Source organism: Gobius niger, assembly GCF_951799975.1.
Source record: "Gobius niger genome assembly, chromosome: 13".
NCBI lineage: Eukaryota > Metazoa > Chordata > Actinopteri > Gobiiformes > Gobiidae > Gobius > Gobius niger.
The window spans coordinates 30,948,466-31,074,572 of NC_136864.1; the positions used below are offsets into that span (position 1 = coordinate 30,948,466).

Sequence of the window (126,107 nt, forward strand, 5' to 3'; positions counted from 1 at the left end):
ATTTTGAAAAACTGCGTTTTGAACGCCGGCCGAGAGAGGCGATTTATGATAGCTTTGGCTTGCCATAGTTTGCTGGCGCGTGAAGTTTTGCAAGCGTCATACATAGGAGGCGTGTCTGGCCACCAATTGTTGACTCAGGCGCACTCACACATGACATCCGAACCTGCCACTCTGCTCGTTTGAGGAAAGGCCTGGATGCCCCGAACGGCCCGCGCTCACACTTACACAAACGAACCGAGCCGTGGCCGAACACGAGGAGTTGTTTACAAGTGCACGTGAGCAGCAGCAGCGCAACATAATACGGAAGAAAAAAAAATCCTTAAACAGCTGCATGAAATAATGTCTATGAGCCCTGTCAAATCTCTTCACTCCACTTTTCTTTGCATTTTACTACAGTTTAACAAAAAGGGCTATGGTGAATATAATAGTCGATTTTAATAAAGCAGAGAAATAGAGAAGTGCGCGTCCTTCTGTCCCGCTCAGCTGAGGCGGGGGGGGGAGCAGCACCTGCCGCTCTGAGCCTTTCTTTGGAGTCATATACAGCCTTCAAAAAAGGCTACGAGAACAGAAGATCTGACGCTCAGTTTATGTCATTCATTGCTGCTTCGGCCACTGGTTAAACAGCTTTATGTTGGTGAACTCCTGGAAGTCTACGCTTTACGTTACGACAAAGCACTTAACACGAACGCGCACCGAAATCACAAGCGATAAATGCACCCGCAGGTTTTATCTGTCCCACTAAAGCCTGCGGACAAACCAGGTACAGCAGCAGAGAAGCTCGGACACAGGGCGGGAGAAGCGCAGCCGCTCCCGTAAAGTCAGCCCGAGACGTGCGTGAAGCGTCCAGGGCGTCGGGAGTGAGCGGTCGTGGAGACGAGCGGTTTGTGGCCGGGGGTCCGGGGGAGCCGCCCGGGAGCGAAGCGGTCGGGGGCCGGGGAGACGAGAGCGAGGCAGCCGCTGCTCTGTTTGATAAGTACAGCCTTTTCTCACTGTTTTACGTGACAAATGCACCCGCCCATACAACCGCCGCTTGTATCCGTGCGTGTGCGCAAACACGAGAAACCGAGCCGCGCTCTGGCCCCCCTCCTCCAAGCGGGCCAAAGTCCGGAACCGAGTCCGACTCGGGCATGGTTTGATTGTACTCACACTGCACAAACGAACCGTGCAGAAGGGGCTTCCAGCGCTTGGGCGCGGTTCGGATGGACAAGTGTGAGTGCGCCCTTAAAGTCCCGGGCCCTGTTCCATGACCTGCTGTCACGCATTGGGACACAGGCGCTCCTGGCTCATGTTGGCCCCTTCTTGAAAGAAGGAGGAGGTGTCCCTCAAACTCTTCCACTTATTTTTGCACACCTCCGCTGAAAAAATCTATATATTTTTTACAATGTGTTCACTAATATTACAGTTACTGTATGTTTCCAACATGCAATGCAAATGAAGTGGTATTTGATGGTTACACATGGTTACACAGGGCAGGTTCATTAAAATTGACACACAAAAAAATGCTTTGGTAGTACAAGATATTACCTCACTCCAAGTTTCTGTCTATTCCTTTACCGCGACGATCAACTTGTCCTCCATGTTGCAGGTAACAGGTGACGCCTGAGCCCAGTCAGCATCCCTGATTGGTTAACAAGGCATAAATGAACGCACGTGTGGATTGGATTACTTGAGTGCATGAAGCAGTGGGCGTGGCCTCCCTGTTCACTCACCGCGCTGTTCTCCCTGGCTTTGACGCGCGTCTTTCCTCATCCGCTGGCGTTTGCTACGCTTAATACGCGCGGACAGCTTTGCTTGCATTTCGGAGCGCGTTGAAGCACCTCTACATAGGGTTAACATGGGAGTTGAAGGCGTGGACACTTTTGGTGTGTACGCACCTTAAAGGTGCGTACACAACAAACGCTTTTCGGGCGTCAAAAACGCGGCTAAAGCCCGTAGTTAGACGCTTGTGCTTACCTAAAGTCAGACGCTTGTCACACTCTGGCCGCACGTCAGCGTGTGTTCGTAGCGCTACAACAGTCATCGTCAGCCTCGAGGCCCAAACACATTCCTAGCGCAGATTCAGCCACTGAAATACGTTTTCTTGTCGCCGCTTTTAATCCTGGGTGTGTTGGTAAAGAAAGACTGAAGTGTGTCTTTGTAAAAGTCCCAGAGCTGCTGTAGCTCCGGTTCACAATGAAGCTAAACCTCCGTGACTTGTTTTCATTTTTTTTTTTTTTCTCGGCCGGCATATAATCTGCCACTCAGCTACAACGTACGTCACTTGGGGAAAGCTCCTGATTGGTCGACGCTCGCAAATTTCTCCAAAAAGTTCAACATTTCCCAACTCTAGCGTGGGCTGCGTCAAAAGCTCACCACGCGCGGAAAGCTTCAAAACGCGCCGCACAGGAGGCGAGTGGCTCGCTGCCTGAGGCGCGTCCTCCATGTATTTTCAATGTAAACCCGACGCTTTGCCGCGTTTGGTGTGAACGCACCTTAACAGTTTTGGTCGTACAGTGTGAAATGTAGATCGATCGGTAAATCAAGAGCTTTGCCCTGACTCAGCTCCCTCTTCACCAAGAGAGAGATTTCCAGACATCCCTCTCCACTTCCTCCAGCTCTTCTGAAGGGATCCTGAGGCTTCCCAGGCCACATAGAGACATAGTCGCTCTAGTGCAGGGGTCACCAACATGGTGCCCGCGGGCACCCAGGGGTCCTTTGGCGCATGTCCAGTAGCCCTTGGGACTTTTTCTTAAGTGTAAAACACTTAATTTTCTTGATTCTAATTCTTAAAATTACAGTTATTTCAGTTCTTGTGACTCAGTATGAGTTTAAAATAAAGCTATTTTAATATAATATGGGGTCAATATCCTATAAGTGAACAATGTACGTTTTTAACTGGTAGCCCTTGAACAACTTAATGCTCTTAAAGTAGCCCTCAGCTGAAATAAGGTTGGTGACCCCTGCTCTAGTGCACCCCCGAGCCACCTCAGATGGGAAGGAGCAGCGGCTCTACTCCAAGCTCCTCTTAAGTGACTGAGGAAACTCATTTCGGCCGCTTGTATTCGCGATTTTGTCCTTTCGGTCATTACCCAGACCTCATGACCATAGTGAGGGTGGGAACATAGATCGATCAGTAAATCAAGAGCTTTGCCCTGACTCAGCTCCCTCTTCACCACGACAGACCGATACAGCGACCGCATCACTGCTGACGCCGCACCGATCCGTCTGTCCATCTCACGCTCCATCCGCCCCTCACTCGTGAACAAAACAAACCCAAACCCCGAGATACTTGAACTCCTCCACTTGAGGTAAGGACTCCCCACCGACCTGTAGAGAGGAAGCACCTTTTTCCACGACCTCGGATTTGGAGGTGCTGATCCTCATCCCGGCCGCTTCACACTCGGCTGCAAACCGCCCCAGGGCAGCTGAAGGTCCTGATTTGTTGAAGCCAACAGAACAACATTGAGATGAAATCCTGAGGTTCCCAAACAGGGCACCCGAAAATGCAATCTGAAATTAAAATACATTTAACACTTTTTAAATTATTATTATGTCAATTAATGTGTCTTGTAATTGTGTAAACATTTACAGTATTTTAATCAATGGGAGAAGGAAAATATTTACAAAATATAAACAAAATATTTGAAGTATATATAATGAGCAGTGGACAAACCACCACAGTATGTCTAATACTCACTCACTTCAGCACGGGGACATCAGAGACTCATTTTCACTTATAAAAACAAAACAACTAAAACAACGAGTTATATTAATGTGGCGAAGTGACGATGCTTGACAAGTCTGGAGGCATTATCTTTGTATTTTAAAAAAATAAGTCCACAATTGGTAAGTTGTGGACTTTGCATGTTGATGTTTGCTCTGTTTTGCTCTTGTTTTCTTTGATTTGCATTTTCCCTTTATTTTTGCATTGTTTGCTGTGCTGTACTTTATTTTATAGTGAGTGCAAATTACCATTCACCCTAAACCGGAATTATATTTTAGTGTTGCCAAATGCCTGTGAAGGTCCCGTCATGGGAGGACAAGCCCCTACATGGCATGTACCACCAAAACATAACTGAGATGGCGGATATCAAGAAATCCTACCAATGGCTAGACAGAGCCGGACTAAAGGACAGCACAGAGGCTCATCATGGCTGCAAAGGAGCAGGCCTTGAGCACCAGAGCAATAGAGGCCCAGATCTACCACACCAGACAAGACTCCAGGTGTGCAAAGAGGCCAATGAGACAATCCAGCACATAACTGCAGGGTGTAAGATGCTCAATCAATCAATCAATCAAATTTTATTTGTATAGCGCCCAACAACAACCAGAAGGTGCCCAGAGCGCTTTCCAGGATAAAAACAAGAATCATAGTAGACAACAATAAATACAAAAACACATAAAAACAGCAGTCGAGTTGGTGGCTATGTATCGAAGGCTTTCCTGAAAACTGTGATTTAACACTCAGCTCTGTGATGTTTCGAAGCTGGACCGGAAGTGCGTTCCACAGCTTTGGGCCTTGTGCGGCAAATGACCGGCCTCCAAACTTTTTGTATTTGAACTTGGGAGTGACCAGGGAGGTGTGTTCAGAGGAGCGCAGAGTTCTGGCTGGTTCGTAGACCGTTACTAATTCGGCAAGGTAGGCCGGGGCCAGACCATTGATGGCCTTGAAAACAAACATCAGGACCTTAAAGTCCACCCTAAACGCCACCGGGAGCCAGTGGAGAGAGCGGAGGACTGGGGTGATGTGTGAGCGTCTGGAGGTGTTGGAGAGGAGACGAGCTGCTGCGTTTTGTACCAGTTGAAGCCGATTGAGGAGTGATTGGTTCAGTCCAGTGTAGAGGGCGTTACAGTAGTCTATCCTCGAGCTGATGAAGGCATGGATGGCCTTTTCCAGGTCAGCTCGGGACAAGAAAGACTTGATCTTACTCAGTAGCCTTAGCTGGTAAAAGCTCGCTTTCACAACTGCACCTATCTGTTTATCAAAGATCATGCCACTGTCAAAAATAACACCCAGGTTGCGGATGGCGGGGCAAACTGAGGTGTAGGAGGACCAAAACTGGGGGAACTGTGAGGTGAGTCCGGGGTGAACAGGATGTACTCAGTCCAATGCAGCACTGTTGCTCAGAGTCACAGGGAGGTAGATCTGGAGGTCGTCTGCATAGAAATTAAAGTGGACGTTGTGTTTAGAGATAAATTGACCAATTGGCAGCATGTACAGTGAAAACAGAATAGGGCCAAGAATGGATCCTTGGGGCACACCAGATGACAGAGGAGCAGCTGCGGAGGAACAGTCATTAGAGATTAGATCGGGCCCAAAAAATCAAGCCCGACCCGAGCCCGCGGTTATAAAGCCCGACCCGACCCGACCCGAGCAATTAGCGTGAATTGTCAGCCCGAACCCGAAACAAACCCGATGTAAATAATGATTTATTTAAGGCTCAGATCGGTGCATCTGCACAGCAGCACCATGTTTGCAAGGTACGCGGCTACGCGCACGGCATACGTGCACGCAGAAGTAGCGCACATACCTGAGTGGGCAGAGACGTACGCGACGCGGAGCAGCTCCATGTGTCTCGTCTCCTCTTTTCCGTCTCTCTCTCTCCTCTTCCTTCATGTTTCATAAACATGGCGCTCTACAAAAGCTACTTTTTACGCAGTAACAGGAACCAAACTGCTTATTTATCCACTGTTAATGAAACGCTGTCCTGAGAGAAAGAGTGAAGAGTGATGTTCTCTGTGTGGCGCCGGTGTCACAGCCTGACCTGCTGCTTAAACGTGACATCACAGCAGCACGTGCGCTCACCCCCCGCACCTGCACCACCTCCCTCCCGGACTCCTCTATTTTATATTGCGTATTGTCACATTTTGTATCCAATAGACTCCGCCTATTGCATAGATTTTTATTAGAGATTATAATGCCATTAATTAAAAAATAAAATAAAAATAAAAACTTGAGCCCGACCCGTCGGGTCGGGCTCGGGCCAGGCTCGGGCTCAGGCCAAAAATCTAACCTCTAACAGTCATTGAGCATTACGGAAAAAGTTCTGTTTGTGAGATATGATGAAAACCATCTGAGAGCCATGCCCTGCAGACCGACAGTGTGTTGAAGTCGGGAGATGAGGATGTTATGATCCACGGTGTCAAATGCAGCGGTCAGGTCCAGTAGCACCAAAACCACAGAGCTTTTACTGTCCAGGGCTCCCAGGATGTCATTGTGGACCCTCAGTAACGCTGATTCGGTGCTATGCCTAGACTTGAAGCCGGACTGGAACTTATCAGCTATTGCGTGCAGTTGGAGGTGAGACTGAAGCTGGGAGACAACAAGCTTCTCCATCAGCTTAGACAGGAACGGCAGATGAGATATTGGGCGGAAGTTGGACAGTGTGGAGGGATCAAGGTTGGGCTTCTTGAGCAGCGGTCTGACAATGGCATGTTTGAGAGCAGTGGGAACAGTGCCCAAACTGAGACAACTGTTTATAAAGGAGACAAGGCAGGGACCCACGATGTCAATAGCCTCCTTCATAATTTTGGTAGGAACAGTGTCTAGAGGGCATGTGGTGGCCTTCAACTCATGGACCGCTTTTTTGAGGTCCACAAGGGTAACTGCCTCAAAGTTCACCAGCATACATTGCACCGCTTGGGAGGGCATGATAACAGAGGGGGCTTGTGTGATGGATTGCCTAACAGACGAAACCTTGTCCAAAAAGTACTGTTTGAATGCGTTACATTTTTGTTCAGATACATCAGTCAAACCAACAGACACCGGATTTATCACAGAGTTAATAGTGCTGAACAGGATTCCAGGGCGATGGCTATTGCTATTGATGAGATTGGAAAGGTATTGTCCTTTAGCTTCCTTCACTGTTGTCTGATAGGTGGCAAGACTGTCTCTAAACATCTCCAGTGACACCTGCAGCCTATCCTTCTTCCATTTGCGCTCTGCCTGTCTACACCGACACCTAAGAGCCCGAGTTGTATCATTGAGCCAGGGGTCTGATGGGCCTTTGGTACCCATTGCCTTGTAGGGCGCAACAGAGTCCATAATCTGGGAGCAAATGGTGTGAAAGGAGAAGAGGAAAAGGTCAGGACATGGAGGCGATGCCAAATCAGCAGTAGAGCAAAGATCAGAGACAGTAAAGGCAGCAGTAAAGTCATTAACTGTTGATGAGGTAATGATGCGCCGACGTTGGGGGGCAGTGGATGTGGGTGCAGGTGGAACAGCACGGATGTCAAACCGTATGAGAGAGTGATCAGATACAGGGAAAATCCAGGACCTCACAAGTTGACACTGTCACCCCACGTGAGATGATGAGATCAAGAGTGTGACCTAACCTATGAGTTGGGCAGGATATGGACTGGGTCAGATCTAGTGAGTCTAAAAGTGCCTTGAAATCATTAGCAGATTTATCAGAGGGGCAACAAACATGGATGTTAAAGTCACCACAGATTAGGATGTTGTCAAACTTTGGCAGAAACTCTGACAGAAACTCTGAAAAATCATTTAAGAAGTCCTTATTTAATTTAGGCGGTCGGTAAATTATTGCACATAAAATAGGACATGGGAGTGAGAGTGCTTGTAACTCAAAGCTGGAATACACTTTGGTGGACAGCTGGCGGCACTTCAATGACTGTCTGTATGTGGTGGCTATCCCCCCGCCCCTACCCGTTTGCCGTGGGGCGTTGAGGTAACTATAGCCAGAGGGTAGGAGTTCCGAAAAGGCACTGACGTCACCTGGGGGGAGCCAGGTTTCCGTGAGGAAAAACAAATCCAGATTGTGAGAGGAGATGACATTATTGAGGAAAAAAGTTTTGTTATTGAGTGTTACAAAGAGCCATGCGGAACGTGTCACGCGAGGAATTGGACGGAGGTTTCCGTGGACGCAGCTCCGAGTGGATGTTTTTGCGCGGCGGGGGCACGGACACGGAGGGCCGGTGTCGGGGCTAACCAGCCTAAGCCACCCGTAACAATCCCGCGTTCTTCTAGCGCTGCCAAGGTCCGATCGATCTCCACTTCTCGACGACGGAGAATCCAGGTGAGTCCTCAGCCTGACATGCAACCCGCCCCTCCGACCGCGTCTTCTGCGGCGCTTACTGCCTGGTAGCAGAAACGGAGGAATTGATGTGAACAGTGGCGGTGGTGGTTTGAAAGACTGGACATTGAGGAGGCTTTTTGATGCAAAACGCAATTCCAGCAGCGTAGTCCGATCATAAACTATTGCCGGCGAAACGACAGCTAAAACAAACAACAGAAGACAGAGTAGCAAGTGACAGGCCAAACACAGCGGCGCCATCTTGCAACCCATACAGCTGCAAACCTTACTGCAGAAAGTAAGGTTTTTCAGGACTGTACTAAAGTCAAAGCACCTGCACAGGTTTTCCCAGGTGTCATTCACTTTGGTTCAACTGTCTCAGTTATGCTCAATATGATAAATGTGTTCCCCGAGAAGCACCAAAACCTGGTATGATGCCCATGCCATCACAACTCGCGGGACCTAAACCCCATTGAGAATCTATGGGGTTTTATCAAGAGGAAAATGAGGGACATCAGACTCAAAAACAAAGAAGAGCTGACGGCAAGCATCAAGAAAACTGAGCTTTCATACCATAACTTCCTGGCGATGCCACAGGCTGATGCCTCAATTGCCACGGCACATCGAGGCAGTGATTAAGACAAGGGGATTCCCTACAAATTATTGAAGACTGACGTATCATTTTGAAAGTTGTAATTTCTTTATTTTCTTCAAAAACTGAGAAGTAAATGGTGATTTCTTCACAGTATTCTGTTTTTCATGGGTTTTGTGAGCTGGAAGCCCATATTATGTAGAAATAAACAACTAAATACTTGAAATGGTTAAAGTTATGGGCCCTAAATCTATAATCTATAATCTATGGAAGTTTAACGTTTTGAATGGAATTATGGAAATAAATCAACTTTTCCATGATATTCTAATTTAAGGGATCTGTAGATGTTCATTAATTAAAGGATAACAATAAATCTCTATTCATCATAGTGAGTCAAGGCTATGACAGAGATAGTACGACTGTACAGCTTGACCCAGTTTGATACTGTACAGCTTGACCCAGTTTGATACTGTAAAGCTTGACCCAGTTTGATAAATAGCGATTTAATGTTTTCCTCTAACATGTTCATGTAATTAATCAACCCCATAAGTAATGAAGAATTTACCTTTAAGTCTATATCCCTTTGCAAGGGACAGACATAGATCAAGGCCTGGCCAATGTTGGCCGACTGGTCCAGGAACAGTGGTGTGTATCCATCACTTGGTATGTCGACCAAGTCCAATATTCTGGACCGTGTAGATCCTCTGCTGCGTAGTAGCTGGAAGCCTCCACAGTCTCGCAGGGCATTTGAATAATTTCTGTGAATTTTTCCGCAGTACAGAATTTATTTACATTTGGGGCAAAAAACATATGTACGTTATGATGGCAGACACTGGAGCAACATTAATTGTGGCAAGTTTAGCACCATGAAGGAAAAGTAAGTAATTTCTGGAAATGTTATTAATTTTTTTGGGGAAATATATGTGTTGATTGCACTGAAATGATTAACTATTGAAATAAAGCTATAAAAAACATTATAGTTAATAGTACAATTTAACAAGAATGATTATATATTATATAAATAATTAAGTATTAACTATCAAACTATATAACACAGGCCCGACACTTTAACTCAAAATATTTTTTGGTTGGGCTTTCTTGGTCACATGGCAAAAATGGGGTGCTCGAAGTGCCTCAAACAGTTCCTAAGGACAAGGGACAACAAAGTGGACTACTCTGGATTTGAACATGATCAATGGCTGCCACGCTCAAAAGAAAACCATCTATTCTACGCTCACAAAGCACAACGGGCCAAATCCAAGGCAGAAAAAGCCAGACTTGAAGGGATTTAAGGAGCCAGGTACAGCATGTTATTTGAACTCCCTTATTTTGATCCTGTCAGAATGCATGTCATAGACCCGATGCATAATATCTTGGAAGGAACAGCCAAACGAGTGATGCAAGTCTGGAAAGAAACTGGTATTTTACAAAGCCAGTCATTCAAAAATTGAGTCCGCATTTGAGGGTTTCACTGCATCACAATGGAAGCTTTGGGTGTGCACATATTCCTTATTTGCTCTTAAGGGTCTGTTAAGTGATCATGATTATAACATTTGGAAGTGCTTTGTCTCTGCTGCTAAAATCCTTTGTTCGAGAGTTATAACTCAAAGTGAATTGGATGATGCGGACAGATGCCTGAAAGTTTTCTGCATTGCATTTGAAAAGAAATATGGAAAACAGTGGTGCACAATGAATTTGCACTTGCATTTGCACCTCAAGTCATGCATCAAAGATTATGGTCCAGTTCACAGTTTTTGGTGCTTTTCCTTTGAGAGGGCCAATGGGACTTTAGGGGACTATCACACAAATGGCTTTTAGATTGGCAAATTTCACAAAAACACAAATGTGTGCCTCCCCATCTGGAAGAACATTTGCCTGTTTTCCATCTTTCAAAAAAGAAGCCTGCTTCATCCAGCTGCACATGAAATCCTGGCCAGTTAAATAAACTAAAGAGACTCTCAGAATGTGAAAGTGTTCAAGAAGATTTTACATTTGATGGCCAGCTAGAGACTTTCATCCCACCTCTGAAATGTGGCAGTCTGTCTTATGAAGACAACCAAGCATTACTTATGATTTATGATGATTAAAACATTATTTGGCAGTTGCATCCGAGTGTCCTTTTATTGTACACAGTTTAAACGGTATGTCTTAGGAGGTGAGTTAGTGTCATCAGAAGACTATGGATCAGATGGGAGCTCATGTGTTTACGCCAAGTGGATTGGACATGACAGTATAACAGGGGAACCTATTATTGATCTGCATGCTGAAGCTAACCCTGGACTCATTTTGAGAATGTTGAAGGTGTTTGTGTATTTGAAGAATGGTGGGAAAGTGATCAAAGCTGCATCTCCTTTTTCCATCACATCTCTGACGCTGAAACACGAGTTCATGCCTTTGTGTCCTCCAGGCTGGACTACTGCAATGCCCTCCTCGTCAGGATCCCGGCAAAAAGTCTTCAAAAACTTCCGTATATTCAGAACGCCGCGGCCAGGATCCTGACGACGACACCTAAGCACCAGCACATCACCCCAGCCCTCCGTGACCTCCACTGGCTCCCGATCGGTCAACGCATCAAATACAAAATCTGCCTGCTCACCTGTCGATGCATCCATGGACACGCCCCGGACGATCTCACTGAACTCCTCACCCCTCCGCCCATAACCAGAACACTCAGGTCCACAGACACCAACCTTCTCTCCGTCCCCAGAACAAAGCTCCGGACAATTGGTGACAGAGCATTCCAGGCGGCTGCTCCTAAACTGTGGAACGCCCTACCACTAGACCTGAGGGCCCCACAGTCTCTGGAGACTTTTAGAAGAGGACTCAAGACTTTTCTGTTCCCTTATTAACATTTTTAACTTCAACTTTTGTGTGCTTTTATTATTATCCACATTGTTTAATTGTGTGTAATTATACATTATTGTGTAGCACTTCACGTAACCATATTTAAATAGGGAAACGTGGAAGAGCTTGGTAGCTTCTATCTTCACCTGGTTTATAGCTATAGAGGAGAAAGGGAGAGGCTAAATGCTAACGCAGTCTGTGCTGTGTTTATGTGACTGAGGGCACGCGTAAAGACCAGACAGGAACAAATGAACTCGTCTAAGCTAAGAATATATCTCAGTATGTAAAAACGGTGGCCTGTTCCTTTAATAAGAGCATTGCCTCTCTGTGTTGTTATTGATGACTTTGAAAGAATGAACTTTTTGTCCCAGGGTTATCCTCCTTTACTTTGCTTTATTTGTTCATTTGAAGAGGACAGTGCACATTAATGAACACTCAGTACAGTAACTTTGTGTAAATGTGCCAGATTTAGCCATGGGTGACTTTCCATCCATAGTCCTCGTACATTTAAGACAACAAATGTTTAAAACAAACAAACATGGACATATAGTATTTACACTATTTACAACACATTATAAAAAGTTTCCCAGTCTGTAGTAGTAAATCACTGTTTAAGCTCTTTTTTAAACACTGTAAAGGTGGAGGACTCTTGAATAGTCATTGGAGACTATTCCAGCTCGTGCCTTTCACAGATATGGTGTTTAGTCGAGTAGCGGTTCGTCTGAATGGAACCTCACAGTCACCTCTAGTGCCTGATCTGGCTCTAAGATTCCTGTCTTTTCTTTTAATGAATTCCTCCAAAGGGGGAGGGGCCAAGCCTTGGAGGGATTTGTAGACAAGACAAGTGTGTTTAAAAGTTCTGAAACTCTAAGTGCGAGAAAATCATACAATGAAGATATGATTTTGCAGCAGTCGTGGAGATAAAAGGCCTGATTCGTTTAAAGGTATGGAGATTGAATTTTACAGCGTCTACAACCTCTTTAATATGTTTCTTGAAGGTGAAATTTGTGTCCAGTTTGACTCCAAGGTACTTAAACTGAGAGACCAGTTCAAGCACCTTTCCATCTACAGAGACTGAGAGATTGTTCTGCTTTGTTGGTCTTTTGGTGAATGTCATACACATTGTTTTTTTAGTATTGAGGACTAGACAGTTATCTTTGAGCCAGATCTGGGCCTTTGTTAAGGCATTTGTAAGCTTGGATGAAATATTATCAGTTGTTGGACCATGAGTAAAAACGACTGCGTCATCCGCACACATTTGAACATTAAGGTCAGGACATTGGCCCTCATTTATCAAACTTGCGTACGGTGAAATCAGAGCGTATGTGGGGTGTAGGAAAAATGACCGCCTGTTTTGGCATTTATCAATCTATCAAATCCTACACCGAGTCAGGAGGTGGTGTACATGATACACCAATCCTAACTAAACACTAAACAGCGCTGGAAAACAGTTTTTAACAGCATGAATTGCATTGCCACATATATAATCCACATTGATGATTTAAACATGAAACAAGGCTACAGCGTTAATGTTTATGGACAGACTTGATTCAATGTTGCGCTGCACTGACATGCTCCCCCACGCCACGGGCCGAGCGCAGAGGCTCAGCCCGACCAGAGACACTAGAACCTGGACTGCGGGCCATAGAGACACTCATGGTGATTTTTTTTTAACATATTTTCTTTTTTAACAAAAAACGCTGCTGCTGCGCAAACTTTGTGTGGATGGCTGTCCCGCCTCACACACGCTGCCGTCGGGACACCGGGACTCTGGGTCTTCATCGAGGCCCTGCTCCGTGTTCGGGCTGGTTTGAGCGTCAAGTCTGTGGACCGTATTCCGTGGCGCGTGTAGCCCTGGTGTCAAACAAATCCTTCAGCACCACAGCTTTCTTCGGTCCGGACGGTTCGTAAGGTCCGGGAGTGGCGCGCGCAGGGTCTGCTGACCGCGCGCTCTCCTCTCCTCAGGGGAATGATCGAAGCTCGTCCCGTCGTAGGGCTGTCTTCGGTCCGGACGGGTTCATTAGGTTACTTCCGGTTGGCTGTCAGCTCTCCGTGCACCTGTTCCCACCGGGAGGAAAGCTCTGAGAGACGCGGAGCTCGGCTCCAGCGCTGAGTCCGCGGAGCTGACACCTGCTTTTCGCTGGTTCAGTTCAGTTCACGCTTTCTTCTTTTTACTGCACACTATGTTTTTTATGTGGTTTAATTTTATACCCTTTTTTATATAGGCTATTTAGGCCTACAGCTTATTTAATAAACATTTTTTATCATTAACCTATTTCTTTTTAGTAAATGTGATCTTGGATTGGCTATAAGGTTACTGTGGGTTTCTAATCGATTCTTTAATTTTTCTCATGCGCAAAAATATCAGATTTGTTGTGTTAAAAACAACTCTGTATCATTTCCTGGTTGGAGAAATTTTCTTTTTGCCGTGTTTCGTGCATGCTGTAAAACCCGTGGGTGACGCCTCCTGATTATGAATATTTTGGGGCGTTTCATTCAAATGACGCTAGGATTTCTCCGTGGCATTTACCATCAGATCCTTTTGCGTACGGAAAGATCTGAGCGTGAAACACAGGTTCATAACTGTCACGCGCACTCTTGCGTATATCGCAAATACACCTACACCATTATTGTACACAATGTTGATAAATGAGGGCCAATATGTCTGGAAGGTTACTTATGTACAATGAAAATACTAAGGGCCCAAGGACTGATCCCTGAGGGACACCTACTGGATAGCTGAGGTAAGGCGACTTAACACCATCAATCATTACACATTGTGTTCTGTTTGATAGATATGACTTGAACCATTGGATAGTATCATCAGAGAAATTAAAATGTGACATTTTTTGAAGAAGGACTTGATGGCTGATGGTGTCAAATGCCTTACTAAAGTCCAGGAACACCGCTCCGACATATGAGTTCTTATCCAAAAGACACTTCACCCCCTTGCTGACTCCATTGAATGGTGTGCACGGAAACCTGCATTGGATGCAGTGGAGTGAAGCCTTTATCCAGGTGCTCCATCAACTGACTTCCAACCCACTTTTCAGCGATCTTTGATATGATTGGGAGGATGCTGATTGGCCTATAATCGGTTTCCAAAGTTCTAGAACCAGATTTAAAAACGGGAGTCACAGTAGCAAGTTTCCAGGCTAATGGAACAGATTTTTGTTGAATTGACAAGTTAACCATGTGAGTCATCGGTTGTATTAAAGCATTAGAGTGGGTTTTGACCAGACTTGAATCAATACCATAAGCATCTTCGGCTTTGGAACATTTGATGACTGTATGATCTTTGAAACTTCTTCTGCTGTTATTCTTTCCAACTGAAAATGTTTTTTTCATGGTTAATCATCACATTTTTATTATCTCAAGCACACTGTTTAAAAAATAATTGTTTAAGGCAACGGCTACCGTTAGAGGATCATTTTCCAATACATTGTTTATATTTAGCTCAAGCTTTTTATTCTCATTGTTTCTTTACCTAGTAGTTTATTTAGTGTTTGCCACGCTTTCTTTCCGTTACCCTTTGTTAACCTTTCTGCCGTTCATTTGTCCTTCACTGGATTGAGCGGCGAGTGACGGTAGTTGTTCTGCTGCTGTGGAAGAAAGACTTGGCATCGAGTCCTTTGAGCTTCTTTTTGTGGGTCTGGTTTCACTGCACAGACTGAGCTCACTCGGCGCCGTGAGAGCGTTCAGTCTTCTGTATTTAACACACATGCTGCGTGTTGTGCAGTTAACCAGTCTAAAAATGTGATCGTCCTTCATTTGACTTATGAAGCGATACGTTAATATAGTAATTATCATGACAGGCCATCCTATTGGCCATCCAACGGCGTAAAAAAGCAGAGACTTGACTGGCCACTTCTAGACAGGCTAATGGACTCTGAAAGATTTCCTGGATTAGCTGACTTGCTAACTGTCCGTATACGTGAGGATACGTTGGGCCGCTTCTTCTTTTTATAACGGGCTGCACAATGAATCGCAAACAAAATGACATGCAACTGGCCAAAATGAGCAAATGATGCAATTACTCATCAGATAAGCATCGGTCTACAGAGGGTATAGAGTTGATCAGGTCATATTTCAGTCTTCCCTCACACATGAATGCTCCTGGACTTGGTGTAACTCTGGTGGGTGCTTTCATAGCTGCGTGCTCTCGGACTGCCTCATGGCCTGGGAGCGTGTGTCTTGTTGCAGATGGACCATGTGAACAGAGTGGGTCCTGGACACAAAGGTGTTGGAGAGCTGCAGGTCTGAGCTCACAGCACAGTTCAGACTGAAGCTGCTCCATGTCCTCTTCAGCTCACTCTGGACCTGCCACAGAGACACAAACCATTCACTGCACAAGGTCAGTGTTCACACAAGCATTAAAGGGGACATTTCAGCTGTTAACCATGTTAGCATGCTGCCTGGAACGGACATGTGCTTCATTCACTCAGGATGGAGGATGTTTAGTTTTATACTGAAGGAGAACGTTGATTTTGATGTGAATTAGAGCCAGAAGTAAGGACAAATAATAAGAACGTCACGTTAATTGTGAGAGAAAATACTGCGATTTTACGATTATTCACAGTTATCCAGTTAGACATACTTATGAAGCTGTTAGACATACTTAAGAAGCTGTTAGGCATACAGTACATACAGCCCCGATTGCTAGCACCTGGCCAGAGGGCCACTTCATAAGCCTGGCGAGGCTTATTTGGCCAAGTCTGGCTTACTTTGTTGTCTTTTGAATTTCATAAACCAGGCTCACTCTGAGTCTGGCTCAGTTTCTATGGAAATATAGTCAGAGAACTTAGCCTGGTCCGGACCAGGAGACTGAGCACAAGGTGTCTTCTTCGTGGAATCCAACACTAATGGGCAATGTAAATGACACAAGCAGGGTATTAGCGCCATTATCTACCCAAAATGTATGTTGGCCTCAAAAATGTGAAATAGAAAACATGACATCACAATAAATTATAAATATACACCAAAATTGTCTTTGTCTCTCATCTGTGAAATACAGAGATATGTGACATATTAAAGGAACAGGACACCTTTTTTTCATACTGAGACATGTTCTTACCTGAGCTTAGAAGAGTTGATGCGTACCTGTCTGGTCTTTATGCGTGTCCTCAGTCACGCAAAACAACCAAAGATGTTGTTAGCATTTGGCCTCTCCCAACATATTCCTATAGCTCCAAACGTGGTGAAGTTAGAAGCGACCAAGCTCTTCCACGGGCACAAAGACCAGACAGGTACGTATCAACTCGTCTAAGCTCAGGTAAGAACATATCTCAGTATGGAAAAATGGTGGCCTGTTCCTTTAATGACTTTATGTGTCATCAAAAAGCTTGTCCAATAAAAGGAACCTTAGCCCACAGGACCCACCCTCATGACCTGTGCCTTGTGTCAACAGTGTTTTCTTTTTATCTATCATGTGTTTCAATTCCTGGGGAAAAAAGAAAAGTGTTTAAATTCATGGGCGCTGATTTAAGTTCTTCCCAGTTGATGCCCAGTCCCCCCCAAAAAAAGTCGAGGCTGGGATCGGGATAGAGAGATAGACAGAGAGAGAGAGATTTCTTTGAGCAGCCTTCATTGTTTGGCATGCAAATATGATCAAGAAGCTGCCATTTAATCTCTTAACATGCCGTTTGCTATAAATGATGGCTTGTGTTTTGTCATCAGGGTTAAGTTTTACTTCTGCCAGCGGAGGGTGCTTCAAACATCTTTCATCAATTCCCAAAGATTAAGATATGAAAGCTGAGGGGCCCAAGGGCGGGTTTAAAATCCACAGTTATGCATAATATATCCACTGTAAAGGTTTGGCTGGACTGACCTCGGAGTTGAGGAAGCAGTACAAGATGGCCACCACGAAACCCTGCAGAAAGAACCCAGTGAGAACAAATCCAGCCCTGACTGTCCCTCAGACTAAATAAATGAGTGGGTACCTGGAAAGAGCCCAGGGCCAGGTCAAAGAAGATCTTGGACTGCTCTGCCACGGACTCACTCAGAGACACAAAGACCATGTAATGGACGCCGAACAGAGGGATGAGCAGCAGGGTGGATTTGGTCAGTCTCCTGAACACAAAGTGTTGGATATTTAGTCTTTCATGTCCATGGCTGTTTGTTTAAGGTTAAGGATAGATTACATTTAGCAGAGATCTCAAACTCACGGTCCATGGTCCAAATGCGGGGTCATTTTTGGTCACCCCGAGGTGATCTTACTTGTACCATAACCGGGTCGACGATTAATTGCATTTGGAGCACATATTGTTAAATGGACATAAACTTCTCCATTGTGAGATCAATAAAGTTCTATCTTATCTTATCTGATGTGAAAGATCATTCATATGGCCACTGTAACATAAAGTGGGCCTCTATAGAAAAGGCCCCTTACCCCTTATTTGTATTTTTGGCCCCTGCTTGAGACCTGTGATTTAGCAGATTTATCCAGGCTGGAATCGTAATGCCGACTGTCTCACACTAAAATGTTACTGAGGTTTTAGTTGTGTATGAAGATGATATTGTTGTCTGTATGTAAATAGATTTGTGTGTGCGTTACCAGATTTGTGCGTGTGTAACTTTTTAGCATGCGTAAAATTATATTTGCATGTGTAATAGAACAATGCGTGTGTAAATAAAAAAAAATAAAAAAAATGGTCAATGGAATACGTCCAAGCTCTACACACAAGTCTCTCTTTCGTGCAGGGGTGTAGCATAACATTCTGGGCCCTGGGTACAAACTATCATACGAACCATGGGACGGGGAAGAGGACCGTAAAGATCCACGTGAACATGTTCAAAACGCCTCTCAGGGACTGGAAAAGGCCCTAATGGAGCTTTAAAGGAATAGGCCACCGTTTTTACATACTAAGATATGTTCTTACCTAGCCTTAGTCGAGTTAATATATCCCCGTCTGGTCTTTGTCCGTGCGCTCTGTCACGTAAACGGAGCACATACGCAGCCTCTCCCACATGTCATATAGCTCCAAAAAAGCTCACGATAGAAGCTACCAAGCTCTTCCACGTGTTCCCTATTTAAATAAAGTTACGTGAAGTGTTTTCATGCAAAGTATATTTACACAGAAATGTAGCATGTCGGTTTTATAAGCAGATAAAAAGGGGCACTATATTGTGAGGCGTAATGATACGAGGAGCACAGCGTCCGCGCAGTAACTCCTAAAGACTCCCCCGCTCACTTCCGTCAATAGAAGCTGCGTGACTTGTACAGAGCAGCAGAGAACAGTTGAAGAAGCGTGGATAACTTGTGAACAATGCCTTTTACGTGCATCATGCCGGTCTGTGATAACAAGCAGAAAGTATATAGTGTAGTAATGTTTCACAGATTTCCAACTCACCCCGGACGACGACACAGGACTCAGGACCTCGACCATGAGGTAGGAATGCGAGAGCACTTTCCCAAAATACATTTTCTGCTTGTTGTAAAAGGCTCTGTACAAGTCACGCAGCTTCTATTGACGGAAGTGAGCGGGGGAAGTCTTTAGGAGTTACGTTGTGCTCCTCATATGATTACGCCTCACAATATAGTATCCCTTTTTATCTGCTTCTAAAATCGACATGTTACATTTCTGTGTAAATATACTTTGCATGAAAACACTTCACGTAACTTATATATATATATATTAACTCGACTAAGGTTAGGTAAGAACTTATGTTAGTATGTAAAAACGGTGGCCTATTCCTTTAATATGACGCTGCACCTTAGCGCGCTGGCACGCCACAAAGGTAGTGGCCCAAGTCTGAACGTCCTTCCTAAGACTGGGCCACACGAACTTGGCACCCACCAACTTACGGAAGTTCAGAGGTCTTAGCCACGGCAAACGTTAGAGGTTTGAGGTTTGTATCGCGAAAGCGGTGAGGTCCTGGCCGTCTAAGAGGAACCTGAAATGGTGTGCGGCCACGAATTCTCTGTCAAACGTCTTAGAGGGTCACGCAACTTTCTACTGAAAAATGCCAGTGTCTGCCAATGTCCATCCAACCACTGTTAGTAAGGGCGCTGGGTGCAGCAGGTTTGGGATATTTGGGATGTGCCAAGAGTTCAACAAGAGTTGTTTTAGCGTTGGGTCCACCCAATGTCCTGGTTCCCCTTTTTCCCCTTTAATGCGTCGTATAAAGAGTGCATAATGTGGGCAACTCGAGGGATAAAACGATTGCACGGGGTGGGAAAAAAACGTCTCAACCTTAGCAGGGAGTGGCACAGCACCCTGCCGCGGTGTCCCAGGAGCTTGATCTGTGTGAGTCCAAACTGACACTTTGCAGGGGTCACGATAAGTCCGTGCTGACAGAGGTGCTTGAAAAGCTTGCGAAGATGTTACATAGGCTCCTCCACAGAAGTGCTCGCCACCAGTACATCGTCCAGATACACGAAGAGGAAAGGCATATCCTGCAACACAGAGACCATAAGGTGCTGAAACGTCTCTGCCGTGCCCTTCAGGCCAAGCACCATCCTCAAAAATTTGAACAGTTCAAAGGGAGTGATGACAGCAGTTTTGGGGACGGCCTGAGGATCGCAACAAGATGCACCAAAAAGTCCTGAATGTGAGGGGTCGGACAGCATTGTTGGTCGGACTTAGGGACCATGTGCAGGGGTGAAGCCCATGGGCTGCCGGAGCGGCGCACAATGTCCAATCACTCCATGTTGACCAACTCTTCCTTTGTGATGGCTGTTTTTGCAGATTCTAAACGGCGTGCCCGAGCAAAAACAGGAGGACTGACTGTAGTGATGTACTGCACAACCCCGTGCTTTACTACTGCGGAAGAAAAGCTGAGAACCGTAAGGGAAGGAAACTCAACAAGAAGACGTTGGTATGAGTCTCTGAGCCCTTCACTGTCTGCTCCTCACAGTTAGCTCTTTGCGGTCTGCTCTTCACGGTCTGCTCTTCACGGTCTGCTCCTCACGATCTGCTCTTCATGGTCTGCTCCTCAAGATCTGCTCTTCACGGTCTGCTCCTCACGGTCTGCTCTTCATGGTCTGCTCCTCACGGTCTGCTCCTCATGGTCTGCTCTTCATGGTCTGCTCCTCACGGCCTGCTCTTTACGGTCTGCTCTTCACGGCCTGCTCCTCACGGTCTGCTCCTCACGGTCTGCTCTTCATGGTCTGCTCCTCACGGTCTGCTCTTCACGGTCTGCTCCTCACGGCCTGCTCTTTACGGTCTGCTCTTCACGGCCTGCCGCTGACTCCCTGCCCTCCAACAACAGACTGCGAGTCCCTCCTGACATATCGCCGCGCACGCTTTAGCTTCGAAGGTAAATGTTTTTAGCCCAGAGCGCCCAAGGCCCCCCCTCTCACAGCAGCCCCAACCAGACTTGGTTGCCATCAGCCTGATTGGCTGATGGCACTGGCCTCACTGCTTCTTCCGAGAGGTGTCGGCTTGACGGAGAACTTTAACCCCTGGCGTAACAGTACCGATAAACTAGCCTCAGCCCAGGTTACGCTTGCGACTGTGACATGGCAGGACTGTGTAAAAGAGAGACTTGGACATTTTCAGTTGATCCTTTTTTACAACATTGTAATTTACACACACATTGGGACAGATCTTGTGGTGGTGCACGGGGCGGCGCAGGCTCGTGGCGAATTCTTTTCCGAGTGGCGAAGTTATATGCGGCATTCGCCTCCGCCACTCGTGAGGGGGCGTCACAAGAGGAGGTGACTGCACTGATGGAAACACCACTGACATTCACTTCCTCGTTTACATTGCGCTGGCTTGCGTTCTTTCTTAAGCCTTAGGCTCTCACAGGTCAAACTAAAAACGTTGTTTAGCTCACGATGGGGTAAATAGTGTTCACGTCTCGAGAGGAAGAGCTACAGCGTCCACTGTGGGGCGGATCGGCCCACGCTTGGCGTGAACGCAAAACAAAACAAATGCACATGTTCACCTCCGACTCCCCCCGCTCTCCAGCCTGCGGAGTCGATCTGGTTGGAGGAAAATGTGTGTCTCCACCCACTTAAATGTGCTAAGTCTGGAGTGGAAAGATCACAAAGTGTCACGCTATCGTCTGCGTTTTGAGACACCATTGTTCTATTACACATGTACATATCATTTTACGCATGGAAAAAATCTGGTTACGCACACACAATCTAGCTACAACATCAGGAGTAAACTATGTCTAAAAGGCTCTAAAAAAGACCGACATTGAAATGAAATGATCACCAAATACTTCCACATCATGATGTGGAATATCAGATATCTGTCGTCCTGTTGAGCCGAAGAGGTGTATGATGTTTTCTACCTGTACTGAGACTGCTCCTGTCCTCCCACGTCAGCACACCGCAGCTTCTGCACCAGGACACGGATGATACTGAGGAAGAAGAGGAAGTTCACCTGCATAGCAAGACAAGAATTATTATTCATCTCAATGTAAATGTACTCATTTACGGGCTCCAGAACATTATTTAGCCGCATCCTGTTGTAAATGGTGCGGTAGGATAAAGTTCGACAGTATAAAACACAAAATAGATGAAAAAACATAACATAACAAACTAGTTCACACATTGAGTTAAAGAGGGGGTATTATGCTTTTTTCAGCCACATAGCACCAGTCTATAGCACACTACAATGATGACGAAACCTTCTGTTGGTCTGTCAATGCAGTAAATTAGAAGAACTGCCTTGTATAAAATTGCTCTTTCAAAATGGCGTTAGCAAATGACTTGAAATAGGCCCCTGTCTCTTTAAGAACCTCTGACCCTTTCCGACACGCCCCCTACACGCTGTCTGTGGCATCACAACAACACTGCGCTCGTTGTCTCAACAGAAACTACGATCGGTGCATTTAATTTTTATTGTTGGAAAGGAGCTACTGTTTATCACTTTGTGAACAATGGCCACACAGGATATTATTTGGAGACGAACCTTCCACACCGGACGCTTGGAAGGGGCTCTGAAAAATAACTGCTGTTTGGAGGCTCTCTCTTTGCATCTGCCATGCCCTATGGATCTCTAACTATACCCCCATGGACGACACCAGGATCTGCAGGAGCCCATACGATTCAAAAGACGGACATTATCTGTGCAGGTGGACAATGTTTTTTCGAGGTTACCCGTTAGCTTGTTATAATCGACTACAGCTCATTGTTGATGAAAAGTCTGCAATAAACCACACATGTGTAAAGCCAGGCTCATTGTGTGATCATCGTAAAGGCTGCTTCGAGTAGTTGCTGCTTTATTGACGTTATGTGTGCATAATATGCTGCCTGTTTTCAATGAATGTTGTGAAGGTGAAGGTTGTTAGCTTGTCGCGGCTAATAGTGCCTTAGCTCCGGGAGAAAACCACTCGGCTACGACTCACTGTAGATGAAATGTGAGCAATAAACTACACAATCAACAAGCCAGGCTCCGTGTGTGATCATCATAAAGGCTGCTTCAAGCAGTTGCCTGTTTTAGTGACGTTTTCAATGCATAATATGCTGCTTGTATTCAGTGAATTTTCCCGTTAGCTTGTCGCGGCTAGCTTGTTAGCTCCGGGAGAAAACCACTCGGCTACGACCCATTGTAGATGAAATGTGAGCAATAAACTTCCAAATCAACAAGCCAGGCTCCGTGTGTGATCATTGTTAAACAGTTCTTTATGTGTGTGGTGATTTTATTGACTTTATGTGTGCATATTTCTCGTTTTCATGTGATGACTCGAGGTTTAGCTTAGCATTAGCTTCCTCCGGAGGCTCTGTGCATCATCAAGGCCCAGCGCAGAACCAGACACTGAAATAAGTGTTCTTGTCACCGGTTTTAATCCTGGGTGTTTCGGGAACAGAAACACTGATGTGTGTCTTTGTAAAAGTCTGCTGTAGCTCTGGTTCACAACACATGAAGCTAATCCTCCATGATGACTCTGTTTACATCTTAGGGCTAGACACTGCGGGGAGGGGGTTCTGCTGAGGAGCAGTGGTTGGTTACTCGGCTGGTGACGAAAGGTCGGAGGCGTATCCTGGAGGTCGAGGGCGTTTCCTGAAGGAATCAGGCGTTTTATCCCTAAAATGGCCGCCATCAGAGTTTCTACAGATTACTCGAAAATACGTGAATGTGCCAAGGCAACACTTCAGGCATGTTTTTAATGAGGGAATGACATCATAACATGATGTAAAGCTTGAAAAAGTCGATTTTGCATAATACCCCCCCTTTAAGTTTGGTTTTGAGTGAGATCTCTGTTGCTTTGAAGCATGGTTGTTCTCAGGCTGCAGAGAAATAGCTTCTTTCAATCAATGATCTTTGACGTCTTTTTTCAGTGCTGTCTTTGCTTTCATTTTGACCTTTTGACCTTCATCTTCTTCCCTACATGCACATTGTCAAAGCATTATGAGCCTGTGAAATGATAGATCTAGGTTGTAAGTCAGTGCATAAATTTAGCCGTTTGAGTTCAAATTCCTCTTTCAGTCTCTGTCTGACACAGGAGAAACCTTTCATCTTGATGTTTTACGGTCACTAATGTGTCCAACCAGAGCTTAGAGCGTCTGAATAATGGATAATATAGACCTTTACTGAAAGGGCTCACGCTGAGCTCTCTGCGGGGGCCACTCCTCTGACATTCTACACATACCTCAATGATAACCCTAATCCACGGAGAGAAAAAAAAAAGTACAGTTCTAAGAACCCTCAAGCATCCAGGCCGAGCTCGGAGGCACGTGAGAGAGACCATTCACCGACGGAAAAACGTTTGAATATACCTTTAACTATATATCAGTGGGACCCGGCTACCACCTCAAAGGATTTTGAGGTCTGGAAGTACTGCCAGTGCTCCATGATGACATGATATTTGATTTTTGTATTTTGACTCATATTCTTTTTAATAATTCTTTATAACACATAAGGATACAACTGGTGATGAGCTAAAACAGACAGGCAAAATTGCAGTACTATTGATGCTGCATGTGGCAAGAGAACATTAGTCCAAAGGTGCAAAGGATATCAAAAAATGCTCATTTCCATCCGCAGTCGCTAAAGGGAAGAGGTCATGCAGCAGCTGGCTGTAGCCGTTAGCTTTATGTTAGCTCTAACTGTGAGGACATTGGAGCAAACGAATGAAGGAACAAATATTGCTAAACTGTTTTCAGACGGCGTCCTTCCTGCCTCCTCCTCTCTTATGTGTGGAGCATGTGTGGGCTATACTCGTGCAGTAGCTACCGCCGCAAAATGCAGATATCAAAGGTTATTATGGTGGTCAAAACTGTGACTCCTGCGAACCACAAAGAGGACTAAACGGACCACAGTTGGAGAAGGATATCTAAAGGATATCTGCACTGTATGCAATTTCTGTTCCTGAGGGTCAGAATGGTGTTTCAGTCCTGTGCAGGGGTTTACTTTTTCACCAGGCCTGAAAGGCTTGACTTGAAAGGTTCTTCATTGTCAGACCAATACCTAAGGCACTCTATAAAGAATATTTTTTAGCCAAATTGTTATTATGTCTACTTCTGATGAATGGATAACAAAGGAAATATGAAACCTTGTTGGTCCCAATTCACAAATATCTCAGACATATAGTCTATTCTTTCATGTTACGCACCAGTATGGAAAGGCCAATGGGTCCGTTGATGACCCAGTGGGGGATGGGGTGGTCGTTGGTCTCCCAGCACCTGCACAGGAGCATTAGAAGCAAACGATCAATATTTCAGCAGGAGCCTCACAGGAGCAGCCGAGGAGACACACTGCTCCAGGATCAAACACTGGCATCTTCAGTAATGCCCTCATGAAGACTGTGCACTTCAGTCACTCTGAAGTAGCTTTGTAGTCGTGTCTGCCATACTCCGTGTTATCAGCGCGATGAGTGATCAGTAGCAAAACCACAGATGGACACAGACTTTATACTCACTCAGCACAGATCAAATAGCACATCAAAGTGTCAGCATATCCCTCTCAGTCACCCAGACATGTTCCAGACGAACAAAGGGTTTCTAAAGCTGTTTTTCACCGTGCTCTTTCACCAGCCTTTAAAGGGCAATGTGTTTATTTTCCCTAAAGATAAAGAACAGACAATGTGCTGATAAAACAATATTGATTTGCACAACAGTTTTCCCATTCATTCTTCCTAATTACCTAAATGACAGGAGAGAGGCCTCACATCTCGCTTTATGAATAATAAACCTACTCCGTCCTGTGTTTTCTTTTTTCTCAATGACTGTTATCCTGGCGCTTGAAAACCGCTCAAACTGCTCAAATGAAGACTTACCAGTACGGGTTTGGAAGAATCAGCTACATCCAAATAAAGTCAGCATGGCTTAATTGCCTATGGCCCAAAGATGATCAGGACGCACATCCGAAAGGTCTCTCCAGCGTGTCCTGGATCTTCCTCCCAATAGGCCATGCTCTCCAGGGAGAGAAGCCCGAGCCACCTCAGCTGGCTCCTCTTGAAGGAGCAGCGACTCTACTCCAAGCTCCTCCCGGGTGACTGAGCTCTTCACTCTTTCTCTGAGGGTGTGTGTTTGAAATCACTACCAATAACCTTTAAAAGTCTTAATACTTTTGCTTCAATCGGTTTCTCGGGGCAAACCTGACCCCCATGTCTTCAGGAGGTCGGACAAAACAGAACACTGAGATAGAAACTGAGACAGAGACCATGCAAACTCCTCACTCACCCCGTGTCCTCTAGATACAGCCTGGCCAGGGCCCACACAAACACCAGCACACAGGGGACCCCTATAGAACACAAGGACACCAGAATTATTCACCACAGCAGTATGTGTTGCAGATATTTGTATTCCACTTGTGATTTACAGTAGTTTCGTGATTGTCTCCAGTTGACAGTACACCGTTCAAGCACATCCATGAGCATTAAAGCATTGTCACACATTAGACACAATTTTTGCCAAAACATACATACATACTTACATTTATTTGCTAAACTGCAACTTTCATGAAAGTCTCTCTTTTATGGCATTTAGAACATACAGTGGGGGGAAAAGTATTTGGCTGAAATCCAATAGAAAGTCTATGGGGAACTGACCAAATACTTTCCCCCCCCACTGTAATAGTTCCATTTAGAACTAAGATTACAGTGAAGAAGTTTTTGTTTCCCACAACCCTTGAACGCCTGCGCTGCCTTGCATTTGAGGAGGAAAAAGAGCTAACAGCTCCTGTAGATATTGGGTGAATAAACATGAGGATTTCAGCTGCATCAGATCAGGTCACTCAGATGTTTATCAGCTCACACTCTTGTGAACTTCTGTCATAATGCTAAACTGTTAGCCGCTAACTGTTGCCGCGTCTGCTGCTTCAAACATTTGCGATGTCTTTACACGTGTTTGTGTTTACATGGTGCGGGGGGCATGTGGGGGTGAGGCGTGTGTTCGGGGGGGTGCTGCGAGCTGAGGGAGGTGCGGCACTGGGCTCCTGAGGCACAAAGTCCACTGCTGTAGGCGAGTGTGGCGCATCTGCGGATGTTTGATGGGAATGCAACGTTACCGGAGCCGGAGCTTTATATTTAGCTAAAAAATGTGCCCCGTTTTTGTTAGATTGACAGTTTTTGTGATATTTTTTGTTTCACTTCCTTTTTGGACACTGACAGGAAGTGACATACGTAGCGGTAAACATTTTTAAAGCGACCATGTAATATCACGTGACATAATAGAGCCTACAGTTTAAATGAAGCGGTGGGAAACTGAATATTCCATGGTGGTAACTGTATAACTGCAAATTGTTTTGGATTCGTTTTTGACCAATAACATCGATGTCATTGCTGGAAGAATCCACGTGAAAACTGTCTCAATGTTCACTGTCTAAGGTCACACAAACTTGTACCTTTGGCTCAGGACTCTACACACCCAAGAAATGTAGAAACGGTAAAAATCAGCCCCGTCCGTTGCTCATACAAAAAGGCACACATCAAAAGTTCATCTTTGAATAGATTTGTTCATCAGCCTAATTGATGCCGGGACAAAAGAGTTTTTAAATCTGTTGAGATTGCAGCGGGGGACCAAACCTAGAGTGGCCTGTTCATAGAGGCTCTGCAATGAGGGGTGCTCCTGTTCACCAATGATTGTCAAAGCAGTGTGGACTAGGCCCAGCAGCTTGTTCTTTCGCTGACTAGAAAGGCAGCCATACCAAGCTTTAATGCTGTACCTTGCTACACTCTCCAACAGTGAACGGTAGGAAATTATCATAACTTTTCTGTCTCCGCCATGAATTCTTAGGCTGTGCAGAAAATACAGCCATTGCTGCAGTCTACTCTACACGTGTGCTCCAGGTTAGCGTGTTATCAATAAAAACACCTAAGTACTTGTAAGAGGTCTCCTGAGCGATATCTTGATCATGTATGACCACTGGCCTGTGTTAAAATATTCAGATGTGCTGCCTTCCTTACAGAGCAAAGATAGGATCGCTGAATCATCAGAACATTTTAAAATATGATTACCTGGATGAAAACTCCTGCATCCATCTGTATTGTCTCCTGTACTTAAAAGTCTGCTGTTTGACAGTGTGCCATTCACACTAACCCATTGACCTCGATTTGTTAATAAAGACCTGTACCATCTTATAATACACTGAGTTCAGACAACTTCTTCATTAACAGATGTAGTTGTAGCGTATGATGAACTAAAGTCAATCCATAACAGACAGACATATGAGCTAGAGTCCTCCAAATGTTTATTAATGAGATGCGTCACAGACAGGAGAGCGCCCTCTGTGCTCCTGTTCCTTTTGTAGGCAAATTGCATGGGGCCTAAGACGCCCTCAATGACAATTCTTTCCAGCCACTTCATAACAATCGAGCTGAGTGCAATAGTTGTTATTCACCTGAGAGCTAGCCTTTTTGGGAAGTGGAATTATAGTGAAGCTCTTTGACATGGCAGGGACAGTGTGAGTGTCCAATTATTTCTGAAAGATGGGGCCCCAAGCCTCTACCATTTTACCGCTGCAAGCTTATAACAGACGCCCAGAAATCCCATCCGGTCCGCAGGCCTTTCGGGGACAAACCCGTGAGAAAAGCTTGTCCACAATTATACAATTCCCCAATCCTAGTGCAAGTAAGCAATCCAAAACTTCTCACTCTGTTAAAAAGTCTCTGGTCTCTTATTGACAGAAGAATTCATTTAACTCTGCAGCCTTTTCCCCTTGATTGAGCATGTTAATCCCCTTTTCAGTTGGAGCCATGTTTGTCATTGTTTTGATAGTCCCATGGTCCCCTCCAGTTTTTCTTTTGTTTTTTGTCTAGCTGCACTAACTTCCCTATTGAGGGATTTCTGAAAATTCTTGGCCCCCAATAGGTCCCCATTTTTTAACACCAGCCTTTTCTGTACTATGCACCTCTTTATGTCCTTGGAAACGTGTGGCTTGTTATTTGGATACATATTGATAGTTTTTTGAGTTAACACAGAATTGAATGTATTCTGTTATTATGTCTGTTGCCTCCTCTGGGGTCATGGAAGAGACTCCAATTGGTACAGAAGAAACATCAGATAAGGTAAGAGATAAGATGATACTTTATTGATCTCACAGATGGAGAAATTGCATTCGATGAGAGAGCATCCGGCAGCAGCACCCATTCAGTGCGCACCACTCTTTTTTTTTTTTTTTCTTTGGTGAAAGGTCGTTGTGTCGCGGCCGCCATCTTCACTGTTTTGGTCACAGGAGGAGCACTGGTTGATGGGAAATCCGTAGACGATGACCACGGCGGTGGAGCTCTTGCGCTCGGCCACGATGTTCTTGGCCACACAGGTGTAGTTGGCCGTGTGGGACAGACGCGCCTGCTTGATGATCAGGTTGTGTCCACGGTGATGTAGAAGTTCCTGTCCTCGGCCGGGTCGATGATCTCGTTGTCCTTCAGCCACTCCACCCGCATGACCTTGGAGGATGGAGAAACTGTAGCTGCCCTCTGTCTCCTCTGATCATCTGAAACGGTGCACCGCCTCCTGGGCTTGTCCCCGTCTCAGAGCGTGGTGTTCTGCACTGGTCAGCTCCACCTCGTCCTTCCTCTTCCTCCTGCACAGCTCCCTCCACAGTCTATCACCATCTCCTCGTTGGTCCTCTCAAGGTTTCAATACCCTCATTGTTCCAGATAGAAACTCTGCCGCGTATTCCTCTCTTCCACGGTCTCTTGCACCTACACCCAAGGTTCAAAGCAGAGAAGTAGGAGGTTGCAACTTTCCCTTACGGCCCTGGGACACACTGACAAAAGCGTTTTCCTGGTGGAACTCGCCATTGGGACCACAAAATACCCAAATGTTCTCAAACTGAACGACATACCTATTTTGAATGTTCACAGGTAATAAATAGTGATATGCTTTGAACAAGAACTGTGCATTATATAATTTTACAAGATCCTCCCTTTTTAACGACATTGATTTGAGAAAGAGAGGGTTTGTGTCTTTACGATAGGCAGCCCCTATAATTCGTACAGCCCTTTTCTGTAGCATAAAGAGTGACTGTATTACATTTTTGTAATTATTACCCCATTCCTCTACACAGTAGGTTAGATGTGGCTTAATTAAAGAGCAATACAAGGAATGGAGTGTATTATGATCAAGTATATTTTTAACTCTACTAATTAAAGCAAGGCTTTTGGAGACTTTTTGTTCCACCCCGTGGGGCACTACCTCATTTTTTTATATTTAACATCAGAAATATGTAGAGATTCCTTAGGAAAAAGTTCTCCACACACAACCTTGCAGTTTTTTGAGAAAAATTATGCTAAAGGTGCCCATTTTGAGGGGGGAAAGGGAAAACGTAGGAAACTTTGTTTAAAGTACAAAATAAACCAGTTTGAAATGTGTGATCTACCTTAAGTTGTTATCTAGGCACAGTAAACGTGATCAGATTATTAAGAAAACCTTTAAAACTTTAGCATTAGCATCCCAATTACTTCTAACATGGTAATATTACCAACATACAAAGGTAATATTGAGGCAAAATCTGAATAACCAATAGAATTAAGCCATAATGTAATGTATAAAAAGAACACTTTTCAAAATAACACATTTAATGGTGAATTGTCAATTTGCATACACAAGCAGTAACTGCACTGTACATATTCACAGGAATGATTCGATTTAATTTTGATTTATTTATATCAAATATATATGTCCTATATTAAATGTATTATCATATACACATCACTAAATATCAAGATCACGGTCCTCACTGTCAGATTCAAATGAAACACTGTCCTCAGTTGATCTCACATTGTCACATTGAACACATGCAGGCCAGGTCAGCCTTGTGACATGAGCACCTTCCACCTCAACTGTAGACCTCATGTGTTGTGTAAGGTGCAGTGTCACGAGAGGGTTCACCGATATCTTCTGCACTGTCACTATCTCTTTCAGTTTCAGCACTTGTGGTCGACATCTCGCTGAGATTCCGTCGCACAGGTTTATGGAAGCGCTGTTAATAATAATCTCGCTGTAGGAAACGCTTCAGCAGATCGGACCTGTAAAATAGAGATACCTAGTTAGTGACTTAATTGTGGGTGTATAAAATATTTAGCAATTTCAGATTTAATCAGGAGCATGAGACATTTGTCATAGAAGAAAACAATACAATTCATAATTTCACAGAAACAAATCAGTGCAGACAGAAAGTCTTAATGAGACAACTATTCTCTGATAGGCAAATGAAAACAATATGTCAGATGAATGAGTGTGTGTTTTAGGGCGTTTTCACACAGGCACTAGTTAGGTCGACCTAAAGGGACTTTCAGCCCGAGAGCGGCACTTTTGGGTCAGTGTTAATCCAACCGCAGCACTTTAAACTGGTGTAAACAGCCGCTCTGAGTGCGGCTGAAACAGGTGGCCTCGGAGTGGCGCACCTCGCTGAGAATAAATTATAAACCGAGTTGGCAATATACAGGTGCTCTACCTATAATTAGAATATCATGAAAAAGTGTATTTATTTCTGTAATTACTTGCAAAGTGACATATGTCAAGTCTTTATTTGTTATCATTTTGATGATTATGGTTTACAGTCCGTTTTCAAAGTATTCAAATTGTATTTAATGTGGGTTTTTTACAAGCTGAGTCATAATAATTCAAATTAAAACAAATAAAGGCTATACATATCTCACTTTGCATGTAATCAGTCTATCATGTATTAGTTTCACAGTTTAAGTTGAATAGCAGAAGTGAATGCACTCAATCATGATATTCTAATTATAGGACGAGCTCCTGTATTAGCTTGAATTATACAATTCACGTGAGTAAACATACCTGCATTTTCTGTCTTGATGGCTTTGAAGTTGTTGTTGTTGTTGTTGTTGTTGTTGTTGTTGTTGTTGTTGTTGTTGTTGTTGTTGTAGGGGTAAGTTTCATCAAGCTGTACTTGGAATGCAGCCTCTTTGGCGAAACAGTTAGAGCTTTCAACCGGGGCTACAAGTCTTTTCAACCGTTCTTTCTTATCCTGACGCTTTAGTGCACAAGTCAAGTGTTTTATGTCTATAAAACACCGATAGCAAGCCGGGTGAAAGCCGTAGTTTGTTGGGACATCTGAGACTGGTTTGTTCAGGAGGGCAACGTGTTGTTTATTAGCAATAGCTAGCTCCGTGTCCGACGTTTTCAGTGATTCCTTTGCAAATTGCTTTAATTTTTTTTTTTTATTATCCCATCGGACTTCGGTAAATGACTGCAGACCTTTCCCACCAACTTTCCGACACAAAGAATACATTTTACGGGTGTTAATCGAGCTTGATCTTCAGATGAAGGTGCGCTGAGTACGTCCTCCTCCATGTTTACATGTGCAGAGTGATATGAGCGTAATTTTGGCTCTGACCTACTGAAATTCTCGATGCTGATTGGTTGAAAATCGAGCTCAACCGTTTTACATGTCTCAATATGCAGTCAATATAGTGTGCCAATAAATGACACTTTTCTCATTAACTGCAGGATAATGCGTGGAGAACTTTTTGCTCGGATTCCTTTTATTAACATTGAACATATTGAGCAAAAGAAAAAGTAGTGCCCTGTTTGTCGGAACGAAACTGAACGATACAGTTCACGTACAGCGGCCTAAGAGGGCAGCCACTGGAGCAGCTCATGGTGAGGATGGTGAACGTCTGCCATGATCCGCTGTGCCCTCTTCACACAGTTCTTCCGATACAGCTCTTCAGGATGGAGCAAAGAAGTCCTTGTGATGTGCTCGGCACAGCGCACCACTCTCGTCACGTCCAAATACAATTTTATGAACCAAACACTCAACGCCTTGTGAACACGCAGCCTGACAGGAAGCAGGAGAATATTCCACAACAAAAATATTCGCCAACTGGAAAGCTTTAAATTTGATGTCAAACTTCAGGACAATGTCAAATATATAAAACTGTCCAGTTGACTGACAGGTCATTGTTGTAGAATATTTCTAAACCTGGAAATAGAGATGAACCTACAAACATTTTGGGACTTTTCCAAACACAGAAATTAACAGTAATTTTCCCTCTATCTATGTAATTATCTTAATAAAAATAACTTTTCTTCCAAACTTTTCCACATTAAATGGCTGATTCACTGAAATAAAGCTATGATTATAACTAAAATGCTAGATATAATTTTAAATTCTTTCTATGTCTATGGGGAAAATAAATGATCAATTTACTCCCATGTGTCACTGTACACGTTCCAATGGACAGGAAGGACTGACCCCAGCCCACGAACAGGTAGACCCTGAAGTGTCGGCTCTCAGAGAACATCAGGACGAGCAGCAGCGTGTGCAGGTACAGCCCCTCCACCAGCAGCCACGAGAAATTAGCCAGGATGAAATACTGGAGGAGCACCAGGCTGGCCTTACAGCTGACCTGCAGACACACAGGCAAGACATAACCAAGATTTACAACCCACCTGCAAACACACAGGCAAGACACAACCAAGATTTACAGCCCACCTGCAAACACACGAGTAAGACATAACAGAGACTTACAACCCACCTGCAAACACACAGACAAGACACAACCAAGACTTACAACCCACCTGCAAACACACGAGTAAGACACAACAGAGACTTACAACCCACCTGCAAACACACAGGCAAGACACAACAGAGACTTACAACCCACCTGCAAACACACAGGCAAGACACAACAGAGACTTACAACCCACCTGCAAACACACGAGTAAGACACAACAGAGACTTACAGCCCACCTGCAAACACACAGGCAAGACACAACAGAGACTTACAGCCCACCTGCAAACACACAGGCAAGACACAACAGAGACTTACAACCCACCTGCAAACACACAGGCAAGACACAACAGAGACTTACAACCCACCTGCAAACACACAGACAAGACACAACAGAGACTTACAACCCACCTGCAAACACACAGGCAAGACACAACAGAGACTTACAACCCACCTGCAGACACACGGGCAAGACACAACAGAGACTTACAACCCACCTGCAAACACACAGGCAAGACACAACAGAGACTTACAACCCACCTGCAGACACACGGACAAGACACAACAGAGACTTACAACCCACCTGCAAACACACAGGCAAGACACAACAGAGACTTACAACCCACCTGCAGACACACGGACAAGACACAACAGAGACTTACAACCCACCTGCAGACACACAGGCAAGACACAACAGAGACTTACAACCCACCTGCAGACACACAGACAAGACACAACAGAGACTTACAACCCACCAATCAAGGGAACCTACAGATGGTGACCACATTTACTTTTATATATTACATATCACAGAGGGAACATTTGGAGAAATTTACAGTATTTTTGGTATTTTGGTGTTACTATATTTCTCAGAATCATCTTGGGGATCAGAAGACTTATGCTTGTGGGGAAAAATTTGGCCAAAGACGTTGCCTGTCCATGCCCTAGAAAGACCTCTGTGTTGGACAAATCATTATATAGTAGTTGCGATTGTGAACTAGTTAAGTTGTGCATAAATGAATACATGACTGGACTGTGGCATTTCCTCTGTGTCTCACCAGAGAGCTGTGAGGAGAACACTGGGAGCCCCAGCTGAAGAGGACCTGGTCTTTGAGAAGAACAGCCACCGCTCTGAAGATGAAGCTCAGGAACAGGTTCAGGTGGATGTAGTTCCTGGTGCAGTGCAGTCTCCTGAATCAGCAAAGAATCAGAATCAGAATCAGTTTTATTGCCATTGTCAGTGAACAGGTTCACAACTAGGAATTTTCTTTGGTGCATTCGTGCAGCATGAGCGCACGAAAGCACCAAGGCCACTGCATGGCATGACAGTTGCTTCTTCTACAGTAAGTCACAAACTGGACTGATCCACCTTTGGTTTCTCAAATATGCATATGCATATCCATTCAGAGTTCCAGATCACAAACAGGCAGGTAAATGGGGATTAAGACAAACGGGTCGTAAGAGTGTATTCAATTTTATACGCAAGTAAAATAATATCTTACACAGCAGCAAACCGAGTGGGAATACTGCACATTCAGCTTGCTGCCGTTGGCGTGGTGGAGCTGCCACTGAATTGTCTGGGCTAGAACAAGGTAGTCTTAAAATACAGGTATGAGATCTCTATAATAATGTTGTAATTAAAGACATTCCAAGAATTTTGACCATTCGAATTGCACTTTCACATTTCCATTTCTCTTAGCTAACATTAAGATAAGATAAGATAAGATAAGATAAACCTTTATTAATCTCACAAAGGAGAAATTCACTTGTTACAGTCGGCGTTACTTCACATTATTTCGTAAGATATTGTTTTTGTAAATGAACCTAGCCATTCTTTAATGTTTGGCATCTCAGTGTTTCTCCAGTTTATTAAGATGAATCGATACAATACAATACAATACCTTTTGAATTTTACCTTGTTTAGCCCATTGACCAATTGTTCATCACACAATAAAGCTAGCCTTGGGGATCTTGGCAGAATAGTTTTGAGACCCTTCTCCAGGCAACGTAGAGCACCATCCCACAGGAGGTAGAGAACCAGGCAGTCCCACAGTGCATGGAGAAGAGTACCCCAAAAAGTCCCACATCTCCAACACTTGTCATCTTTACTTAACCCCATGCGATGTAGTTTCGATGGAGTGTAATATATCCTGTTCAATACCTTACAATCACTTATAACACCAGACTAACCATATAAATGGCTGTGTCGATAATATTTGGATTATAACTGACCTTGCATCACATAAATGATTGCATTTTGAGGGACTATTTTCTAGCAGATCACTCCGCCGCTGCGTAGCTTATACAAACACGAAGCCGATGCTGCTCAAATATAAGGTATTTTAAATGCAAAATGGTTAAAATTACTCTATGGACACAGACATTTATATGGTTAGTCTGGTGTTATAAGTGATTTGCCTCAGGTGCTCTGTGGAGGAGGTCAGGCTAACTGACATTGTAGAAATGCGCTAGCCTTGCATTAGCCTAGCGCTACGAAACTCTTCAAATATAAGAACTGCATGAATTACAAAAAAAATATCTCCAGGTACCAGCAACACTCTGGATAACTAGGAAATGAGGCCCTATGTCAAAAATCCTGAAATATCCCTTTAAGCCACAAACATTTTTTGTTAAAGAGTAAAAATGTAATCAAAACAGACAAACTGATCTTTTCAGTTTTATATGTATCAATCTGGAGTTTAATAACATTAGCCAAAGAGCTTGACAAGGCATATGCTGCTATGGAAAGGGAGCTGAAGAAAACAATGGAAGCCCAGGAGAATGTATCAACATCAGCTGAGGCAGACCTGTAGAGGCAGAGGATGGCACTGCCCAGGGTCAGAGCGATGAGCGACAGGCTGTGACCCACAGTGTACAGGGCCTGCACCAGCACATAGAACAGCATCTGTGGAAGAAAACAATGTTTAGATGTTGTGATACATGGGCATAGTAATAATAAAACTAATCACTACACACATTCAAGCAGTCATGTATTGTTAAATACTTCCTTCATTATTTATAAGACATTTACAGTTTACTAACCACCATCAACATGAATAAGCATATTTAGGAAAGGTTTGGGCATATTGTATATTAAAGTCTAAACTTATACACTGACTGAACAATCATCTAATCACTATTTAGCTGCCTATTCACCTTATTCCGCCCCGCCCACTTTTGCCACTTTTTGCGTTGTCTCGGCACTTCCGGTCTAGCGCGAAGCCCGTTCATTTAAACGGAGAAGGAGGGAAAATAAATCTGATGTTTGGTCGATTGATTTGTGTAAAATGGCCAATGTTCATTTGCACCAACATGTCAACACTGCAGAGTTTCTCAACGCGGACGAAAAACGGCTTTGTTTTTGTGTAGTGACTGATTTTGTCTGGACTTCTCCAGTCCCATGTTAACAGATAGGAGAAAAGGGGCGGCGCCCACGTGAGCCTCATTTATTCAGCCATAAGGTGAATAAATGAGTAACAAATGATGAGAAAACCTTTGAAGATGTTTAACACGTTGAGTGCCAAAAACAGAAAATCGCTTTTGCGTTTTTTTTTTTTATTATTGCAAAACTAGTCACTCGAATACACCTTATGTGTGATTTTGGCAGTTCTGTGATGAACAGAACTGAAATAAAGTCAGGATCTGGACATTTTATATATATTACTAGCTGAGACCCGGCCTTCGGCCGGGCCTCGCTAGTCTCCACATTTGATATTCTGAGATTATGAGTGATTACAAAGAAATGTCCAACCCGTCACACAGTTCAGCTGTAGACCAGTGGTTCCCAACCCATTCCAAAAACTATGGCCACTACAAATGTGTAAAATAAGGAATGCTAAAAATAATTTCAAACAAACTGCAATTGGAGTGTTTGATGCACCCGTGCTCCTTTCTTTTATACCATGGTCTGGGTGAATACTCGATTCTGATTGGCTGGTGGGTGCTAACAAGCGTGCATTATTTTCGTATAACCGCACACGTAGTCCGGTAGTTAAATCACTGGGATATCACTCCGCTGTGGGCATCGCCATAGCAACGCATGACACAGCTGAATCAGATAAACACGTAATTAGTGACTGACAGGAATGTATGAGATGGATTTTGTTTAATTTCAACGTTTTTGGCCAAAACAAAATGTTTGATAAATGTTTGTAGAGGAGAGTGAGCAGCTAGGTTAGCTACTGTTAATAAAATATGAGCTTTCCATTTCTATTGAAAACGGTTAAGGCTATTCATCATTTTCAGGCGTACATAAAATGATCCTGCATTTAAACATATTTGTCTGGATTAGTAAAGTCAAACATAAAAGTTTCAGTTCGTGGGGCCCAGGTGTGAGCGACTCCACCGCAAACAGCGTAAAAGTGAACTAACTCCTGCCCACGAGTGCCGCATATCGGTGTTTACTTCCACGGAAAAGTGTTTCCGGGTTAGTCCTGTTGTGTTGTGATTCTGGCGATGCAGCGTGTGCTTATGTTGTTTCGTTGTGTCTGACTGAGATCCTCGTAATAGCTGCGGAGAATGACTTGCTCTGAGACGAGCCTTCAGACAGTGATCGTCTAATAACCCACAGAAAATAGTCCCGGTGGTCTGGCATATTTAGTGAGTTTAGTAAATGAAACAAATACTTATTATAAATGTTACGTTTGTGGGACCATGGTATAAGCGGATTAAACAACTCGGAGCCATGCATCAGACGGTTATAATGCACTTCGTGGAGTAACACCACTCCGCTGGCTCCTCGTTGTTTAATCCTTACATATTCTACAACCACAATATGTTCGCTAAACTCAGGGAATAGAATTCAAGAGACAGTGGAATATAGTATGGATAAATATTAGGGGTTCAGCTCTAACGGTTCGGTTCACGGTGCGGGACCCGTGGTTTGGTGCATCATGGTAGTGTGCAATCAAAAAAATAATAAGTTGGTTTTGAAATGAAATAGCCTAATGATCGTTGTTCGACAGTATTTATAACCTTACAATAAAATTGGCAATGCTTTCAAAGCTGCTTTAGAATAAAATGTACCTCTGTGCAGGCCATGCGCTCGTTAAGTGGTAGTTTCATTTTCGCTTTTACTCACACGGAGGATAAATCAGTCGGAGCAGCGCGTTTGATTACACTGCGTTCCAAATTATTATGCAAATTGGATTTTTGTGTCAAAAAGGTAAAAAAAAAGCAATAATAATGAAACTCATGGATGGTATCGTGTCTCGGGGCTCTGTGAATCACTGACATTAATCTCAGAGACCTGGGATGATTAGTTATCGGGTTAAGCCCAGTAAAGGGAAAAACTACCGAAAAAGGGTGTTCCACTTTATTATGCAGATCATGATTTTCAAGCAATATGGTAAAGAAAAAGGGACTTTCTGCTGATGAAAAGCGTGAAATAGTTGAATGCCTTGGTCTAGGTGTGAAAACCTTCGATATTTCATGAAAGATTAAGTGTAATCATCATACTGATAAGAGAATTTGTGGATGATTCAGAGCACACTCCGTTTTGTGCCGATAAAGGCACGATATGGACGGTTTCTGCCAGACAAACACATCAGATTAGGAGAACAGATGCTACAAAGCAGCAGACAGGTATTTGAAGCTGCTGGTGCCTCTGGAGTCCCCCAAACATCAAGGTGTAGGACCCTCCAGAGGCTGCAGTTGTGCATAAACCTTCTATCCGGGCCTCCCCTAAACGGTTAATTGAAGCTGATGAACAGAAACGGCTGCAGTGGCTCAGAAATACATGAGGACCTCATTTTCAAACAGTCTTGTTCACTGATGAGCGCCGTGTAACCCTGGATGGTCAACTCAATGGAGTAGTGAACGGTTGGTGAATGACCACAATGTCCCAACAAGGCTGCGACGTCAGTAAAGAGGTGGCGGAGTAATTTTTTGGGCCAGAATCATGGTGAAAGAGCTGGTCGGCCCCATTAGGCCCTTTTAGGCTCCCTGAAGGTGTGAAAATGACCTTTGAAAAATATGTGGAGTTTCTGACTGACAACTGTCTTCTATGCTACAAAAAGAAGAGCCGTGCTTTCCTGAACAAAATCCTCTTCATGCATGACAACGCACCATGTCATACTGTAAAGAATACCTCTGCATCACTGGCTGCTATGGGCAGAAAAGGAGAGAAACTCATGATGTGGACCCCCTCCTCCCCTGACCTCAACCCTGTTGAGAACATTTGGAGCCTCAACAAAAAAAAACTTCTATGAGGGTGGGAGGCAGTTTTCATCCAAACGGCAGCTCTGGGAGGCTATTCTAACATCCTGCAAAGAAATCCAAGCAGAAATTGTCCAAAAACTTACAATTTTAATGGATTTAAGAACGTTGAAGCTGCTTCACACAAGGGCTCCTATGTTAAAATATAACTTGACCTGTTAATATTTTTTTGATTGAAATAGCTTTTGATTTCAGTAAATAATGCTAATGCTACAAATACAACAAATGACCATTTTCAGTTAATTACAAGCTTTAAAATGTATTGAAACGATGAGTTGCATAATAATTTGGAACAGTGGATTTTGAGGGTTTTACTATATTTATTTTTGAAAAAAATACTGTTATCACTAGGAAATTTTTTCCACCACATTTAAATGATCCTCTACCAGTTAAAGACTTAAAAATTATGCTGACTCTCATTTGAGTTGACAATTTAGAAAATCTTAGAAAAATGTCATTTGCATAATAATTTGGAACGCAGTGTAGAGGCTCGTGTTTGAGCAGGTTTTGGGCAAAGTTTTGCGTGTCCTTTTTTTCGGAGACAAAGCTTTGGAGACAGAATAAGGCCAGGATTGGATCTTACGCATTTGTCTGCGCCTCTGACATTACGCAGCACTGGATCTATAATGAACCACATTCTTGGTCACTGCAGGAGAGACTTAAACACAGACACGCAGATGTCTTTTGGAGGATGTAACTGTACCGGTGCGGAGCGTCTGCAGGTTAGCAGTGAGTGACGATGACACATCGCCCTGTGTGGATGCGCGCGCGCACACACACACATACACGCGCACACACGCGCGCACGCACACACACGCGTGCACGCGGCCAGCCCCCACGTGACGGTCCCACCGCCCGCGGATGTAATAATAATAATAAGAGTAATAATGCATTAGTCTTATTTAGCGCTTTTCCAGACACGCAAAGTCAGTGTACAATTTGATGCATTATTCATTCACCCCATATTCGGTGATGATAAGCGAGGCAACCAGTCTGCGCACATCAGCCCCCACCACCAACCACGCACACAGTCAGTACTGTCTCCAGGCTTCCTGGTGTTCCCAAACGGTCTCCCATCCCCGTCCTAACCAGGCCCTTCCCTGCTTAGCTTCCGAGGAACAGTCTCCCATCCCAGTCCTAACCAGGCCCGTCCCTGCTTAACTTCAAAGTCGGTATGGGAAATAAACATGGCGGCGCCCAGGCGGCGGCCATTGAGATTACGGTTTCTATTATAGATTGCGTTTCTTTTTTTTGTTAGTCCGACACTTCTCTCTCATTCTCTGGAGCGCGTTTGACAACACAGAGCAGCTTCCCATGGAAGGATCGAAACAGTTGAGATTTCAACATTTCTCTGAGTCTTTAAATGGTTAAAATCGGCCCATGGACGACTGAGAAACATCCTGTTAAAATCTTCAATCTGAGAATCAGGCAGTTTAAATGCACACGCCATAAAAAGGGATCGATAACACACAGTGTTTCAAAACATGTCAATGTTGTCGTTGAAAATTGACTTGAAAATATTGAGGTATTTTCCTCTTTCCATAACGTTAGTGTCCGTCCAGAGAGGAGGAGAGAGGAAGAGGGGGGAGGGTTAATCAGAAAAGAGAGTGTTTCATTAAACACTAATTATCTCAGAATCTAGAAAACAATCTGTGATATTGATCAAAATGAGTTTAACTTAGATTTCTCAGGAACATAGAAACAGTTTTCACCAACAGAGAGCTTAGAGTCTCAGCTTTCAAACGAGCCACAGCATGTGTCCATAGCTATAACATAGAATACACTGTGGTGCTACAAATATCTTGAAAAATTGTCTAGATTGTTGGCACTCCACCGCTTAATCCCCAAAACAGCGCAGCCTCAATGTGTTAAGAAATGATCAGATAATAAATGTACAAATGCTGTAATAGTGCACAGTCATCATAGTGTTACCACACATTTTATTGCATTAATTGGTCAAACTGAAAACTGTTTCAGTTTGTGCATAACAGTTCATGAGGGACTATGTGACCTTGTAACAACTAAAACCTTAAGTAAACTTCGAGATTTGCATTTAAAAAAATCTCATGATCTTATAATGAGCTGTGACAGTAATACTGACATAATAATATGCATAGGAAGTGAAAAACTATATATACACTTGTGTGTTGGTTTAATGTTTGTTGCATTTCATGTACATGTAATTCAATACTACAATAATACACCAAGGACTAAAGTAAGCAACCACATATAAAAGGATGAATAGGAGTGGGAGTAAATATGAGTGTCTTCTTTCGACTCCTTTTTTCGACTCTTATATATATACATTTTTTTTTTTTTTATGACGCTATGTAAAATATTAAATTCAATTTAAAAAAAGTGGGCTTGGTTTGGGCCTCTCTTTCTGCTCTAGGACCTCGGGCCTCATGTATGAAGCTTGCTAGCAGAAAATAAAGCCTCCTCACCCTGACAGACTCTCCCACCCCCATCTCCATCGTGGACTCCTTCCATTTCCAGGGCACCACCATCACCCAGGACCTCACATGGGAGTCAACCATCAGTTCCCTCATACAGAAGGTCCAGCAGAGGATGCTCTTCCTGCGGCAGCTGAGGAAACTGCTGGTGCAGTTCTACACAGCCATCATCGAGTCCATCCTCACCTCCTCCATCACATATTTTTATGCATGCGGCGGGCGCATTGAGTTGCCTTGTGTACGAAATGCGCGGTATAAATAAAGTTGCCTTGCCTTTAGTTTTAAAGTTTTTATAGTTTACTATTATCTACAAAGTTTCATGTTGCACGTTTGCACCAAAAAAGAATAAATAAATAATTTCCTTGTTTGTGAACCTGGTGGGAATCGAACCCGGGACCATCTTACTGATAATAGTATCAGAATAAAACCTATTCTATATAAATAAACCTTGACCTTGACCTATTGCTCTCCCAGTCCCCAGACCAGAATCCTGCTGAAAACATGAGGTGACCAGAGATGATCCAGAGCCGTAATCGTGGCCAAAGAAGGTGACACTGTGTGCTGGTCAAAGGTCCAGTCATTGTTGTTTTGTTGTTGTTTTGTTGGGATGGAGTGCTGTGTTTTTATTTCAGCCATTTGCTCATTGTGACAGTTGAAGTCGCTGGTCACACTGAAGGCTCCGCTCTGGACACAAACACTTGCTGTCACAGGAGTCTGAGTGATTGCATTTGATGGAGCTACTCGGTGAGTTGGACATGGACAAAGGCCTGACCTCAGCTCACCCTCTGCTCTGACAGACAATTACTGGGAAACAACGTCCAACAGAGGACACCGTCACCACAGTGTTCCTATTACACTGCGCCCAACGCTGTCCTAAAGGCCAAAGGCTCATTTATGCTCTAAATACTTCTCCTGATCATCTTCACCAAGCACTTTGAATCATCACCGCGGACCGAGCAATCAATCAATCAATCAATCAATCAATCAATCAGTCAGTCAGTCAGTCAGTCAGTCAGTCAGTCAGTCAGTCAGTCAGTCAGTCAGTCAGTCAGTCAGTCAGTCAGTCAGTCAGTCAGTCAGTCAGTCAGTCAGTCAGTCAGTCAGTCAGTCAGTCAGTCAGTCAGTCAGTCAGTCAGTTGTTTTACCTAGCCCAACATCACAACAGGAGATAGTAGCTATAAGCTAATATAGGCATATTTGTAGCCTGGACAGTCAGCCACGGCTACTGTCTCTTCTCTCACTTAGAATGAACAGAGTTCAGTTGTTCGTCTGCTGATTGGGCAGAAGATGGCGCTGTTTCTCAGTCTTCTGTGTGACTTGTTATTTTTCATATTTTCCTACTCCGTTAAACTAACGTGTTGAAACACCAGGTCCGAGGCACACGTCTGTAAAGGAGAGGAGAGGCGTGTAGTTTGGCTGGCTACATGCAGACTGTAAAATGACAGTATTTATCCTTCTGACTGGCTTTATTCATTTCATTGATTTGATTTGCTCTTCACCACATTTGTGAAAGTTTTCCAAATTTTGTCAGACCACATATTGCCTTTTGACATTCTGAACATCTGAACAAATTGAGCCAATAAGAGGGTGGCACACTTTTTTTTTAACAATTTGCAAAGTACTAGGTCTATACCTAACACTGCGTAACTTTGGCAGGAAACCGACATTTCAACGATACAAAGATACAGTAAGTAGGTCATTAATAATCATGTGTGAGTATATTAGAACAGTTACAACATATGTAGGATGACTTTGTTCTCTCTGATGCTTGACCTCTGTGTCCAAGCACAACAATGCCAATTTTCAGGGCAATGCCTCTCTCTCTGCTGTTGTTGATGACCTTCAAGGTTTTTCTTGTCTCAGATTCACATCTGTGAGACGAACCTCACATCCTCAAGGTTATCCTTCTGCCGTTCATTTGTCCTTCAGTAAAACCATCAAAGAAGTGGATTGAGCGGCGAGTGACGAGGCAAGAGATGGTAGTTGCTCTTCTCTTGTGGAAGAAAGACTAAAGTCTTTTGTGCTTTTTCCCTGGGCATCTTACAAGATTTTTCAGCCTTGTCTCTTGTTGTGTGGCGATGTTTTTGTGAGTCTGGTTTCACACACAGGGAGACGACACAGACTGGCAGATGGATGATCAGCTCGCTCGTTCATTCTTCTGTATTTAAGCATGCAAGCAGTGTCATGCATTTATCGAGTGTTAAGTCAGTAATTATCACGACAGGCCTGTCGTTAACAATGTCAGCATTGTGAGAAAGTGTGAAGCGTTAAAGAGGGGGTATTATGTTTTTTTCAATCACATACCAGTCAGCACACTACAACGATGATGCAACCTTCTGTTGGTCTGTAAATGCAGTAAATTAAAATAACTGCCATGAATAAATTTGCTCTCGCAAAATGGCTGTAGCGAGCGTCTTGAAATAGGCCCCTGTCTTTTTAAGAAAGCCTAACCGTTTCCGACACGCCCCCTCCACACGCTGTCTGTGGCATCATCACAACACTACTATCTGCATTCTCTCGACAGTCAATTTTCGATGCATTTTAATTTTACTGTTGGAAAGGAGCTACGCTTTATCACACAGGATATGATTTGATCCTGTGTCTGACGGAAAGTGACTTTAGAGATGAACCTCTGAGAGTTCAGGAGTTCTGTGTCTACACCGAAGAGAGTGAGATCTAGCCTGAAAAAAAAAACCTGCTGTTTGGAGGCTATCTATAACTATGCCCCATGGTCTACACCAGGATCTCCCCAGGGACATTATCTGTGCAGGTGGACAATGGATATTCGAGGTTACCCCCGTTAGCATGTTACAGTCGGCTACAGCTCATTGTTAAAGTCTGCAATAAAACACAAATGTGCAAAGCCAGGCTCAGTGTGTGATCATTGTTAAACGGTTCTTTATGTAAACAGTGTTCCAAATTATTATGCAAATTGCAAATTGTTTTATGAAACTCATGGATGGTATCGTGTCTCGGGGCTCTATGAATCACTGACATGAATCTCAGAGACCTGGGATGATTAGTTGTCAGGTTAAGCCCAGTTAAGGGAAAAACTACTGAAAAAGGACCTTCCACATTATTAAGCAGATCATCATTTTCAAGCAATATGGGAAAGAAAAAGGGTCTGTCTGCTGATGAAAAGCGTGAAATAGTTGAATGCCTTGGTCTAGGTATGAAAACCTTCGATATTTCATGAAAGATTAAGCGTAATCATCGTACTGATAAGAGATTTGTGGAGGATTCAGACACACTCGTGTTTGTGCAGATAAAGGCACAATGAGGACGGTTTCTGCCAGACAAAGACATCAGATTAAGAGAACAGATGCTACAAAGCAGCAGACAGGTATTTGAAGCTGCTGGTGCCTCTGGAGTCTCCCGAACATGAAGGTGTAGGACCCTCCAGAGGCTGCAGTTGTGCATAAACCTTCTATCCGGGCCTCCCCTAAACTGTTCATTGAAGCTGAAACAGAAACGGCTGCAGTGGCTCAGAAATACATGAAGACTCATTTTCAAAAGTCTTGTTCACTGATGAGGCCGTGTAACCCTGGATGGTCAGCTGGATGGAGTAGTGGATGGTTGGTGAATGGCCACAATGTCCCAACAAGGCTGTGACGTCAGTAAGGAGGGGGCGGAGTCATGTTTTGGGCCAGAATCATGGGGAGAGAGCTGGTCGGCCCCTTTAGGCCCTTTAGGCTCCCTGAAGGTGTGAAAATGACCTTTGAAAAATATGTGGAGTTTCTGACTGACCACTGTCTTCTATCCTACAAAAAGAAGAGCCGTGTTTTCCCGAACAAAATCATCTTCATCATGACAACACACCATGTCATACTGTAAAGAGTACCTCTGCATCACTGGCTGCCATGAGCATAAAAGGAGAGACGCTTATGATGTGGACCCCCTCCTCCCCTGACCTCAACCCTATTCAAAATGTCAAAATGTGAGGTTTATTACGCATGGGGAGAAATACAGCACCGAGAAGTCCCTGGGTAATTCTTGTTGAAGATGAAAGAGCATGGCATTTTGGTGTATTTATGCAGATGAGTAGCAGACAACAACAATCAGGAGATGGTTTTAGAGGAAGGGCCTATATCAAGAGAAGCGCGTTTGGCTACGAGGACTTTATTCAACCTTCCTAAAGAAGAGGCCACTCGTCAGAGGTTGTTTTTTCTCTCCAGGATTCCACGACTATCACCAAAATAGAATTTTCTGTGACTGTCTCTGATGGATGTTTGGTGAACCTTCACCAGAACCAAAGTGGATTCACTTTATAACCAACGCGAATCCCATAATGTGAGTCAAGCAGAACGCGCGTTAGCGTGTGTTAGTGTGTTTGTTAGCGTGTATGTCAGCTTGTGTGTTAGCCATTTATGAAGCTGTGTTGCAGATGTCAACTGTTTTTAGGGAATGACATAAAAAAGTCGATTTTACATAATACCCTTACCCTTTAAGTTAATTCATGTGCACCGCCCCAATGTGTATGTAATGTGTAAACACAAGCCCCACTGACAAACATGGTTTCCAGGTTCTTAGGTCCGATGGGTAATCCTTATAGTCTGTCTCCTTCTTAAAAGCTCAGAACACTCTGTTCCACCTGCTGATGTCATGAGGTGCTTGTTTTGTCAGACTAATGCAACCGTGTATGGTCTGACTCTGCAGTAATTGGCTCTGTGGTCAGTCCGCTGTGGGACTCTGACATTTACAGACTCACACTGCTCTGCTAATGAGACTACCAGCAGGGGGCAGTCACACTCCCATCGCGCTGTGGCCCCAATGCACTGTCCCAACAGTGCTGCCCCCTGCTGGTACGAGCTCAGTTAGGAATGGGCACTGGAGCTGTCATCGTGAGGCTCATTCTTATTGGGGTGGAGTTTGTATTTACCTTGTCCTCACTAGTGTCCGCCCCACAGACGCTGGAGATGTTTGGGAAGACTTCAGACCATCCGTATGAGGTGCACGTCCGGCTAATGTTTCCTGAAAATGAACGTAGTCTGAGAACTTCAAGGTTCCACTCTCCTGCGCCGCGCTATCACACCAGAGTCAATGCATTTTTAAAAACATTGAGAGATGACTGAAATATGAACTGCTGATGAATGTTTGTAGAGTTCTAAACTACAGAGTTAGCAGGTTTTAAACAGTGGTTAAAATGATTAGACCGAACACCATAGAAGATTATGTTCAAATATCAGTAATTGGGTTTGTCCCATGACAATCTCTACTTCGATGGAACCTAAACACATTTTTGGACAAACTTTTTTCTTTGGAAATTTAAGGTGGGAAACACATTTAATACAGTATAATTACCAGATATTCGTAACAACCTAAGAATTGACTGGTTGCCTAGTGATTTCTTGCCCTGTGATGATGGCTGTGAGTCAATCCACGCAAAGAGAAACCAGAGCAGGAAGACAGCGCACCCCACTGCACTAGGACAATGAAGAATGGTAAATGGTCTCAACTTATATAGCACTTTTCTACCTTCATTACGCCCTAAGTGCTTTACAGCAAGGAACCACTCACCCTCTCACAGACAATGGAGGCAGAGTGGCTGAAGTGTTCCAAGAAGCCCACTGGGGTGGCATGATAAAGGTGCGTTGACCTATATCGTGCCAGACTTGCCCTCTTGCTCTTACTGGACATGTGCCTCACGCTTGGGTTCAATTACAGTGAGAGTCATGCTAATGACTTTTATTTTCCTTTCCAAAACTTTGATTTCCTTAAACTGAGACATTTAAAGATAATGAATAATTAAAGATGTTATACATTTATATGTGAGATGCCATAGAATAGCAATAGCAAAATGCCGTTTTGCAGATACCACCATTTTGATGTGGACGCATAACATTATGCATTATTTTTGCAGTATTCAACACAGTTATCAAACGTTTTAATATTTCCTGAAAGAGAAGTGTCCCGTACCTTCTCGTCCGAAGATGGTCCTGAGCGCCCTGGGACAGGGTTGAACAACAGTCTGTCCCACTGCTGCTCTGTCCCAGCAGGTCACGCTGTCCCACACACCTCTACACACAGCTCCTAACACATACACAGCAAACATTCAGCGTTGTTATTACAGCTGCCTTCTCTGTTTCAGGCCTGTATCTGACTTTTGTCATGTGAAATGAACTCAGCGGTAGTTGAACTTCTGTATATACTGAAAAAAGACCTGCGTGTGTGTCTAATTCGATAAACCTTTATCGAATTGAAATTGAGGTTTTAGCTACTGTGATAACCTAACTTTAAAGGCCTGAGCTTTTTCTGTGTTTGTTTGTTTGTTTGTTTGTTTGTTTGTTTTTTAGTTTCCCTGCCTTGCACCTCTGCCATTTGAGTGATTTTCTCCAATCAGAATTATCAGGCCTCATTGCCTTTGGCTGCTGCCAACAGGAGAATCATGTTTGTCTGCTTTGTAGTCGCTGTACTCAAACTCCACATGTCTGGTGCAGCGCAAACTACTACTAACAAACAGCGACTGTTTATCGACTCGCAGCTCAGGTTGTGTCCCAGAGTTCTCATTTCATCATGGAGCGAGTTGAGGAGGTCAACAAAAGCTGACCGCCTCCACTCATTGCCATACTCTTGTATCATGTGAAGGAATTGTATCATGTAATGAGGAACTGTATCATGTAATGAGGAACTGTATCATGTAATGAGGAACTGTATCATGTAATGAGGAACTGTGTCATGTAATGAGGAACTGTGTCATGTAATGAGGAACTGTATCATGTAATGAGGAACTGTATCATGTAATGAGGAACTGTGTCATGTAATGAGGAACTGTGTCATGTAATGAGGAACTGTGTCATGTAATGAGGAACTGTGTCATGTAATGAGGAACTGTATCATGTAATGAGGAACTGTGTCATGTAATGAGGAACTGTGTCATGTAATGAGGAACTGTATCATGTAATGAGGAACTGTATCATGTAATGAGGAACTGTATCATGTAATGAGGAACTGTGTCATGTAATGAGGAACTGCGTCATGTAATGAGGAACTGTATCATGTAATGAGGAACTGTATCATGTAATGAGGAACTGTGTCATGTAATGAGGAACTGTGTCATGTAATGAGGAACTGTGTCATGTAATGAGGAACTGTGTCATGTAATGAGGAACTGTGTCATGTAATGAGGAACTGTATCATGTAATGAGGAACTGTATCATGTAATGAGGAACTGTATCATGTAATGAGGAACTGTATCATGTAATGAGGAACTGCGTCATGTAATGAGGAACTGTATCATGTAATGAGGAACTGTATCATGTAATGAGGAACTGTGTCATGTAATGAGGAACTGTGTCATGTAATGAGGAACTGTGTCATGTAATGAGGAACTGTGTCATGTAATGAGGAACTGTATCATGTAATGAGGAACTGTGTCATGTAATGAGGAACTGTATCATGTAATGAGGAACTGTATCATGTAATGAGGAACTGTATCATGTAATGAGGAACTGTATCATGTAATGAGGAACTGCGTCATGTAATGAGGAACTGTATCATGTAATGAGGAACTGTGTCATGTAATGAGGAACTGTGTCATGGAATGAGGAACTGTATCATGTAATGAGGAACTGTATCATGTAATGACGAACTGTATCATGTAATGAGGAACTGTATCATGTAATGAGGAACTGCGTCATGTAATGAGGAACTGTATCATGTAATGAGGAACTGCGTCATGTAATGAGGAACTGTATCATGTAATGAGGAACTGTGTCATGTAATGAGGAACTGTGTCATGTAATGAGGAACTGTATCATGTAATGAGGAACTGTGTCATGTAATGAGGAACTGTATTATGTAATGAGGAACTGTGTCATGTAATGAAGAACTGTGTCATGTAATGAGGAACTGTATAATGTAATGAGGAACTGGATCATGTAATGAGGAACTGTATCATGTAATGAGGAACTGTGTCATGTAATGAGGAACTGTGTCATGTAATGAGGAACTGTATCATGTAATGAGGAACTGTATCATGTAATGAGGAACTGTGTCATGTAATGAGGAACTGTGTCATGTAATGAGGAACTGTGTCATGTAATGAGGAACTGTGTCATGTAATGAGGAACTGTATCATGTAATGAGGAACTGTATCATGTAATGACGAACTGTATCATGTAATGAGGAACTGTATCATGTAATGAGGAACTGTATCATGTAATGAGGAACTGTATCATGTAATGAGGAACTGTGTCATGTAATGAGGAACTGTGTCATGTAATGAGGAACTGTGTCATGTAATGAGGAACTGTATCATGTAATGAGGAACTGTATCATGTAATGAGGAACTGTGTCATGTAATGAGGAACTGTATCATGTAATGAGGAACTGTGTCATGTAATGAGGAACTGTGTCATGTAATGAGGAACTGTATCATGTAATGAGGAACTGTGTCATGTAATGAGGAACTGTGTCATGTAATGAGGAACTGCGTCATGTAATGAGGAACTGTGTCATGTAATGAGGAACTGCGTCATGTAATGAGGAACTGTATCATGTAATGAGGAACTGTATCATGTAATGAGGAACTGTGTCATGTAATGAGGAACTGTATCATGTAATGAGGAACTGTGTCATGTAATGAGGAACTGTGTCATGTAATGAGGAACTGTATAATGTAATGAGGAACTGGATCATGTAATGAGGAACTGTATAATGTAATGAGGAACTGTGTCATGTAATGAGGAACTGTATCATGTAATAAGGAACTGTGTCATGTAATGAGGAACTGTATTATGTAATGAGGAATTGCAACATTTTGACAGACAGATTTTGATAATAAAACAAGCAGCAGGAATAGTGTGAGAGCACTACATTTTTTAGCAATGACTCAAACTAAGCATGTTTTTCTGACATCTCCATAAAACGCCTCCTTCCCTCTTGTAGATTTCTATCTTGTTGCTGAATGATGCTGAAATGTAGTGAGGGGCGAGTGAAGCCTTATGACACTCGGGGCTTTCCTGGCAAATAAAAGACTTGTAAGGTTCGAAGTCTTAGAGCTGTTTCGTTGTGACCTCTTGTGGACAAACTTTATTATTGTGACTTCTCATAAACACGACTGAAGCACCACCATGGTAATGTCTGCAGGAGAAGTTTCAACAGACGTGTGGCACTTATATTATTACAGCTGATATTGATTTTTGAATGATCAAATCAATCATAGGCCGATAAATAAGAGTCTTTTTCTTTGTAACGTGGATCTGTGGACATCAATGCACAATGTTTTTTTTTCATTCAGTCAGAGCTCATTTTGCCATTATGCTGTAGATGGCGCTCCTTACATTTCCCTCGTCTGGTCAGCTATCCACTTTGTAAAGAATAGGAACATTTTTATAAATAATTATTTGCTGCTCTGTTTTTGAGGGGCTGATTGCTAAATAAAAACTGATCTGAAGCACGAGGAGCTGAGTTCATTGATGCGTGCTTAGGAAGGCCCTCTCTGCTGCCTGCTGTTGGGGCAGTGATACAATGAACTAACCAGGGGCATGTTCATTTCGCATTGGATTTATTATAGGGTAAAATAAAAGGTTACTGGTAAGTAAAAGCAATGGAGAGGGCCAAGTTAAGGCTCTGCCTAAACAAAATCAAATCAAAAGTTCAGATTGAAGAGGAGGTCTGGTGCCTGCTCACCCGAGCCAGTTGTCCCGCCCTGCTCCTTCAGTCGGCTCATACAGTCGCTCTGGTCTCGCTCCAGCTGTTGGAGGAAATGACATGTGGGATGCCAGCCCTCCACCTGCACAAAAACAGACCTCTGCTACTCCACAGGTAGATAGACATAGCCTGACCATCGCCAGACAAAATATCACAAGTTATATTTAGTGTGGGGACCACCAATTCATTTTCTCGTAGGAGAGGTGTATGGTATGGGGTTCCATTTGTGCCAAAAATAAGTTGCTGAAATATGTGTCAATATAGTTGGTCTATGTCATTGCTATGTGTCTTTGGTCTATGTTTACGGTGTACATGTTGTTTGACATGTGTATGTAGCTTATGTGTATGTTTCATTTGTGTTTGTCGCATATGTGTTTGTTGTATATGTGTTTGTTGTATATGTAGTTGTTGCATATGTGTGTGTTATATATAATGTAGTCTGCACATGACTTCACTGGCTGGGAGTGTTCAATGCAGTTGCTCCTTGTGGGTTCATGTTGTTGTTAGATGTTGCTGCCCCCTGTGGTTAATTCGAGTACTTGTCACTGTCACTGCCGTGTTTCTCTGCTGTTGGTTCATGTTGTTGGTATATGTCATTGCTTGGTAGCTGTTGCTATTGCCTGCACCCATTGCCATTAACCAGTCACAATTAAAGTATATCTGTATGGGGGACCAAAACTGCCAAAATAATAAAGAAATTGGCGAATAATTATTAAATTATCACTGCAACTAAAAATCTATATACACTGCTCACAAAAACTTAGGGCACACTCAAAAAACACAATGTAACTCCAAGTCAGTCACATTTCTGGGATATCAGACTGTCCAGTTAGGAAGCCACGCTTATTGTGAATCAATTTCACTTGGTGTTGTGGAAATTAAACAGACACAGGTGGAAATGAGAGGCAATTAGCAAGATCACTCCAAAAGAGGAATGGTTTTGCAGGTATGACCACAGACCATTTCCCTGTCTTCATCCTTTGTACCGTATTTTTGGAACACTTTTGCATTTGTCCAGTGTTCTCACCACTAGAGGTATCATGAGGAGCATCTACAACCCACAGAAGCTGCTCAGGGAGTGATGCTCATCCAAAATGGCAGGTCCATTCATGCTGTGGCAAGAAGGTTTGCTGTGTCTCCCAGCGCAGTGTCCAGAGCCTGGAGGAGATACCAGGAGACAGGCCAGTACACCAGGAGACCTGGGGGGGCCCGACCGAGGTCAACAACCCAGCAGCAGGACCACTATCTGCTCATTTGTGCACGGAGAAACAGGAGAAGCACTGCCCGAGCCCTACAAAATGACCTCCAGAGGGCCACAAATGTGCATGTTGGTCCTCAAACGGTCAGAAACCGACTCCATGAGGGGGGTTTGAGGGCCTGACGTCCACAAGTTGGGCCGGTGCTTACTGCCCAACACCGTGCAGCCCGATTGGCATTTGCCCGAGAACACAGCGATTGGCAGATTGGCCAATGGTGCCCTGTGCTCTTCACGGATGAGAGCAGGTTCACCCTGAGCACATGTGACAGACGTGACAGAGTCTGGAGACGCCCTGGAGAACGTTCTGCTACTGCAACATCATCCAGCATGACCGGTATGGTGGTGGGTCAATGATGGTCTGGGGAGGCATTTCATTGGAGGGCCGCACAGCCCTCCATGTGCGAGCCAGAGGTTCCCTGACTGGCATTGGGGACCGGGATGAGATCCTCAGACCTATTGTAAGACCATATGCTGGTGCTGTGGGCCCTGGGTTCCTTCTGATGCCTGATAATACCAGGCCACATGTGGCAAGAGTGTGTCAGCAGGTCCTGCATGATGAAGGTATTGATGTTATGGACTGGCCTGCCCGTTCCCCAGACTTAAATCCAATAGAGCACATCTGGGACATCATGTCTTGGTCCATCCATCAACGCCACGTGGCACCACAGACTGTCCAGGAGCTACTGATGCTCTAATCCAGGTCTGGGAGGAGATCCCTCAGGAGGACATCCGTGGTCTCATCAGGAGCATGCCCAGGCGTTGTAGGGAGTGCATTCAGGCACGTGGAGGCCACACACACTACTGAGGATGATACAGACTCGTTTGGAGGCATTTCTACAGAATTTGGATTTGTCACTTTGATTTTGACTATAATTTTGGATCCAGACCTCCAGGGGCTGAGAATTTGATTTCCATTTATCATTCTTATGTTATTTTGTTCTCAACACATTGCCCTACACTATGAATAAAGATTTTCATCCGAAAAATCGAATTGATTGACATTTAGGATGTGTTTTTTGAGTGTGCCCTAAGTTTTTGTGAGCAGTGTATATTTAAAAAAAAAAAAAAAAAATCAACACTCTTTTTTATGGAAGCCCGTTTCCGCCATGTTAAAAAATAAAAGCCCAACGGGAAGTCGAAATTACGTGATTTAAAGTCATAATTTTGTGTTTTTAAATCTCGAAATTGCGACTTTTAAACTCGTACTACGAGTTTAAATCTCGTAATTTGGAATGAATGCAGTGAATGCAGTTGAAATTAGGACGGCCTCGGGTCGACCGATAAGGCGCTCCAGCATGTGTGAAAACACCCTTAGGACTAAGTTTTGCATTGCTTCACCTTTGAGTCTTCTCACACATGATGATCCTGAGGCCATATTGTAAAGCATACGCCCAGTTTGGTGTCATATAAGCTCTGTGAGTATAAGAGTGTGCAGTGTGTGGGCGGTGAGCAGAACACACATGGGAAGTGATCATGACTGACAAAGCACTGATCTGTGCCCCCATGGCCCACGCTTTTGAATACATTATGCACTGAACAATACACTGTATTAGCACCCATGTTTTCATGTGAAAGGCATAATGCAACACGTGCTCACAAGATGATCTACATCTCCACAGCAGGAGCACACCACCCTCTGATCATCAGAGGAACATCAGAGTCATTTTGACTGAAGCCATTCAAGTGGCTGCCATTGTAACTGCAGAAACAGAACTAATGCCATTGTTATTTTGAGATACGCATCCTGTCAATCACCACTCATTACATCGCTGAAGATGTCACAGCTGGGATTTGAACTATCTTTGGATTTGAAGTATCTTACTATGTTAAAATGTCTTATTGATCTAAAACTAAAACTGCAGTAGTTTTATTTTCAAGCTACTCCAAATAAGACCCCCCCCATCTCCCTCCTCTTGCTCCCCTTACTGTGCAGCTGTTTCAATAAAGAGAATAAAAGAAGAAGAAAGAATCTGTGTGGCTCTGTGGCTGTAGTCAAGCAATAGTCCGTGTTTTCACTTTGTGGTGAGAGGATCAAGCCTCGCTAGAGATGGAGAGGTGAGGAAGGCATTTCTTATATGTATAGGGCTTCAGGGGGCGCTTATGGGCGCTGTCGCCGCAATGCTAAGAGTATACTGAAGAAGATCCGAAGATTACTGAAAGATGCTGTAGTGGCTCGAATCACAACTGCATACAATACATACACATGCACATACACTTGTGTCCTCCACAGCTCATCAACACAACATCCATTTTGGTGGTTTTAAAAATGAAAATAAAAGGAAAAATAGGTTTAAATAATAAACACTAAATGCCTGATGTGTTTCACTATTTGGTTGTTTTTGTATAAATTCTGCAAAATCCTCTGTAATGAGCTTAAAAATGCAGGAAATCACCCAATGCAGTAAAGTATCAACAAATGCTGATGATAAAATGAACATGATCATAAAAACACATTTCCTCCACGATTTTAACTCTAGTGACAACCAGACATGCAGACCTGAGCCTGAAATCTCAATTATCTTCAGTTCAAACTCAAAGCTTTGATCTAAAGCTTTTGACCAGCTTTAAAATAAACACATTATTTGGAAAATTGGCCAAACCCTAAAAAAGACAAATTTCCCAATTTCAGTTTTTTTGAGTGAATCGAGGCTTATTACAGCTGGACAATCAGGAGGTTAAACTTGACGTTCAATAACAATATCAAGGCACAGCGCCCCCTAGTGCGGCTATAAAAGAAAAGTGACAACCAACCCATACTAATAGCCTACTCATTGTACATGTATGCACATATATGTGCAGGGGACATGCACGAGTGGAGGTCTACACAGTACACACCCTACACCTTTCCCACAGTTTATGTTACAGCCTCATTCCAACATGTTTCTTTTTTTCTCATCAGTCTACCCACGAGAATCGTTTTCCCACTAATTGTCCTTGAGATGCTTCAACAACTCTCCTGGAGGTAAATGAAATGGTTTTGGCCTTGACCTCCATAAGGTCCCACAGCTGACAGAGGAGGTCAGAGCAGAAACTAAGCCCTGAACTTAAAGGAAGTGTCTGTAAACTCAGACAGGTTTGTATGGAGGCACAGATCTGGGGCAGGTACAGGAGAATTGTTGCAGCATTGAAGGTCCCAAAGAGCACAGTGACCTCCATTATATGCAAATGGAGACGTTCAGAACCACCAGGACTCTTCCCAAACGGATCAATCAGGGAGAAGGGCCTTGGTCAGGGAGGAGACCGAGAACCCATTGGTCACTCTGACAGAGCTCCAGTTATTCTGAGGAAATAGGAGAACCTACAGACGGACAAACATCTCTATCATAATGTCTGATTAGTGGAGTGCTGCAGTTTTATTTGTAATAACGTTCATCACTACAAATCTAATGCATTTTGGAATGAGGCTGTAACATGACAACACACATTACTTACACACTGTATATGTCAGAGCAACCTCCTTCAGCCTTGGTGGGACAAATAATATCTTTACTTCAAGGATCCTTTTCATACACCAAAGGTCACAAAATAAACACTTTAATATTTGTCCATTTAAATATCGTATTGGCATATTCTTTTTTGCTGCAAAGTTTTTAAATAGCATTATTTTAAATCCAATAAAAAGTACAACAGCATCCTTCATTCTTGGCCATTAGAGTAAGCAGTAAAAGTAAACTAACAAGTTTGAAACATCTTACCGTGACTGGAGAGAAACTCACAAACAGAAGCACCAAACTCCTCATCTTCACATCTCCGTGTGGACCGGACTGGAGCAGTGGACCTGCCCGCCCCTCTGTGTTCTCCTCTTTGCTCTCCTCTGCTGTGCCATGGGGATGTGGGATAAAGTCAGAGGAGCTGAAGGCTGTGCGCTCTGCTGAGCCACACAGGGACCACAGACTGGGACCGAGCACAGGCTGATGAGTAAAGCAACCACTGACAGACCTGAGCACGCTTCTGCACGGACAGGCTTTCAAAATAAAACTAGGGAAGAGCTTTACACAAGATAAAGATGAACTCGGATATGAGGCAAGGGTTTGAATCTATTTTTATTTCTTAGCTACTTATTTATATATGAAATACGAACGCAGCTTCACGCAGAGTCAGACGCCTCATGTCGACATGTGAGAGGAGTTGTTTGCATATAATTGTATCTATTCACCTTATTCCGCCCCCCCCACTTTTGCCACTTATTGCTTTGTCTCGGCACTTCCGTTGTCCAGACACTTCCGGTCGAGCGCGAAGCCCGTTCATTTTAACGGAGAACGAGGGAAAATATTCTCCGCTCAAATCTGATGTTTAGTCGATTGATTTGTGTAAAATGTTCATTTGCACCGACATGTCGACACTGCAGCGTTTCTCTGCGTGGCCTGAAAACGGCGTTGTTTTCGTGTAGTGACTGATTTTGTGTGGACTTCTCCAGTCCCATGTTAACAGATAGGAGAAAAGGGGCGGGCACAATTCATGGCGGCGCCCACGCGAGCCCCCGGAATAAGGTGAATATTCCACCAGAAAAAGGTGGCGTCCCCTCTACAGGTCGGTGGGGAGTCCTTACCTCAAGTGGAGGAGGCGCACCCTTCGAGATCGCGTGAGGAGCTCAGTTACCCGGGAGGAGCTCGGATTAGAGTCGCTGCTCCTTCACGTCGAAAGGAGCAGCTGAGGTGGCTCGGGCATCTGTTTCGGATGCCTCTTGGTTGCCTCCCGTGGGAGGTGTTCCAGGCATGTCCTAGTGGGACAAGGCCTCGTGGAAGACCCAGGACACGGTGGTGGGACTATGTCTCCGAGCTGGCCTGGTGTCGCCTCGGGGTCCCCCCAGAACAGCTGGAGGAGGTGTGTGTGGATCGGGAAGTTTGGGCATCTCTGCTGAGACTGCTGCCCCCGCGACCCGGCCCCGGATAAAGCAGAAGAAAATGGATGGATGGATGAATGTATCTATATTGTTAATATTGTTGGTCTGTGTTTCATGTCGCACTCTTTCACCAAACCAAGCAGTCTGTGAACCCTTTCACTGAAAATGGCCATTCTGCTCCTGATTGACTGTCCTGACTCTGAGGTTAGCTCTGTTGTTTTACATGACTGTGTGGGCCGTCCCTTCCTGGAACCGCCACCTTAACGTAGAGGAGGGGTTTGAGCGCTCGACTGATCCTGGAGCTCTGTTGTCGGGGGCTTCGTGCCCCTGGTAGGGTCTCCCAGGGCAAACAGGTCCTGGGTGACGGGTCAGACAAAGAGCGGTTCAGAAGCCTCTTATGAGAGACCAAAAGGCCTGGGTTGGAACCATGTGGCCGTCCCTCCGTGGACCCACCACCTGCAGGGGAGCCATAAGGGCCTGGTGCAGTGTAATTTGGGCAGCTCCAACAGCTGCCCCCATGACCCGGCAACGTAAAAGTGGGAGAAAATGGATGGATGGGTGGATGGTGTGGGCCGTCAGGTAAAAACATCATTTGATTTCTCCCTGCTGTCATTTCTCAGCTGTCAGCGTGATATCAATTATTTCTGCCCTCACTGTCCTCCTGCTGTTACCACGGTTACACAAGGCCAGGCCAACCCATTCAGGAGGTTCCTGAAACATAATGTAAACCACATCTGCAGAAGTCAAATAGAAGAGACTTTATTCTATATGCAGGGAGTGTTTTTTCACATCTCTCTCAGACCAGAGCCTGAGCTAGCGGGGATTGTGTGCTCCCAAAGTCCTTGAAGGGGCTACACTGTGGAAATCTCTCCACTGGACTAAAACTGCAGACTGACTTGAACATCTTTAGCAGTGAGCTCAAACAGTGGCTAAAATCGTAGCGTTCCTCATGTGTAAAATGTGTCTGGTCTTGTATAATAATGTCTTTTATCTATTGCACCCTTCTCTAACACTTTGTTATTGCTGTGTCCATATAGAGCTGGAACAAAATATGGGATCGGATCATAATACCAAGTACCACTTTGTAAAACAACACTTTCAATACTTTTATATGTATATGCACTTTTCCAGTATCAGTTACACAGCACTTTGGTACATTTGGTGTTAATGCACTTTTCAATCTTAACATTGCAATAAATGTCAGATGGCGTTTGGTTTGTAAAGTTTGGACACATTTTAAGGTAGACATATGTATTCCTATCATACAGTATCGCAATACATATCGGATCGGCCCCTGAGTATCGTGATAGGTTTCGGATCGTGACAAAAGTGTATCATCCCAGCCCTATTGTCCTTATTAAATAAATGTGCTAAGAATAAAATGACACTCTTTCCCTGACTCGGTTGCTATGCTGTTGCCGTTATGTGATTCAATCTAAATCATTCATAGCGTGAGCATCACACCACTGCTGCGGTGGCCATGTGACCTGTGCCAGACACAGAACGAAGCAAACATGAATCAATGAAGATCCAACTGTGTGAGACAAGCCCTTTATTGCGACAGACAAACAAATCATTTGATGAAGTATATGGAGTTTTGTGGACGCGTGGCACGCTCTTGTGGCTCGCGCTGGTACTGCTCTGCGGTGATTATTTTGTCTTGTACAGTTCGTTACACGTTCGATACTTCATGAAGTGAGCGTTGGCACTAGTTGAGCTTGGAGTGCAGTTTTCAAAATACAAAGGGGGGGTGGGGGGGTGGATAAATAAGCTGCCAGGAGAGGTCCCTGTGCCGTTCAAAAGCACATTCCATTAAGCCCTTGATTGTGGAGGACATATTAACCAACCACTGACAATAATGTGCTTGTTAGCCATGCAGATGAATATTATTGTACCAGTCTGAGCTCGAAAAAAAAAACAGTGTGCACCCCCTATAATACTTTTAAGCTGCATCATTTTAGCACAAAATCAATATATCAATGTATCAAAAATAAAAAAACATAAAATACAAAAGTGAGATAAGGAGGTAAAAAAGACACAGTGAGACCCTCCGAGCGTGTCCTCTGCGCAAGCGTCAGTGCCATGGCTTGGGTTTTCCCAGAATCCTGTGCAGCTCTGGAGACATGAAGTATGGCCTCTCCGGGCTGCCGTCATTCCTCTCCAGATCATCACCTGATCAGATCAAAAGACGTGAAAGAGCAAACTCCCTTTCCTGTTCACCTGCCTCTGAAACTCTGCTGTGAATCCACCGGCCGCCCTTTCCCAAACTGCTTCCTCCCTCCTTCTCTGACCCACTTCCTCTGATTCCTCTGTGAAGGCTCCTTCAGAGGTTCCTAAAGTAGACACTTGGGCTGCTTCTGAATTCCTCAAATAATATCCTGATCCGAGCTCCTATCCCCTTGCCCCACGATAAGGTCAAGAAGTCAGATCCCTCTGCAGTTTGGAACTAGAGCTTCAGCTGCGTTTGCACAGGCAGACCGGGAACAACAGGGGAAGTGACATCACCAGCTGCTGCTTCATAAAAACTACATCACCCATATAGTATTGGACTCCAAAAAAACACTCCTACTGCTGCCACTGACTTTACTGTCTGTGTAGGCTCTCAGTCGTACAGGTGTTGTCCATCTTCAATGAAGGTTCTGGAGTCATCTTCTGTACTCGGTAGGTGAAGTGTGGAACGTTTCACCTCTCATCCAAAAGGCTTCGTCAGCGCACTGAGGTTTAGCTCAGCTGGCAGCCGGATATCCACCACAGCGAGGAGTTTGATCTTGGCTTACTGAGAGCTGCAGGTAAACATCTCTGTAGTGATGAGTCTTTGTAATGCTGTAATGCCTAACGACCTAACTCACTCCTAAATCTCAGCGTGAACGACCCTAATCTCAGCTGATCCTGCTCATTACCTGCCTGTTGTTCTGTCCTGGGCTCAGTTTCAGCCTCTGTAACATGACAAAGCCCCCGAGATACGGCCTTATGTGCACTGGAGAAAGATGAAATCAAAGTCCTCCATTCCTGTTCACGGACGGGTTCTCCTTCTTTGACTCCTCGTTCAAACCAAGTTGACCTCTCCATCCTCAAAGGAGTGGCTTTGAGGTGGAGGTGAACAGCAGACTGAGGGCCGTTCAAGAAAAACGTTGGTTGAACGAGGAGTCAAAGAAGCAGTTTTTGTAAAGAAGGAGAGCTCCTCCCTGTGGTTTATATCTGGATGTGAGCTGGTCTAAACCTTAGTGCGCTGACGAAGCCTTTTGGATGAGAGGTGAAACGTTCCACACTTCACACTAATATATTTTAATTATGCAGAAAAGACGGGTTCTCCTGAAATCACTCTTCCCTTTGTTCATTTTGTTCATTTAATGATACATTGAGTATATTCTTTGTTATATTTACAAGTTCTGTACAAATGTAATATCCCTGGGTGATATCTTTTGATTACTCATCATAAGCCTGTCTTTATTTAACGTGCATTTGATTTGATGTGGAAAGTGCAGAAATCTTTGTTAAAATGATACTTTTGAATGTGAGCCCTAACATGTTGATCAAACTGAAGTAATTGCTTTTCCACAGCCAATAACGGCAGGTTCAGATCTCATTTTACTGACGTGAAAGATTTGACATGATGTGAAAGTTGTTTCTATGCACATTTTTTGTTATATTAAGTTCTTGAGTTGATTATCCAATCAGAAAGCAGTGACTTGTAGGGTTGCCAGATCCAGTTTGGAAATGAGCATAAAGGGATTGAATATGCAGTATTACTCAGATGAGACCAAACACAACTACAGGCCAGCTCAAACTAACGATATGGTCAGAAGTTCAAAACGCTCCAATAAGAATGTGTGTAAAAAGGCCCAGCACACATGAGACTGGACATTGATTGGTGTTGGCGGTCACTCACAGAAGCAGAGGAACAGCGTGTCCACACACATGGTGTAGACGCTGAAGAAGCCATGAGCGATCAGGTATGAGCCCAGCGCCACCGTCTGGTCACACATGAGAAAAAAGTTAGGAAGCTTCAGTCACGTACGGCCAGTGAGAAGGACAAACGTGGTGCACAGACTGACCAGCAGGGGGACCCAGACGTAGTTGAGCTGCGGCGCCTCTTCTTGGAGCAAGGGCAGCTTTTTGGTGAAGAAGAGGAACGCTACTGCACCTGGAATCACAGCAAAAAACAACTGATAACAAAATAATTGCACCACTTTCAGAAAAAAAACAAAAACATTAGTTCACCAATTTCTCACAAACCATCTTACAGAGCTTGTTTCGTTTGAGTCTGCACAACAGCTGGTTAGAGTGAGTTTACAAAGGACTTGGACTAGAAACACTGGAACTCCTCAGGGCTGTGTACTTTCCCCCTGGCTCTTCTCCCTGTTGACGGCACAGACTTTTGGCTGCATTTTGAAACTCTGGTCTCTGTCATCTAGTGACCACCACATCTGTACTGTTACCCTGTTACCCTGTTACCCTGTTACCCGGTTACCCTGTTACCCTGTTACCCTGTTACCCTGTTACCCTGTTACCCGGTTACCCTGTTACCCTGTTACCCTGTTACCCTGTTACCCGGTTATCCTGTTACCCGGTTACCCTGTTACCCTGTTACCCGGTTACCCTGTTACCCTGTTACCCGGTTACCCTGTTACCCGGTTACCCGGTTACCCTGTTACCCGGTTATCCTGTTACCCGGTTACCCTGTTACCCGGTTATCCTGTTACCCGGTTACCCTGTTACCCGGTTATCCTGTTACCCGGTTACCCTGTTACCCGGTTACCCTGTTACCCTGTTACCCTGTTACCCGGTTACCCTGTTACCCTGTTACCCTGTTACCCTGTTACCCGGTTACCCTGTTACCCTGTTACCCTGTTACCCGGTTACCCTGTTACCCTGTTACCCTGTTACCCGGTTATCCTGTTACCCGGTTACCCTGTTACCCGGTTACCCTGTTACCCTGTTACCCTGTTACCCTGTTACCCGGTTATCCTCTTACCTACTGCTGCAGCGATCAGCACTTTGCCCAGGAACAGCAGGACATCTGTGAGGCGGTCCACCACTGCCACCCTGCAGTACACACACATACACACGCATGCACACACACACACACACACACACACACACACACACACACACACACACACACACACACACACACACACACACACACACACACACGCACACGCACACGCACACACACACACACACACGCACGCACATGGTCACTCACGACATCTGAACAAAAATGATCATCAATGATCTCCAGTTCAGCTTTACCCAAATCCATAAGATCACTGCCTTTAGGCCAGTATAACGCCTCATTTGAAAGCTAAGACCTACAAAACTGATCTAAATGAAGCTTTTCCTCACGTTGTTGTCACTTTTTTGTTGCTCTTTTGTTGCATTTTTGTGACATTTTTGTCACATTTTCGTCACATTTTTGTCACGTTTCCGTTGCTCCTTTTTGACTTTTTTGTTGCGTTTTCATCACTTTTTCGCCTCGTTTGTGTCGCTTCTTTTTCAAGCAGCTTTTAGATTTGGGTAAAGCCAAACTGGAGAAAATGTGCTCCGTTCAGGTGGGGGTTAAGAGGTTAAATCACTGTTACCTGACCACGTTCCTCATCAGGAGGAAGAAGGCCTCTCTCGCTGAAGTACAGAAGTTCCTCCCATACAGCGCCACCTGGGGGAGTTGAGTACAACTGCATTAAACATACATCTTCATTTACAGGCCTTATCCCCTCATAAATGCAGGTATATTTAGGTGGGACATGTCAGGCTCTGAGTGGTAATACTTGTGAGTGGCCAGTGCATCAGTTCACAGAAAGACATTTTTCAAAAATCACCAACTTGAAGCAAACCCCAACTTTGAGTCTACAACACTACAGAAACCGAAAACACGACCAAAACCACGCAGAGTCAGATTATTTCTGGAATAGGGCTGGGTTCCTTTAAACCAGTGGTTCTCAACTGGTGGGTCGGGACCCCGCCTCAGACTCTGCTGAGGCGTTTAACCTCTCCCTGGAGGTTAAACTTTGGTGCTGGTCTTTAACAGCACATACGGAGTAACTAATGATTATAGGAATTGTATAGCTGTTATAGAGGCTCCACATCACAAGCTTTAGGCAAGTTTTTCATTTTGGAAAATCCGTCTCATATACACAGACTTATACCAGCTGATAAACAGATGTGTTTGTGCTGTACTTCAGGTGAATGAGTCACTATAAGCATCACATCCACTGTAAAACATGAGGAGTCCTGACAGAGGTTTCAGACTCTAGCTGAGTGCAGCCTGTGTCACAGCCCTGTGTCAGTGAGGGGTCAAAGGGCCAGAGCACAGGCTGCAGAGGACCAGGGGCGGGGCCTCCACTGAGAACCACCAACACTGATATGTGTCTAACACAGACTGAAGAGCATATGACAGGTTCTTATTCCTGTTATTCCTGATTATTGATTTGATCATATGATATTTGTAGAGAGAAGCTCATACAGCTCTAACTCACTCATGACACTTCTGCACAAAAGGAAAGTAAAAATGAATAGTTATAACTGTCATATGCTCTTGAAATACAATTATGCCACAATCTGATTAGCATCTTATAAATTGTTTTAACAAATAATGTCTCATTTTGATTATATTTATTTTTACAATTATGTTGCATTTTAGTTCATATAAAATTCAATCAATTCATATCAAATTCCAGGGAACTACATATGTTTGGTTATACATTTTCTGAGCGAGAACCCCCTCCCCGAACCCTCAGGTGCTAAACACCCCTAAAGTTGAAACTCTTAAATCGCCCAGTCATGATTTCAGATTTATAAGAGTTAAATGCTTATTCAACAATCGTTTGCAGGAAATAATATTATATTTTACATCATATATAGTTTAATAATAATAATTTGTATTTGGGTCACAGGTTGATGTCTTAGGTTGGAGGTGGAGTCGAGAACCACTGCATTCAATCATACAAACAGAAATAGGTTTAAGTACTACTGGTATCTTAAAAGTAAAAGCATCACAAGCAGGTACCGAAACAAATACTACACAGTATCTTTAGAGACAAAGTTTGGATGCTGTTGGTCCAGAGACAGCACTAAAGGAGGTGACTTGGTTCTTTCAGCTCAAATAAATAAAACACCATAAACAAAAAAGATCTTTTATGGAATAAATGAACATTATTGTTCTGTTTTATGGTTTTAAATGTTTTTGTATACACTAACATTTAAAAGTTTGTGGTCACTTAAAATGTCCTTATTTTTTGAAAGAAAAGCGCTGCTTTTTCAATGAGGATAACATTACATTAATCAGAAATAGTCTAGACTTTGTTAATGCTGAATGCCTGTTGTTGTTGAAACGGGTGATTTTGAATGGAATACCTACACAGGTGTGAGCGGTTCTAATGGTACATTGTGTTAGCTAATGGTGTCAGAGGTCATTGATGACTAGATAACTCTCACTGCTGAAAACTGTTGAGCTGATTAGAGCAACTATAGACCTGTGTGAGCCCAAACTTTGGAGCGGTAATGTAGGTATGCCCAGCACTAGTCTGGAAAGTGTGACTTCATATTCTCATGATATAAACGCTCCACAGTGAGAGCAACTGAACGGAGCCTGAGTTCATGGCTCACATGGAGATGACCTCGTGCCTCACCATGATGTACGCATTGTTGCTCATGTAGCGGAGGAACCTGTCCAGACACCAGAAGCAGCACCTCAGACAGCACAGGATGAAGCGGGACACCGGGTTGTCCAGCCCTGAGGACAGTAAGCACACAGTCACTACTGCCGACTTTAGGATGACTTTCAGCTCTGGAGTGAGAAGGTCACCTGTGAGCTTGGCCTGAAGATACTCCAGGATGATCCGCAGCAGCTGGACGACTGAGAGGAGCAGTGAGCCGAACGCCAGGGAGCCAGTGTGGTACCTGCAAACAGCAGCATGGTCCTCAGTGTTTTGTCCTGTCGTAAATGCTTAGTATGTGAGCGTCCACACCTGAGCGTCCTGGTGAAGGAGGAGTAGAGCGGGCACGGCGGGATGTCCTGGGGCTTCCTCCGGGCCCAGTAGTAGCTGCTGAAGGCCCCGGCTAAGGTGCACCGCTGCAGGGCCAGGCTGAAGTTGAGCAGCCAGAGCAGCACCAGCAGGTTGAACAGCTGCAGCCGGGGCAGGTGTTTGTGGAGCAGTGTCTCTCCTCCGTAAAAGGCAAACAGGCACTGGGAGCCCGCACAGGAGGGGGCGCTGTGGACCACTGAACGGCCGAACGTCTGGGGAAAACATGAGCAAGTCAGAGAGGGTAAGGGTGTTTCATAATGTATCGTCATCCAATCGGATATTTTGCCCTTAGCTGCTGGGGGTGGAGAGCTCAAGCGTAGGCCTCCAGACTCACTTTTTTATCCTGGAATGGCTGTGTGGTGTAATCAATAGATCTTTGCCCCTAACTTTAAACTGGACTTTGTTTGGAATGACCTGAGCCCAGACTTCAGCCCAACCAAGTGCCTCATCCACACGAACACCGGCCCGTCTCTGAGACATGCGGCTTTGAAAAGTGAAGGGCTTCATTTTGAAGACACAGCGTTGGAATATGGACTGAGGAGATTCTAAAGATGAAGGAAGCTTGCAGGAGTCGCATTACAGTAAGTAAGCCACAGTGTATCAGTGTATGAGTGCAGGGCACGGCCCGTCACGGGACAAATGCAGGTTAGAGGTGGGACCATTCTTATGAAGAGAGAAAGGGGGATTGGCTGACCTGGGGAGTGGTGTCAGGGGCGGGGGGTGGGTGCTGACCTGTGGGGTGCAGGTGCTGTTGGCGTGAGGACAGCTCTGGTCTGGTGACATGACTCTGTACACGGCCTCTCCTGATGAGGTCAGGTGTCTGTTAGTGAGCTCAGGAAAAAATCACATGTGACCGATGCACACAGTGTAAAATGAGTACTTGGGTTTGTTGTACCATACATCTGACTTTGTAAAATCTTTTGTAGGGAAACATTATTTTTGCCCGATAAAAGTATGTTGTAAGAAAAGTAATTTGTGGGAAAAAAGCCTGATGTGTGAAGTTTGCTTTATATTATGATTTGTTGATGTGTATGCCCAACCCAAGTACTATAAGTACTATAAACCCAAGTACTATAAGTACTATAAACCCAAGTACTATAAGTACTATAAACCCAAGTACTATAAGGACTATAAACCCAAGTACTATAAGTACTATAAACCCTATGTACTATAAGTACTATAAACCCTATGTACTATAAGGACTATAAACCCAAGTACTATAAGTACTATAAACCCTATGTACTATAAGTACTATAAACCCTATGTACTATAAGGACTATAAACCCAAGTACTATAAGGACTATAAACCCAAGTACTATAAGTACTATAAATCCTATGTACTATAAGTACTATAAACCCAAGTACTATAAGTACTATAAACCCTATGTACTATAAGTACTATAAACCCAAGTACTATAAGTACTATAAACCCAAGTACTATAAGGACTATAAACCCAAGTACTATAAGGACTATAAACCCAAGTACTATAAGGACTATAAGGTGCCACGTTTTCCCACTCTTTGAACCTTTCAGCCGTAAATAAATGCATTTAACTCTCTCACCGCTGAAATATATAGGATAATAATAATAATAATATAATAATATTATTATATAATATATATCCAGCTAAGTGCGAGTATCAAGAGCCAGCCTGGAGCGGTCACCATGGACCCTCCTCAGAGCTGCTTCAAACACCGGGAAACTCCCGAGGCTGTGTGTGCTAACATCCCGAGGAGGGCGACTCTAAACACGGCCACACTCCCGAGGAGGAGTCGCTGTGCGGGCAACGCTTTGACTTGACAGAACTCACGGACGTTTAAAGAATAATACAATAAAGTCCTTAAAGGAACAGGCCACCATTTTCCATTCTGAGATATGTTCTTACCTGAGCTTAGACGAGTTGATACGAACCTGTCTGGTCTTTGTGTCCGTGGAGGAGCGTGGTAGCTCGCAACTTCACCCCCGTTTGGGGTTATAGGAATATATTGGGAGAGGCCAAATGCTAACAACATCTTTGGTCGTTTTGCGTGACTGAGGGCACACACAAAGACCAGACAGGTACACATCAACTCATCTAAGCTCAGGTAAAAACACATCTCAGTATGGAAAAATGGTGGCCTGTTCCTTTAACACACTTTAATAGAAGTAAATGTACCTGTACCATTGCCGCACACGAAGGGCCCGATCTTGTGCATCAAAACGCAGACGATAGTGTGACATTTTGTAGGAGCACTTTGTGATCTTGCCACTCCAGACTTAGCGCATTTAAGTGGGTGGAGACACACACATTTTCCTCCAACCAGATCGACTCCGCGTCCAGGAGAGTGGTTGTGTGGGAGTGTGGGGTGAACATGTGCTTTTGTTTTGCTTCACGTTCACGCCGAGCGCGGTACAGGCCAGATCTGGCCCGAAGAGTTAAAAAAATAGTCCAATATTTCAAGTGCTGATGGCGCTTCAAATGCCCTTAGAACAGCATGGACAGCTGCAGCTTATAGACCAGTGCGGCCTATAGAAGTCAAAAACTAAATAAAAATGTTTATACATTTTGTTGGCGTGGTTTAAACTGAGGTGCACAACAACACACAACAACCACAACCACAACCACAACAACCACAACCACAACAACCACCACCACAACAACCACCACCACGACTACTACTACTACTACTACTACTACAACTACTCCTACTACAACTGAGGTTTCTCTTCCCCCCTGAGGCAGACTGAAGGATACAGAGAGGTGATGGCCCAGTAGGAGATACAGACGGTCAGCAGGATGAAGGTGACCACAGGGTAGAAGAGAGAGGACGTGATCTGGCCAACGGCTCTGAAACAGAAGGAACACAGTACTTTATTTACCTGTATTGAAAAATGTCTCCACAATCACAACTCAGCCAGTGTTGCCCTAAACTGCAAAATGAGGACACGATTTGAACACACATGTAAACCTAGCCTATATGTGAACATTCTAGTCCTCGTTTGAGCTCATAATTCAGGATTGTGGAGGTGAGAGATGGTCCTTAATGTTTACTCCAAACTGGTTTGAGCCCCAGAGTCTGCCAACAGGGTGAGGCGGTTAAATATACAGCAGGTTTGCAAAAGTATCCGCCCAGCTCAGGTGGGGGAAACTGTACTGTCAAAAAAATAATAATAATTAAATATATTTATGTTTATGGTCCATAGCAGGAGAATACTATTGAGAAACATTTTTCAATAAAATAATATTAATAATGAGCTGTGATTGAGACCATTTACTACGTGCTGTGCTTAATTTGTAAGTTAGTAGCTTCAGGAACACTTCTGGTCTGATGTGATGGATTCGGGGAACAGGCTGATCAAATCCTCCTAAATTATTCACAGATCCTTTACCTGAAAAACTGAAAGGCGGGGATCAGATTAAGCACTGACTACATGGCTATAATGTGTCGTTTATATCCAGATCTCTTACTATGTCTGTGCCCTCTGCTGGACACATGCGGAATTCTTTCCTTTATTTTATATCGACTGCCCCCTAGTGGCTGGACTGAGCACAGAGATTAGGAACTTGACTGAATCATCAAACACAGGGCCTTGTGTTTGCATGGGGATGTCATTTTGATATGCATAGCTTAAAGTTTAGTGTTTTTGTCATTTTTTCCCTATTATACGTTATTTTTGGTCCAAATATGATCATTTTGGGTTGTCTGTAATAATAATTTATATAACAATAATTTGCCTCTGGGAATCTGACAACACAGTCCTCCCTCAATCCATATTTCAAACCACCACAGGCTTCATCTACATCCAGCTTATGAGCTCCTTGGACGGGGAGCGTATCTTGAAATGTAAGTGCAGCTGTTTTCATTAGATAATATGAGATGAATGAATCATCTGTATTTCTGATACATTTGTACTTACTTGCTGGCCTCTCTCAGCAGAGCGATGGCCACGCACATTCTCCTCCTCATGACGACCAGGAGCAGGAGAACAGCGGCCTCCATGACCCCCACACCCACCACTGCAGACAGGGCACATCACACATCACTACAGCATGTCTTTCAATACAAATGTTTGAATTTGAGAGTATTTCAGCTTTATTTTGGAAGCAAAAGCTAATCAGCTAATTTTACAGAAGGGGGTCCAGAGTTGTTGGTTGAGTGATTTTGGGGGTCGCAGCCTGAAAAGTTTGGGAACCCCTTTTCTAAACCATCATTTTGGCATTTTCGATGAACAGTAAAAAATGTTGAGCAATGCCATCATTTTCCAAGGAAATTAGATTTAATGCCAGTTTGAAACTAATTGAATGCTTTTTAATGACATTTAAGTCCTTGATTTTGGCACAATCGATTTAATGACTTAAAGCTTTTTAATGCTCCATGTAAATCCTGTTTACTACATGGCAGCTTGCACAAGGGCAAGAAATGTTTGGAACAGCCCGAGCAGAAAATGACCAGAGGATTGAGGTCGAGTGTAGAGCGGCCTCTTGAGAAACGTTGCGTGATTGGCTTGGGTGAGAGCAGATGCTTTGGGAAAGGAAGTCCATGGTGGCTCAAACACCGGACCATCTCGCTGTGAGGTGAGAGTATTAACCACTCAGCCACAAAGCCTGCTGCATGACTCACGGTGCTAGACTCAAGAAACCAGATTCATGAAAAGGATCCTTGACGCTTGTAGGTCATTCCCAAAGTGTGGAGTGTCACGGCTTCTATCGATCCCAAGGTTCCATGAGGATCCTCAACATTAATACTTTTTCATGTTTTACAGATTTAAATGACATGTACAAAAACAAACAGAAATGGCTGTTTTAAAGTAATCCATTTGAACAAATACATGCATTTCCTTTCAGAATCATTTCTGTTCACTGTGGATTACTAAAGTATTGATTTGAGATGAATTAAGAAAGCCTGTCTTTGACCAACAATGGAGACACTTCCTTGTTCAAAACTATAAGCACAAATATGAAAGTCGTCAACACTATAAGCATCCGTATCTAAAAAAGCACTGTATTACAGAAGTACTGTGGAGTACACTGGAGTAAATGTCCCAGCAACAGTGTGAGTGTGTGACTCACAGAGGATGGTCCAGGTCTGCTGTAGCTGGAGGTACAGCTGCAGGTCCGTGTGGAAGCCCACCTCTGAGATGGTGACCTCGGAGCCAGGCGTGTCCTTCAGACGGGAGAGCTCAGCCGCACACAGCCACATGCCTGGACACAAACACACTGGACTTATCACGTCTGCTCATCATGATCACACAGCCACATGCCTGGACACAAACACACTGGACTCATCACTCATCACACAGCCACATGCCTGGACACAAACACACTGGACTCATCACGTCTGCGGATTCAAGACATCTTTTCTATTTCAGAAAGCATTTGCTTCAAATCTCCCATCAGGAACTAAAGCTTTAGCCCCAACTGAGCCAGATTTACCTAATAATATGGCACGGTGGCGAAGCGATTAGCGCTCGTGTCTCACAGCTAGAAGGTCCCTGGTTCAATTCCCACCTGGACGATTCTGTGTGGAGTTTACATGTTCTCCCCATGTCTGCATAAATTTCCTCCAGGTACTCCAGTTTCCGCCACCCCTAAAACATGTACAATAGGTTGCCCCTGGGACCAGGACTCCCCTGAAAAAAGATTCTTAATCTCAGTGGGACTTTCCTGGTTAAATATAGGCCAAATCAAAAGAATAAAATAATGTTTCTTGCAAGTGGTAATTTGTCATGTTGTGATTGTGAGAGCAGTTATGATGCGCATAAGGTCCTTGCTCTACAGTCCTCTTGACTCTACTGCTCCAAACGAGATGTGCTTAGTGCATGTCTATGCTTTATTCAGGTATTCAGTGATCATTTCAAACAAACAGTGTCAGTGGTTTGTGAGAGTGTTAGAAAAACGAGGAAGGAACAAGCCACAGCGCTTGAAATAATGTGAATGACTCCAAACACAACGTTTGTGTTTGGAGTCATATTTCGTGCACTGTTTGCATGATATAAGATATTTACTTTACATAAATGATGAAAGTGTTCGGTTTTGCTCAAAGAAATAGTATTTTGTGGCATTCATAAGCATTATTATTCTGTTTCGTGGTTCTAGATAATTATTATTGCAGCATGTAGCCTACTAACAATAATGTAGTTCAGGTACCAGTATTGTGAACAAAGTACCATCATTTCTTACAAGGAGACCACAGGCTGTATGTGTCGGCGACACTCCAGAGTACGGCTCCTTCCGAAACCATCCAATTGCTAAGAGCTCTTTACGCCAAACCGGATGTGCGTCAGCGTCCGCCATGGCAAGTTGCTTCCGAATTGGTAAGTCAGTTAGGAAGTAGTTAGGAAAAGGAGCCTTGATGCTAACTATCATAGCCACTTTAGCATAGGGACCTCTGATGCTAACTAACCGGTGATTAGGAGCTATGTGCCATCCCACAAGCCACTGCGCCAACACCTCCCACCCCCCTCGCCCCCACCCTCGAGTGATTCATGCGCAACCACTGTTGATTGACAGGAGCACATTTAATAATAAAAATAATAATAATTAAAAATTAAGATTCTGCACAAGCCAAACTTTATAAAGTGATAAATCCATGTTGTCGTCCCCACAGCTCAGTCACATGTCAGTGTTAAAGAGGAAACTCAGGAAACGGATTAAATGCTTTTGTTTTCATTTAGTAGAAACTTAAGCCACATGGATCATTTGCTGCTGTAGCTTTATGAAACAGCTGCTGAAATAAAATAACACTACAGGGAAATGTTTGGATCATTTGGATTTATTTTTCTCCTTAAATGTCTTGTTTGGCCTGCACTCCACCAATAACTTTAAAGAAGAAGAGAAACAGCTGTTGGTGATGTCACTTCCCTTTCCCCTGTTTAAGGATGGACGGATTGTGCAAATGCTGCTGAAGCTCTAGTTCACTGACTGCACAGATCTAACAGTCGACCCCATGAAAGGTTAAGGAGTTAGTTGCTAGTGTTAGTTCCTAGATTCAGACGCAGCCTACGACTCAAACCTCTTCATCAAGTTTGCAGACGACACAACCGTGGTGGGCTTCATCAGCAACAGAGACGAGTCAAACTGCAGGAGTGAGTGAGCAGTCTGGCCATGTGGTGCACACAGAACAATCTCTCTCTAAATGTGGAGAAGACAAAGAGATTGTGGTGGACTTTCGAAGAGCGCGGGTCCAGCTCCTCTAACAATCAACAGTGCTGTTGTGGAGAGGGTGACCGGCACTAAGTTCCTGGCTGTGCACATCACAGAGAAGCTCTCCTGGACCATGCACACTACATCACTGGTCAAGAAAAGTAATCAATGTCTCGACTAATTCCGCCAGTTGAGAAGAGCCAGAGTCCCAGCCTCCGTTATGTACAACTTCTACAGATAGAGAGGATCCTGACCAGCTCCACCCCACCCACTGCTCCACAACATGGATGAGAGAATGAACTATTTCGATTTATTGTGAAATGAATTGACAAATATAATCTTTGAATCCTGAAATTCAATCCTAATACTGGCACCAGAAAGGAAATTAAAGATGCTCATCCCTGAAATGATCTGAAATCGACCGTAGAGAAATATGACACATTCAATGGATGAACCCAGTGGGCACTGACCGTATGCCAGCAGCAGTACGAAGGACACCACAATCAGCCAGAGCATCAGGCCGGCCGTGAACCTCAGCACGAGGATGAAGAGCAGGCTGAGCAGCAGAGCCAGCAGGAGCCCCCTATGGGAGAGGAGAGGTAAGACAGCTCCACAGCTCCACTGTACTCTGCCGTGTAAACTCACATCAAGATCCAGAACCAAGACTTGGCGTAGTCCTCCATGACCTTCAGCCCCATCTCCCTGGTGTCCAGCAGGCCGGTGATACCTCTGCAGAGCACAGTGGTTTACAGGGACTTTCCTCTGAGTCTGACACATACTGGTTTTACAGTGGGGCTGTAGGGAGTGTTGTGTGTGTTGATTTAGGAGGGTCATACCTGGCGGCGTCATGTAGTTCCTTGACACTTCGAGGGTTTTCCAAAGCGTCCACAAACTGGGTTCTGTTGGCCACAGTGGTGGTGCCGTTGTGACTGGAGAGGTCCGGCAGACACCTCTGAAACACTGAAGGGCCAGGAGGTAAAGAGAAGAATGGACATGAGCAGTGTCTCAGGGACTGGGCCATGACGCAAGAGAACAGGGGTCTCCATTAAATATGCAGTATGGACACTATATCTGCAAATGTGTCTGTGTAGGCTCTCAGTCATGCAGGAGTTGTCCATCTTCAGTGATGATTCTTGAGTCATCTTCCGTACTCTGTAGTTGAAGTGTAGGATGTTTTGCGTCTCATCCGAAAGACTAAAGCTTCCAGCTCAGTTCACAGACTAGATAGACAATTTGGGGGCGTTTACCTTGGCAAAGTCCCTCCCTTTTATTGAAGGCCACTCTTGCCTGTGTGTAGTTCTAGGTCTTTGTAGTTCTAAGTCTTTGTAGTTTTAAGTCTTTGTAGTTCTGTCTTTGTAGTTTTAAGTCTGAACCAATGGCCTACGACACCGGGCGCCGCCATGGCTGCAATATCTCTAGCAGCTGCAGAACAAGCTAGTTTCACACTAGAAAGCATTGCTTTTTTCACACATTACTATAATGCCTGGTTTCTAATTTTGTTAAACTTTCTACATAAAGATAGATATTCCTCCTGTGATAACGCTGGGCTACGTACAATGAAACAAACCAGGCTAGTTTTTGTAAGGTACATTTTACAAATCCTGTATATTAATGAGGGCCTGACTTTGATTGACAGGCCGTTAGCACTAGAGCTAACAGCGCGGTTATGACTGAAAAACAAAAGCACATGTTCACCCTCCCTCCCCCACAACCACGCAAAATGTTACGCTCAGGTCTGCGTTTTGAAACACAAGACCGGGCCCACAGTGTCAGCTACTAACTGGGCCGAGCTTGTTACTTGACAATCTGCAAAGGGTTAGAAGCTCTCAGACATTTTGGTTTGGTAAAAGTAGCTCAAGTAGGTAATAACACTTGGAGACCCCAGGCTTGGAGGCTCTGGGAGGAGAGACCTCACCTGGACGACTGGGGACGAGCATGGAGGGGCAGTCCTCATCCCGCAGCACCTGGGACACCGGCTGAAAACACACAACGGAGGGTCACACACATCACTGGATGGATAGAAAGATAGAATGGAACCGAAAGTGACACTAGCTTAAAAATAAGCCCTCCCCCCAACATCGAGTTGAAATTCAGTCACGAGTGTGTACATATTTTCTATTACTCCGGAATGTAAAGAGATAGAGACTGACATATATTTGTTTTGGAATGTACAAATGTGTGTCTGCCTAACAAATAATAAATAATCCACCTGGGTCTCCAGGCTCGATCACAACTTTGTGGGTATAGTTTGAACTTTGGAACTCATAGAGACTTACTGTCTTCTGTTTCGGTGGCTGTGCAACAACAAATTGAATAGTCCTACAAATGATTGTCCAGGCAGGTACAGTGACATGAACGCTTGGATTTTCACGTTTTTCCCTTTATTTTGCAGAAAATGTTATTTCCCCCTGATTTTTGTCTTTTTTTCCTGCTTCTATCATGTTTATATTAGTCACATAACACTACTACAACATAAATATGATGACTATGTCAACTGTCTGGAAACAAAGATGTATAGTACTTGATGGTGCATTATAAGGGGATGTTTATGTTTTATAAGCAATAAACAAAAAAATAAACCAGGCCACAAAAAATGGTTCAAAAATACCCTTAGACCCACAAGAGCTTTAATGGTGATATGTTTCTAGTAGTTTTTTATCTAGTAATCAATACATGTAGGACCCCCCAAGTAACTTTTTGCTTGAAGCCCCAAGACACCCACTCCCCTCCATCATGAGCTGGGGCTCTCTTAGCACGGATAAAGTTGGCTAAAGTATGCCCACTGCAGTACCTTGCTGTAGTTGCTGAATCCCGGTCTGCAGAAGTGCCTGTACTCCTCCCAGGAGCCCCGGCCCAGGCCCAGTCGCTGCTGCAGCTGCATCTCTGAGTATGTGACGAACCTGTTGGGGCATCTGGACACGCACATCTGCACAGAGGAGTCCACAGACAGCTACCATCAATGGTTACCCATACCCTCAAGCTTCTAACACAGGCATTGACTCGACAGTGAGGCGTCCATGCCAGGCTACAGGATACAAAGCAATGATGGAACATGTACCTGGGTGGTGGGGCACTGCAGGTTGATGAGGACGGCAGGGTTGGCACATTTCAGCAGGTTAAAATAAAACAGCAGCGGCCTGTCCCTGGAAGTTACCACACAAGCATTTTACTGGCATTTACGAAGGACAGTTACAGATGCATTACCAAGTGTTCATCGAGTGCTTACTGGTTGACGGTGCCCGGCTGCCCACACAACTGGCCCCGGCTGTCCGTAGGGAGGAGCACCTTCCTGGGGTCTCCATGGAGCCAGGCTGCAGCACAAGCATGACAGCAAAACAGGACTCAGTCTTCTCACTGTACATTTGATCAGCTGAACATGCACATTCACAATGTTCTTAGATTTAATCTCATAATCTCAGATGGCGGGGGCATAATTTACCAACACTTTGCTCAGGATAGGGCAGGGTGCCGTTACATTTTTTTAGATACCACTACTGAAACGATACTTGGTTTATGATACTGAAAACAGAACAATACTTTTTTTAGATACCTACTGTATACTAACATGTTTGTCTTTTACTTTTAAATTTGTACAATTTATTGTAGCTGAAACACCCAAATTACTTTCTTCAATCCTGTCCCTGTCTCAAAAGTTGGTCTCTACATAACATTTTCTTCAGTACCTGCTTTCGATACTAAAAAATAAATAAAAATCCGATAGCAGTAGTACCTAAACTTACTGGTTCCCAACCCTACTCATGAGCAAAACAAGTAGTATGTGCAAAAGTGGATAAACTGCAGGGTTATTGAAGATTTATATTTATCACACGCAGCATTCTCTCATTTACGTTGTTAAATTGTTAAAATCGTTACAGTCCAAATTGCTCTTCTTCAGCAGGGGCCTCACCACCGCCCCTTTAATGGCAGCAGGGAAGACTCCCGTCTGAAGAGAGCAATTCATCATGTTTAAAAGCTCGTCACTAAAAGATCCATAGAATGTTTTAAAAACGGCGTTGGGACCGGGTCTAAAAGACATGTGGTGGGCCTCACTGAGGAGAAAACTTTATCAAGTGTCTCAGCATTAACCAGGACAAAACTGTCCAGTGTTTCCTCTGGTAGAGATAGACACTGAGAAGCACTATAAACAATAATATTCTGAGGGGATTAAAAGTTGCATCTAACAGAGTCTATCTTTCCCCTGAAGTGATCTGCAAACTCCGACTATCAGCCAAAATAGTGTTTTTCTGTGACCGTCACTGATGCCTTGTGAACCTTGGCCAGAACCAAAGTGGATCAACTTTTATAACCAATGCAAGTCCCACAACGTTAACACCCGATGGAGCGGCCGGGACAGAGCTGTGAGTCAATCAAAACGTGTGATAGCGTGTGTGTTTGCGTGTGTGTTGTGTGTGTGTTAGCGTGTGTGTTAGCGTGTGTGTTGTGTGTGTGTTGGTGTGTGTGTTAGCTTGTGTGTTAGCATGTGTGTTGGTGTGTGTGTTAGCTTGTGTGTTAGCGTGTGTGTTAGCGTGTGTTGGTGTGTGTGTTAGCGTGTGTGTTGGCGTGTGTGTTAGCGTGTGTGTTGTTGTGTGTGTTAGCTTGTGTGTGTTAGCGTGTGTGTTGGTGTGTGTGTTAGCGTGTGTGTTAGCGTGTGTGTTAGCGTGTGTGTTGGTGTGTGTGTTAGCGGGTGTGTTAGCTTGTGTGTTAGCGTGTGTGTTAGCGTGTGTGTTGGTGTGTGTGTTAGCGTGTGTGTTAGCGGGTGTGTTAGCTTGTGTGTTAGCGTGTGTTAGTGTGTGTGTTGGTGTGTGTGTTAGCTTGTGTGTTAGCGTGTGTTAGTGTGTGTGTTGGTGTGTGTGTTAGCTTGTGTGTTAGCGTGTGTGTTAGCGTGTGTGTTAGCGTGTGTTGGTGTGTGTGTTAGCGTGTGTGTTAGCGTGTGTGTTAGCGTGTGTTGGTGTGTGTGTTAGCGTGTGTGTTAGCGTGTGTGTTAGCATGTGTGTTAGCGTGTGTGTTGGTGTGTGTGTTAGCGTGTGTGTTAGCGTGTGTGTTGGTGTGTGTGTTAGTGTGTGTGATAGCGTGTGTGTTAGCGTGTGTGTTGGTGTGTGTGTTAGCTTGTGTGTTACGTGTGTGTTAGCATGTGTGTTGGTGTGTTTGTTAGCGTGTGTGTTGTTGTGTGTCTTAGCTTGTGTGTTACGTGTGTGTTAGCATGTGTGTTGGTGTGTTTGTTAGCGTGTGTGTTACGTGTGTGTTAGCGTGTGTGTTGGTGTGTTTGTTAGCGTGTGTGTTGTTGTGTGTGTTAGTGTGTGTGTTGGTGTGTGTGTTAGCTTGTGTGTTACGTGTGTGTTAGCATGTGTGTTGGTGTGTTTGTTAGCGTGTGTGTTGTTGTGTGTGTTAGCTTGTGTGTTACGTGTGTGTTAGCATGTGTGTTGGTGTGTTTGTTAGCGTGTGTGTTACGTGTGTGTTAGCGTGTGTGTTGGTGTGTTTGTTAGCGTGTGTGTTGTTGTGTGTGTTAGTGTGTGTGTTAGCCATTTATGAAGCTGTGTTGCAGATGTCAACTCCTTATAACTGCATCATGAAGTAACTTCACTTATTGCTGTGATATTTATATTTCCTGCAGCTAATAATACATGGGCGGATTAGCTCGGAAAGAGGGGGCGGAGTTAACTGAATCGAAGCGTTGTGTCTTCCAGGTTTGCAAAAAAACAAACAGAAAATACTTATATTTCTCACAAAAAAATGTACTCCATAGTGGTAGATACAATATATCATATAAATGCCTATAGTTTACTTTGGAATGGCTAAAATAGCAGGATGCAGATCCTTTACGTGTTACCAAATATTTGAGTTGACAAAATGAACAGTGGTGTCATGTAAAAGTCAAACTTGTGTTTTAGGAGATCAGCGTCTGTACACGACTTTATCACGTGAATTTCATTAACAGTGTGTTCTTGAGTGTTTTTAATGTTTTAAGGAAGTAAGTGGAGGATGATTTTGTCTGAGGCCACTCCCTGGTTCAACGTGATTCTGTGCTGTTTGAAACAAAGACTTCCTTTACACCTCTCGGACACAGTCTTTCCCTTTTTGAATTTGAACCTCGCTCTCATGACTCCGATGGACGATTTCCTGGACGACTGAGAGCCTACACAACCATTCCTTACACTGTGAGGCACATCACAACGTAAAGCAGTGAAGACAGGACTCGTGCGGTGACAGAACAGATTCCTCTGAGCAAACACGGAGCCGCAGCGGGAGGACGGCGCTCACGTGTTCATTTCATTCTATTTTTTTCACAGCACACGGGGTGATGTCATCCTGCATGATGTCACCCGACGAGCGCTGCAGAGTGGAGTGGGGTACTGGAGGAGTAGAGTGGAGTAGTGGAGTAGTGGAGGAGGAGAATGAAAAACCCCATTAACGCACGAACAGTGAACAGTGAGTATTTTTGGTAAACAGGAAAGTGTTGCTGATACATTAGAAATTTGGAAGAGACAGCTGGACGGACTGATGGCGTGTGGGATTTTCTGTCTGTGTGATGTTTGCCTCATTGTTCCTGTACGTGTTGACGTGCTAAAGTCTCCTGTTTCTTCTCCAACACATTCATGACAAGACTTTTACAGTTTGGATTCTGGACATCGAGTTTAGTTGGAGATGCCCCCGCAGACTTTCGCTTAGTTTTCCACAAATGACCATATTTGGGTTGCGTAGCGCTGAGTAGGAGGGTGAGAGCTTTACAAAAACACTGGACGTGTTTTTGTGAATTGAGAAGGCACAGTAGATTGCGGAATGTGGCAGACTTTCGGTGATTTCAGGACAAAGATGAAGGCGCAAGTCAACAAAATGTCATAGAAGGTAAATAATGTGGGATTTTTGGGTCTCGTTTTCACGTTGACGTTAAAGCTCCACCGCTCATGGAGGTACACAAGCTATAAATCAACAAACTGACCATAGCGTGAACGAGGTGAGGAACAAATGGCTCAGAGCTACCAAGGACATCTATCTAACAAAACAGTTTGGAATTTGCCGAGTCACAAAACAATCTAGGAAGAGCTCACACACCAACTGAATAAATGTGAATGAAAAAACCCCAAACTCAAACAATCGGGATCTCTAAAAATTCTTTGGTGTGTGTAATATTTTGCTGCTGTTTTGGTCTCAGGAGCTGCAGCCTGAGTCTCTACAGAGGATGAAGTCATCGCCCCGTCCACCGGTGAGCTCAGACTACTCCATCAGCATGTCTTTGAAACCTGCTACATTCGTTCAAGGGAAATGTGCCTTGATTCGAGAAACAGAAGCACCCAGACAAACCAGGACAGCGAGGCCATGTGCTATCCACGTCTCCAGTAGAGGCACCAGGAGTGGACGAGTTTGGGTGTGGCCTGGGTGCTTTGTTGGTACTCTGAGTATTTGTGAAACCAACGTTTGCGAAAAGGAAATTCCCTTTGGAGTAAGAGATCAGAGCCACATGCCCGAGGACAGTGGAGGAGTACTTAGTCCCACTGTGGTAGTCCCCACTGGAGTACTTAGTCCCACTGTGGTAGTCCCCACTGGAGTACCTAGTCCCACTGTGGTAGTCCCCACTGGAGTACTTAGTCCCACTGTGGTAGTCCCCACTGGAGTACTTAGTCCCACTGTGGTAGTCCCCACTGGAATACCTAGTCCCACTGTGGTAGTCCCCACTGGAGTACTTAGTCACACTGTGGTAGTCCCCACTGGAGTACTTAGTCCCACTGTGGTAGTCCCCACTGGAGTACCTAGTCCCACTGTGGTAGTCCCCACTGGAGTACTTAGTCCCACTGTGGTAGTCCCCACTGGAGTACTTAGTCCCACTGTGGTAGTCCCCACTGGAGTTCTTAGTCCCACTGTGGTAGTCCCCACTGAAGTACTTAGTCACACTGTGGTAGTCCCCACTGGAGTACCTAGTCCCACTGTGGTAGTCCCCACTGGAGTACCTAGTCCCACTGGATGTCCTCAGGATTATTGTGGGGGAATATATTGTGATTTGTTTTGTATTTACAATGCTGTTTCTAATAATAAAAAAGGCTTTAAAATGAAAGAATTACATTGAATAATACAGAACAATATCAACTTTACTTTATAATTATCATTATTTTAATAATATTTTTATTATATATTATTAGTCCACAACGCAGCTGTGGTTTTATGTTCTCAATGTTTCTCATTTGTCAGATGTTTTGATGAACAGACGGAGGTGTTTCTAAAGTGCAGTACGGCGACTCTCTGATGATCACGTGTGTGTTTGTACTTTTACTTTCCTTCCTGTTTATTTCACTGAGGGCGTGAGGACTCACCCAGGACGCCCAGAGCTCCGTAGGACAGGAGGACGAACAGGAAGAGCAGGCAGCACAGGACGTCCGTGCAGCTCCTGGACACACACACACTTGTTACCATCTCAAAGTCCAAGTATCTATGTGTCATGGTTTATACCTGACAATAATGTGTGGAAAACAAGTAAAGAGACTTCAGCTGTAGACAGGATGTAGTGACGCAGTTTAAATGAAGCTCAAAACAATAGCTGTCGGCTGCATGACTGGAATTCACTTCATCATAAATGTGCAGTTCAGTACACACTGTTGGAGACGTGGGTCGTACTTAAATGTACTTTTGCTTTTTTTTCATAGAGTGCCTTTTACTTCTACTTGAGTAAAGTTCAAATGAAATATCTGGATTTTCACGTGGGTAAAAAATGTTTAATTTGTGCCTCTGAGTCAATCTAAACGACAAGTCTTCATTTTGACGCCTTAAATAGATTTTTAAGATAAGATGTTTTAAGATAAGATAAGAGATTAGAGATAAGATTTTGTGTTTTGTTTCTTTCATGAAAAGGCTTTTTCTGGCTTTTTAACACGAGTTGAGCTGAACATCTATGACTTCTATGACTTTCATACTTTTGTGCTCTTGTCTTGTTTACTGTGTTTTTCTAAGTGTGTGATTGAAAGAAAGTTGACATTGACCATATACAAATGTTACATTGTTTTGTTCTGTTTCTCATCATTTATGACTGAAACATGAATCAAACAGTTACTCAGCAACTCAAAGTACTCAAGTAACATTTTCTCCAAGTACTTTTTCTCTTACTTGAGTAAATAATGATTGGGGCCACTACTTTTTATGTCCACTTGAGTAGAATTCTTTTCAAGTAAAGATACTCTTACTTGAGTCAATATTTTGGCAACTCCACTCTCCTGTAATGTAGTACTTTTTACTTCTATTTCAGTGATTCTATAATGAAGTATCTGTTTCTTCCTTGAGTAGAAACAAGAGTTTCTGGTTCCAGAGTGAGAAATGTTTCAGTGCGACGCTTTAATAAGATGGAGTTCATGTTTCATGGACTTTCTTCTTCTTGTTTTTTATTGTTCCAACATTTCCTTTTAATGTCTCGCTAGTTATGTCAACAGTTACTCAGTTACTCGCAGTACTCAAGTAGCCTTTTCCTTAGGTACATTCTGACTCTTACCTGAGTCATTATTTTATTTGTAAATTGATTTCTAAATAAAATGATCCTACACATGGCACCGCTCTAGAAAAACTTTCATCCAAATTCACTAGAAACATCTGACTGAATGTGTCGTGACTGTAACTGATCAGAATAAGACTGAAGGCTGTGATGTCACGGGGCCATGTTGTGTTTTGACTGAAAGGACCAGACATGGTTTGATGTGGAGGGAGGAAAGTGGACAGACCTGGAGCGGACGGGTCCTCTGAAGGACGGGTCAAACGCATGAGGAGCTCCTGGAACAGACAGCACAACATCTCACCAAATACTGTCATCCGTAAAGTTAGTGCACATCCATTCATCTATCAATTCTAAAAACGAGGAAACTTTAGATTAAAGTGATAGTCTGTAAGTTAGCAAAGTCTTTAACCATAGCCACAGTTTGCAAAATGAGGAGAGCAGGAACAGCATTACCAAAAGTAAACAATCAAGGACCTAACAGGCCGGTCCACTCATCTCATCTCATCCAATTATGACCCGTGGTCAGCCTGGCCCAAATTAGCGTAAATGTGACACTTCCACAAATACATATGTGAACCTCTTACCACAGAGCCTTAACCAAGAGCATTTTCTCCAGTTCGGCTTTGCCCAAATCTAAAAGCTTCTTGACTCGAGAGCAACACTGTAACGCCTCATTTGAAAGCTAAAATCTAGAAAAGTGATGGTTACTTTTTGCCACGTTGTCGCTGCATTTTTGTCATGTTCTTGTTGCATTTTCATTACTTTTTTGTCACTTTTTTGTCACTTTTTCGTTGTGTTTTCGTCTCTTGTTTTTCGGGGTTTGTTTCATGTTATTGTTGTTTTTTCATCGCTTTTTTCATTGCTTTGTCGTCACGTTTTCGTCACATTTTGTTGTGTTTTTGTCACTTTTTTGTCACCTTTTTGTTGCTTTTCCAGCACATGTTTGTTTTTGGAGGCTTTTCTTTTAACCCCTTAACTCCCACCTGAACCGAGCACTTTTTCTCCAGTTTGGCTTTACCCCAATCCAAAAGCTTCTGGAAAAAAGCTGTGAAAATAGTGACAAAACTGAAACGAAAACAATGACGGAAATGTGACGAAAAAGTGACGAAAAATTGATGAAAAAGTGGCAAAAATATCACAAAAATGACAAAAAAGTGACAAAAATTTGATACAAATCTGACACAAAAAAAAAAGACAAAAAAATGAGTTACAAAAATGAGTTGAATACCCAACAAAAAAATGATGGAAAAAAAATCTGATGACGAGAGGAAAAAGATCCTCTCGGTTCAGGCGGGAGTTAAGAGGTTAAGCTTTTAGATTTGTGTAAAGCTCGGTTACGCCCGGGGGTAAGGGTAAGGTAAAGTGAGAGGCCAGACCGGTGGCCCTAGAGCCAGTGGCCCTTCTGTGCTCTTCCAGAATGGACATATGGCCAGTCCGCCCCTGGACTGGAGTCACATTTGGATACAAAACAAAAAAGCCAAAAATAATTGTGTCAAACGGACCAAATAAATATTGAAAATGTCATCAAAACATGCTCCTGTACGTGCTTTGGGTGATCCATAAAAGTAGATTTAACTTGCTGTTCAGGGACATATAAGGCCTTCACTTTGGCACAATTCCTTTCATTCCTTTCATGACTTGTGCGTAAATGTGACTTTATTGAAACAGTGGGACATCACCTAAACGGGTGTGGCGGGGGACGACGGTCTGAATGGCTGTGTAGTGTGACCATAAGCGGGACAGCTGGTCACACCGCTATAGTCCGAGAGCTGAGTAACGGCATTAGTGCGCTGTAATACGCGCTAATCCTCCGCGCTCTCGGACGCGCGGCACCGTCAGCGCTTTGTCCCGTTATTAGCAGCGAAGAACTTAATTTTTTTTTTACATAGGTCTGTAGAGAATGACTTAATACCCGCGCTCCTCGCATACATGTACACAATAAGTGCTGTGTGTCTCTGCCATATAAGTTTGTGTGCGCGAAAAGCAGACGGCAGTCATTGTTTGCGTCATTGTTCCACTTTGACGACTTCGAAGTGGCACGTAAAGCGGAGCCCGGAGCGCACTCACCGTAGTAGGAGCTGGATGTCCCGCCGCTCTCGCTCCGGACCGCGGCGGCAGAGGTGAGGGCGTAGCGGTGAGGAGCCATGGAGCCCCCCGCGTCTCTCTCCTCTCCTCTCCCCCCTGTGCGCGCGGACTGAGCAGGAGGAGAGACCGTCACGGATGTTCACGCGCTCCTCCGGTCCCGAAGAAGCTAGACACAAAGGCGCACGCGGCAGCCTCCCTCACTCCCTCACTCACTCACTCACTCACTCACTCACTCACTCACTCACTCCCTCACTCACTCACTCACTCACTCCCTCACTCACTCACTCCCAAACAAACAAACAAACAGGAGAGGATTACGCGCAGGTGAGGTCACGTTAGCGCGCGGCCGTGCCAAATGCGCACATGACGGTCAGAGGCAGCCGGCACCCGGAGCTACAGCGACGAGACATAATCTGATTGAACATTAACATCTGACGGTCCAGTTTGAGTTCCAGTTGTCTCAGCTCTCAGCGGCACATCCAATCACAGATGGGCCAAAGCCTGACATCTGTAAACACTGAAGAAAGAAAGCATTGAGGCTCATTCATAAAGAGCATCATGAGGTCATTTGGGACAACAGAAGCAAATGGCCAATAACTTTTGTTTGTCAACAGCCTTAAATGTCTCTGGGGTCTGTTATGAGGATGAATAGGCCTACATTTTGCCTTGTGACATGAAGTGTGAGGCGTGGCCAGCATCAAAATGGGAGTTTACCCCAAAAGACATTGGGTCTGAGAAATGCTCTGCCTGATTTAACTGATTAAAACAGTGTAAATCTAACCTGTTTACGATCGTGCACTATGCTATGGAGCAACGCATTATAAGATAGTTATTTCAAAATTATTTTTCTTGAAATAGTGGGTATGGTTGTAACATGGGGAGAGTTGTAATGGCACCAATTCCACCACTCAGGGATACGACAGAAGTCAAATGAACATTTCAGTGTTTACCCACTTCCACATGGTGGTTTGTCAAGGTTATAAACAGGTTCATGTAGATTCTATAGAGAAATTGTTTAATTTTGAAGTAGGAAAGTAAATATTTTGACCAAGACTATATTTTGTTTAATGCTTACCGTAAATGCTCTAATATAGGCCGGGGCCTTTATTTAGTCAAGGGCATCTAGGACCAGGCCTTTATTGGAACCAGGCCACAATTAGAGACAGGCCTTTAATTCTGAGCAAAGCGGACGACCAGGAAAAGAAGAAAAACGAGATTTGTGTCCATTTGCACCTAAAATATTAGGTTAATTTATTAATTAACATTTCAAACCCTCTCCCAGCGGCTGAAACATTGACGCCTTATTTTTTTGTCGGGACAACAGGAAGTGTTTCGTTGCTGTTAGCGGAGCTTTGACATCAATGTCACTGCAGGTTTCTGTTTCGTTTTTACCGCGGACCGGATTATTTGTTGTTTTCTTGTGTAAAAGGCGAGTTTAGACGGAGCGTTTGTGTTTGTGATCGATCATGAGACTGACCCGAGAGAAGACGAGACGCTCGCGCTGATGGGAGGAGTTATTTTGAGGCGTGGGACTGACCTGCACACGGAGCAGCTGGACGTGCTTTGAAGACGCGATGGAGACTTTATTAAACCCTGGAGGGTCACACAACATTTGTTGCCCTGTTTCCAAATATTGTCACTGGAGGTTTGAAAAGTGGCTAAATCTGTGTCAAAGTTACGCTGGGATCAGCTCCTCCGCAGCGTCCCCCTCGGCCCAGGTTCCCGTTTGTTACTTCCTGCACGTGAGTTATCATTTACACCAGTATGAGACAAATTCCTAACATGGGGAATATTTCTACCACTAGTTTCTATTAATAGCCCCGGCCTGTTTTAGAGACCGGCTTTAATTTGCCTCCGCCAGCTGCGAACCCGGCCACTGTTGGAGACCCGGCCGCTAATGGAATACTGGCCAGTATTAGAGAATTTACGGTATACTATTGCACATAAAACCATTTGACTTCGACTCGATTCAATTGTAGTTTCTCAGGCAAAATGTGATGCACATTTCCACTGCTAAATCCAAGCCATTATGCTGATACAACTAAACAATGGCTGTTTAAAACATATCACATGACGTGGCCTCCGTATTTGCTACTTTTGTCTAACTGTTACAACTTACCCCAGCATGTGTTACAGCCTACCCCGGTACTGGGTTTGGCTGTAACAAAGGACCACCATGTGTTTGACATCAACTCATGAGGTCTGTGATTTTTTTGCAGAGGTTTGAATTGGTGCCATTTGTAGTTAACAAATAGAAGTACTTTGTATAAAAGTTTGAGACCTCGAGCTTAGCTACTCAGTGAGTTACAGGTGCTGAAGCAAAAAGTGTTACAACCATACCCGGTCTCCCCTACTCTTTAATCCTGTCTAAAATTGAGCTCCGTTATCAGGTGGGAGGGGTAAACTCCTTTGAAACCATTGGATCTGATTTTCACTAATGTTTGCTTGTAGGCTATGTAATGCACCCAAGTGAGTAAAGCAGCTATCATAACTCTATCATAAGACTATCATAACTCTATCATAAGACTATCATAACTCTATCATAACTCTATCAAAACTCTAACATGACTCTATCATAGCTCTATCATGACTCTATCATGACTCTATCATAACTCTATCATAACTCTATCATAACTCTATCATAACTCTATCATAACTCTATCATAACTCTATCATAACTCTATCATAGCTCTATCATAGCTCTATCATAGCTCTATCATAACTCTTGAGGATATTCCTTGCACATTCCAAGGCTTCACTTTTAATTTCTGGATATTTGGAAGGAAAACATAATAAAAATAGATAAATGAATTAAGCACATGAGCTGTTCTGTCTATGATGGACAGTGTAATAAAATGATGCTGAATGAAAAATAAAATGGCATCTGTTCAATTCTGAAATAACTTCTTTTAAAAGTGTTGCCTACTTTACTTAAGGAAATGTAAATGATTAAATTAACTAATTTACCAACCAATCCGAGGACTCGGAGGTGGGCTCGCCCATCACCGGGGCTGAAGTCACCGAGGTGGTGAGAAAGCTCCTCGGTGGCTCCGGGGGTGGATGAGATTCGTACCTTAAGTCTCTGGATGTTGTAGGACTGTCTTGGCTGACACGTCTCTGCAACATCGCGTGGCGGTCGGGGACAGCGCCTCTGGATTGGCAGACCGGGGTGGTGGTCCCTCTCTTTAAAAAGGGGGATCGGAAGGTGTGTTCCAATTACAGAGGGATCACCCTCCTCAGCCTCCCCGGTAAGGCCTACTCCAGGGTGCTGGAGAGGAGGATCCGGCCGATGGTCGAACCTCGGATCCAGGAGGAACAATGCGGTTTTCGTCCTGGTCGTGGCACACTGGACCAGCTCTATACCCTCCGTCGGGTGCTTGAGGGTTCGTGGGAGTTCGCCCAACCAGTCCACATGTGTTTTGTGGATCTGGAGAAAGCGCTCGACCGCGTCCCTCGTGGTGCCCTGTGGGAGGTGCTCCGGGAGTATGGGGTCCGGGGCCCTCTGTTAAGGGCTGTCCGTTCCCTGTATGACCGCAGCAGGAGCTTGGTTCGCATTGCCGGCAGTAAGTCAGACCTGTTCCCGGTGCATGTTGGTCTCCGCCAGGGCTGCCCTTTGTCACCGGTTCTGTTCATTACTTTTATGGACAGAATTTCTAGGCACAGCCAGGGGCCGGAGGGTGTCCGGTTTGGGGGCCTCAGGATCTCATCTCTGCTGTTTGCGGATGATGTTGTTCTGTTGGCTTCAACAAACCAGGACCTTCAGCTGCACTGGGGAGGTTTGCAGCCGAGTGTGAAGCGGCCGGGATGAGAATCAGCACCTCCAAATCTGAGGCCATGGTTCTCCACCAGAAAAAGGTGGCTTCCCCTCTTCAGGTCGGTGGGGAGTCCTTACCTCAAGTGGAGTTCAAGTATCTCAGGTCTTGTTCTCAGTGAGGGACGGATGGAGCGTGAGATCGATAGACGGATCGGTGCGGCGTCAGCAGTGATGCGGTCGCTGTATCGGTCTGTCGTGGTGAAGAGGGAGCTGAGTCGGGGCAAAGCTCTCGATTTACCGATCGATCTACGTTCCCACCCTCATATGGTCATGAGATTTGGGTCATGACCGAAAGGACAAGATCGTGAATACAAGCGGCCGAAATGAGTTTCCTTCGCAGGGTGGCTGGGCGCACCCTCCGAGATCGAGTGAGGAGCTCAGTTACCCGGGAGGAGCTCGGAGTAGAGTCGCTGTTCCTTCACGTCGAAAGGAGCCAGCTGAGGTGGCTAGGGCATCTGTTCCGGATGCCTCCTGGTCGCCTCCCGCGGGAGGTGTTCCAGGCATGTCCTAGTGGGACAAGGCCTCGTGGAAGACCCAGGACACGGTGGTGGGACTATCGGCAAGTACGTACTCGCATTGGTTTTAGAAAAAGTGGTATCGGTGCATCCCTAATTATATTATCCAATTTAGCATTGTACTAAATTTGGAAGGTAAAATGTATCAAAGCCTAATATAAAGTGTTACCAGAGAATGTGTTGCCTACAGTTCATAAAATGACATTTAAAAGGCATTTTATGAACTGTAACCAATCATACAACTAAAGTAAAAACACAGAGCGCAGGTACAGCAGTATATGTGCCTGAGGTGCTTTTTAAAAACACTTTTGGACTCCTCAGTATCTGTTTTATAATGTAAAAAACATGTTGTGAATAAACATAGAGTAGTTAAAGGTTGTGTTCAAGTCACATCACAACATGATAAAGAGTTTAGCATTCAGGTGGCGGGCAGCTGAAATCCCATAATGGTAACTATGGTAACCATGATAATGCAGGTGTTTTTTGTTTTGTTTTTTAGTCTTGATTTACGGCTAATATTATGAGGACAGTCCACATGTAATAGAAAATGTAGCAAAGTTCAACATCTTCTCAGTCATATGAGCTAAGCTGAAATGATTTTAAGTGTCCAAAAGACAGACCAGACAGAAATACTATAAGCCAATCCACCGTGATAGTGCGCCCTCTCCTGGTAAAGACGGATATACCACGGTATTAGCTCTTGGGAGGATTGATTTGGATCATCTAGACTTTAACCGAGCTATTTCATTTTTTCATTTCTTATGAACCAATTTTTGAAATGGTAGATGCGTAGTTGTAAATGAGTAAAAACAATATAAAAATCTGAATTACATGCTACCCAAAAAATGCCATTGCAGGCTGTAAAGTCAATATATAGTTTATTCATGATGATGTCACTTTCTGTGGCAAATTATTGCATATTTTAATTTTAAAGAATCTTGGCCAGGACACTCTTGAGATTTTTAAATAAATAAAGGACAAATGTAATTTAAAAAAAAGGTTATGGCATCATTATTAATGGCACATTGTTGCATGTATGTGTCATTCCAGACTAGTTTTGACCATATTATTTGTATTATCAGTATTAGAACTACAACATTTGATTTTTACACATTATTGACATCAGTGTTGATCTTTTGTTTTGCTGCTGAATTTAGGAAACAGGGAAGACCCTGAAGGTACAAATTGGGTTTTTTACTTTGTTATTGCATCTGCAAGTTAACATTATTAACCCAGTGATTTCTCTCCTTTCTTTACTGATTACAGCAATGGCCTGTTATCACAATAAACATTTTATTTTTTCCCAAAATATTGTCTCTGTCCCTTATTGAACAAATGAAGACACTGTCCTACAAAATACAATGAAATACTGGAGTAAAACATACAGTCTTGATTTCATAAAATAACCCAATAGTACATGTAAACTAAGTTACATGTCAACACTAAATTCTTCTTCGTGTGGGCTAAGCCCACCTACGGGCTTCGCTATGGGTGATCTCTTCTGGCGTAGCCAGGGCACTGAGACAGATAAAAGAATTTACCCGCGCCAATCCAGCCTAGGGCATGGCACATGCCCGCGAAACCTATGGCCTATAAAAGGCCCATGGCCCCAACACTCTCCCTTCTTCTCTCTCAGCACTGAGATAGTAAACTACTCACCGCTTTTCAAGATTTTCGATCTACAAGAAGATGGATTTAGCCCGAGAACAGTCGCCTTCCGGCGTCGGGCTCTACCCTTGCCGTTCCTGTCGGACCCCGCTGCTCCCGGAGGATAAGCACGACCGCTGCTTTATCTGTCTGGGCTGGCAGCATCAGGTCCAGCGGGCATCTTGCCCGGCCTGCGCCGCTCTCCCCAGAGAGGAGTCCGAGCGCCGTGCCGCCTTCATTGGTCCCGTGTCCCCTGTCCCAGCGGACACCGATGCGGGGCCTTCTGAAGTCAACCTGCCCCCCGCTCAGGCCCATCTGGACTGGGCTGAAGCAGGGGAGGACACCGATAGCCGCAGTGGTTCCTGGAGCTCCGCGGAGAAGGGCACTCGCGATGGAGACTCCGTGTCGACTGGATCGGGACGGAGAAGCTCCCGCCGTGAACCTGTGGATCTTCTCGCCCATCTGTTCGCTGTTGCAGCGGTCCGGACTGAGCTGCCGCTCCCTCCGCAGCCGGCTCCAGCTCCACGGGATTTCGTCCTGGGCTTGGCGTCGCAGTCCCGGTCTCGAGTCCGCTCAGCGACGCTTTGCCCACCGGTCCCCTCCTTCGTCAGGCTTGTCCAGCGTGACTGGGATACACCTCTTACCGCGAAGGGTCCGGCTAGAGGTTATCTGGAGTATTCCAGCGTGGAGGGCTGGCCCGCCGTCACCGGTGCCCCGACCATCGAGGACTCGTTGAGGCTCTGCCTGCTTCCAACCTCCACCCCCTGGCCCGGGGGTAAGCCGGTTCTCCCGTCTGACAGAGACAGGAGGATGGCGGCTTTCCTCGACCGTTGTTACGCTAACGCTAACCAGGTGTTTGCTTTAGCTAACAACATGGCTCTCCTGCTTGGCTCCGTGGACAAGCTCTGCCACAAGAGATCTGAGCTTTCCCCGGAGGATATAGCTGAGATCCAGGACTCTGCAGAAGTCCTCATGAAAATGTGTCAGGCCATTGCCATTAATGGCGGCCGCACAATGTGCAACGCACAGCTCGGAATGCGGCATCTGTGGCTCGGCCTTTCTTCTCTCGCGGAGCGGGACCAGAAAGGCGTGCTTGGGCTCCCTTTGTCCACGTCTTCTCTTTTCGGTCCTGATATTCAGGTCATCATCAATCGCCTGGAGGCGGCGTCGAGGGGCTCACAACAACTCGCTCCTCATCTCCAGCCTCGCCGGGATCAGCGGAGCTCTCGCCGCTGGCGCCCGGAGCGAAGACGACCCGCCCCCTGGGGATCCAGAGAGGCGGATTCGGCTCGCGGATCTGCAGATCGTCAAACCCCATCCACTTCCCAGGGCTCTGGCTTCGTGAGACGGGATGATCAGCGTCAGCAGAGGAGGGCTGCTCCGAGCCGCACCGCTGGCACGTCTGCTGCTAATGTGAAATTTGTCAATAAAGGCCACAAGGCCCGTTACATCTTCCCAAAAGAGCATGCTTCTTCGCACTCCATAATACACACACGCCCCGCGCTCACACCGCGGAGGCGCATTCAGCTCGACTGCGGCGGCTTTTCAGCTTCCCCGGTCGTAGTGCGGGACATTACCGCGTCAGTGGCGTCTAAAAGACGCGGATCTGACAGCGGGGCTGGATAAAACAGAGGTCCGCCTTTTGTCGTTTAAGACTGCCCTCCTCTTGGCATTGTCCTCCACCAAGAGGGTGGGGGACCTCTGCGCACTTTCAGTTCACCCCTCCTGTATGTCGTTCAGTCAGGATGGGGGACTGGTTCATCTTTGGCCCAATCCAGCCTTCCATCCTAAAGTGATTACCTCGGATTTTCGTTCCAGAGTGATTCGGATTAGGGCCCTTCCCACCTCGGCCGACGCGCCCGAGGAGGACGCGCGGCTGCCACTTCTGTGCCCCGTCAGGGCCTTGCGCTGCTACATTGACCGCACAGCAGGGTTTCGCAAGACGGACCAGCTGTTTGTCAGTTTTGGGGCCAGAGGACAAGGAAACCCATTGTCGTCCCAACGACTTGCCCACTGGATTCGGGGCGGCATTGTTGCGGCTTATGAGGCACGTGGCTGCCCTCCACCTGCTGTGGTTCGGGCCCACTCTACGCGTGGGATCTCCACGTCAGTGGCGTTGTGTCGAGGAGTCACTGTGAGTGACATCTGTCAGGCCGCTTCTTGGTCCTCAGCATCCACTTTCGTGCGCTCATATCTTATGGATATGTGCACTGACTCAGTGGCCGTCTCAGTGTTAGGCAGGGACAGGGGTCCCGTCGCCTAAACCAGGGGACAATGGGATTTTTAGGCCTTCTTTTCATATCGGCTGACCCAGCCTGCTGCGGGTCAGGGTGTGGATCTGCTTCCAACGCCTTTGTGAGGTCGTTTGAGCACCATGAGTGGGGGCTTGTGGCTTGTGCCTGGAGTACGTGCTGCTTTGCTCCTCTTTTCCCGCGCCAATCTTGCGAGCCTGTCCAGCTGGGAGTACATTTATCCCTACGGCCCTCGCCTCGGTTTTCACCCATAGCGAAGCCCATAGGTGGGCTTAGCCCACACGAAGAAGAAATTATAGTTACTTAACGTAACTGCAGTTCTTCGAGTGTGGGCGTGCCCACCTACCAGCAGGCCCAGCTGGACCGCCTCCCTCTGTTGAGCTGGTTCGAAGAAGGGAGAGTGTTGGGGCCATGGGCCTTTTATAGGCCATAGGTTTCGCGGGCATGTGCCATGCCCTAGGCTGGATTGGCGCGGGTAAATTCTTTTATCTGTCTCAGTGCCCTGGCTACGCCAGAAGAGATCACCCATAGCGAAGCCCGTAGGTGGGCACGCCCACACTCGAAGAACTGCAGTTACGTTAAGTAACTATAATTTACACAAAATAATCCCAACAATACAACTGTAAAACCAGCAGGGGGCGCACCATCACAGTGGATTCGCTTTTCACGGTATTTCGGGTCTGCAGCTTTCCATTATTGAAAGTGGTGACACGTCAGGTCATAAAAATATTTTGTCAGGTTTATGAATCCAATCAATGCAAAATAATGATCAGATTTCTCTCTCCTAGAGGAGTTTGGGCCCCTGCTCCATCTGAGATCATGACATCATTCTTGAAGTAAATGCAAACCTATGAACGTGAGTGTGCTCCGTTACTATGGTTACTGTGTAGCGCGCTGCACTGACAGGACATGTCCAGGAGATGGCGTGGGTGTAGAACCTCTCGATGACCCTTCCTTCAGGTCTTCTGTGCGTACTGCACGTGCGTGTGGGCTCTCAGTCAATCAGGAAGTTGCAGGGGAAAAGACAAACTATACGAGATATCAATTTGAAACTACTGCTGTAGATTACTGACATACATTTTAGAGGAAAAAAATTACGTTTTTTTTAATGTGTTCATATGTGAAAAAACTGTCTTTATTTCAGATTTATTTTCCAATGGAGAAGGAAAGTCGCTCTTGTCCCATTGGCAGTTGGTGATGATCGGAGGAGTACAGAGACAAGAAAAGTAAAGGAGAGGAGGAGAGGGGGTAAGAGGAGGAGGAGGAGGAGAGAGGAGGAGGAGGAGAGAGGAGGAGGAGGAGGAGGAGGAGGAGGAGAGAGGAGAAAGAGGAGGAGCAGGAGGAGAGAGGAGGAGGAGGAGGAGGAGAGAGGAGAAAGAGGAGGAGAGAGTAAGAGCAGGAGGAGAGAGGAGGAGGAGGAGGAGGAGAGAGGAGAAAGAGGAGGAGCAGGAGGAGAGAGGAGGAGGAGGAGGAGGAGAGAGGAGAAAGAGGAGGAGCAGGAGGAGAGAGGAGGAGGAGGAGGAGGAGAGAGGAGAAAGAGGAGGAGAGAGTAAGAGCAGGAGGAGCGAGGAGGAGGAGGAGGAGGAGAGAGGAGAAAGAGGAGGAGCAGGAGGAGAGAGTAAGAGCAGGAGGAGAGAGGAGTAAGAGGAGGAGGATAGAGGAGTTAAGATTTTTTATTTGTCAAACCATGTGAATGGTTTGATATTATATTTCTCTCATCCTTGATTGGAGCAGGGGGAATGGGGGAAGAGAATAAAATGCGTGCACACTGTCGACGAGGACGACATGGAGCGAGCAAGTCTGTTTGTCAGGAAACCAAACACAAGTCATGGGTGAATGCAACTGGATGGTCAGATACAAAAAGAAGCCATACACTCCGCAATTCATTGTGGTGAAACCAGATGCAATGCCACTACTGGGACATGGGTGTCATCAAAAGAGTTCACGCACTGGATAAAAGTACCAAAATGGACATTTTCAAAGAATATGCTGATGTATTTGAGGGCTTAGGTTGGTAGGTACACCCACCGAGAAAAATACCTGTGACCTGTGAGAAAAACTGAAGACAGAACTGGAAAGAATGGAAACACTGGAGGTCATAACAAAGGTTGAGGAGCCTACCAAGTGGGTCAACCCTATTGTTATTGTAGAGAATTAAGGCAAATTAAGATAATGCCAGATCCACGAGACCTCAATACAGCAGTCATGAGAGAACATTATCATTCCAACTGTTCCAAGGAAATAACTTGCAGATTATCAACAGCCAAGTACTGCCAGCTCTCTCCTTTGTACTTTCAACACTCCTTTTGGCCGTTACCGCTTCCTTCAGGATAAACTCTGCTCCAGAGGTGGTTCACAGGACGGTGAAACAAATGTTTGAAGGCATTGAAGGTGGTGAAACATACATGGGCGACATATTGATTTGGGAGGAGACAATCGAGCAAAATGAGAACAGACTGAGACAGGAGCTGTATAGCCAGAACAAAGAACTTTAAGCTGAACAAGGCAAAGTGTAAAGTTGGGCCACATCTTCTCAAAAGACAGTTTGAAACCAGATTAGAGTACGATTGAAGCTGTAGTCAAGATGCCAACTCCAGAACGCAAAAAAAGATGTAGAGCGATTTTTAAAGTTTATCCTAAATATGTCAGAACACACTGAACCTCTACACATTCTCACCAGAGAGGATGTTGCATGGCACTGGAATGAAGAGCATCAGAGTACGTTCACTAAGCTGAAAAACATACTGACTGAAGCGCCATTACTCAGGTACTATGATGTGAAACTCCCAGTAACGCTGTCGGTAGATGCGTCCAAAAGTGGACTTGGTGCAGTTTTACTACAATAGAATAAGCCAGCAGCCCACGCTTCACGTGCATTGGCTGAAACGGAACAGTGCTACGTGCAAATAGAAAAAGAAATGTTGGCAATAGTATTCGGAGCTGAGCGCTTTCACCAGTACATACACTGCGTTCCAAATTATTATGCAAATTGGATTTTTGAGTCAAAAAGGTAAAAAAAAAAACCAATAATAATGAAACTCATGGATGGTATCGTGTCTTGGGGCTCTATGAATCACTGACATTAATCTCAGAGACCTGGGATGATTAGTTTTCAGGTTAAGCCCAGTTAAGGGAAAAACTGCTGAAAAGGGTGTTCCACTTTATTATGCAGATCATCATTTTCAAGCAATATGGTAAAGAAAAAGGGACTTTCTGCTGATGAAAAGCGTTAAATAGTTGAATGCCTTGGTCTAGGTATGAAAACCTTCAATATTTCATGAAAGATTAAGTGTAATCATCATACTGATAAGATATTTGTGGATGACTCAGAGCACACTCCGGTTTGTGCAGATAAAGGCACAATATGGACAGTTTCTGCCAGACAAACACATCAGATTAAGAGAACAGATGCTACAAAGCAGCACACAGGTATTTGAAGCTGCTGGTGCCTCTGGAGTCCCCCAAACATCAAGGTGTAGGACCCTCCAGAGGCTGCAGTTGTGCATAAACCTTCTATCCGGCCTCCCCTAAACTGTTCATTGAAGCTGATGAACAGAAACGGCTGCAGTGGCTCAGAAATACACGAGGACTCATTTTCAAACAGTCTTGTTCACTGATGAGGCCGTGTAACCCTGGATGGTCAAATCAATGGAGTAGTGGATGGTTGGTGAATGACCACAATGTCCCAACAAGGCTGTGACGTCTGTAAGGAAGGGGCGGAGTCATGTTTTGGGCCAGAATCATGGTGAGAGAGCTGGTCGGCCCCTTTAGGCCCTTTTAGGATCCCTGAAGGTGTGAAAATGACCTTTGAAATATATGTGGAGTTTCTGACTGACCACTGTCTTCTATGCTACAAAAAGAAGAGCCGTGCTTTCCCGAACAAAATCCTCTTCATGCATGACAACGTACCATGTCATACTGCAAAGAATACCTCTGCATCACTGGCTGCTATGGGCAAAAAAGGAGAGAAACTCATGATGTGGACCCCCTCCTCCCCTGACCTCAGCCCTATTGAGAACCTTTGGAGCCTCAACAAAAAACACTTCTGAGGGTAGGAGGCAGTTTTCATCCAAACGGCAGCTCTGGGAGGCTAATCTGACATCCTGCAAAGAAATCCAAGCAGAAACTGTCCAAAAACTCACAATTTTAATGGATTTAAGAATTATTAAACTGCTATCACACAAGGGCTCCTTTGGTAAAATATAATTTGACCTGTTAATATTTTTTTGATTGAAATAGCTTTTGATTTCAGTAAATATAACCTCCTAATGCTGCAAATACAACAAATGACCATTTTCAGTTAATTACAAGCTTTAAAATGTATTGAAACGATGAGTTGCATAATAATTTGGAACAGTGGATTTTGAGGTTTTTACTATATTTATTTTTGAAAAAAATACTGTTATCACTAGGAAATTTTTTCCACCACATTTAAATGATCCTCTACCAGGTAAAGACTTGAAAATTATGCTGACTCTCATTTGAGTTGACAATTTAGAAAATCAGAGAAAAATGTCATTTGCATAATAATTTGGAATGCAGTGTATATGGGAGAGAAGTGGACCTTCAATCTGACCACAAACCGCTGAGAGCTATAATGAAAAAGCAGCGCACCAGCCAGAATACAAAGACTATTACTGAGACTTCAAAAGTACCAAGTGAATGTGCAGTATAAGCCGGGAAAAGAGATGTATATTGCAGATGCATTATCGAGAGCTTATCTGCCAGTGACAAACTCATCTTACAAAGACATTGAAGCGCAAGTGCACATGGTAATGTCCAACTTACCTGTGTCAAACGAAAAGCTGCAACTGTTCAAAATAGAAACAGCAAAATATGCATCCTTAACCAAACTTTTGGAAACACTACTACAAGGTTGGCCAGTGACAAAAAGACTGATAGTTCCGGTATCTTTAAGAGAGGACATGCTAGAAGTTATTCACGAGGGTCACTTGGGTATTGACAGCTGCAGGCGCAGAGCGAGAGAAGTCCTCTTTTGGCCCGGCATGCCTCAAAGTACTACAGTCAGTTGTAGTGTGTGCAGTAGGTATCAGAGCCACTACATCCACACAGTGTTCCGGAAAGGCCTTGGCAAAAGATAGGCGTCGACCTATTCACATTTGACCAGCAGGAATACTTAATCTTAGAGGACTACTACTCAAAGTGTGGTTAGAATCAGACACATGAAGTGCAACTGTCATCACACATCTGAAATCCCAATTCGCTAGATATGGTATTCCTGAAATTGTAAATTCAGATAAGGGACCACAGTTTAGCTCAAGGGAATTCCAGACATTTGCACAAGAGTGGGACTTTATTCACAAAACATCGAGCCCCCATCATGCACAGTCTAACTGGTGTAAAATTAAAATGGGCCTGTTTAGTTGAGCGACTTAGTGTTCGTTTTTGTGGAAAAAAAATCAATAAATAAACTGGGCCCGCGGTGCACGATGTTGGCCGCCCCACACATGGCTGGATCAATCAATCAATCAATCAATCAAATCAGAACAACTTTATTCATCCCAATGGGCAATTCTGTTCACTGCTCTCTGGTCATAAAAAAACAGTAAATGGAGACACATACAACCATATTTGATACACACGTCATGAACTGTAAGTGCATCAGGACACAAGCAGGAGGAGGCATTAGTGCATCACGGCTTTTACGCACCAAGCTCAGCAAGACCCTGAGCGAGACATCGACTCACTGATCCAGACCACCCGGATATACAGTGCAGACATTGGGATGTCATTCGGACTAGAGAAGTGTGGCCGGATGGTGACTAAGAAAGGGAAGGTAGTCCACACTGAAGGGGTCTCACTCCCAGAAGGAACAATAGCAGACATTGAGGACAGTTACAAGTACCTCGGAATCCCACAAGCAAATGGCAACCTCGAAGAGGTGACAAGGAAAGCGGCTACGGCCAAATACCTCCAACGAGTAAGGCAGGTCCTAAGAAGCAGCTCAATGGCAAGAACAAGTCCCGTGCAATAAACAGCTACGCCCTGCCAGTAATCAGATACCCTGCAGGAATAATAAGCTGGCCAAAGGATGAGATACAGACCACAGATGTTAAGACACGAAAGCTCCTAACCATGCACGGAGGGTTCCACCCCAAATCCAGCACCCTGAGACTGTACGCTAGCCGTAAGGAAGGAGGCCGAGGACTAGTGAGTGTGAGAGCCACTGTCCAGGATGAAACATCCAAGATCCATAAGTACATCAAGGACAAGGCTCCGACAGATGACGTGCTCAGTGAATGTCTCAGACAATGGGGAACAGAAGATGAGGTGCTGGAGGTCCCGTCATGGGAGGACAAGCCCCTACAAGGGATGTACCACCGAAACATAACTGAAGTGGCGGATATACAGAAATCCTACCAATGGCTAGACAGAGCCGGACTAAAGGACAGCACAGAGGCTCATCATGGCTGCACAGGAGCAGGCCTTGAGCACCAGAGCAATAGAGGCCCAGATCTACCACACCAGACAAGACCCCAGGTGTAGACTATGCAAAGAGGCCAATGAGACAATCCAGCACATAACTGCAGTGTGTAAGATGCTGCAGGGAAAGCTTACATGGAGCGCCATAACCAAGTGGCTGGTATAGTGTACAGGAACATCTGTGCAGAATATGGGCTGGAAACCCCAAGGTCAAAGCGGGAAACACCTCCAAAGGTGGTAGAGAATGACCGAGCCAAGATCCTGTGGGACTTCCAGATACAGACGGACAGAATGGTAATGAACTAACTGGACATTGTGGTGGTGATAAAGAGCAGAGGAAAACCGTTGTGGTCGCCATAGCAATACCAAGCGACTTCAACATCAGGAAAAAAGAACATGAGAAACTAGAGAAATACCAGGGGCTCAGAGAAGAGCTGGAGAAAACCTGGAGGGTGAAGGCATCAGTGGGTAGTGACCCCCGAACTGGAGGAGTGGCTCCAGCAGATCCCAGGAAATAAACTAGCCCAATAATTAATTGAAGTTATTACACAATAGGTGTGTGTGTGTGTGTGTGTGTGTGTGTGTGTGTGTGTGTGTGTGTGTGTGTGTGTGTGTGTGTGTGTGTGTGTGTGTGTGTGTGTGTGTGTGTGTGTGTGTGTGGGGAGCACACACTCACTGTAAACAGGTGCTTTGTCTGATGCTTTGTAATAACCCTAATGTCTTATGTGATGATGTGCCTCACATGAAAAGAGCTGTTTTGACACTATTTCAGGAACATTGAAAGGATGATGCACAAAGTCCTCCTTATTTAATAATTCATATAAACTGTAGCAGCTTAAGACAGGTCAAGGGCCGGATTATATTCTCTTTTGGTTCATTTTTGGCTACTTTAGCCCAGGCTGGTGGGCTAAATTGTACTATTTTGACAATTAGTAAACATTTTGACTACTAGTAAACATTTAGTAAACATTTTTTGACTATTAGTAAACATTTAGTAAACATCTTTTGACTATTAGTAAACATTCAGTAAACATTTTGACTATTGGTAAACATTTAGTAAACATTTTGACTATTGGTAAACATTTAGTAAACATTTTGACTATTAGTTAACATTTAGTAAACATTTTGACTATTAGTTAACATTTAGTAAACATTTTGACTATTGGTAAACATTTAGTAAACATTTTGACTATTAGTTAACATTTAGTAAACATTTTGACTATTAGTAAACTTTTAGTAAACATTTTGACTAAAGACCCTTTGACCTCTGACATCATCAGTGACATCAGCTGGAGGCAGGAAGTGATCAAGAGAAAAAAGGTTAAATTAAAACTAGCGATTATAAGTGTAAAAGTACAACTACAGAATGTGTTCCTGTTGTGGCCAGAACAAGAGGAATGACATTTAAGACGATAAAATAAGGTTTATCTGATATTTCCAACAACAGTTAGACATTTGTTTATCGTTGCTTTGACAGCAGCTACAATGGAAATTAAAGCAGCGCGCGGCAATTAAGGCCTTCGCCCCTGGCGCACTCCCCCCTTGCTCGCTCTTGACCCTTGCAAGCCCCCCGTGCGCTGCCCCTTGTGACCGTCCCCGCTCTCTCTCGCCCAAGCCTGCTCTCGCCTCTGCCTCACACCCAACCTGGCCTCACGCATTCTAAAAGTGTCAAAGTCCTCAAACTCCTATAATGCCTACTAGGCAGGTCAAGTATCTTGGCCTTTGGCTTGACTCTGATCTTTCCTTTAGCACTCATGTACGTGACATAACTAATAAACTCAACTGCTCACAAAGAATCTTATATCAATCAATTAACTGTTTTAATTTTTCCTGTCAGAAAAAGAATTGTTTCTCAACTTTTTTTTTTTCCAACAAAATTTATTGAACATTTTTGTATTTTACATTTTACAAAATGTCATTTCTGAACTGTTGGATCACAGGAACACCCACTAACCCACCCCCCACAATCCCCAAGCTGAGCACAATTGTGTTGTTCTTACAGGCTTATGATTGTACCAATACATCACTTAAAAATAAGAAAGAAAAGTGAATTCAATGACAAAGCACATCCGTACAAGCTTGCTTTTCAGTCAACAGAAAAAGAGGTCATTTCCTTAAAATACTGAAGTAAGGGGTTCCAGTTTTGATAAAAGGTGTCTGTACTGCCCCTCAACGAGAATTTGATTTTTTCTAACTTTAAGAAGGACATTGTGTCCTGTAACCAGGATGTTGCAGAGGGCGGTACCCAGTTCTGTCTCCCAGTCGGTTTTAAACTTGGCCAAGGCGGGTGGTGAGTCTGGGGTAAGTAAGTTGTACAAAAAGGAGATATGACGTTTGGATATTTTGACAAGAGGACGGAGAAGATCAATACCAGATTGGGGAGGTACAACCGGGAATGAGGGAGTATTAGATTTAAGGAGATTACGGATTTGAAAATATCTGAATAGGTCAGCTGCCTGAAGGTTAAATTTAGAACGAAGATCTTCAAAACTGGAAAAGGTTCCATCTTTGTAAAAATCTCCAATTGTTCGCAAACCTTGCCTTACCCAGACAGAAAATCGAGTGTCCATCTGAGCGGGTTTAAATAAGGTGTTCCGAACAGGAGTACTGAGTGGCAATGTTTGCCAATTAATTAATTTGCTGCCAAATTTTAATGTAACTGATACAATTGGATTGTCTGTATACAGTTTGAGTTTTGATTTTCCAGGATGACAAAATGGCACCATACTGTTTCAGGATAAAAAGCCCAATATAAAATGTTATGCATATTGCATGCCCAGTAATACTGTTGCAAATCCGGCAATCCTAGACCACCATCCACTCTAGCCCTTTGTAATAATGTTTTTTGAAGCCTAGGAGGTTAGTTGTTCCATATGTATGATGAAATCAGGCCATAGTGGTAAAAAAAAGATTTGGATAGATATAGAGGAAGGCACTGAAACAAATTTAGGAAACGGGGGACAATGTTCATCTTTATGCTTTGTGCCCTTCCAGCCAAAGTAAGTTGGAGTTTGTCCCACTTCAGAAGGTCTTCCTTTACTTTGCTAAGGAGAACAGCAAAGTTGTTATCAAAAAGACTCTTCATAGTTTGTGAAATGTTAATGCCCAGGTATTTAAATTTGGCTGTGGAAAAGGTAAATGGTATGCTAGAAGGAGAAATATTTTTCGCTGATTGATTGATGGGGAAAAAGTCGCTTTTTTCTATATTAAGTTTGTATCCTGAGAAGCTTCCTGTTTCTCAACTTTTGTTGCCAATTTTGGATTATGCCGACATTGTTTAGCAAAATACCACAGCCTCCTGCCTTCAGTCTCTCAACACTGCCTACAATAGCCTGTGTAGGTTTATCCTCCGCTGCCCCTACAGAACACACTATTGTGAAATGGACCATCAGCTGTCCTGACTGACCCTCCCAGATAGAAGGTGTTTTCATTGGTTACAATTAATTTTTAAATGTATTTATATGTAATAGTAATAACAACTTTCAAATTTTCTTGTTAGTTTACAGCTAAAACAACATTAGAAATAACACCTCGCAACAATTGTTGGTTTAAAGTCATACATTGTAACTAATAAATGTATTTTTCCTTTTAAAACATTTTTTTTTCAATGCATTTGTTTAGTTGACAAGCTTTCGGGGCTGACCCTGTAGTGCTTCTGAGGGCCCCAGGGGGCCCGGACCCCACTTTGGGAACCACTGGGTTACATCATCTCTATATTATGATTATTGAAGTATTAAAATACACACTTTCACGTAGAAACACAGAAATATTCTGATTATTGAGCATTAACCCAAAAAACAAGTCAAATCTTTACATGTTATTCCAAGTATAAAACAACAACAGCAGATCTCATAGGGCCGTATGTCAACATAACAATCCATGACCTGGCTACACCTATCATAAACATATAAACTATGTCATTTATGGAATCTACAGCTAATGTTTGAAATTGGAATCTTTACATGTAAATTACTTCCTGCATTGCTTTGCCTTAAAAGGAAAAGAATCTGGTTGTCATGGTGATAACATATGTCTACACATTGGACAGAATGTGTCACACAGCGTTGTTCTGTGGTCCACACTGTGTCAGGCTGGGCTCACATTGTTTTAGTCTCTGTATTTAGTTTATTTGGACTTGTATGTTACAAGCCCTTTTCGTTTGTTGGCCAGAAGAAGTGACATTTTGTTGCTTTTACTGTTTTGGCCACTGTCAATTTGTTTTAGTTCACGTTTGAGAGATTTGCTGGATACAGTTCGAACGTCGAACACGTTTTTGTTGTTTTCGCGTTATCCAGAAAGAAATCTTCATCATGGGTCACAAATCCTGGCCGTCTGTTCGCCGGGCAAAGAGGACGACTCGAGGTATGAAGGTTTTGCTTATGATTGTGTTAGCATTGAGCTGTTGAACATATTGTCTTGTATTTAAGAGCAAAAGCCACACAAAACTGACTTTTTACAGACCTTTGAAGAAATATGTACTCATTTATTTTTCCAAACACACATTTCTTCATGTGAGATTACCTACAAAACCAACTAGACATGTTAACCTTTCATGCAAAGTTGAGATTGCAGCTAGCTAACTTGCTAGCTCCTTGCAAACGCTAGGTCAGTTGGCTAACTCGAGACAGTTACAGAAATTAGACTAAAACTAAAAAGTGTGTCAGAAATATACATTTTCCGTCCACAATAGAGGTGAAACCTACATTTCTTTTGTGCTGGCAACTTAACTGAATAAAGTGTGAAGCTAATTTGAGCTAACCGTTAGCATACTCTGATTTATCATTTCATTTGGACATTTCAAAACAGTTGGCTGCCAAAATGTCTTGTTTCTTGGTGTAATACACTATGATAATGTTAATTTGACCCTATATTGTGCATCTCTACAATAAGCAATGTTGTTTAGCCCTGGCTTGTGCATAAGTCATTACAACATACTGATAATATTTGTCTTTTAGGATGGAGTTCTTGTCCAGCGTTGAAATTGACGGCCTATGTGAAACTGTCGACGATCAAAGAGATAAAAGCCACACCAAAGTGCTTCAGACCTGCATCCAGTCCCCTTCCCGGGCCGAGTGGACTCAACTTTGTCAACAATAAGAGCATCACGACCAGCTGCGCCAGCCAGGACAGTCCCTCTCCAGCTCGCAGTGTACAAAGCAACAAAAGAAAGTCCGAAGACAAGATGGAGGACAGTCCGCAGAAAAAAGCCAAGTCTGATGACCGTCCAAGGAAGGCAAAATTCAAGACCAAAAGACACTCTCACAAATCAGGTAAGTAACTGTTTGGTTTTGCAAAGATGAAAAATGTAGTCAATTACTCTATTTTCTGTGTTAAGTTAAATTGAGTTTTAAACGTCCTTCGCATTAAACCATTCTTGCCATTTCTAGTGTTAGTCTAGTCTAATGTAATTGAGAAGAAATGATTGTTAACCCTACCTTTGCGATGTGCAATAATGATAAAAGTTAATACAAATAATGGTTTGAAAAAATTTGATATCAATTAAGGCCAAAATAAAAAAAAATCTGTACAAGGACTTTCTATTACATGTGTTTTGTTTGTTTTTGTTTTCTCCCCAGAACAAAGTGATAACTCGTTTCACATGGTCAGTGAGGAGGTCGACGGGCCTGTCGAAGAAGACAGGGAAAACCTCTCAAAGGATTCAACGCCTTCTTATTTCTCTGGTGAAACAAAACCCTTCGATTCAGCTACAGATCTCTGCGCCAACAAGGGGCCTCTAAAACAGAAGAGAGGCCAGAAACAGCGAGAAGACAGAACGACAACTAATAATCACAAGGATGGTAAGTATCAAAAGGCAGATTCTTATGCCTGGATGATTCATCTAGTTTAAAGTAAAAAATACATAAATAAAAATCTAACAATTACTTTTGTGTCTTCTACAGAGCTTCACCAGAAGTACACATGGTTCAACATGATTCAGGAAGGAGGCTTCGGGAGAGTATTTGCCGGAATTCGCAAAGAGGACAAAAAGCCAGTAAGTACCATTGCCTTTTTGTTTTCTCATAAAATTACACAACACCTGAATCCTTATGGAATAATTGTAAATTGTTAAGAGAAAAAAAGGTAACTAATCTGTGTGTGTGTTCAAACCAATATGTCCAGTAACAACATCTGATTTTTCTCTACAGGTGGTTCTAAAGAGTGTTCTGAAGACCTACGTCAAGTATATGGATGTGGTACGTATCAATATTTCCTCAAAGTACATTCTATTGTCATACCTTTGTTTGAACATGGCTAACTTTTCCTCTGTGTGCTCTGCAGGAGATAGATGGAGACATGCGCAGAGTTCCAGATGAGGTCTTTTACCTCATGAAGGTGGGGGCGGGCCCCGACGCCTCAGACTGCAGGGTGTGTCCGCAGCTACTGGACTGGTATGACCTGGGTGAGCAGATCGGGCTAGTGCTGGAGAGACCTGAGCCCTGCATTGACCTCCACGCGTACCAGCACAGACACAGAGACAACGGAATCAGCATCGATACGGCCAAAGTAAGGACGCGTTCACATTTGTTGGTCAGCCGAGTGTTTACCAATGCTTTACACATGAATGTTGTCTTGTTTCAGACTATCTTCCGTCAGGTGGTGGACAGCGCGATTGAAATTGAGTCTCAAGGCATCTTCCACCGTGACCTCAAGCCAGAAAACGTGCTGGTGGAGACAGAGACCGACACTCCAAGAGCCTGGATCATCGACTTTGGCTACGCCACTTTGTTCCAACCCGGAGAGACGTTTCAGGAGCCGCAAGGTAAAATACTCATTGTGATTTAAATTTCCTGAGCTAGTCTTCAGTTGTGTGACAGTAGTAATGACTACATAAACTATTCATGGGAAATTAGCTCATGCTACAGTATGATGTGTTTACCTCCTCCTGACAGTGAGCGTAACTTGACATGTTGTTGTGTTTTCAGGCACTCCGGCGTACGCTTCTCCAGAATGGTTTCGGCAGAAGATGTACACTGCAGGACCCACTACGGTGTGGCAGCTGGGGTTGACGCTGTATATCATGCTCTTCCAGAAAAGGCCCCAGGCCAAACAGAAGATCATTGCTTCAATGAGGCCTGTTCCTATTCCACACACCATTCCACCAGGTATGTTACTAACTAGCTTGCCACACTTATGGCTTTTTTAACTTGTAATAAATTATCAAATATTGCAAGCTTATTCTCATATTGCTCTAATATGAATTAATCTGAATGTTTTGTGTGTGCAGATTGCAGAGACCTGCTTCAGGGCTGTCTGGACAAGAACCCGGATGATCGCCTGACCCTGCAGGACATCAAGAACCACCCCTGGTTAAGGTCTTGAATGCGCTCACGACCAGCTGAGCAGAGAGAAGAGAGAAAGGCTACGGGAAGCACCTGACAGTGGGGCTTCTGAGGGACTGCTCATGTCCAGCTGCACACGCAAGGCTCCACGCGGCTCTGGTCATCTGTTCGGCTCTGTTTGAAGCTCCGGTTAGATGCCTCGTACTGACGGCGAAACGAGAAGGGTAGACGAGGACGTCATCATTCACAGTCAATCTATGAGTGAGGACGCTTTGGGAAACTCTTTTTCTCTGACGTCGAAAGAGAGAGGGCAGACTGGGACGTCATCATCCACAGTGAGTCTATGAGTGAGGACGCTTTGGGAAACTCTTTTTCTCTGAGGTCAAAAGAGAGAGAGGGCAGACTGGGACGTCATCATCCACAGTGAGTCTGTGAGTGAGGACGCTTTGGGAAACTCTTTTTCTCTGAGGTCGAAAGAGAGAGAGCAGACTGGGACGTCATCATCCACAGTGAGTCTGTGAGTGAGGACGCTTTGGGAAACTCTTTTTCTCTGACGTCGAAAGAGAGAGAGGGCAGACTGGGACGTCATCATCCACAGTGAGTCTATGAGTGAGGACGCTTTGGGAAACTCTTTTTCTCTGAGGTCGAAAGAGAGAGGGCAGACTGGGACGTCATCATTCACAGTCAATCTATGAGTGAGGACTCTTTGGCATTTTCTTTTTCACAGTAGCGTTCGTGCGAGGCATCTATCGGTCATTTTAAAATAGACTCGAACAGAACAAGACTCAGAGCCGCGTGCTTCAAGAAGTCCGTGGATGCAGCACAAGAGATCAAGTTCCCCCCACCCCTCCACAGCAGCTACATAGCATCCAGTAGCTGCTGTGTTTTTGATACTCTGGTTGTTTTTCTACGTTTCTCTTTGAACAAGCTCAAGAAAAAGCAGTAGTAGCAAAGTAGTTAGAACCAGCGAGGGCAGTGAGCGGATAATGCTTGAATTAATTCAGGGGTGTGGATCTTTGGTTGTGTCTGGTGTGCACAAGTACTCTTCACTGTGCTGTCTGCCGTGCTGATGTCCACTGGTACTGTAGTCAGTATGGTAAGAGTGCTGTAAAACCAAGGATACACACTCTAAATTCATAGCGCGCCTCAAAAACCTGATCTCTCATTTACATCCAATGAGTTACTTCTCTGCCCGACACTCGCTGAGCTCTATCTTCTGGGTACTATTGCACGTTCTGTCTTCACCTGCAGTTGGTTCTTTGTCCCACTCCCCTCTGGGAAGTGTTTCTGTTTCAGATCCCTGCGCGATGCCGCAGTTAATGACTGACCTCAGCTGACCCCATCTGTGACCTGTGACCCTCGGAGCCTCCTGCTTGGATGAGTCCCTCTCCTTCCTGTCCTGTTGTCGCAGCGAGGGCAGCCTTGTCTTATGGGCGACACGGTGGTGCAGTGATTAGCACTCGTGCCTCACAGCCTTTCTGTGTGGAGTTTGCATGTTCTCCCCGTGTCTGCGTAGGTTTCCTCCGGGTACTCCGGTTTCCCCTACCACAAAAAACATGTTTCCCTTTGGGACCAGGACTGGTTAAATGATGGTCAAATATAAAATTAGAAACATTTTAAACAATTTGTACAAACTAGTGGTACAATGGCTGAGTGGTTAGCACTCCCACCTAACCGAAAGAGTTCTGGGTTCAATTCTAATCTGTGTGAGGCCTAAACATAATTGGCTTTTGCTCACAGAAAGTCCCACTGGACTTTCAGACTGAGGCTGGTCGTCTGCTTCCGTTACTTTCCAAAGAGGGATTAGCAGATTCTCCCACAAAAAAACAAATATTTCAGCACTAATATATTATAGTAGTGGTGGACAGCGGTGGCAGCGCTTCAAAAACATTATGTTGGATGTTAAAACTTGTCTGGAGAACACCTCTATGTTCATTAAGGTAGGACTTTTTAATTCAGAGCTAATTCTAATAATTAGAGCTAAAAATAAATAAATAAAATAAAATTAATTAAATAAAAATTAAATAGTAACGAAAAAAACAAACAACTTTATGCAGGAAGTGGCACGTTTCAATTTCAAAACTATTTCATTTTTTTGTTTTATGCTTTTCTGTTTTCTGCTCCCAACACAGCAGTATCACCTAAAAGTATTTACACCCAACACAATGTTTTCATCAGTGACCTGCTGTCTGCCACAGTTTTTAAATATGCATTTATTTGTGCGAGGCACGTCAAGTTCCTTATAGCCAGTGATGTACCTGAACGCGTTCATTGAAGGAAAGTTCATGAACGCGTTCATATTTTGGGCGAACGTGAACTGAACGCACTGGATTACTGCCTGATGAACGAAACCATGAACGCGTTCATTCTGGTGTCTGTGAACGGCATTTCCCGTTCTTTTTACGTTCGTTCAATATGGTGCCAGATTACTTTTGCGTTCCAGGCGAAAACTTGGCTGAACTCACCGTTAAGAGCCCTTAATATTTAGCGTCAAAACAAGGATATATTTAGCGTAAAAACAGTCAACTTGGCAACAACCACAACAGTCAACCTGGCAACAACCACTAGCGTCTCCTCGCACGCGCGGCATCAAAACAAAAAAGCAGCATGGAGGCGGAGGCGACGGACACTGTAGTAGGTAGGAAGGACTCGCCATATGAACATTTAAAAGAGTTCTATGACAAGGTGGACGAGGAAGGGAATAACATCACATTCATCTGTAAACTTTGCCCGCCGGCTTTCAAAAAGAAAATCCGCACCTCAGTCACGTCAACAGCCAACTTAAAAAGACACGTTGAACTCAAGCACCCGGCTAGCCTCGCAAAGTATATGAAAGCACGTACCAGTACGAGTACGAAATCAAAAGACAGTCAAACTCAAAGATCCTCTACCCAAATCCCATTGACTGCATACACTGGCCGCTCAATTCTATCTCAACCGCAGGTGGACAACTTCGTGCTGCAGTATATTGTTGGAGACCTGCAGCCTTTGAGTAAAGTGGAAAGTCCAGCTTTCATGAATTTAATTAAGGGATTGCAGTCATCTAAAAACGTACCATCAAGAAAAAAAGTACAGGCATTGTTAAATAAGGAGTTTAAAGAGAGCATATGTGACCTCAAAACTAAACTGTCTGAGGTGGATGTCATATGCACCACAGCAGATTGCTGGTCAGCAGTAAATAAAGCATTTATGGGCATCACTGTTCACTGGCTCAATAAGACAGATGTGTCAAAGAGATGTTCTGCAGTACTGGCATGTCGGCGTATTAAAGGAGCACATACACATGATGTTTTGGCAAAATTGTTGTCAGATGTACTTAAAGAATTCAAAATCCACAACAAGGTCGTGTGTACAGTAACAGACAATGCTGCAAATTTTGTGAAGGCATTCAAATGTTTTGGGACAGATGTTGCTATTGATGTTGAAGTTGAAGTGCCAGAGACAGTGGCCAACATTGATGAAAGTGAAGATGACAATGAACCAGCCTTTGCTGCTGCCAGTGAAAGCTCAGATGAAGATGACCACATGGAGCCTGAGCCTCTATCAGGTCTGGATCATCCCTCACTCCCCCCTCACAGAAGGTGCATGGCTCACACCTTAAATCTAGTGGCCAAAGATACAGGAAAAATAACTGAAAAACACTACAAAACTATGTCAAGGGCTGTTTTTGCGAAAGCATCTGCTCTGTGGAACCTCGTCAAGCGAAGTACAAAGGCCTCTGATGTTGTGGAGGAAAAGCTTGGCCTTGGCTTTGTTGTGCCAAATGACACAAGGTGGAACTCAGTATTCCTTGCAATGGAGCGACTGTCTCGCATAGCAACATTAATTACTAAGAAAGAAATTAATGTGGCTGAGGTGACCCCAGCAAATTATGCCAGTCCCCCACATGACAAGCTAATTTTGCACACTGTGAGTGATGAGTTTGGCCATCATCGTTTCTCTCCACAAGAAGTTGACTTCATTCACACGTTTGTTGATGTAATGAGGCCTTTAGCCCTTGCATTAAACATCCTCCAAGCAGAGAAGAGCGTCTTTCTTGGTTATCTCGCTCCAACCATTGTGCAACTGCAATGTCATATGAATGAGTTGTTTAATGAAAGCATGAAGCCTGCTGCAACACAGGGTCTCATTACATGCCACCCCTCATAAAGAGTATCTTGGAGTCACTGGACACAAGGCTGGCAGGTCTTCTGGAGAAGAGGGACCACATACTCTCCGCTATGCTGATACCAAGATTCAAGCTTGACTGGGTCCAAGATGAGGAGAAGTGTGTGCTGTACAGATTGATTTCACACCCTCGACTCTGATGATGCCACAGCTAGAGACTCAGGTCAAGCCCTGTCCACTGGTGAAAGTGGCAAGAATGATCCTGCAGCGTCATTCTTCAGATTTAACAAAAATCCTCAAGTTCATCAAAAATCTGAAGTGGACATCTATTTGGATGCCCCGACCACAGAGGATTTTGATGAATACATGCAGTTGTCAAAGCTCAGAAGGCTGTTCATAAAACACAACACTGCCCTTGCCTCAAGTGCTCCAGTAGAGAGATTGTTCAGCATCGGTGGTCTAATATTCAGGTAGGAATAAAATATTAATCTAATCAATATGTTACAATTTTACCATTACAATCATGCAATTAAAATTTCTTGTTATCTCATTCAGGCCCAGGAGAAACCGGCTAGGAGATGCCAACTTTGAGAAGCAGCTGATCTTGAACGCCAACAAAAAGATATATAAAAAGGTATATTCAATAATTTTGTTTTCATTGTTGTGATGAAAATGAAAGTAAAAAAAACTAAATATAGAAAAATTCACTAAAAAACTATATTGTGGAGAGGTGAGCTGCATAAAAATAACTAGGCATATTTTGTTTTTACAGGATGCAAAAGCAGCAGATCCAGCAGGGAGGACCGGTGACAGAGGATCTTCATTGAGATAAGGGATTTTCAGGCTGGGCGGAAAAACACTGTTCATGCACACTTTTGAGTTTTAGTTTTCATTAATTAGTATTATTATTTCAGTTATTTATGTGGACTATTAGCAGTGAATTCAGTTAAAGCATTTTCACTTTCTGGACAGAAAGTAGAAGCACAGTGTATGACTTTGGACTCTGACTGACTATTTTAAGTTGTTTTTTTGTTACTTATTCATTGGGCAAACATTGAGCCATTGAGGTTTTGAAATTAAGGTTATTATGGCTAATATAATATAATAATGCACTTTATTGCACTTTCAAGCTCAACCTTATTTCCTCCTGCCTAGTTCATACCTCCTTTTGTGTCAGTAGAATGTTCTGTTGGCTATGCTGCTGTCCTGTTTTTCTTTATTAATTAAAAAAGACCATTTTACTAGCAAGTTTTCCCTCATGTTTTTTTTTAAACTGTAGGGAAACACTGCAGCTGCTACTAGTGTGGATTAAACAGACAGTAACAATGGCGGAAATGCGGTTCCCTAAATGCTAATGTGAACCCAGGGTGTATAAGGTATAGTATAGTTTCATTGTTAAAACTGACTGACAAAAATATTGGCTCTCTATGGTTCTATATGGGATATGGCAATGATATAAAAAAAAATAAGCAAAAAATAAGCAACACAAAAAAAAAGAACTATGAACTAGTTCATTTTTGGAAGTATGAACGAACTATTGACTATAAACAATTATGAACTATGAACGAACTAGTTCATTTTGAAATCTGTGAACTGAACTTTGAACTAGTTCATGTAGAAAATGAAATTTTCCCAACACTGCTTATAGCAGTGGTTCTCAACTGGTGGGTCGGGACCCAAAAGTGGGTCACAGAAAAATTTTCAGTGGGTCGCAAGCCTTTTCTAGAGTGCATTTCTTTCATTATTCATCTCCTTTATAAGTATGGAAACATCTGTTTATGTAAACATAACTGTTGTTTTGATCATATCTTTAGCTCTATATGTTTATTGAATGTCTATTCAAAATCAATAAATATTTTACAAAATATATAAGAACATTTAATTCTCCATTTGGGTCACAGCTTGCCATTCTAGGACTGTGGTGGGTCCTGACAGCGTCCCAGTTAGGAATATAGGGTGCAGAGGTCAGGTTTTGGTCTGAAAGTCTAAAGTGCACAGTATAAGACCTAAATTACTGCAACCTTTGAGATTGGACAAACAAATCTGCAGTGCTGGAAGCTATAAAAAAGTTGAACATTTTCAGTTGTGCAGATATTTTGTCAAATCTCAAAGACTACAATCATTTAGTCTTTTCATTGCACTTATTTTTGATCGAGCACATTAGTTTAGCCCCTTCTCGAACCAACACCAGGCCATCAACAATTTGCCTGATGAAAGTTTTAGGACCTTAAGCAACTGATGTGCAAAGTTTGTCTCATAATTCATTTAGACAATTCAAACTCGTGATTCAAATACAAGCCTTAAGGCCTATTCATACTCCACAAGACGCGAGAACTTTGTTCTCGCACCCAGAGCTGCGAGAACAAAATGACGTCATTTTGTTCTCGCAGCTCCTGTTCGGCAGGTCTGGCTGACGCATCAGCTCAGCAGAACTTTGTTCGGCGAGAACTCTGGCTGTGATTGGCTGGATTTTTAGTGGGCGGGGTTATTTTAGCGGAAGCGGGAAGCGAGAATCCAATGTTTACGTCCTAACACCGGTGCGGAAAACGGAGACAACATGGATAGTTTTGCGGCACCGCTCGCGGCAGTAAAATACTTCGTTGAAGGATTACAAGGACACGCACATGTAAAGAAGTCCTGGGGAGAAACACGCGGACGTTTTGGGCGAGGACGAAGAGGAAACAGAAGAGCCTGGCGCTGCCTGCGTAAAAGAGGCGAGTGATAAAGAAAAAAAAAAAGTGGTTCAGGTTCGTGCACGGAGGGAGACCAGGCTTGTAGCCTACATCATAGACCCTTTCATCAAACACCGGGAAACATCACCAACATGTTCAGTGAAGGTTCTTGGATGGACAAAACCTGTACTGAGCTACACAGACGTGAAACTATTAGATATTATATGACTTGTTCTTCTCCTCTGCTCCGTTTCATTCAGACCGTGTTGGCTTGGCGGTTTTATTTATTGTGATTGCACAACATCACTTTTGAATGAAATAAATAAAATGAAATGAAATGAAACAACATGGTTTTACCGAGTGACACGGAGGTAAGCTTTTAACGTGAACGTTTTTTAACGTAATAAACCAGCGGGAGACGTGGCTAAACATGAAGTCAATCTTCAACATGTTTTCAATATCGTGACTGATACATTTTATAATAGTTTGAAGTCAAATGGCTCGTTTTATTTCGGTCATTCCTTGTTTGTTTTGGATGCGGAAAAAGGGGGCGTGGCAGTTCGGCAGAAACACGTCTTGTGGAGTATGAAATGTCAGAGCTCAGACGAACTTTGTTCTCGTTCTTTTTGCCTCAAGAACAAGAACAAAGTTCTCGCGTCTTGTGGAGTATGCAGAGGCCTTTAGAGTCAGAATGTCCTGATAGCTTTGGCCTGTGGTCTGTTCATTTGTTTTTTGTTGCAGGTTCATGGATGTCTCCAGAGATTGTTCTCAGTGGGACTCTCCTGGTTAAATAAACGTCTTGTCAAACAAAATATTGATTTATTGCTTTGTAACGGTATTATTGGGATATTTTAACACAGATCATTCCATTATATTTAAAGAAAAATTTGAGCTTTAAGTTCCATCCATCCATCCATTTTCTTCCGCTTTATCCGGGGCCGGGTCGCGGGGGCAGCAGTCTCAGCAGAGATGCCCAAACTTCCCGGTCCACGCACACCTCCTCCAGCTGTTCTGGGGGGACCCCGAGGCGACACCAGGCCAGCTCGGAGACATAGTCCCACCACCGTGTCCTGGGCCTTCCACGAGGCCTTGTCCCACTAGGACATGCCTGGAACACCTCCCGCGGGAGGCGACCAGGAGGCATCCGGAACAGATGCCCGAGCCACCTCAGCTGCTCCTTTCGACGTGAAGGAGCAGCAACTCTACTCCGAGCTCCTCCCGGGTAACTGAGCTCCTCACCCGATCTCGCAGGGTGCGCCCAGACACCCTGCGAAGGAAACTCATTTCGGCCGCTTGTATTCGCGATCTTGTCCTTTCGGTCATGACCCAAATCTCATGACCATAGGTGAGGGTGGGAACGTAGATCGATCAGTAAATCGAGAGCTTTGCCCCGACTCAGCTCCCTCTTCACCACGACAGACCGATACAGCGACCGCATCACTGCTGACGCCGCACCGATCCGTCTGTCCATCTCACGCTCCATCCGTCCCTCACTCGTGAACAAGACCCCGAGATACTTGAACTCCTCCACTTGAGGTAAGGACTCCCCACCGACCCGTAGAGGGGAAGCCACCTTTTTCTGGTGGAGAACCATGGCCTCAGATTTGGAGGTGCTGATCCTCATCCCGGCCGCTACACACTCGGCTGCAAACCTCCCCAGAGCAGCTGAAGGTCCTGGTTTGTTGAAGCCAACAGAACAACATCATCCGCAAACAGCAGAGATGAGACTCTGAGGCTCCCAAACCGGACACCCTCCGGCCCCTGGCTGCGCCTAGAAATTCTGTCCATAAAAGTAATGAACAGAACCGGTGACAAAGGGCAGCCCTGACCAACACGAACCGGGAACAGGTCTTACTTACTGCCGGCAATGCGAACCAAGCTCCTGCTGCGGTCATACAGGGAACGGACAGCCCTTAGCAGAGGGCCCCGGACCCCATACTCCCGGAGCACCCCCCACAGGGCACCACGAGGGACGCGATCGAACGCTTTCTCCAAATCCACAAAACACATGTGGACTGGTTGGGCGAACTCCCACGAACCCTCAAGCACCCGACGGAGGGTATAGAGCTGGTCCAGTGTGCCACGACCAGGACGAAAACCGCATTGTTCCTCCTGGATCCAAGGTTCAACCATCGGCCGGATCCTCCTCTCCAGCACTCTGGAGTAGACCTTACCGGGGAGGCTGAGGAGGGTGATCCCTCTGTAATTGGAACACACCCTCCGGTCCCCCTTCTTAAAGAGAGGGACCACCACCCCGGTCTGCCAATCCAGAGGCGCTGTCCCCGACCGCCACGCGATGTTGCAGAGACGTGTCAGCCAAGACAGTCCTACAACATCCAGAGACTTAAGGTACGAATCTCATCCACCCCCGGAGCCACCGAGGAGCTTTCTCACCACCTCGGTGACTTCAGCCCCGGTGATGGGCGAGCCCACCTCCGAGTCCCCAGCCTCTGCTTCCTCATTGGAAGACGTGATGGTGGGATTGAGGAGGTCCTCGAAGTACTCCTTCAAACCGCCCGACGACATCCCCAGTCGAGGTCAGCAGCCCCCCACCCGCACTGTAAACAATGTTGGTGGAGCACTGCTTCCGTCTCCTGAGGCGCCGGACGGTTTGCCTCAGGACGGTTTGCCTCGGTCGAGGCCGATAGTCTTCCTCCATGGCTTCTCCGAACTCCTCCCAGACCCGAGTTTTTGCCTCTGTGACCGCACGAGCTGCAGCACGCTTAGCCTGCCGGTACCTCTCAGCTGCCTCCGGAGTCCCACAAGCCAACAAGGCCAGGTAGGACTCCTTCTTCAGCTTGCGGACCAGGTCGCCAAGGCACCCGGCCTCGACTTCCACCCAGTCCTCTCTGCACCCGACCCCTATGGATCCCTCTGCGGTTGGTGAGTCCACTGGAGGGCGGGCCCACGTCGTCCCTTCGGGCTGTCCCCGGCCGGGCCCCGTGGGCAGAGGCCCGGCCACCAGACGCTCGCGTTCGGGCCCCAACCCCACGTCTGGCTCCAGGGTGGGGCCCCGGCTGCACCATGCCGGGCGACGTCACGGTCCTTGTGTAGTGTACGTCCATAAGAGTCTTCTGAGCTGCTCTTCGTCTGACCCGTCACCTCGGACCTGTTTGCCATGGGAGACCATAGAGAGCCATATTTGAACTGGCAACCTCCTACACCCAAGACCACACACTATCCCTGAGCCGTAACTCCATAATAATGTGGGCCTGATGTGGGCTACTCTTCTTTAAATTACCGGTTAGACATTCGTTCCCAGGACACCACTGGGGGAGAGTGGTCAGTTCAGGTCATGTGTCCCCCCATACAATTTTTTCAATTGTTTTCAACAATGTCCCCAGTGTTGCCTCAATTTCTTTGTCTTTAGTTGGCATATTCTGGAAGCGTTCTTTCCACGTTTTTCAAGAGGGTGGGAACATAGGCGTTGATTCATCTTATATCCATTTGGTGCCGAGTCCAAAAAAAACAAAAAAGAGACAAGGTGAGAATTGATCCAGCAATCTCACAGTTGGGAAACCAACACTCTAGCTATGACTCTACAGAGGGACAGTAAATGGCAGCTGAAATGCCCCGCGCTCATGTGTTTTAAACTTGGACAAGTGTGCAGCGGCCCATGTAAAAGGACAAAGCATTACAAAAGTGTCAAGGCTGAGACGACCACACTATCACTGAGCTATAAATCCATACAAACATGGGCCTGATGAGGGCGAGGATTCTCTAAATTCACGGGCCGAAAGTAGGTCCCAGCACCCCACTGGAGGTGGGCCTTTAATGCCTAAAAAGGCCAAAAATTCCCTATATTCCCCGACAAAATCTGAATATTGGATTGAACCAGGTTTGAATTTATGGTTTTATTTTGTTGACATATTTGTTACAAAGACCTTTTCAGTCTTGTTTGTTTGTTGATCTGTACATTTTTTATTTCGCCTTGTTTTTAGAAATTCAAAACTCAATAAATTACAGAATTATTAGAATTACAGTGGGAAGAAAAAGTAAGTACACCGTCTGGAATTTCTTACATTTCTGGCAAAATTGGTCATAAAATGTGGAATAAAAAATCACAGGAATAAGTAAACAGTGTCTGAACTAACACCACCCACACATTTACATTTGATCATATTATTGGCCATAACATGTAAACATTCACAGGAGAGCATGAAATAAGTAAGTACACCCCCTGAATCTGACTGAACTGCAGCAGTTTTGTAAAGAGGAATGATCCAAGATTCATCCTGATCGTCTGATCTGCAACTACAGAAAAGCAGTTACTGCTGCAAAAGAAATAAAGATGCAGAGACACGGAGAGCAGCAAAGTGATTCAACAGCCCATTAATAATGCTAATCAAGAACAGATCCTAATGTTCGCAAAGGGATGCTAACGAGTGCAAACAATTTACAGTGAAAAAACATCCACATGATTTTGGGTTGACTGTAGCAGTGCGTGATGAATGTGTTTATAGTCTTGTGGTCTTTTGTAGTCTGTATTGTCACTATACTATAGTGCATTGCCACCTGTATAAATGTCACTATTATAAATTTAGAAGGTTTTAGAAAATGGGAATTTAAAATCCAGAATCACAGTCTTTGTGTTGAAATATCTAAAAGACTGAACTCTGCCTAAGGCCCATAGTAAGTCAAGTATCTGCTAAGGTGAAGTAGCGCTCGGCCACAGCATCCAACTCAATCCCGTCTGTTCTGTGTTCCTCCACAGCTATTAAAGATCATCTCTGTCTGAAGACGTGCAGCTCGTGGCAGAACCTCAGACTGGCCCAGGGAGCTCCTTTCCTTCCTTGTTTTGGACGTGCTGTGTTTCACTCTACTTTATTTGACTTTTTTTGTCGCTTTATGTTTTCATATGATTAGAAATTGTGAAAATTGCCAATATTTTTCAGCAACAAAATCTAAGTAATGGACAGAGCCAGGTTTAAATGTTTAGTTTTATTTTGTGGCATATAATCTACAAAGATTTGCTTGGATTTAGTGTTTAAGCCGTTGCATAGAATTTTGCTTTATTTTTTCAAATTCAAAACTCAAATAAATCAGGCGGTAATTAGAAAATTATAAAAAAAAAACCTCGGGAAAAGAACATTAATGTGTTATGAGGAAATGGCCTTGAAATAATAACTTCCCAAATATGTCTGTGAGAAACATTGATTCCGTACCATCATTTAAACATTAGGGATTTCTTTGTTTCCAGGTGACAGCTGAGAGACAAAATAATAACATTGCTTTGCCTGCAGTGTCTCCCTTTAACACCCAACCTTTAACAGCCTATAGGCCAGACTAATGCCTCATTTGAAAGCTAAGACCTGCAAAACTCATCTAAAATTCCTCCTAGTTTTCTGGCACATTTCTGTCACGTTCTGGTTGCTTTTTTGTTGCAGTTCCTCCCACATTAGTGTCACATTTTAGTGTCACTATTTTTGTCACTTTTTAGTCACGTATTTGTCATATTTTCACTGCTTTTTTGTAGCGTTTTGGCCGCATTTCATTTTTTGTGTGTAACATAGCCTAACCGTGATCAAGCCACAAAAGTGTGACCAAAACATGTCAGAAAAGCAACAACAACATGATGAAAACACACGAAACTGTGACAGTCACAACGAGGAAGAAGCTTAGATTAGTTTTGTAGGTCTTAGCTTTCAAATGAGTTGCTCAACTGCAGAAAATGCTCTTGGTTAAGGTGGGGATTAAGCGGTTAAATAATCAGTTTGTCTTGTGGGTGAGAGTCCTGTGTCTCCCCCTGCTGGCCGTCTCTGGGGTTACAAAGAAATGAATCAAACGTCTCTGGCCAAACTCCTTTGTTCCCCACACAGATATGGGGAATGTAGAAAAAAGTCTGGACCAAAGCAAGCATGCAGGAGCAGATTTAGATTTGAGAACAGGAATGTAGTGAATCACGGCATAGTGTCAAAGATGAGAGTTGTTTTTTCTTATGGAGTTCTAACATGGATGGGAGAATGACATTAGGAAACAGTGGAACGAGCTCTTAGCATTTTCAACCAATAAAGAATGCTTAATGTTGAGTTTTATATGAAAGGAAGCGTCTTGCACCTTTTACGTAGCTTTAAAGTCCACATTGTACACTTAATATTCACTAAATGTGTGATTAGAAATAAGTTTGGATTTTTATAAAAGTAACTCATATCTGCATCTTACTGTTTATGTTATACTGGAATACAAACATGTGTGCCTATGATGTCTTGCCTTGTACTCACTGTACTGTTTTGTTTTGTTCTTTGCAAATAGCCTTGAAAATGTACTCTGTGCTGTGATGATACTGAGAAAAGAGCTGCCTGTGCATCAAAATATAGATCTGAAAAGTCATTATGATTTCGGGAGGTTTAAACGGGCTAGATTTTGGCACTCTTCAGATGGATTGGGACTTACAGGACGTTTGCACCTAAACCTGCTCAGTATCCTCATATTCCCTCTGCATCCCCGGTGTCCAGGCAGCTGCTTAAGGACCCCGGGGTGCAGCACAGTCTTATAAAAATGTGCTATAGTTTCCTTTCCTTTGTTTTCACTTTGACCATTGCAACATGGCTGCAGCATCTCCAGTGTCTTGGCGGCTGCTTACTGTAAAAAAGATTGTTGCAATGTCTTATGTGGCTGCGCTGTTCCTGCTCTTTATCTGACAATAAAAATAAATAAAAGGGATAGTCATCCCACCAAAGACACTATTGTCTCTACTCTGATTGACTCTGGGTTTGGAACATGAGGCTGAAAAATGACAGGAGAGTTTCCAGGTAGTCTCAGGGAACGTTCGATTTCAGTATTGTTTATCGGCTCGATACCACAGGCTTGTACCCATTAATGTACCCACTTGACATGCGGCTCCTGTGGGGCGCACCTGTCAGCTGAGGAGAGAGTGTAAATACAATATTCCACATAGAGCTGACTTTATTACAGACGACTCCCCTTAAATCAGAGTCTGTGCTGGATTTAACCAGTGTTATGTGGTGCATATATATGCATATAATAGATCCATGGGTGCAGCGCTGGGTCTGCACAAGATGGCAGGCTAATGTGAGCCAACCAGCTTGTCACTTTATGCTCAGGGACTTACTGCATCTGTAAAACTAACCCAGCGAAAAAGCAAAATAAAGAGATACAGCATGCCCACATTGAGTGAAATTTAGCTGCAGCGTAAACAATGAAAATGCAGTACTGCTTGTTAAGTTGCTATAAACACACGGGAAAGTCCACACAGAGTTTTCTAATGCCAAAAGAGGCGCATCTTTGATGTGATAGAAGTAATAATAAGTAGCCTTATTAGCATATGTTCAATCCAATCCGCTGTGCAAAAGTCTGTCTCTAAACCCTCTATACTTGAACAAATGTGTTTGTACTTGTATTGGTATTCGGTATCAGCAAGTATTCAAATCAAAGGGCCGTGGTCTCTGGTGATCTCTCAGCACCTGCGGAGAAGGCATCACAGCTTGTATGTATGACCAGACCGGGAAAGCACACAGACACACTGATCACCACGAGGAGGATGACGGAGCATCTGCGTAATGGGCTGAAATGGCCTGTTAACTGTGGCTAATGAAGTGTTTGCAATGAGAAGTGATGGGGCAGCGTGGTGGACGGTACACACGCGTCCGCCTTCACACGGACCCTGCTTGTTACAAACATACGTCCGAATAAACATGATCTGACCCAAACAAAACATTTTCCTGGGAACATTTTGCCGGCTTATTCACAGTTACTTCTTGTTGCCTCTAAAGGTCATATACAGTACTCTAAAGCTCCCTCCGTCAAGAAGTACAGGACTGGAGTACAGGACTTTTTGTGTGCGAGGACGACAGATCTGACAACTCATTCATTTCCACCTCTGTGAAACTTACCTGTGTAAGTAACAATAGCAACATCTTCATCCTCCACAATAGAGATGGTTTAAGGCTGTAATTCTTCCGCTAATGCTCTCTGGCACATCTTTATATCCCTCCGTTGGCTGCGTTCTTGAGTTATGGTTCTCTGTATTCTCTCATAATGAGCGGGGGATACAGACCTATCGTTAGTCCTGGCTCAACAGCAGCACATTTGTCAATAAAGCCTCAGTGAAACCAGAGAACCTTAGACGTCTATTCAGAGAAACTCACTCTCTCCAGTGCACACTTAGCGTGTTAGCTTGTTAGCCTGTTGTTTTCAGTGAAAGGATGTTCTGTGGTTTTGGGACTTCTGTTCTCATTGACTCAGTTCATGAACTACAGTGTGATACTTTGTTTGGGTTTGTGACTTTTATTTGAGGCTTGGAACCACGGTCACGAGAGGAACCTCCTTAACAGCGAGCACATTTATAGATTGTTTGGTTGCTTCCCAACATTTTGAATAATTTGTGCGATATCACAGTGTAAACGAAACAGAACTCAAGTGTTTGATGTTTCTACTATATTATTTATATAAGTAATAGCCCATACTCAATACAATATCTAATTTAAATGAATCTTTTTTCTTTGTTTGCAGAAGGAGGGTAGGAGAAGGTTAAAGGCTCGGATCCCCCGAAATGTCCAGGGCTGATTGTGTAGATCAGGTGTTTGGTTAGTCCTGAGCCGCTGCGACTGAACGCACCGCCGTTGACAGCCAACCTGAGCAGCATGCTTTACGAGGTCGGAGAAACTGCCTTCAGTTATCCTCTGATCCTCTGACACGGTGCAGCGCCTCCTGAGTTTTTCCATGTTTCAGAGCCCGAGGCGTAGGGGCCTTTGGAGTGCAAATTAACAGTGCAGGAAACCATGCTCTAAAACAGGGAAAAACTCAGGAGATGCCAGAGGATCAGAGGATTACTGAAGTCAGTATCTGGTTTCCTCATGCGGCCACTGTTCTATCAGGGTCAATGGTTCGCAGAAAAAATGGCCTTCGTCCTTCTCTGCCTCAGAGTCCTCCGCACTCTTCAAAACATAATCTGAAACAAAATCTACAACGCCTTTCATCCGTCGCACACATCACATGGCATCGGTCACAAATCATTTCATAATTACAGCTCGTCATACTCATTTTAACACGATCGCCTCCGGTGGACGACCTAACCCGACCTAATCCCCTCATCGCTGTAACCGTACTGGGAAACAGCCAGGTACTGCATTACAGCCGGACTTCTCGAGGTTTCACCAGCACTCTAAAGGTAAAGGCGCTGGCAACATAATTATCGCTTTCACAGGCGGCCCCTTCTACCCTTTTCGTGCCATGATGAAACTAGCTCTAAAACGTTTTGAGCAGGGCCCGCCCTGTCAAGCTTCGTTCCTAACCCCAGAAGGTCTTCCAATGACTGCATCCTGGTTTCATATACCTTTGATCATCGCTCCTCCTCTGTCATCTATCCTCGCACTGTCATTCAGCCCACTCATTCAGAAGAGGGGCCGTTACTACCACAGCTGCCCGAGGCCTTCCCTCAGCCACGCTCCAACAGCTGGCCCTACACGTCTTAAACCCAACCTGATCTGAGTAACATTCTTTCAGCTCAATGGCCCTTTCTCTCATTAATACGCTCTCCGCTGCCACGTTGGGGGCCCCTCTGTCTCTGGCCCTGTCTTTCCTCTACTTCCTCTTCATTCCAGGCTCCTCAGATTCTCCTCCCGCTGCCACTGTTCACTCAATTTCAAGCTCAGGCTGGGCCGTTACCTTGCACCTTCGCCCCGTGGTAAGTGCAGTATCGTTTCATCAGCTGTTTCAGAAATCATTCCCCATCTCGCTATCACATCTCCCCTCCCGGCCCCCGGCTACCTTTAGGGGGACGACTCTGTCTGTCGTTCATCATCGACCTGTATTTCATGTCTTCAGTGCGATCTTCTGCCGGGGTCTGAGCCTCATTGGTCTCTGTGAGTCTTTTCAGGTTGTTTTTAATTTCTGTGTAATTACCTGGGCCAATTCACACAAAACAAAAACTGTCACAAAGCACATATAGATGGAGCAATGTCTACAGTGCCTCTCGAAAGTATTCATACACCTTGAACTTTTGCACATTTTGTCATGTTTACAACCCTAAACATAAAGATTTTATTTTAATTTTTTTACTGAACGTTCACACACAAGCAACAGACAACTGTGAAGTGAAAGCGAAATGATACATGATTCTGTTATTTTTCAAAAAATAGAAAAGTGAAAAGTGGGGCGTGCATAAGTATTCCTACAGCATGCATGAATACTTTGTGGAACCCCCTTTTGCTGTAATAACAACACAAATCTTTTGGGTTTGACTCTACAAGGTTTGCACATGTAGAGACTGACATTTTAGCTCATTCATCTTTAAAAAACAACTCCAGCTCTGTCACATTAGAAGGAGAGCGTTTGTGAACAGCAGTTTTCAGACCTTTCCACAGATTTTCATTAGGATTAAGGTCAGGACTTTGACTGGGCCATTCTAACACATTAATATGTTTGTCTTTAAACCATTCCATTGTAGATTTATCTTTGTGTTTAGGGTCATTGTCCTGCTGGAAGGTGAATCTCCGCCTCAGCCTCAGTTCTCTTGTGACTCTAGCAGGTTTTCCTCCAAAATATCCCTGTATTTGGCTCCATCCATCTTCCCAACTATTCTCACAATCTCCTCAGTCCCCGCTGAGGAAAAGCAGCCCCACAGCATGATGTTCCCCCCCGTATATTTGACACTGGGGATGGTGCACTCAGGACGATGAGCAGTGTTAGGTTTGCTCCATACATAACGTTTTGCATTTGGGCCAAAAAGTTACATTTTTCTCTCATCTGACCAAACCACATGGAGCTGTGTCCTCCATATGACTTCTAGCAAACTTCAAACAGGATTTCTTATGGCCTCCTTTCAATAATGGCTTTCTTCTTCCACTCGTCCATGAAGGCCAGATTTGTGTAGATACGACTTATAGTTGTCCCATGTACAGATTCCCCCAGCTCAGCAGCAGGAGTTCACAGCTCCTCCAGAGTTATCATGGGGCACTTGGTTGCCTTTCTGACCAGTGTTCTCCTTGTTCGCTCTGATATTTTAGATGGGTGACCGTGTCTTGGTAAGTCTGCAGTGGTGCTTTACTCTTTCTATTTCTGAATGATGGATTGAACAGTTGCTCCGGGAGATGTTCAAATCTTGGGAAATCTTTGTATAACTTAATGCTGCTTTAAACGTCTCCACAGCTTTATCCCTGACCTCTCTGGTGCTCCTTGACCTTCATTATGCTGTTCAGTGACCAATACACTCCGACCACAGCTCTGAGGGCCTAAAAGAACAGCTGAAATTATACTGAGAGTAGATTACACACATGTGGCCTCTATTTAACCGTTAGGCCAAGGTGTGAACATTCTGGAGTCATTAGGAATGTTCTAAAGGCAATTTAATGCACTCAGAAAATGCTGTATGAATACTTATGCACGCCCCACTTTTCACTTTTCTATTTTTTGAAGATAACAGAATCATGTATCATTTTGCTTTCACTTCACAGTTGTCTGTTACTTGTGTGTGAACGTTCAGTAAAAAAATAAAAATAAAATCTTCATGTTTAGGGTTGTAAACATGACAAAATGTGCAAAAGTTCAAGGTGTATGAATACTAACGAGAGGCACTGTACGTCACATCAGTGGTGCCAAAAGGAACGTTTGTCCAATGAAATAAATGAGGAAAAATTCTTTGAGAACATCAAATTTACATATGAATAAACTTAGTTTATTATATAGTTTAAAAATCCAGAGAATCATGTATTAGTCCTAGCGCTGAGCACGTTTAATAAGTCTGAATATTTACTGATTAAAGACGTCACAAAGGGCATTATACACGGCCACAATGTGGAGCTGTTTCCCCAATAAGGAGCCTTGACAGATTTCAGCGATAAACTCGCTCATATCATTTTCCACAAAAAATAAAAATCTTCCAATCGTCTTCTGACAATGAGTTGATTTGTCCATTATCAAGTACAGCCCTTTTCCTGAGGTCCTGATCACTGGTTTAGAATATTGTATCCTCAGAGAGAAATGACCCCTGTTCCCACAAGTATTTCTTCATAAAGGCGTCCAAAAGTGGTGCCAACATTCAAAAACATGTGCATGATGCCGGTTAGTAGAATAAGATTCACACCCCACATCCCCATCCCCACCCCCCAAACGAGGGGCATGTTCATTTTGGATTTAATTTATTCATATAAGCTACTAAGGCTTATTGAGGGAAAACCAATGATATGGAGGGAAAAGGGCACTGCCGGGGCATGGAGAATCAGGGCCCCCGTCATGCCTGGAGCATGAGGACTCTGGCCAGTTGTTGAACATCCAGAGGAGGTGACTGTGTGGTGATTCTCTGTGTACAACTGTGAACACCTCCCTGTTCCCAAACTGAGGAATAATGTGATGTAAAACGGCATTGCTGCAGTGTCAGTAACAGGCTGGAATATGGATGACACTGGGCCCGCCGCCCCAGCCGCTCGGGCCACTCCAGCCACTCCAGCCGCTCCAGCCGCCCCAGCCGCCCCAGCCGCCCCAGCCGCCCCAGCCGCCCCAGCCGCCCCAGCCGCCCCAGCCGCAGCTCTGTTTGGTTAATGGCACGTGACAAATGGATCATGTTTTTTTTTAACTTCCTGTTCCCGTTTAAATACGTGCTGAGGGTCAAGTCGAGGAGGCAGCGGCGGCTCGCGGTGTCTGCTGGTTAACATGCAGAGGCATTAGTGTTGGCCATTGGCTTCCAGTTTCCAGTATTGATCAGGTAAGATGGATGGCCTTGACTTTAAGTGTCTTTCAATGTTTTTTGTTTTTTTTCAGTGGTAGGGTCTTGGAACAGGGCTCATATTCTGCTAAACTGACTTTTGTACCATGGATGTTAAGAGTGATTAGTCATGAACAGTCCTGGAGTCCTGCTTGGTTTCAGTCGTGAATAGGGCTGAGCACCGTAAAGCGATACCACTGTGGTCTCGGAAAAAAAAGGTTTATGTACTATATTCTCTCTTCAGATCCCAGTTTTCATGCTGTTGGTCCAGGAAGTGCATTAAAGGAGGTGACTTGGTTGTTTTAGCTAAAAAAAAAAA

General features: G+C 44.2%; 2 protein-coding genes across 2 annotated transcripts; both read right to left on the bottom strand.

Moving 5' to 3' along the window:
- Window positions 1-15,524: 15,524 nt before the first annotated feature.
- LOC306972262 (vasoactive intestinal polypeptide receptor 2-like) lies at window positions 15,525-58,162 on the bottom strand (the record flags this gene model as incomplete). The annotated part of the gene is made up of 14 exons (XM_079568809.1): window positions 15,525-15,768; window positions 17,276-17,317; window positions 17,388-17,517; window positions 21,691-21,782; window positions 24,958-25,027; window positions 26,027-26,087; window positions 33,012-33,165; window positions 34,329-34,461; window positions 36,078-36,175; window positions 46,819-46,910; window positions 47,856-47,969; window positions 51,570-51,672; window positions 56,544-56,742; window positions 58,098-58,162. 14 exons carry the CDS (start codon window positions 58,160-58,162, stop codon window positions 15,595-15,597), a joined length of 1,527 nt encoding a protein of 508 aa, XP_079424935.1. The 3' UTR covers window positions 15,525-15,594.
- A 1,579-nt stretch (window positions 58,163-59,741) lies between these two features.
- On the bottom strand, window positions 59,742-84,538 carry LOC306973231 (choline transporter-like protein 5-A). Its single transcript, XM_079570130.1, has 22 exons — window positions 84,379-84,538; window positions 82,538-82,586; window positions 81,146-81,219; window positions 76,069-76,153; window positions 75,901-75,985; window positions 75,634-75,768; window positions 74,758-74,818; window positions 73,679-73,802; window positions 73,488-73,571; window positions 73,313-73,425; window positions 70,770-70,901; window positions 69,617-69,716; window positions 68,454-68,546; window positions 66,451-66,538; window positions 65,662-65,930; window positions 65,499-65,593; window positions 65,323-65,426; window positions 63,277-63,350; window positions 62,667-62,737; window positions 61,747-61,835; window positions 61,581-61,665; window positions 59,742-59,863 (listed from the first exon to the last, which is right to left on the bottom strand). Exons 1-22 carry the CDS (start codon window positions 84,455-84,457, stop codon window positions 59,766-59,768), a joined length of 2,187 nt encoding a protein of 728 aa, XP_079426256.1. The 5' UTR covers window positions 84,458-84,538; the 3' UTR covers window positions 59,742-59,765.
- Window positions 84,539-126,107: the final 41,569 nt, after the last annotated feature.

Bases quoted from the DNA above. Each gene is read 5' to 3' on its own strand.
- LOC306973231 (XM_079570130.1), bottom strand. From the start codon at position 84,457: ATGGCTCCTCACCGCTACGCCCTCACCTCTGCCGCCGCGGTCCGGAGC. The intron at 73,572-73,678 runs GTATGACCCTCC...TGTGCTCTGCAG, and splicing joins GAACTACATGACGCCGCCAG to AGGTATCACCGGCCTGCTGG. The intron at 69,717-70,769 runs GTGAGTCACACA...CCCTGTCTGCAG, and splicing joins GCAGACCTGGACCATCCTCT to TGGTGGGTGTGGGGGTCATG.